The 129412-nt window shown below is 32.1% G+C and overlaps 1 protein-coding gene and 1 long non-coding RNA gene across 3 annotated transcripts; both read right to left on the bottom strand.

Annotated features, from left to right (window-relative positions):
- Positions 1-1896: 1896 nt before the first annotated feature.
- LOC147067454 (uncharacterized) lies at positions 1897-7655 on the bottom strand. Of its 2 annotated transcripts, XR_015071450.1 has the most exons (5): positions 7089-7655; positions 5676-5914; positions 5059-5266; positions 3327-3723; positions 1897-2490 (listed from the first exon to the last, which is right to left on the bottom strand). XR_015071450.1 is itself a non-coding variant. In XM_085953727.1 (4 exons), the coding sequence occupies exons 1-4, from the start codon at positions 7302-7304 to the stop codon at positions 3547-3549; spliced, it is 840 nt and encodes a 279-aa protein (XP_085809853.1). In that variant the 5' UTR covers positions 7305-7619; the 3' UTR covers positions 1897-3546. The 2 variants fall into 2 exon arrangements, 1 of the variants encoding a protein (XP_085809853.1); XM_085953727.1 differs by having other exon boundaries at positions 1897-3723; positions 7089-7619.
- Positions 7656-51063: 43408 nt separating this feature from the next.
- Positions 51064-117958, bottom strand: LOC147067453 (uncharacterized). Its single transcript, XR_015071542.1, has 3 exons — positions 117661-117958; positions 88350-88542; positions 51064-51158 (listed from the first exon to the last, which is right to left on the bottom strand). It is a non-coding gene; the product is annotated as an uncharacterized LOC147067453 (long non-coding RNA).
- Between the last annotated feature and the right edge of the window lie 11454 nt (positions 117959-129412).

The following is a 129412-nucleotide window of genomic DNA, read 5'->3' as shown; positions in this document are numbered from 1 at the left end:
ATTTCATTCAAATCATGCTTCAATTCTCGTCGTAAGACATTTTTCGCTGTTCTATCTCGAAAGTTGTCACTCAGGCACCCTTCAAAAATTCATTAAAAATAAACCCGATTACATTCTCAATTTTATAACTGCAATACATCCGCCCACTTAAACATGACATAATACTCTAACATCTTGGTCCCTCAGACAAACCAATAAATTCAAAAAGGGAAATTTTATAGACTAGATCGATGCACAAATAAAAATTAACACACATATCCCTTATCTATATCGACCAATCAGATCCAAGGGAGGATAAGGATAAGGGAGTATCTATAAAAGCCGACCTTCTGTCGACTTCAGTCAGTCAGCGTTCGTTCCTCTAACATAAATAATACTAAATCCACGTATCTCTACGTGTAGATCAAGATAAATTCATCACGCTCTCTAGTAAAGTAAATTCGTTCGCCTCAATATTTAAACAGTGTCTCGCGTCTAAGATAAACAATAGTTAAACATAAATTAAAGATAAAGCACAATACACCTGACTAAATTGATAGTGTTGTCATTTGCATATCTAAATTCTTACACTACTGTGTCGCCACTCACAAAACGACTACCTGGCGCATAAATACAATATATTACATATTCTTTTTAGCACTACAGCAGGCCATGAGGCCCAATGATAGTAGTATAGTGAAAAAGTAATGTAGTAATGTAAGTAAAACAATCACAAACACCCAGGATTTGAGAAAATCACGTAAATATATTGTAACTTCACCGAGAGTTGATTCCGGAGACCCCGGATGAAATACCAGTGGCTTAAGCACTGGAATATGAGGGCCAAATGTCTGCGATTGATAGAGAACATAATATTGCTGATGATTCACCAAATAATTCGCGAATAACCTGATAATCCAACTCGGTGGCCTCTATCCAGTATTGACAATGCATAATCAGTGAAAACTATCAGGCTATCCGTGCTGTTTATATAAGAAATTATTCAATTCTCAAAGAAATCAAGAAATAAATCAAACCTGTGCATGATAATTTCAAAAACTTTTGCTGGTGCAGAGAGAATAGCTATTCAATAAATAATTACAAGATACAAAGAACTTTTTATATACAACATTTTTAAATTTTCGATCAAAATCGAAAATTTTCGAAAAAAAAACGATCAAAAAAAATTGTATTTGATAGAAATAATACTGAAATGTCATTTTGACACTCATTGATTTCCATAGTAACGCATGTATATATTAATAATTTCCTAGCAACCAATAATAATGGATTGGATTAGGATTTCTTCCGAAATACCTTTTCATACAAAACAGAATTAACTGAAAATTAATTTAATTCTACTTAAAGATGGCTAAAAGTATTAAAAAAATGCATTGGCATCGTGTTCTGATATATTCTAAAAGTTTCAAATGTCTAGCTAGTCGGGAAGTTAATTAAAAATCGATTGGAAGATTTGTACCGGACAAATAAGAATACGATCTAAGAAAAACGTTGTAATAAAAAATAGTTCTTCCTTGATTACTCTGTACAGCTCTTATGAATTAGAGTAACCTTTGACATTTCCCACGTTTCAGGAAAGATACTCATATTCGTTGTAAGATTGAATATATATACGAAACAGACTGTTTGCCATGTTTATTGTGTATATATTTATTATCTAATTGTATTTGCATTTAACGTGGTCATATATTAGGACAGCTTTGTACAAAAAAAAAAAATAGTACCGATAAATAAATTATTACCTACTTATAATATTTTTAGATTCTACTTTAAAATTAGTGATTTTTTTTTGACTCGAGTTGCTCTTGTTGTAGATTCAATTGTCAGGAAATATAATTATACGCTGATATGGATCGTGACTGTAGATTATGGATAGTAAAAATTCACATGTTTATGTTAATATATAAAAAATTGTTTATTAAAAATCAACAAAAGTAACAAAGATTATAAAAAAATATTGGTCATATCTATAGAATTACAGGGATATACACCGTGAAATTATTAGGGTATTTAAAGAAGGCTTATTCTTACTAAAGATATAATATGTTTGTGCCATTTTTCCGCTGGAAAGCATCAGAACGGTATTCCAGATGCTTGTTTTGCGTAACCTGGACCTCTTATTAGCAGCATTATTTTTATTAAGTTAGCATTTATTTTTCTGTATTTTGGAATTTTCGTATCAATTTAATATGACAATTTTGTTCACATTAATTGTGTAATTCTTGCGGTATATAAAAATGTCTCATATACATAAACCAAGAAGCTGTGAAACAATCACAGAAATACCCAGTTTTGAGAAAATATTACACAATATATTTATATAGGTTGTGATCTCACCGGGAATCAGTGGCGAAGGGTTGTAGGCTGTTAAGATCCTACATAAATGGTGCACACTTAAACTTTGTCAGTCAAATGTATTTGTTTTCATTGAACTAAGACTACAATATGTAGATACTGTTAGTTAGTTTTTAAAATTCAATTAAACTCTGCCTAATCCAAGCCATAGTAGATAATAGTAAAAAAATATTCGTTTATCTTTAAAATATCTAAAATTATGCCATTAAACCATATACATAATTTTAGATATTTTATATTATATTATTAAAGAAGAATTTTTTTTGTAGATTATGGTTTGGATAGGCAGGACTTAACGGCCCACATGCTCAGCGTACGTCAAAATGGAGCTTTTATGCTATTTTCAAAGCATGATCCTGGACATTCCTTAAACGTTGTAGATAATCTATTTACATAATTTTGAAGCCTTATTATCCTTTATATTTATTTTAAACATTCGATGACTGCATAAAGTATTTTTATTACATAAAATAGTATTCTTTTAAACCTCTCGCTCTAATGTTTTGGAATATAGTCATATTTCAGTACGTCCATGTGAAGTGGTGTTAAGATTTTTTATATTTATTAATTTTTAAAAGCATTTATAAAACCATTAGTAAAATTTATATCGACATTATTATTGTGAAATATTTACAATAAAAAAATATATTGATCCCAAATTTGACAAGAATTAGCATTTTAAAAGATACTGATTATAAGCTATGTCTTTGACAATTCAAATGTGATAAACATTCTATTCATTGCTTTTATGTCCAGGATCATGCTTTGAAAATAGCATAAAAGCTCCATTTTGACGTACGCTGAGCATGTCCCCCCTTCTGTAATATGCATTCTTAATTCAACGAAAACAAATAAGTATGACTGAAAAAGTGTGCACTCTTTTTGTCGGATCACCTAAAGCATACCTTAACTATTATGGTTTAGCTTAGGCAGGGTTTAATTGAATTTTAAAACCTAACAGCATCATCTGCAAATTGTATTCTTAGTTCAATGAAAACAAATAAGTATGATTGAGAAAGTTTAGTGTGCACTATTTATGTCGAATCATAGCCTACTTCCACCCCTCGTCACTACATATTATATAACTTCACTAAACTCTCCCCTATGCCAGTTCACAAAACCAGCGTTCTGGAACCTTTTTTTCTAGAAAAATACTACTGACCAAAATATATTATATAGGTAATAATATAATTAAGTACTCGTTAAAGAGGTGACCGTGTGCATGGTCTTGAAGCCAAGATCATTGAAGAGCTTCATTGATGGTTCATTTGTTTTCATGATGCAGGCGAATACCTCTCGGCCTTCCTCAGCGAGTCGTTTACTCAGCACTTTTACTATCAACTGCGCGTAGCCTTTACGTCGATGTTCCTGTAATACACAAATAAGAAATTAATTACCACGTTTTTATTAACTCGTATTCTTGTTTGTCCAGTACACATTTTTTCTTGTGTGTCCAGTCCTAGCAACTAAATTATTAATATATACGTGCGTTACTATGGAAATCAATATGAATATATGTCAAAATGACATTTCAGTATTCTATATTTATTCAGTATTTCTATTAAGTACAAAAAGTATTTATTAATACATAGAATTGTCAAGTTTATATGATTCAACAGAAAATTTAAAAACATGGTATATAAAAAGTTCTTTTTATCTTGTAATTATTTTGCCATCGACTTTATAATTTATGTTACAGTGAAATGTTACAGGACATATCTATATATATAAAACAATGTCAGGTTAGTTACACCATTTATAACTCAAGAACGGCTGGACCGATCTGTATGATCTTTGATTTGTTGGATTTGTCTTCGCTCCGAATAGCAGAATAACTATTAAAACATCGGATAAATCACGGAAAAAATAAATACTCATACATTTTGTGTGGAACGGCTTTTGACTGATATCGATGAATTTGAGCGATGAAAAGCATTCGAAAAGTAAGAAAATCACAAAAAATTTAAATCCGTATACAACGCCATCTCTGATACATGACAGAAACAATAGACAAGAAACAAACAAACAAAAGAAAGAAAGAATGATAGTCAAAATGTCTAACTGTCAATGGTGTAGTGTGCCCAACATTTCGTGCTTCATGTCAACAGCTCAATTTGCTTGAAAACGATACTCATTGGGATATGACAATCGCTGAAGCAATTGTTTCTGCATCTCCAAGTCATATACGCACATTATTAGATTATTATATAAGACATTTTACATCGAATTCGTGTCAGTTCAGGGAATCTCGATCTCGAGGTGAATGAAGAGATACATAACCAGGCTTTGCTTTTGATCAAATACATGTGTTACCTCATGTGCGGCAGTTTGTTAGTCAATTTAGAAATGCCAACGCCACATCGTGGAATGAACGACGCTTTCAATCATGAATTGGAACGTGAACGTGAATATGATCGAGATGCATTGAATCAATCAGTTCGAACGAATGTACCACTGTTGAACACCCAACAGAAAGAAATGTACGATACGTTAATGAATGATAATGGTTTGATGAAATGAACGGGTTTCGCTTTTCGGCATCTTCAGGCACTATACATACCCACTAATGGTAAATACACACTCATTGGGGAGTGTGTGTATGCCTGAAGATGCAGAAAGGTGAAATCTGGGTCGCCAAATACGACTCAAATAGTAAAAAAATAGTATAAAACTTAAAATTGTTTTGATTCATAAAAGTATTACCGGTTTTGTGGTAATGCCGTGAAGATAACCTCTACCGCTGACAAGTCCCCATGCTCTGACACCTTCGTTGACAACTCCGATAACGGTTCCCCTAGACAGCATACCTCTGAAGTACTCCAAAGAGCCAGGATATTTGTGAGGCCAAGCATTGTTTAGTTCATCAGCCATTTCTGGAGGTAATATCTGTAGAGACACATCTTCTGGAAGTCTGAAAAGAAGACAGAAAAAGAATTGAGTTAAGGAGAATATTAATTATATTCTATGTATTACCAAAAAGTTAAATAACAAATATGTTAACTTTTGAACAATGGAGGCTGCTTGCAATGATTCACAATGAAAATTTTAAAATGATTTGCATTTGATTTTGCATTACTTTTTTGGTAATACAACATTAGTGATGATTGCTTCTATAAAATGAAAATTATTAATTATTTAATTCAGTGGGTCTATTCTATACACAAGGCGGCTATCGACGAGCATATTTATGTATGTAAAAAAGGAAATTTAAACATACTTATGTACTTATTTACACTCTGATCAATGTTACAGAACTCTGTTAATATCAATCACAGGTGTAATGATAACATTTGTTAAGTAAAGCATTTTTAGGTACATACTGCGTGTCAAATAGCATTGCTTCGTCTTTGCTCAAGTGTACGATCTGTGTCTCCATAGTGGTGGGAATCTTCTGTAATTTATTAAGTGCATCTTGAACACATTGTATATGTTCTTGCATAATGTTGCAGAACATAACTCTTTTTGTCCAATTTATATGTTTTGTATTCACCAATGCATCTGTTAGTTTTGATGTGTCGCATTTGAAGCAAAACACTGATATTTCATAAGCAGTTGGTATCTAAAATAAAAAAAATATTAAGTAGGTAGGTATATAGATATTCTATGTCACGTTTTTGAGCGCCAGCGATAGACGAGTGATAAAGTGTCCGCTTAACGTGTTATGGGGTTCGGGTTCAAATCCTGGTTCTGGAAATATTGACAAAAGTCACATTAACTGGGATACATCTTTATTTCATGTCTTGTACTTTAAATTTCTGTATTTTTAAAGATTGAAATGATAAAAATTGTTTTTTCATTAATATTGTTTAAACATAAAGTAGAACGAAAAGTTGAATGTGGCTCATTAGTCTGAAAAATTTATCGACCCTAGAACCAATCGATTTGTTAATAGCCTGAATCACTGCATTTACTGTTATTATAAATATTCGTGTCATTTTTATTATAGTCAGTCAAGAATTGAAGAAATAAAAGTTTACAATCTGGTTGAAATGGATAACAGATTGTTGATATAAAACTAGTTATTTCTCTGATCTCTGATTCCCCGAAGTAAACGGTGAAGACAGAACATTGCCCTCGTTTGGACGAGAGCTATGCTTCATATTATGCATGTGTTATCATAACATTATAATAATTGGATATTATATTTTTGATTGGGGGTTCACGTGCCCATAATGCTCTAATGGAGTAATCGTCACTGACTATAGGTATTTATAGGTATCTGAAAAGTTTTTTTGGTACAAGTCGGTTATGGGGAAGCCAGGCGGGAACCGCACTAATTGTCAGCCGATTTTGGCAAAATTCATGAATTTCATTAATGAAAACCTAACCTAACCTAACCTAGCCTAACCTAACAAATAATCCAGTATATCGGCTATTTTCAAAATGTGTTTGCCGCTGGCTTCCCCATAACCGATTTATACCGGCGGCTCTCGTGGTGCAGTTGGTAAGGCGCTCGCCTTCCACCCGAGAGTTCCTGGGTTCGATTCCCGGTCATGACAAAAATATTTATGTGTTTTTCTCAAAGCCTGGGTGTTTGTGACTGTTCAAAATTACTAACGACCACCTTGTACGAAAAAGCAAGGACATGGTTATTAATAAATCTAAAAAAAAAAAAAAACCGATTTATACCGTTTTTTTAATTGATTTCATTTAGAATGCAATTGTTCTCGGGCAATATTTTCTGTTTCAATGTTTGAAATTACAGAATAGATGGCAGTGTTTTTATAACTTACTAGGCTCAAGATGCAGACGATTCCATTATCAGGATCTCCAAAGGGTGCGAAAATTTCTACAGGATAATCCGCGATTTTTTTCAAATGTATACACTGTGTCATTAACATATTGTACGCAGTCAGTCCAAAAGGCCACTTTTCTCTTGATTTTTCAATCAATTTTGGCCAATTTTCCTTGGGAATTGGCTCTAGAGAATCGCAGGAGGGAGTCATCATAAATAATATGTGATACACTAGCTTTGTATTACAAATGTCGGTAGTTTAAAAATACTAATTGTCACTCCCGTTATAAAATATCCCCGTTATGTGTTGGCTATTGTATGCTTTCGTTTTAATGATTCAATATTCATAACACCTTGACACTGACTGATTAATAAATATTTCATTCCTATGAATTCCTAGGACATGGAAAACTGAGAGTGATAACTCACTGATAGTAACAAATTAATTATTACTACTAGTGATAGCCATGGACCGGTGATAACACTGACAGGTGACAGCTGACTCTGACTGATGCTAATGTCAACACAACACGTTGTTGCCATCATTTTAATCACCGAATTATATTACGCTTTGTCATCTTTGTCAACAGATTCTGTTGAAAATGTTTACAACTGTTTTTCACAAAAAAATAACGGGTATATTGAGAAATTCCGGGGCTTTTTTTATTTAGGTACCTCTTCTGACCAAAAATGCTTACCGGCGTATTCAATCAATTTTATTTTAAATGTCAAAAGGATTTATTTACCTCTTTTTTTCTTGGTCTGACAAATTTTCTTATATTGCAAAATTATAGTACTTTGCACCAAGTTATAGTAGGTACGGGAATATTGAAATTTTAGTACTTTTTGCGTATTTTTTCCGATATTCAAAATTATAGTATTTTGGGCGTATTTATACCTTTTTAATATTTCATAGTACGCGGACCAACAATATAGTACAAATATTTATTATCCGATATTCAAAATTATAGTATTTTGGGCGTATTTACACCTTTTTAATATTTCATAGTACGCGGACCAACAATATAGTACAAATATTTATTATCCGATATTCAAAATTATAGTATTTTGGGCGTCCCTACTCATAGTACGCAGACTAAAAATATAGTACAAATACTATTATAGCACGGTTGGCATTAATGACACAACACAACAAAAATAAACATAAGCTCCTTACAGTGCTGCTATCTAATATCTTTGAAAATGAAAAAACTAAATTTAGTGTACCTATGTCTAAAAATTACTATTATTATTTAATTTTACTTTATTTATGTAGATAAAAATACTGTTTTTAAAAACTTTTATGTTTGGTGCAAACTAAACTTTTCCGTAGTTGGGCATGGGTTGGGTCGTCCAAAAAGTATCAAAATTTTTTGAATCAATAATTCAATACTTTGATATCGTTAATTTTCTTTCGATATGAAGACCCTATGGTAGGTAGGGGTAGGTAAATTTGTATGAAACTCGTTAATTGTTTATTAAAATTATTACTTATCTATTAAAATATTTTTTTTTATAATATTAAATTTAAGTCTGTGTCGGATTTTTCCCCAAAGTGTCATCTGGGCTTTTATATGGGTAGATACCGACAAAAATATTAAAACATATTGTCTACTAATTAATGAATGATGAATTGAATAAATTATGACGAAGCAGTGGCCTGTACGGTCTGGTTTATCTATCGGACGTTTTCTACCTCTCGGTTACCACTGGATCACTAGATTAATTGTGCAGCGATTATCCCGTTTTCCAGCTTCCAACATCTTTGATTGAAATCTTTCTTAGACTCCGCTCGAAGGCGTATCATCACAGAACAGATATTAAATAGAATTACGATAGGCTATATTCAATACGATACATTTTGATGCAGGGTTTTGAATGTGTGAGTGTCCTACGAAAATGAAACACGCATTATGCACGTGCAATAGTGTGTGTAATACAACAATATTAAATGAGCGTCAATACATAAACCGAGAGCAGTTGTTAGTATTCGACGTATGACGTATTCTTGACACGTGTTAAAGTTTATATCGGATCTTTAACTTCTGTTTATCTTCTTACCAGTTAGGTATTTCAGTTCCCATTATTTATGAGTTCCCTGCATATCATATTAATAATTTACACTGCGAATGGACACAGTTTTTATTGTCACATTGGTTGTAAAGTATTATATTTTGATCAGCATATTTTGCCGATTGAAAAAAATATCGTAAGGATTTTGTATCATCCACAAAAATTTCAGTCCGATCAGAAGTTGAAAGTTCTAATGTACTGATTCACAGGGGAATACAATATATATAGGTATATATGTCATAATAATATTATTATTATAATATGACTAGGTATACCAATTTTATAAGAGCACGTAAAGGAACTTTGAGAGTTTCCTATTAATTTATAACAGCGCATCTATTCTATACCAACACAAGGCTAATATCGGCGGCTGTCGAGGGTAGTTTATCACATTTATTTATTGAGGTATTAATTCTTACAATAAGTGTTATACATAATTTTGAGAAAATATATTATAACAAATCGAAATAGTATTTTTTGAAAAAAAAGTAAGACACCCAGCAGGAATCGAACCTGCATCTCTCCGGATTCGCCACCATGCACATATACCACTATGCTATTGGCGTCATACTTAATTGCGATAAATTTTAACTAATCGCCCTTAATACTTAATAAGCGCTTTCCAAATTGAGTTACTGCTGGGTGGCTTACCTACTTTTTTTCAAAAAAGATTTTTGGTTATTATATGTTTTCTCAGAAGTGTTTTCAAAATTATGTATGTTCAATAATTAGAATGTTACATTCTTAAATATTGTGAATTATTCGTTGAATAAAAAAAGAGTTATTTAAAAATAAGTGCTATGTTTTAACAGCACCTCTCTTGGCTGTGTTAACTTTTAGAGCAAGATAGACAGTTTTGACAGTTTAGACGGCTAACTTATTGTAACAATTATAATACGTCAATACATAAATATTATAAACTTCACCTCGATAGCCGCTGATAGCGGCCGATAGCAGCCTTGTGTATAGAATATATACGCAGACATTTTTAACAACCCTTTAACTGCTTCACTCAGTGGGTACAATATGACATGACGTAGGTACATTATATTATTGATGATATTGTAACCAGTGACGTCCCAAGACAAAATGCCGCCCCATTTTTTATACCGTATTTTTTATCATCCTTTCATGGACACCAATATCTAAGAAATTGTGTTGTATGGATACATTACTAACAAGACCTATTACCACTAGATATCATTTAAATACCATCTCTGCTTCAATAGACAAATATTGTGAGTCCACGGTTTCAGATATGTACATTTTAAAATACATGTAATAACTTCCAAAACTCGCGAGTGACCGGCAAAAATATTTTTTGGATAAATTTTAAATTAGGTAAGTATGTACCTACCTATAATTCAAATGTAATTCGCAATGTCATTGTTGATCACCAACGACGCGACGTCCAAGGACAACGTAAGTAAACTAGACATCGCGAACCCGACAAAAAATTACAGTCCTGTTAAACCTGTTATAGTAATTAATACACTTTGTTTCCAAACAGTGAGCTGATTTTTTTAATGGAAAGATATTTCCGTTATTACTAAGTTTATGTACCTATTTCTATACATACCTAATGATTCTCCTCGATTTGCCGCCCTTCGGGTAACTGCCGCCCCCAAGCGATGCTCAATCTGTCTACTCTCACGGGACATCACTGAGTCCTAATTCGAAACTACCTTATATTTCTCACTTCTATCTCATTTTATATATACCTGAACATTATCGCTATACACTATGAAAGAAAAATCTTCTGTCGTATCCATGACAATTAGGGACGGAAATCATTGGATGTACATATAACATGCTGACATTGACGGTTTGTACAAAAGATTCAACGGATTTATAAAACAACGTCTACTTTACTCATTCTTACACAAATGGAATATACCGCTAACCGAAGCGATTTGGTTTATAATATTATTGTCCTCTCAATTGGCACTGCCGATTGAATGCTTCCGATAACTATCTCTTGGAATACACTGATCAATAATTCCACGTAGAATGCCGTTCTCATTTAAAGTTACGCTTGGATTAAGGGTAGGTATGCGAAGAGGCATTAGAAAGTGTTTCCAAACAGTGAGCTGATTTTTTTAATGAAAAGATATTTCCGTTATTACTAAGTTTAGGTAGCTATTTCTATATATACCTAATGATTCTCCTCGATTTGCCGCCCTTCGGGTAACTGCCACCCCAAGCGACGCTCAATCTGCCTACCCCCACGGGACGTCACTGATGGTAACGCATTTCATCCCACAAACAGCGACAAGAATACGAAATCAATGCGACCATCGCATAATGTAGTACAACAAACGTAGATTATTTCGACTGGAAACATATTCGGTGAAAAGCTGCTCCATTTGCATACGAATCCCTCGTATTTTGTATTGAGAAAGCCCAAAAATATATTACATTTTCCGGTCGTACGTATCCTAATACCACCATTCGACAGACGAGAGATTTACTCCAGTGGTGGTGCACACGCTGCGGCAGTGGACATGGAGAAGTTTTGCCAAAGGATTTGCTATTATTTGACGTCTACAAAATTAAATTGGTTGCAGAAATATGCAACGTTCGCTTATGCGTGATAAATTAGTAAGAACGAAGTGATTATTTTACTGAATGCGCACATTTAAACGGCAGTGATTTTACTAGAATGACCATATTATGCGATTATCGCGGGAATTTTAAATTTTCCATTCCATTATTAAAATTTGAATCAATGTTATTAAAAGGCAAGTGATTTTACTTGTGAATACGAAGGTCTCAATCGATCCTTACATTTTTTTACATTTTACTATACATTTGACTGAAATATCGATGTCGATTAAATTTGTACATTCGAATGACAGTGATTTTACTTGAACGATGGTCGCACAGTAGGTAAATATTGTATTAATAATTATTGTAATGCAACTGCCAGTGACGTCCCGTCGGGGTAGGCAGATTGAGCGTCGCTTGGGGGCGGCAGTTACCAAAAGGGCGGCAAATCGAGGAGAATCACTATAAATATAGAAATAGCTACCTAAACTTAGTAACAACGGAAATATCTTTCCATTAAAAAATTCAGCTCACTGGTTGGAAACAAAATGTAGGGTAGGTACTATACAAGTTTTAACAAGATTTTTTTGTCGGGTTCGCGATGTCTAGTTTACTTCCGTTGTCCTTGGACGTGACGTTCTTGGTGAACAGCAATGACACGTGCATACCTAATTTAAAATTTATCCAAATATGTTTCCCAGTCACTCGGGAGTTTTGGAAGTTGTCAAGTGTATTTTTAAATGTACCTACCTATCTGAAACCGTAGACTCGCAATATTGCCTATTGAAAAGCAGAGATGGTATTTAAATTATGCTTAGTGGTATATATATTTTTAGTAATGTATCCATACAACACATTTCTTATGGCTCAAATAGACTCTATGACAATAGTCATATAAATGCCGAAAAACCCGTTTCTTATGTTGGCGTCCTGTGTCACAGGGTGTCACAGAGTGTAAATACGATGTCATAGCTGTCATACAATATGTATGTATAAATGTCGGAATGGCATAGATTTGATCATAGACACTAAAACGCTCTTAGCATATATGTGCCCGATCGTCATATAGTCTATTTGAATCATTAGATATTGGAGTCATGAAAGGATGATAAAATACTGTATGTAAAATGTGGCGGCATTTTGGCACTGCCTAGGGGCGGCATTTTGTCTAAGGACGTCACTGGCAACTGCCTATATAATCGTTTTGATTTTGTAACAATGCCTTATATATTATTATTATTATACCTTATGCATTTATTTTAATTCAAGCAGTCGCATTGAATAAATTAAATAACAACGTCAAAATTCAACGTTCAAAAAACCAAAGAATAGGTTAGCAAGTAAATTAGAAATATAATCATATCGCATATATTTATATATCTCTAAATGATTCAAAAGCAGATTGGCATGCTCATGAAATGCTCCACGAACAACGCGTCATTTTTGATCGCAATGCTATACGGCCATCTGTTTCGTGTAGGATAGCTCATAGTGAATAATTGTAATTCGGCGAACTGCATACGTCCAATTTACATGTAAGCCAAAATTTTATAACCTACAAATTTCGGCTCTCCGGTCGGACGTCCATTTCGCCCTACCCACGGGCTGTCCCTGTTGTCATTTTCCAACCAGTGAATATATTATGTAGTTCTAGCTGATAATATTATTATGATAATATTTATTTTGTTAAATTTGATTAAGTACTTACCAAATTATTCAGTGCTCGAAATGGAAAATTTTACGAACCGGAGCGCTCGACAATTTTCTGAAGATATTTACAAATTTTATGTGTATTTTATAAAAATAAACGTGTCCAATTTTTTGTTATATGACCTATCTAGCTATCTCAGACGGTTAAATTAATTTTTCACCGGAACGGCGCCCCTGTGCGCTTCGGTCCATTTCGAGCCCTTAAATTATTCATGTAATTATGATTGTGTACCTACATTATATTATTGTGTTATTGGCTTTTAATATATTTAACAAGTTTAATCTGAAGTGTAAACTAATATTAATGCTTAATCGATCAAAGATTTTTAAGTACTAATATTTGGACAATATACATTGTATAACATACTAGAAACAGTACGAATATGTATGTATGTAGGTGTGTGGATATAAGAAAATATGGAACTTCGACGTGATACATAGATAATAATGAATGTACAGAGCTAGCGATGTACCCGTACATAGTTTTCCAGTGGCAAAAATGTGCCAGCATTAAAACCACCCGCTCTTTATTCTGGCAGCGCGCCATTTTTATCTATTGATCTTCACTTACGGCAAAACCATTATTTGAAATTTCGTTCGGAGACATCGCCGCATCTCGTTCGCACGCATCGAGGCGTCCCCCTCTTTCTTCCTTTCGCGCGTATATTTTTTCTTCTACTTGCGAGTTGGCCGGTTACTTTTGAAAAGTTACACTTTTCTTTGAAAACTTACAAAGCCAAGCTTTTTGATCGAATTCGTCAAAATGATACAGTGTAGCAACAGAGAGTTAGTAGTGAAGTAACTGACTCAATAACATTATTACATAAGTATATTATCTATTTGTTTTAAATACCTACGTAAACTATATTACATTAATTTATAGTGCTATTTTGCTTTTATGTATTACTACTATTTAATAAATAATGGAACAATTGTTAAACCTTGTATATGTATAGATGGGTTTTCTTCTAGTGCGCAAGAATTAGGAATAGACGGCGAATTTGATTATTCGGTACCGTAACAACTGGACGCCAGCACAAGTGGGCGCCGCACAGTCAAATGAGATAAATAGACAGAAAGTAGAAGAGGAATTTTAATAAGTTTCTATCTATTACTTAATACTTAGTTTAAATTCATTTTGCTCTTAACATGTTTTTTTTTTAATGAGGATTGAGAATTATTATGCCTGACGCTTTATATAAAAATAAAAGAACTCTTTTCTCCTTGCAACTTAAACATATGCATAATTAAATTATTATTTACGTATGCATATTTAAATTTTCACCAAGTATTAAATAATAATTAATATATAAGTACGTAGTTATATAGTTACGGTTTCCATTTCCGTCATCACTTGCAATAAATTACCCTTTGTCTCTCAGACTCAAAATTATCCAATCCAATTGCATGCAGTGTGGTATGAATGTTCAAAATACTATAATATATAATATGTAAACTAAATATATTATATTTCAAGTTTTACACTATAGAAAAACCGTTTTGATATGACAATCTAAAAAAACGAGAAATTTATCTCAATATACATCTTACTAAAACTAAATGAAAGTTTTAGTAATTTGTTTCCAATTATGCAAAAAGTACACAAGAAGGTACCATTTTGGTTTATTTTGCAAACGTAGAAATCCTAAGATATATCTAGTATTTCCTATCGTTAAGCACCTACGTGCTATTATGTAGGTGTAAATAAAACGTATTGGTCGGGTCGTTAGAACATTTTCATATTAACCTACTGAATTGGCGCGTTCGGCCATAACCTCAAAATGTGAAATGCACAAGAAATTGTTTTGGATATTTTAGCTAGTGGTATCTGTGTAGGCGCCGTGGAAGTTTTTTATAACTCAGCTCGGTTACAAATGGGTTTGGAGATTTGCTAGCAAAAAAGCGCGCGAAAGACGTCTGACCTAGTTTTCAGAATGTTTTTGGACAGACATTTTTCCTAGAAAGACAACTTTATATTGTATTTCTTGACCAAACCTAACAGTATGTTACGTACACAATCGAGAATAAAATCAAAGGAATCACTCATAAATGTAACGACTGTATGAAGATTCAGTACCTAATTAATATGGGGTTAATCGGAATAGCTTGGTTTAGGGGTTTGAATAAAAATAATAGACAAACAGGTATATTATCATACATACTAGATTATTATTGTTTATAAAACTTAGCTTTTTTATCCACAAACAAAAGGATGCGTAGAAAGGATGCATTCTTTTTTGTACGTAGGTACCAATAATGTTACTGCATTGGTCAATCATGTAAATGGATTCGACATACATATATATAAGTTTGGCAGTGAATGGTGAGGTGAAGATAAAGGTCGTTGTTGCGTGAGAGACTTGATTCGAATGGAGTGAAGAACCCGTGACAATAGTAGTGCGTCTCGTGACGGACTCGATGAGTTGAGTGAAGATTCATGCATTGTCCTTCCAATTCATAGGAATGCAGTGCATATATTACAAGAGATTTTGTCTCAGTTAACACATCAAAACAGACCCTACTGATCTAGTTATGATTGAGGAAATGCTGACAATTATTATCGCTCTATTGTTTTGTTTTGACAGCAAAACCTACATATTAAAGCGTGTCACTCGTTTAATGCTGAGTTTTATGATTGCTACATAGGTTTGTTTTGATATACACAATAACTAGGAATAAATAGTTCTGCCTAGTTTAATAGATATCTTAAAATCGTCTATCAAATAAAAACGTTTTATTTGGTTCAGTTGTACGGGTCGTATATTGCATAAAATCGAGTTTTAAGAAGATGCTACCAACTTTAAAAGGTACCAATATAAAAATCGTAATACTATGTACATTTAGCACGCCACTGTTGCTCGTTTACCGGATATTCAATAAGAATACAACTTTAACATGTAAGTATAGAATGTAAAACCAAGTGGTTATGGGTTTTTTAATACCCTCCGCGAGTGAGTATTCAAATGGTTAGAATACAATTTTTCCAACGTAACCTCGGATAATGTTACAACCAGCAATTGCGGGTACGTTATGGGTTATATCTTTTTTACACATCAGCTCTAAACTACAGTTATCTACCGCGGTCCAAGATATTACTAGTACAAAGCGCTTGAAATGGAATATTTTACGAACCGGACCGCTCGATAATTTTCTGAAAATGTTTTTATTAAGTTATGCAAAAATCTTAAATAGATGCGTATTTCTCATATTTTGAGTATACAATATTTCCCAAAGCATAACAAAATCCCTGTAACTAACATCAAATAGGTTTATAACATTATAACAATTAATACCACTCAAACACATACCTAAGTACCTATTTATGCACAAAAAATTAACCACTAATAGTATTATGTTATAACTGTCATCTTCAGTAATAATTATATATGGAAGAAATACAAAAATTGTGTATCGTGGGTTTCAAAATGTCTTCAAATGCATAAACCCGCCATTTACTTATTATATCAGTTTGAACGAAAGTAATGATCTGGTTGAAACAAGTCCGTGCATATTGAGATAGGTAAATCTTGAAATAATAAATTCACAGTTTAACTTCAGTGCGATTCTGACATTCAATGTACCTATTAACAGTGTTAACACGATAAGCCAGTCCTCGTATAATCCTGATAAGAAATTGGTCGATTTAGAGTGCCGTTCAGTGATGCAATGCTTAAGTTTACTAAGTGAAGAAGTCGAAAAACATCCATAGGTCAATAATGTCTCTCAAGTCAGTTAAATTTTAGGACAAGCCGTTTAACTAGGGCAGAGGGTTCATTAAAGACAGATACTGTGCAGTCAGTGGAAGCAACGTCATAAGAAATGCAGTGTCGGGTTTAGATACGTGGGTATTCGAGGCACCAATAATTGATTTTGAGTGACGTGGTCACAAGAAAACCAAGAAATAGGAAATTGAGTACATACATATAATAATATCTTTGTTGAAGTGGAAGAACGATACTGGGAGAATGTGGTATATTACTGCCAGTTTTGATACTGGATATTAGATCACAGGCATCACAGCCCTATCGAAGTTGTAAATTCCTGGATTAGTCGATGAGTTTGCACGGTTCGTGTAAAAACGTCGTAGAACAATCCATTTTATAAATCGAAAAAATCAACAAAGTGGCGTTTAGCTGAGAAATGTGTGTTTTATAAATACGCGCATTAGAAGTCATACTTCTTTGGCGTAACAAAACGAAATAAGCCGATACCTGAGAGTCTATTAATATTACAGTGGATTAGGTTGATGAAAACGTACGCGATTCATCTGTGTCTCATATAGCACATGATAATTGTAATTTAATTATTGTATTGGACCAAAACTCATCTTTGCCATACAGCGGTTATAATCGAGTCAGAAGTGCCCATGATGAATTAATAAAAAATCAAATTTTAATATATTTTTTGAATACCAACTCAACATTCACAAAATTTATTTATTTATTGATATATAATTTTACTCATAAATAATACTTACATACATATAGCCTCAAATCTTGATACACAATCTTTATAATTATAAATAAATATACAGTCCAATATAATACATGCGCATGTACCCTTGAGACCGAAATGAATATAATCATAATAATAAATTATGTGTTCTATCGGCGCGCGCAACTTCGTCACACGCCAAAAATACACTCTGATCTGTTTTTCCAAACGCGCCAAAAGAAGTATAACTTCAAAAAATCTCTCATGATAATAATAAAGATTTTATTATATTTGATATTATTATAATATTAAGGATCAATAATTTATCAAAGAAATCAGAATGTGCTAAAAATAATGAAAAACTTTTGAGTTACCGCAGCATCCAATGCGTTAAAATAGTCTTGGCGAAATTTTAGCAATAAAAATATGAATCGTTGCAAATGACTGCTTCGTTAAAAGTACAAAAAAATACGCTAGCAAGAATCTGCATCATAATTTGCAGTTTGATGTCATTTTGCATATTAGTCACCAATGTATTGGATGTTATCTATTTATCATTTTTGTTTCCGTTTGGTTTCAATGTAAATAATGTAATTTTATTATGTTATATTAATATATAGGTATGTATATATTATATATATATATATATCACGAAAATGTAAATTTCAATCGTAATGATAGTTATTGCTCATACTTCGAGCGCAATATGACAAACTGTTTGTCGAAAATGATGATTGTTTCATATTGAAGTACATTGTAATACGTTAATAAATTGTTTTGAATGAAATATACCATCAAGAATCTTTATTTACTGGGAATAGGTTAACTCATTGGATTGGAAAATAATCAATAACTAGCACTACCATTGTAACTCGCAATTTAGTGACTTAACCTATCTATAGTCGGACTTAATAGGCTTATTATAATGAAAAAATGTACTCATTCAAGTATCCAATATACATAAAACATCCGTAAGATTGATCTCTTGAAATATGTAGTTAAGTTCTGCAGACGTATGTATTAAGGTAACGGACGTGACTGAGATGAATGGAATCGGCATGGAGAGGCTAAAATGATGATAATAGTGCACTGTTCTTTTACGGCCTAAAAACAAAAAAATCAAATGCTTGTTATAACTGGAAGTAAAAAGCTAAAAAAAGTAAAAGGCGAAAAACAATGCTGTGGATCAGGTAGAGAGAATATAATATAACAAAATGTAAAGCCCAGGAAGGAGAAAAAGAATAATGTTAATTTTAGATTATAGATTACGTAATTTTTATATATAAGTGTATACAGTGCTCGAAATGGAACGGAGTCCGTCTTAGGTTCGTATATTTCTGGAGACTATCGCGGTGTTCGGGAATTAAAAACTTGTTAGACGCATGGTAAAAAATAATATGGTGTTTCGTAAACTAAAAGTAATAATGTGCTTTTGTGTTATTTTGCTAAAATATTTTTTAAGCGATTTTAATGTCTATTCTGTTTCACATTTTAAACATTGTGCTTTTATCAGATTAAACATCAGTAGATATGCTTGTTAGAATTTCAAATACTGGTTTAGCATTTGTCTGCCCAAGCTAGGTCTAACCAATAGAATCGAACATACCTACTTTAATATTTTCTGAAAAATCTGGTACGTCAAATGATCAATTTCGGGCACTGTATATAACTGACACAATACCATAGTAAGTAAAAGTATACATAAATGAGTGGAAGGTACGTTATAATAGATATCAAATTTCCTAAGTACCTAATTATTATTTAATAATATGTACCTACATACCAAGATTTCAAAGACGATGAAAGAATCACATCACAAATACTTCAATGAGTTTCCATTACTTTTTCCAATGTTAAGAAGATGGTATCGAAGGGTAGTGTTTTTTTTAAAATATGCAATTTTGCACTTATTTAGAAGAAATTAAAATAATCTTAATTTTTATCATCGTTTGAGCATTATTATCAAGCAGTTCAAAAGAAGTATATGTAATATAAACAATAATCTGCAAGCATATAATGTATAAGGTATATTATATTTAATTTGTTGTGGGAAATGTGACTAGTGAGTGCAGTTAGTGTAACACTAATAGCGGAATGGACTGGAATCCAATAGAGTGGTCAATTGAAATTCCACAAACTGTAATGGATATTATTAAATATTGTTAAATGGACGTTAGCGATATCGAATTCGGCGATCGTTCGCAATCTCCAATTTTTACGGTGACAACGATTTCGGAGAACGTTGGGACTCATACATAGTTTTTAAAAACATTATTACAGATATGTATATGTACGTGCCTAATTTTATTAGTATAACAATTAGATAAGTATGTACTTCAGTTGAAGCGATCAAGGATAGAATTTCAGGAAATTATAACTGAATATTGTTCAACGTAATTTTTTTTGGCATGAGAGTATTTTCGGTCTAGTCTAAAAATATCTGTGTTTGCTGGCCGTATATTGAAAAATGTTACATGAGTTATAAATGATAAAATGTAAAAATAAATACAACGTGGGTATAAGTTCGTAGCAAAGATGTCGAGAAAACTTTCTTCTATATATATATATATATAGAGCTTAAACAAATGAAACTAGCAGTTCGTTGATGTTGTATAAAAAAAGCACGTATGACAAACTTTACTATAACTTGCTCGAGCGATTTTGAAAAAATTATAATTATTTTTTTTGGAATTATGTTCATATATTCCATATTACGTAACGATATTACAATGTGAAAAACTAACGACATTAAAAAATAGTATGCAATAATTGATCTATAATTGGAAATTGAAATATGTATATTTAAATAAATTTGGAAAATTCCACTAAAAAACCTACCTATTTAAAGTAAACTGACAACATTCTGTACTCAGAAGTTTTAGAAATAATTTATGCAGAATTTATAGTACCCTAGGTATATTATATTGATCAGGTACTGTCGTTTTTTCGTTTGTTATAATCGTTTATCTTCTCCCAACATCCCGTCTTTGCTATTTGTGTTTGGCTCAATGCTCGTACGTTTAAAATGTATTATGTGTCAAAAGTGACCTTCAACTGTGTCTAAAGCGCAAAGTGTTCAACCAGCGTGTGCTTCCCGTGATCACATATGCGTGTGAAACATGGACCCTAAGTAAAAGAGATATCCAGAAACTTGGTGCATGCTGGGCATAACGCGAAAGGACAAAAAGAGAAATGAGTGGATAAGGAAGCAGACAAAGGTTTGCGATGTAATAGAGTTTATTAAAAGCCTTAAATGGAGATGGGCTGAACATATAGCTCAAAGAAGAGACAATCGTTGGACAAATCTAGTCATCCAGTGTTATCCAAGAAGTACAAAACGTCCGAAAGGTAGACCTAGAGGCCGCTGGATCGATGAAATGATAAAGTTCTGCGGAAGTACGTGGCAATGCAATGCACAGGACCGAGAAGTGGAAGCAGTTTGAACAGGCCTTTATCCAGCATTGGATAGATTCAGGCTGATGATGATGATGTGTCTTGACATACTGACATTACTTGATTTCTACAAACTTTTAATCAAAATGGTTACGGTTGTATTTGGACTATACTAGCCATATACCATACTATACCATACTAGAAGAGTGTGTTACAGAGTAACAATAAACCAAACGTAATTATTGGAATAGCAAATCATTGGTAGATTCTTGGCAAAAAATTTCGATAGGCGGACCCATATTGAAAGAATGGCAGACGACATGAGGTCAGAAATTCTGAACAGGTGGATTAATGCTAACAGAAATAGGGTAGCGGTAGACAGCAAAATATATGGATTTAGGGACGTCAAAAGTATATCAATATTTTGAACTGTGTATATTATGTTTCGACCGATAGTTTCTTTCCATAGCGATACTGATTTTGCGTTTTTTTCAGAAATAAAACCCTTACGGACAAGCATCATTGATACCGATAGTTTATTTTCAATATTGATAACAGGAATCAATACCTTTATTTCGATGTGACATCTCTATGTATTGATTATGTAGAAGTGAATTGGAGTAAGATGGAAAGTTTGACCAGAAATGGATAAGTCTCAAATTCAGCGCTGGGATCTAGATGTAAAAAGACAGCTATATGAGAACACAAATTTTAAACTACCTTTTCTTTTATATTATATGAAATTATTGGATTGTTTTGACATAATCTCTAAATATACACTATCTATTTAGGAAATACATTAAAAAAAATACATTATACTATTAGAGAAAATGTAGTTTAAAACTTGGGTTATCATTTCACTTAAACCAAAAACACTTTCTTTTTACTTCAGATCAGTATAGCAGCCATCAACTATGAAAGAATATACATGTGTAGGTATAAAGAGTATGGCCCGTTTCAGACGGGACACCGGTGTCGCGCTCGTATTAATATAGGAAGCCTTTGTATTATGTTTATGAACGCCCCAGAGCTAATGAGTCTACGCGTGCCCGGTACAATTTTCCGTCGGCCGCAACATTCTCAAGCCGCCGATACACTTGTTTTTATTACCGCAGCCAGTTTTATGTTCTAATTTATAACGCTAAATTATGCGTAGACATTCATAAACATAATACAAAGGCCCCTTTATTCGAATACAAAGGCCTCCTATATTATATAAGAGCGCGACACCGGTGTCCCGTCTGAAACGGGCCTATGTGTGGGTACCCTGGCAGGACGCACAGTGAGAGAATTCACTAATTGCCATCAATTAAAACGAGTGTCTATTTTTAAGTTGCGCAAATGCCCATCCCGTTGCCAGTTCGGGGAACACAGGCATTTCTCACTTCTCATAACTTTTAGCACATTCCCGCTTCAATTATTGTCAGCTACTATCATTTCGCGGACAGAAAAAACAAATAAAAACAATACAAGCGGTACTGGGCAGGATGTCCCGTGGCGCCCTGCTTACAACGGACACACGAGAAACTAAATATGACATAGATATCCCTGAATTGATTTCTACAACAGTCATAACAGTCAGCTGAATCAGCTGATGAATATTTAAAATATTGTTCTGAGGAATGGGGGTAGGTATGCAGCGGCGAAGGGTGGAGGTAGGCTGTTAAGATCCGACATAAGTAGTGCACATTAAACTTTGTCAGTCATGCGTATTTGTTTTTATTGACCTAAGACTACAATTTACAGATAGAGTTGGTTTATTTATAAATAAATCATTTAAACCCCGCTTAAAGCAAACTATAAATAGTTTTGGTTACTTTAGGCGATCTGACAAAATTTTGCACACTTTTTCATTCATACTTACTTATTTTCGTTGACTTAAAAATACATATTACACATGTTGTTGGTCAGTTTTTTAAAATTCATTAAGCCCCGCTTAAACCAAGCCACAATAAATAAAGATATTATTCTATCTATAAAACATACCAAATTTTGTATGATTTAATGTCATAATTATAAATATTTTATAGATAGACGAGTGTTTTTTGACTATTATGATTTGCTTTAGGCAGGGCTTTAATGAATTAAAAAAAACTAACTAACACCCTATGTAATATGTATTCTTAATTCAACGAAAGCATATAAGTATGTATGAAAAAGTGTGCAGTATTTTGTCGGATCGCCCATAGCATACCAAAACTATTATGGTTTGGTTTAGGCACGGTTTAATTGAAATTTAAAAACTAACCAACACCAGCTGTAAATTGTAGCCGCAGTTAATGGAAAAAATGTATAACTGACAAAGTTTATAATATTAATACTATCGACTGAAGGTACTTGATGGAATTTGAATTTAAATTCTACTGGATTCAAGCTCTGTACTATTCTATTTAAGTCGTTTTTTGCGACCCGGGTTTCGCCTTTCGGCATCTTCAGGCGCCGTGTACACTCACCAAAGGTAAACACACACTGACAACGAACATTCATAACTCTAGCTCAGTGGCGCACCCAGGAATTATTATTGGGGGGGCCCAAGGAGGAGAATGTAAATTTGTCCCATAGGCTCTTTTCACAATACATGGCGATATACATAGGGACATTTTCAACTAGTTGAAAATGTCCCTCTGAGGCGGACGAAACCGGTCCTAATCTATTTAATAAAAGTGGAATAAGTACTAAAAAAAAATTGCGTTTTATTAGATTAAAACAACAATACAATATTTATTCCGAATTCCACAAAAAAATGTTCTTTTGATTTACACCACCACCGTAGTGGGTGTAGTTGTTCTTTTCTCAGAATGTTTATCGCAGATTTTTGGTTTTTTAAGGGGGGACATGCTCGTCAAAGGTCAAAATTGAGTTTTTATTGTATTTTCAAACCATCATCCTGGACACTCCTTAAATGTTGTAGATAATTTATTTATATAATTTTGAAGCCTTATTATCCTTTATAGTTATTTTAAACATTTAATGACTGCATAAAGTATTTTTGTTACATAAAAGAGTATTCTTTTAAACCTCTCGCTCTATTTTTTTAGAATATAGTCATATTTCGGTACATAACTGTGCAGTGGTGTTAAGATTTTTTACATTTATTAATTTTTAAACGCATTTATAAAACCATTAGTATAATATATTACGAGATAGTTTTTGTAAAATATTCACGATAAAAAATTATATTGATAATCTCTGTGATCCCAAATTTGACAAGAATTAGGCATTTTATTATTCAAAAATCGGCAAGATTAACACATTTGAAGATGATTCTAAAGATATTTATTATAAGCTATGTCTTTGACCATTCAAGTGTGATAAACATCTTATGAATAATGATTGCTTTATAATAATTATTGACCTAAGAATAAGGTAGTGTTTTTTTGAAATACGCCATTTCTTTTGTCATTCCCCAGTAATTAAGCTACAACATACGGCCGTAGCCATAAATTGACAAACTATAATTGAAGTAAGGAGTAAAATGATATTGACGCGCGTGTTTGAACATGTACCGTTTAAAAAAAAATAAAAAAAAAATCGGTTAGGTACATGTTCAAACACGCGCGTTAACATAATTTTACTCCCTACTTTAATTATAGTTTGTCGATTTATGGCTACGGCCGTATGTTGTAGCTTAATCATTGGGGAATGACAAAAGAAATGGCGTATTTCAAAAAAACACTACCTTATTCTTAGGTCAATACTTATTATAAAGCAATCATTATTCATAAGATGTTTATCATACTTGAATGGTCAAAAATATGGCTTATAATAAATATCTTTAGAATTATCTTCAAATGTGTTATTCTTGCCGATTTTTTGAATAATAAAATGCCTAATTCTTGTCAAATTTGGGACCACAGAGATTATCAATATAATTTTTTATCGTGAATATTTTACAAAAATTATCTCGTAATAAATTATACGTATGGTTTTATAAATGTGTTTAAAAATTAATAAATGTAAACAATCTTAACACCACTGCACAGTTATGTACCGAAATATGACTATATTCTGAAAAATTAGAGCGAGAGGTTTAAAAGAATACTATTTTATGTAATAAAAATACTTTATGCAGTCATCAATTGTTTAAAATAACTATAAAAGATAATAAGGCTTCAAAATTATATAAATAGATTATCTACACCGTTTAAGGAGTGTCCAGGATGATGGTTTGAAAATACAATAAAAACTCAATTTCGACCTACGACGAGCACGTGGGCCGTGAGGTTCTAACATACTCCTATTAATTGAAAATAGACAAAAAAAGTATTATTGCATTTAAATTATACACAACTTACTCAATACAACACAGCCTTATATCTCGTTTATCGTTCTTTTGTCTATTGCACTCGGTGTACCTACACCATGGCCCCCACATCCTGAAACGGGCCCTCAGGCTAGTGCAGTGGTCGGCAAACTGCGGCTCATTGGCCCCTTGAGTGCGGCTCTGCCACAGATGCTCTCTGTCATATTTGACATGGCTACAAAGAAGAAGCAAAAAACATGAAAGAGGATAACCGTAAATGTAATGTTGAATAGACCGAGACTTCGCGTTTGTTTAAAACTTAAATGGCTTCCCGACCTGTACTTATGTGTCAGGAAAAATTGGCGCATTCAAATTTAGAGAGATACTACAACTAAAAATTCGTAATTTTGCGCTAAATATTCTGTCGATGATGCAAGGAAGAAAGCAGCTGAGGAGAAGAGTCAAGAAAAATAAAGTTCTGTATTTAATTAGGTACTGAATAAAATCTTTCAACAATGTTAATATTGCAAGTTTTGTGGTTAGTAAAAAGATTTCCAAGAGAGGAAATCAAGAGTAAATTGAGAAATTGATTTATTGATGTGAACCAGGAATCATGCTTAAAATTAAATCAACAACATACGAACCTGACTTACCCAAACTTTACAAGGAGATGCAAGGCCATTATTCACATTGAGTTTGTCAGTTATTGTCATGATTCAATTTTATGGATACCTTACTTACAATTTAATTTTTATTAATAAATAAGATCATTATTACGTATGATATTCAGTTTTATTCAGTGTACCTACCTATAATTTAATTAGGACTTTAACTAAACTTTAACTACGTATATAATTTAAGTTTAAGAAATTTGGCTCTCAAAAGAAATCTCAATCGTTATACTGTTGATATTTGGCTCTATTGACTAATGAGTTTGCCAACCACTGGGCTAGGGTATTTGACGGTCCCCCTATCCATCGCTTAGATTAAAGGCAGTGTGAAACACTACATTAACGTTTTTCAAATTGTGTTTTAGTTCAAATTGAGAGTACTTATACAGTGAATTATTGGCGATTTTCAATACATCTACTTTAGTAATGGAGCTGTCGAGTATCGACACATAATAATCAGAAAATATATTGGACATTTATATAAATTAAAATGTTCATAGCCATGAAGTATAATAGCGCCGCAGGCGACTTTTTTTACTATTAAAGCTAATTTATGATGTGTGTTTATCTCACTTATCTGGTCAACCCGACACGCCGGGCCCCCCACAGCCCGGGCCCCCAGGCTAGAGCCCTGTCAACCCTCCCCAGCCATGACCTATACCACTCCGGAATTCGGGTGGACACCGAGAATTTCATTAGGGAACGGGTTTCTAAAAAAACCTGACATTAGTGTTTCGAAATTTTTGTATTAGAAATTAAAATCTAAGAAATATTACTAAAAAGGGTGCTGGAGAATTACAAATCATTTTTTGCCGTGTTTGTCTAAGCCCAAGGTATAGTTTATTGGCTTTCGATTTCAATATGTAAAATCATTCTGATGATTTTCATATTTTGGGGGGGGGCAAGGCCCCCTCCCCCCCTGGGTGCGCCACTGCTCTAGCTTATATAATACATCAATACAATAAAGTAGGTAAAAACTCCATTACTTACCTATCAAGTCAAAGGTCATAAAAAACGACTTAAATGGAATAGTACAGTGCTTGAATCCATTAGACACACTATTTTTATATGGGATTTTATTTTAACAGCCTACCTCCACCCTTCGCCTCTGGTATATACTACCTATATATTTATTGTATTGAATCATTAGACATAGCATTGTCCAAAAGAACATTTTTCCAAATACGGTTGGTAGTTTCGAATTTGATAGCGGCTGCTGTATTGATCGTAGAGTAAACTCAAAATACAAGCTTCTAAAATGGGACCAAATATTATTAATATCTCTCGGTTAGTGAAACAGTGACACAAATTGTAATTTAATAAAGATAATGACATTACAAAACTGTCACATTAGGCTTGGCTTATGGTTATACATAATTCTACAACGTTTTTATTAGGTCGTATTCTTATTTGTCCGGTAAAAATCTTGCAATCGATTTTTAACTAACTTACGGACTAGCTAGACATTTGAAACTTTTAGAATATATCAGAACACGATGCCAATACATTTTTTAAAAATACTTTTAGCCATGTTTAAGTAGAATTCAATTCATTTTTAGTTAATTCTGTTTTGTATGAAAAGTTATTTCGATACCATTATTGGTTGCTAGGGGGTCCTGGCAACTAAATTATTAAACATAATATATACGTACGTTATTATTGAAATCAATATGAAATGACATTTCATTATTCAGTGTTTCTATCAGGTGCAATTTTTTTTGATCGTTTAAGCTAGTCAAGTCAAGTGTATATGATTCAACAGAAAATTTAAAAACGTTGTCTATAAAAAGTTCTTTTTATCTTGTAATTATTAATGAATAGCTGTTCTCTCTGCACCAGAAAAAGTTTTTGAAATTATCATGGACAGGTTTGATTTATTTCTTGATTTCTTTAAGAATTGAATTATTTCTAATAAATAAACAGCATGGATTAACGGAAATCAGCCTGATAGTTTTCACTGATTATGTCAATACTGGAGAGAGGCCACCGAGTTGGATTATCAGTTTATTCGCGAATTATTTTGTGAATCATCAGCAATATTGTTCTCTATCAATCGCAGACATTTGGCCATTATAATTGGGCCTCATGGCCTATGGGTATATAAAATGTTTTTTTTATCTTATAGTTATTTATTTACACTCAGTTTTCAATTAAATACTAGACAATATGTATTCAAAATTTTGCCTGAAACGGTAGGTCGTTGTTGTGCCTTCCAGTGGCTAAGGGTGGAGATAGGCTGTTAAGGTCCGACATAAATAGTGCACACCAAATCATATGTGTTTGTTTTTATTGAACTACGTCTATAAATAAAATTGCAGATGGTGTTGGTTAGTTTAAAAAAAATAATGAAGCCCTGTGCCCTCTTTTCCAGTCATGTTTTCGTTAAATTAAGAACACCTAATATTGGTGGTGTTAGTTATTTTTCTAAAATTCATTTAGCCTTGCCTAAACGAAATAATAATATATGAAAAATATTCTTATATCTATAAAATATCTAAAATGATGTATGATTTAATGGCCTAATTTAGATATTTTATAGATAGACGAATATTTTTTGACTGTTATGGTTTACTTTAGAGAGGATTTTAATGAATTAAAAAAAACTAACCAACGCCGTGTAATATATATTCTTAATTCAACGAAAACACATAAGTAAGTATGACTGAAAAAGTTTACACTATGTTTGTCGGATCGCCCATAGCATACCAAAAATATTATGGTTTGGTTTAGGCACGGCTTAATTGATTTTTAAAAACTTACCAACAACATCTGTAAATTGTAGTCTTTCTTCAGTAAAAACAAAGATATACGACTGAAAAAATTTAGTATGCACTATTTATGTCGGATCTTAACAGCCTACCTTCACTTTTTGCCACTGATACATAACAAAGGTATTATTATATTAATGGTAAATATTTTAAACGTCTAGTTTTATAGTTGATGTAGTTTTTTGATTTTATCAGTCAAGACTGAATAACAAGATTTTAAAATTAAATTTTAATTTAATTTATTATGAAATCTTATTTATGTTTGGTCCCAATATTTAAGTTCGATTTTATATAAATAAAAATGATTTCAAGTTATACATATTTATATTTTTTTTTATAAAAAACGATGTTTTTTAAAATAGGTATAAAAAATATTAAAACTATAAAATTAGTCAAAAATCTAAACGGTGAAAAATTGAAAACTTAATAAACCAAATTTTAATAATAAATATAACCATAAAAATAATGTAATAATAACGTAACCTATGTACCAAATATGTGACAAATTCACATTTTTTTGACAATAATTGTAAGTTTATCTTTGACTTAAATTTTTTTTTTTAATGTTTTCAGATACATATTTATTAATAAATACAGTTGAAATTGTAAATTATCAAAAAAAATCTCAAATTGCAAGCTTCGTATTTTTCCGCTAGGTTCTCTGTAGGCATATAGGATCCCCCTTAAGCATTTATTATTAATCATACATAATGAACATTGAAAAACCCCCTGCAATCTAAAATTTTATATATCAGAAACCTCTGGAATCTATTGGGATTGGACACGTCTATCGGTAGAATCATCGTTGGAGCACTCGTGCGGGGAAGAGAGATACGGCTGTGCTTTTGAATCCCATTCAGTTTAAGACTTTGGAGTTTTCCTGGAGCTTTAAGAAGGTATCCAAAGGATAGGAAGCACTGTAATTCAAATTCAATGTTAATTAATTTTTACATGTAGTCAATATTACAAATAATTAATTTAAGACGTTCACAACATGACATTATTTAGAAACAAAGAAATATATCAGTATTAAGTTATTAAACAGTAAAAAAGCATAAAAACAAAATAAAATATAAATTAGATACAAGGAAGTACACCGAATGAGCTAAGCAGACCCTATTTTTAGAATTTATAAAACAATGCCCACCACCTACGATCATTCTCACGCAAGTGGAATATGTCAATATCCAAAGTGATTTGGTTGAACAGAGTTATTGCCCTCCCAATTGACATTACTAATAGCAGGTTAGTTCTGCACCTTGGGAGAACAAACTAAAACTGATGCTCCCAATTTTTAAGATAGTTATCAGGGACACACAGGTCAATACTACCAAGAATGGTAAAGTTCTCATGTTCACCGCGTATAAGTTGAAAAAAATACGTGAACATCTTAATTCACTCTCACATTCCATGAAATATATCGAAGCAATATATTTTTATACTAAGTAATAAGTAGCCCTAATATTCTCTAAAAGAATTTCTTGGAAGATTTTGTTTTATCACAGATAATGATTAGATATTTCTTAGTAACCTACATAATAATTCAGAGTACCAGCCTGTTTATACGAAAGAGAAAATTACTATTATGTACTAGTTAAAAAAAGCTTTTTTAGGGTGAACATAAAGTAAAAGAAATGCAAGTCATAACAGTGTGTTTTCTTTCATATTTAAATCAATAATGAATGCTTTTTCAATATGCCTGTGTTTTGAAAAACTTTGCCAATGCCCCACTTTTTTTGATAAAGCAAATCAAAGTGATTTTGAACAGTGTGCGAAGGGAAATTTCTTTTTGTTTATACATAGCTACACCGTGTTTAAAAAAACACAGGCCATGGCCGGGTGAAATAATTAGGGCGAAGGGTGGGATAAATAAAAGATTGATTGTCAGAATGTGTTTGACTATTGATTAAACAAATAAGTCGATAATATAGGCCGGTTCATTTTTTAATATTTATAATATATCGTCATATTATTATGAATATTATAATATTATTTCAGTGCTTTTTCAGAATTGTACGGGTCTTCAATTTGTGATAAGTATTTTATGACATTTAACATTAAATTTACCGTTTTGAATAAAACAGTAAGTGAAATTGTGTTACTAATAACCTGTCTTAGAATAGTGTAGGTGAAAATTATTAAAAATGAGGGCTATGGAAACAAAAACGGCAGTCTCCATTTTCGCAATATGTTGGCGAGTCATTAAAAATGTCTTTTAATATATATCTCATCTTATAAGTATTATTTCTGAAAAAAAGTATTTTAAAATGTTATTTGTACGAATAATACACAACGTGTTATATACTATTTTCAGAAATTATACCTATAAGAAAGATGTAAGACATTTTTAACGAGTCGCCAACATATTGCGAGAATGAAGCTGCCGTTTTTGTTTCCAGATCCCACAAATATATATATACCTAACAATAATTAATTTTAAAAGCGTATTTGTATCTCAATATTTAAATGAATATTATACTATTATTTCAGTGCTTTTTAGAATTGTATGGATCTTCAATTTGTGACAAGTATTTTATGACATTTAACATTTACTGTTTTGTCTAAAACAGTAAGTGAATTTGTGTTACTAATAACATGTCTTAAAATAGTGTAGGTGAAAATTATTAAAACTGAGGGCCATGGAAACAAAAACGGCAGTGTCCATTTTCGCAATATGTTGGCGAGTCATATATATATATCTTATCTTATAAGTATAATTTCTGAAAAAAAAAAGGATTTTAAAATGTTGTTTGTACGAATAATATACAACGTGTTATAATACTATTTTCAGAAATTATACCTATAAGAAAGATGTAAGACATTTTTAATGAGTCGCCAACATATTGCGAGGATGAAGACTGCCGTTTTTGTTTCCAGAGCCCACAAATATATACCTAACAATAATAAATTTTAAAAACGTATTTGTATCTCAATTTTTTAATATAGTTCTATCATTGCTCAACATTATTATGTTATTTTTTATATAAAAAAAAATATTCGTTATTTTTTTGTAAGTTTTCCATAGACAAGTTCTGTTCTAATTTATATTGATTAATGAAAATTATATCATACATAGTCTTAGTTTTGAATTTATGATAGGCTTTTTAAGTTTTCAGACATTGTATAATATAAAATGCTGAACGAACTAGGTATATGACGGCTGACAAGGTGACCTACTAAAAAGTTTTAGATACTTTGACGTTTGACTTGCCATATAGTTGCCATGTTACTCGTAGTTTATTTTCCAAATAAGTTTGGGAACAATAATAATAATTGGTATTATCTATTTGCGCATTATTTTATTAACAATGGTTAAATATTGGAACGATTTTCTAATACGCAGAAGTCATAATATACTAAAAAAAATGAAACGTATAATATCAAAAAGTGTGAAATACAGTTACGTAGAATCAAGATGGGGGTTCACATTAAAAATATATATATATACTAGCTGACCCAGCAAACGTTGTTCTGCCATATAAATTATTTCTAGTGAATATTTTGGTTGTTAAATAAAAAATAACGAATGTATCGTAAGTGTGTGGGGATGGGATCTATGACAGAATGAGAAATAGAGCGCTGTAGACGATGACCGCCGATAAAAACAAAAAAACATCAACCATTCATTTTCTCAATTCAAAATGAGTAATGATGTTCATAATGAATGAATTACCTGTAGCAGGATCTCGTTCTTTACTATTTATGCAATATCCGTTTTGTCCCTTCCAGAAAATTAGCGGATATTGGAGAGCGTTGTATGAACGGTGTGTGTCAGCGATGAACTCCAGATTATTGTTTCTTCTTCGAATCACGATTTCTCGCGTCGATGTGCGGTCGCCAACCATGATTCCAGCAATGTCGTCAACAACAGTCGCATTGAATCAACGTACGTGCTCTCCAGCTGGTGTTTTATCAGGATTGATGACAATAGCGTGATTGTCACTTTGCAATTCGTGCATGTGTGCTTTGAAGAATTTCAATAATTCATTGTGCTCATTCAACAGGGCGTCCAGTTCGCCGACGATGCGCCTGGCATTAGGCGAATTGAGGCTGTTGTAGCCGCAACGTGCATCCACATGATTGATGTCCTCACCGCCGCGCCCATGAAGTAGATTTGTAAAAATGTATGTGGTTCGTTTGGCATTGGCAGCAATGAGCCTACTTTGTGGTATACTTGACCTTTGATTTTGAACGTAGAATGGAATTGTTGACCATTTGCCGCAGTATTGTGAACTATTTCTGTTGCTCCGGACGAAGTCATTTGGAAGCATGAATTGAATGTGTGAATGGACTTCAGGAACAGGTTTGAATCTGGAACCGTGCCGATGAGCAAGCCGTTCAATGGTTCTGGTGGTATCTCAATTTCTGGTAGTTGCACTTTTCCTGATGCGCAACACATCCCGGCTGACTCATGTTTAAATTTGAGCGCATGACAATGGTGACATTCTTTGTCCATAGCACCAATCAGCACTTTCGGATGAGCGGAATATTCAATATCTGGCTCGTACTCGAATGCGAGACGAAGGAACGAAGCGAATGTAAATGTTCGATGTACTTGTTGGCGTTGTCGGTCATTTGCTCTGCGTGTGTTAACTACGAACCGACGCGCTTGGCTCCGTTCCAATTGTCGTTGTTGATTTTGTTCAGGTCGTGCCTCTTGTGATTGAGATGTACGCAATTGCGACATGCTCACACGCACGTTTTTGTTATTTTGTTGGATTTGTTCGTCTGTTCTTTCTGCTCTACTATTTTGCATGTTTGTTGCTTTATTCGTTCGATGGCCCAAATGGCCCCCCTTGCGTCTTGCTGGCATTGTGCACTGTAATACACGCACATAAAAATAGATAAATTAAAATAAATCGTACAAAATTTTGCACGCACTGCGTTGTGATATGCCGAATGATATGTCAAAATGACGCGACGCTTCTCTTGAATTCTTCTCGGGTGTAGCGCCATCTGTCATTCAACAACATAAATAATTTCGTTGTTTGAAATACGAACGACGGTTAAATTGAAAATTAAAAATTGTTCATACAAAAATAATAAAATCGCGATTAAAAAATGGGAGGGTGGGGGTAGGAGAGTGAAAATTTGAGGTTATAGGTATTTTTTTATGCCAAATAATAAAAAAAATACAAAAAAAAAAATTGTCAAAAAAATAAAAGAAAAATTTTCTGGATAGAGATACCCTAATCACCTAGCGGTATGAAATATACTTGTTGACCTATTCTCATACCTAACAAATATACATAAAAAATTCATAAAAATCGGTCGAGCCATTTCGGAGGAGTTCGACCACAAACATCGTGACACGAGATTTTTATATATATAGAGATTGATTGTTTCTTTAGTTTGTAGGTAAAGTACAGTAACTGCGATATAAATACATACAAATATGCTCATCTTCAAAAATATGCATTTAACACTTTTATGCACAATAGCAATTGGCGTAAATTTGAATTTTTATAAAATAATTATATGAGAGATATCTATGATAAATCTGTGAAAAAATATCAAGTTTAGGTAGAGCATAGGCACTTCGTTAATATTTTGAATAATTAAACAAAATATTATTTCCATATTTTGTACAGTTTATTATAAATTTGAAAAAGAACAATTATAATATGCGTCGATGTAGGTATACTAGGATAGTCATTAGGGTTGGATTTACTTGTAAAAGATCCCTGGCCTACAGGCCCTTTAGCCCCATAACAATCCAGACCTCATACTATTTATATTCCTCACATATGACAAAGTGATTTAAAGAGAATGAACGGGATCGTTTACGAGTGGCGTTCACATACTAAGCACATTACTCAGAATGTTGGAGGAGTGAAGAAGGACTATGTATGCATACCGCGAGGGTAAGAGAAGACCCGCATGGTTGAAACAGAGTATTAAAGGATGCTCGGGCGAAGTAATTGGAAAACACCGACACTAATCGTCTATTAGATATATTAATAAGTCTGATACCTATCATATTACATCATATTTTACATCACAATGTGCGATTAAGAGAATCATTTGGGTGTCCATAGAATGGAGGGTATGTAATCAGATTTTTGTTTTAACGAGAAATGGATATTAGCCATTTTAGGTCCATACTCTGGATCCAAACACACATATCGATGGCCTAATGTTAATATCCCGTAAGTGACTTAATTAAATTGTGCAGGGCAGAAAGCTAAAAAAACTAAATATTTAATATCCCGTATCTGACTGTTAATAGTACAGTACACACATGTTGTAACTTACATAGTATGCTAATAACCCGTAACATAAAAAGTGGTAAAGCAAAGCACATAACGCCTAATGTAATGATAACATCTAATAAAATGTGAAAAATAGATCCAAATTTGTTATATTACTTACTGTTTTACCTTATAAATAATTCGAAAGTAACATTTTGAAGCTGAATTCAACACACGTCATGCAACACGCTTGACAACTTAGAGGCAAGCTACGTATATTTCTATATTTCTGTATATTATATTTATATAGGTATATTTCTGCAATGTTCAGATACGGGAAATTACTACAATGGCTGTATCATTTTTGTTAAAATAACTACAGATACTTACGAGAATTTCGCAGTTGATGGGCAGTATTTTTGTTGTTTTTAGTACATCAAAAAGTTTTTTTTTGTTAATATATTATACAGACATTGGGTATTAACATTAGACCATCGATATGTGAATTTGAACTCGGGACATTATAAGCTGACACGTTACCATTTGGTCACCGTGGGAGTGATCTATAATTCATCACGTAGAATGAATCATTCGTACTTTTTACGTTCAATTGCAATAATAATTCTTTTGGTATCTACTGTCTCACTGTTCACAGTACGTCTCGAGTCGTGTGTCTCGCGCCTGCCATTCCGCGGCGTCTGCCCGAGTCGCGCTGTAAAAAATCAAACCGGGCAGATAATAGGGAAACTTTTTAATGTATTCCGCGAGTCCAGACTGGGGGATGGGGAAAAATAGCGAGGGTTACTCTGCGCGTCGAACGATTGCTCGAACGACACTTAATAAATAATCGTACTTGAATAATTTAGTGTACGGACTATTACATGCGCAGATGAATTCACTAGATTAATAATAGTCACAATGACATTACAAAACAAATATTATTGTATATTGATTACTGCTTTTCCATGAAAAACGTTTGATAATATCGATTGAATTGATATCATTATAATTACCATAATTCGAGTTTACAGACAATGATTAGTAAATTTACAACTTTGAGGAGTTAATTGTTTAAATTTTAAATAATTGTATGCAAAGTTAAATGTTTCAGAAGACATACTATGGATTTAATGCTTATTTCAGAACAAGATACATCGGTTCAAAGAAGTTGTATAAAACGTGTTTAATTATTCATATTATTTTATCGAATTTTCACTTATAAAACCTTTCAAAATGTAAACGGTTTCAACGGTATTAGCAGGAAATATCGCTCATTGTTTCCTGGCGTGTTCTGAATTTAATGAGTACTAAATACTATGATAATTGGTAGATCATATTTATATATAACACACATAATTTTGAAAACACTTCTGCGAAAATATATTATAACCAATAGAAAAAATCTTTTTGAAAAAAGTGAGACACCCCTCAGGAATCGGACCTGCATCTCTCAGTATCGCGCCCATGCACATATACCACTATACTAAAGGCGTCATACTTCATTGCAACAAACTTTAACTAATGACTTTTTTTTAATACTATCTGAAGCGTTTTCCAAATTGAGCGGCTATTGGCGATCGGCTGTTGTATTTTAAGTCAAAGTAGATATTACTGGATGCAACATTATATGTGTTCAATAATTAGAATGTTACATTCTTAAATCTTGTGTATTATTTTTTAAGTGATATTTTTAAATTCAACAGTGTCTATAATATTATAAGCGTGTCATATTTTACAACTCTAAATGAAAGAAACTATTACTGAATTAAAAATAAAAAGTCATCATTTTAGTCGCAGTAAGGAAATAATTTTATCGTAATAATTCCGTTCGCGACACTATTCAAATACGCCGCGCTATTTGGACGTCTAGGATTTGATTTTTTGTATAACATATCCCATAAAGAATAAAGTAAGATTAAAAATGGGCTCACATCTTTTCTCCACAAATCCTCTTTTTCTCCATAGATAAATTAATATAATTGGCAAGCATGCAAAAACTTACACACATGTAATTTATTTAGTATACACTGTTTCTAGTCTAAAGGACAAACTGGTAAAAAACGTTATAGAGACAGTGATGTATATCTGGTTTTCTCTCTTAACATTTTAACCCGGGTCGCAAAAAACGACTCAAATGGAGTAGTACAAAACTTAAATCCATTAGAATTTTAATTCAAATTCCATCAAGTACCTTCGGTCGATAGTATTAATATTATATATTTTTATGTAATGCAACCATTATTAATACTTTACGCAACCTCGATGGATGAATGAAAGAGTGTCGGCTTCTGACACTGTGAGCGCGGGTCTGAGTCCCGGGTCCGATAGCTTGAATAATATGAGTGACTATTATGGCAATTATTTTTCTTGTATTTTTTATACTTAGTTCAGACCATGAAAATCTATCTGTACGTGAACGATGTCCGGGTGACATGTAAATTATACGTACAACATTTCACCGTGGCACAGTTCGCCGTGAGCTTTCTTATCGGAAAGAGATGACCGTATGGCTTATACTAAACGGTCTCCGATTGTATTAGATTCAATATGAACATTAATTCAATTTTCATAGCTGATTTTGGCAACATTCATGAATTCAAGAATGAAAACCTAACATAACCTAACAAATAATCCAGTATATCGACTATATTCAAAATTTGTTTGCCGCTGGCTTCATGTAAACCGACAAGAGCCGTGTTTTACTTAGACATTATTTTTTTGTCAGTACTATACAACCCAAAGAGGTTGGACGGTCTTTAATATACCTACGGCCATATATTTCCGATACAACATTTCACGGTGAAGTATAAATACGGTAAACTGCATACGTACAAGTTTCCGGTCATGGAAGTTCATTCATTATACAAATTATATTCATATCTGTGTTCCATGTTAAAGGTAGGTAGGCTGTAGTGGATAAATGAACTAGAATCCTATGACAGTCATATTTACAAGACTTGAATTTGAATTTAATTAGGTAATCAACAGTATTTTACAGAACAAAATATGTTATAATAAGTTACATTGTTATAATGCCTCGCTTTCACCTGCCAATTACCTACGTGGTCGCAGCCATGATTTATTCTGGATCAGAACCGTTTCCTCGTGTCAAGCCTATCAGGCAGCATTAGCGACGGGTGCAAGATTAGTAAATGCGCTCTCTAAAGACATAGACATTTTCAGTGATGTACTTTGCATTTTGTTTTTGAAACTTTATTTTTCTGTGTAAAATTGTATGTTTTTTGTTTTAAAATTTTTATTTTTCTGTATTAAATTGTACTTAAGTATGTTTTGATTTATTTTGTTTTTCTGTTATTATTATTTTCTATATTGTAATATTTCTTATAATGTACAGCTCATGTTGTGTACGTCTTGAATTTAGATTTGTTATGTCTACAATGTTTTGTATTCTTAAATAAATAAAATAATAGTTGTTACGCGAAAAAAGCCAATAAGCACTAAAATATTTATTAAAAAAAGTAACGCCCAGTCGCGATTCTAACTGTTGGAGATTTTGACTGCAAAACTACTAGAAATCATGTTCAGAGCGCCCAAATAAATGTGTGTATTTAAAAAAATATATTCCTATAAACACCGGAAGGTCAGTTAGGCGTAAATACCTATAGCCTCAGGTCATGTGATAGTATAACACTGGTTTTGAAATTGTGTTTTTTACAATACGTGTATAATCATATGTATGTGTTGTATGAGTTAAATGCTCGAAATTATTTAGATTCTTTTTTATTATGTTAATGCCACGTACATTACGATCTTGTTAAGAAAGAGAGCAATACATTTATGATAATATATAATATTTACAGACATACAAATTATATTATTTTTGTAGTTGTGAAATAATGACGTTATTATTTAAATATGTTAATAGACAGTTCAAATAGAAAGAAGATAGGCTTTAAAATAATAGCCTGATATGGAGCTTTTACTACGGTTGTGTTCCTACATAGTGTGTTGATAAGATCTCTTGAAAAATACGTTTATTGATACGTAATAAAAGTTTTCCTCGGAGTGCAAAGAAGAAAAAGTTGCCCCCACCCGTTTTGAATGTGCCCTAGTTGCCCCCCTTTCTCGTCCCCCTTTTCAATATGGAAATTAATCGATGCTTAATGATCCGAAGCGGTTATTTTAATATTTTTATTGTAGTACACTTTGAGGAGGAGCGATGTTTTTTTCGACATAGGCGTCTCGTGAATGTCTTTATAATTATTGTTCTAGTTATTATTTATTAATTAAACAGTCATTTACATTGTCGATTACAATAGAATACTATGGCGATACATCTTAATATGGAATTTATATACTATTTGCCCGCAGTGACATGTGCCACTAAACTACTAATTCAACTACCGCGGTAAAAATACAATAATTAACAATTTTTTCACATCTAATCGATATTAATTATTTTGTAATTAATATATAATTATTATTTTTATTTTGTGATGTTTTCATTTTTTACGAGGCGGCCCTGGACGAGGAAGAATAACCTAGTCGATAATAATTAGCAAAAAAAGTGGTTAGAGGAAAGAGGGGTAAGATTGTACCAACGATCTGAATGATAAAATTGAAGACGTTTTCATTAGTAACTAGTATTGATTTAACAAAAAACAAAAAAACAACGATATTATGAAAAAATACGGTTTATTTTAAATTTGATGAATTGAATTTTAAATGTTGTTTTTATTATAGATACTACCTGTATATAATAAATCTCAGTCATTTAATGTATATAATAACATTAAGTAGGTATGTAGATTGTGAAAGTTTAGATGCTATATGTATATATAATATGAGTGAGTGAGTGAATTCATAGTAGTGGCGGAAACTACGTTAGTAGAAGTGGGAAGGCTACATCGATAAGAGATATCATCGCATCATTCAGCGGTGCTCTAGCTAGACATACTAAATGACAACAGTGAAGACCGGAAAGAGACGGTTTCATAGTAAAGTAATTGATCAGATAATAGTGATGAATTATTATAATCATGGTCCCCACAAGGAGGGTGGGGGGGGGGGGGGGGGGCTGACAGGGCTCTAGTCTGGAGGCCCGGGCTCAGAAAGGGCCCGGCGTCACGAGTTGACCATATAACTGAGATAAATACAGATCACAAATTTGCTCTAATAGTAAAAAAAGTCGCATGCGGCGCTATTTTACGTCAATGTTATTAATAATTTAAAATATTTAGTTATACGGTGCAATTTTTAGCTGTGTGCCGATACTCGACAACTCCATAATTCAAATGGATTTACATATAAAAAATACAAAAAAATCTCTAAAAATACACCATTACTTTACCGCGTACAATAAACTTGGAACTTTGGAAAACTTTACTACAGTGCGTCACATTGCCTTTACCCTTAACGATAGGTAGGGGGGGGGGCGCCAATCATCCTAGCCTGGGGGCCCGCCTCAGGATGTGGTGGCCATGATTATAATACAGTAAAATTCGTGTTATTAATCGTGAAGTATAATGCTGTGTATCGTACGATTGATCTATTTGTTGACACCATGAAGGTTGATATAAATATTTTTTGATCTATTTAATTTTTATGGACGTGTTAAATAGGTTAAATTTATAATATTTTTCAATATTTTACTTTCATATTACATAATAACTTACTATCTTATTTTTTTCCTTGTTTTACATTTTGTTGGTATCAGTAATTGAGTATTTAAAAAAAAATCTATCTTATGGTTACTTTTTATAACTATATACCTACTCTATATCATATTATTTGTTATATCGCATTTGCCAACAACTGTAATACAATAATACTACATTTTCTAAATACATAAAAAGATGAAACGAATGTCGCCAGAACTATTGAAAATGCAATTGATAGAATTGATAAAATTAACTCGGACTTATTATTTCTCGTCAGAAGGCGATACAAAAATAATGTAAATATTTTATTATTAAGATAAGTGTATAAAAGCCAATAAATATAAGTTTGGTCCTATTACGTGTACGTTTATGATACCATATTACCTATATTGTCAATCGTATTTAAAAAAAGAGACGTTCGAATTATTGGTCTACGCCGATTTCTTCACGATTAATTTTGTCGTAGACCCAGAAATCGCTTCTACGCCGGTTCTACGACAAATTTATATGGAATATACAAAGGTTGTTGATAGTATTATGTTGAAAAGGCAGTTGAGAAATGGCAATTTCGTTACGCAATCCACTCCACAGAGAGCGTAATGCTGACAAAACTAAAGCGCGATTACTGTCTACGGTCTACAACATGCGTCAGCATCGACAAAGGCAGACTCACACGGTCGATATATTTCTTTCTAAATCGCTTATCAATATTCTGATCAATTTATTTGATGACAATATACGATATTGTTACATAATATAGATTATTGGATGTATATGACTTATTACGAAAGTTAATTTTATTGACAATACATTGTACACGATCATTATGGGGTTATATATTATTATATATGCATGAAGGGGTGAGTATAATGATAAAAACCGATAAGTTACATACGTAAATATTTACTGTACAGCGTCAGATAATATGTATTGATATATTTATAACTTATAAATGCGCCAAAAATATACGAAAAAGAAATTAAAAAAACCCAACGATTCACAAAAAAGTAATTATTTTAAATAAATAAATACATTTAATTTTTCATATATTTCATATAGTTGTTGCTAAAAGAGCTTTATCAGCTAATATAAATAGCAATATTGTTTTAATTTGAAAATCAAATACGATAAGAATAAGAAACTGACGTTAAAACCAACCACTTGACGAACAAAAACGTAATTTACCATTTATATTGAATTATGGATTTATCGGTTTTTGTAACTAGATGCCTCAATATTAAATTTATTTTGTAGTATTAACATACCACATAAGCGTAAACTTCGATGAATTTGACAGAAAATATGACGTAATTAGAGCGACGCCAAAAGAGAGAAAATGATGCAATAGGCTTCATGTAGTAGCAGTCGGAAATAATAATAGTTACGATAATTAAATTTACCCTATGTAAGTATGTATTCGTGCGTAGTAGAATAAATAGGAATCTGCGCATCTTAAAGGTTAAGTTGTTCTACTATAGGTAGTCATACCATGAAAAATCAATAAAACAGCAACGAAGTGAATTACATGTGAATACGTGTATTAATTAAGGCGCTACGTACCAAAAACAAAAAAACTGACATTTTTATAGAAAAGTGTTCTACATACTAACGCTAATAACTTCAACTATGGTCTAAGTGCCGCAAATCAAAAAAATACAGCAAAATATTTAAACCTGTCGACGTTGTAAGTCCGTTGACCTGTTTTATTTATAATGGTGTAAATAGCACTACAGTGGTCAACCTCATTCAATATAAAATGGCTGACGATGGTGTGTTGACACTTGCGAGTTCTTAATACCTAAAATTATAGAAGCTGCCGTGATTGCTTTACACTGTAAAACCACATTTTTCAAAAGGTCTGCTTCATGAAATTTTACTGCAATGACTTGGTATTTTGTAACTACAGGCAATACTACTTTTTGGTACTTAGAGCCTTAATTAATACACGTATTCATATATTGATTCGTATTCATTGATTAATTTTTGGCGATCGCTTCTTTATCCGTGTCTCACTTTATATTTTGACAAATATTAGACATATAATTTTATCGATTGCTAGGCACGCATTTCTCAAACGACGCCTCAACCTATATTGTTGCAAGCACGTTATTTGTTGACGTGACGTTGACGGTGAGTTTTTTTTAATATTTGGATAATTGAGATAGATACGTCTAATTACTATATCTATTGTTGTGTATAAGCTGCACAAGTTACAAGAAGCACCGATAATTTGTAGTGCTCCACTGATTCAGATGTTTTTTTGGGTCTAGGACGATTTGGCACCGCAAACTGGCCTCCGCTGATTGGCCTCCGGTAATTGGCCGCCGGTACAATCGGACGCCGGCCCAATTGGACGCCGACCCAATTCGACGCCGACCCAATTGGCCTCCGGGAGGATTGGACGCCGCACAATTGAATAAATGCGCAAAGGAATAGACGTACGTTACGATTTGTTGGAGTAAATAAGCAAGTCAGTTTAATATGCTTCTATCTTCTCAGTAGTCGTACCTTATACATTTCGCACTTGACACATTTTTAATATAGATTGAGAATAATTATTATGCCTTATGATGTTTATTAAAAGAAAATAATTCTTCCCTCGTTAAAACTCAAAGATGTGCATAATCAATTAATTTATTGTCTATACATGGGTACTTATTTATATTTACAACAAATATTAAAAATAATGTTAGATGTTAGAATGATAATTACATTATATTTCAGCGTTTTATCGACTTAATATTATAATAAAGCTTAAAAATGTATATTATTTTGCATAAATGCGTATTTTAAGATAGTATGAAATTACAAACAAAATATTAAGTAAGTTATCTGCTAAGTATAAATGTTTAAGTAGTTTGATTGATAAACTACTTAGGTACTGGGTGCCGAACGAAATCCCGAAGGCCGAAATCCCGAATGCTGAAATCCCGAATGGCCGAAATCGCAAAAAATAAAAAAATACAAACATCAATAATTGCGCAATTTTTGCAAGAGAGACAAAAACCCATTTTTTGTGGAAATATAAAAAATGTAAAATACAAACATCAATAATTGCGCAATCGTGAACGCAATTTTTGTAAGAGAGACAAATCCAATTTTTGCGGAAAATGGGGTTTTTTGATTGCGCAATTTTTTTCAGGAGATCATTTTGTAGAACGAACGGATTTTGTGTCTCTTGCAAAAATTGCGCAATTATTGATGTTTGTATTTTTTTTATTTTTCGGTATTTCGGTCTTCGGGATTCCGGCCATTCGGGATTTCAGCGTTCGGGATTTCGGTATTCGGGATTTCGGCTTTCGGGATTTAGGCTTTCGGGATTTCAGCCATTCGGGATTTCGGCCTTCGTGATTTCGTCCGGCACCCAGTACTAAGTAGTTTATCAATCAAACTACTTAAACATTTATACTTAGCAGATAACTTACTTAATATTTTGTTTGTAATTTCATACTATCTTAAAATATGCATTTATGCATAATAATATACATGTTTAAGCTTTATTATAATATTAAGTCGATAAAACGCTGAAATATAATGTAATTATCATTCTAACATCTAACATTATTTTTAATATTTGTTGTAAATATAAATAAGTACCCATGTATAGACAATAAATTAATTGATCATGCACATCTTTGAGTTTTAACGAGGGAAGAATTATTTTCTTTTAATAAACATCATAAGGCATAGTAATTATTCTCAATCTATATTAAAAATGTGTCAAGCGCGAAATGTATAAGGTACGACTACTGAGAAGATAGAAGCATATTAAACTGACTTGCTTATTTACTCCAACAAATCGTAACGTACGTCTATTCCTTTGCGCATTTATTCAATTGTGCGGCGTCCAATCCTCCCGGAGGCCAATTGGGTCGGCGTCGAATTGGGTCGGCGTCCAATTGGGCCGGCGTCCGATTGTACCGGCGGCCAATTACCGGAGGCCAATCGGCGGAGGCCAGTTCGCGGTGCAAAATCGTCCCATTCCCGTTTTTTTTATTATTATTAAATTTTCGTCCTAAATTTCCCTCTTTGAAATATGGCAACACTGCCGAGTGATAAATAACCTCACTTTTTGGACAGAAGAGGCAAATAATGAGAGAAGATTTGCTGTCGGAAATTTTGTTTAAGTAATAGAATTAATAATGAAAATGACGATTATTTTAAAACTGTTTATTTTATTATTTTTTTAACATTTGTATACATATAATACGGAGCGGAGCAGACCCTGAAGCGGAGCCGGAGCACGCATTAGTTCCTGGAGAGGAGCTGGAGCGGAGCAACTCAAAAAAGGGTCCGCTCCAACACTCTAGTTAAAAGTAACCAATTGAAGTATTTAATTTAACATTTTAATATCGCAGGTATTACAAACGTGACTAGCTTAAACAACAGCTTGCTTTATAAGAAATATTCCGGAATTGGATTGATGTTGCGCAGGTGATTGATTGGTGATAATTTATAGATAAGTTATATTATATCAATTTACAAACAGCCACTACAGTTAAAATTTTGTGGAAGCCAGGCTTTGGCCGGGCAGTAGTTTGGAGTTGCGAAATGAGGAATATCGCTTTATTTTCTCGGCGCTGAAAATTGCCCACATTATTATGCAAAATAGGCCGGCAGTAAATTTGTCTGAGCACCAACTGACTGCCCCCATCGCTTGAACATTACAAAGTCTACCACCCGCCACTCCCCCCATGGAAAGAATCGCCTATATCGCGTAAGCCACTGTCTATTGCATGGACTTACATTATATCACACACCAATATGTACTAGATGCGATATCAAAACCATCCGAAAGTTATAAAATGTACATAAAATTCTATAAAATATAGTTCATAATTTTTGAGTTGATTAATTATTCATAACCGTGTTCGCCATTCTATAGTATGTGTATATAACGTGGATTAATGAAGAAATGTTTTCACGTGCTATATTCTAATATGGGTCGGTTTGAGTCATTTAACTGGGTAACAATAATTAATCAATATGCATGTCGATGCCCTATTTTAATAAGGAAACAACTCAAAATTTAAAGGTTTTGAGTTAATAATGACAATCGATGTCGAAAGGGTATTCACTAAAAAAAGTGTCAAGAAGTCATAACATTGAATAAACCCTTTTGAGATTAATAATTATTTTAATTATGTACTGAAATATTTCTTTAGTAAATCGTAAAATTTCATTGTGCATTGTTGATTTTTACTAAACTAAATTAAAAAAAAACTTTTTACTAAAAATCAAGACTTTAAAATTAAAATGAGAATTTTTGCAAAAATTTCAAACGTCATTATTTTGGAACAAGGTTTTTTAGTTATTTTCCTATTGAAATATGGTATCGATGTGTTTGTGAAAAATATCTATATCGTCCAGCCGTCCTTGTCATATTCGCGGATGTATAACAATAACATTCACAAGTTTAGTCAGACCGAAACCAATTCAGTGTAGTATTAAAACCAGTATCTCAAAAATCGGCAATATTCTAGTAACTACTCTACTGGATGTAGTATTAGTGTTCTACAAGACGTTACTGCAAAAAGTACGCAAATGGGAACACATATTAATAGAGTAATTCAGTAAACTGTGTTTAACTCACCTTTTAAACCCACGATGCAACTACAAGTGTGCAAGCTAGTGCACATAGTGAGATTCTCATCGTCTATCAAGGTTAGTAACCGTAAGCCCACACTTCTACCATTCGTATCCTTCCTCTTTAACAAATTTGTTTAAATGCTGTACATCATATTATATGTCACACCCACAACCCACAGATTTGATGAAAATTGTGAGATTTTTTTTTAAGAATAAAGCACACGAAGAATAAAATCAGAACAAACAAATTGACGAGCACCTTGAGAAACTCACTGATAACTTCAACCGTTTTCATCAAACTAGACGCTTAAATTTTACGAAAACGAGGTCAAATATCACACTGATATTTTTATGTGTCCGTTTTTTCCTATACTTTTATAATAAAGCATATAAAAAATAAATTAACTTTTATCAATTATAATATAGGAAGGTGCATTACTATGTGGCCCAAGACAGGCCTCCTTTCTCACTATGGCACAGCGTAATATGCTGCACATTAATATGATGGGTCCTGTGAATAGCCAACAGACAGTCTTCATGAAAAATCTGTTAAGAAACCTTATCAAGAAATTATAAATAATTTTAGAATTCGACTAATGGAGTTACACTCCCTTGACCGCCTTCCGCATACTGACCTTGGATGGGATAGAGACCGGGTATAAATTAGTGTGACCATATTAGCACCTGTGTACCGAATCTCAACTCACCGGGTATATGGAAAATAGGGGAAAATTGAGTGTGACAGAAAAACATTACATATTTTAGGTTATTTTTACATTATATAGTGGATAATGAATCAGTCCGGTAGTTCACGTTTATACTAAAATAACGATTACTACCAGAAAGGATTATCTATTTGATTATATGGTCCATTCAATAATTGTATATTTATTTAATTATTTTACAGTGTAGTTATACAGTCCGATCCTAATGGGATCATATGGGCCTCCACAGGGCTGAGGTTTGTATTAACATATTTTGTTTTTACGAGAAATGGATGTCAGCCACTTTGCTCAACCTATTAAGTCATACGTTGACTCAGACACAAATTGAAAAACAATATGTATACCTGTCTGACCCAGGATTCGAACCTGGGACCCACGACGCCATAGGCCGACACTTAAGCCGCGCGGCCAACGTGGGTTATTAATTTAAAACTCAAATTTTTCAATATTTAAAAAATATGCTTAGATATCGACACAATTAAGTCCATTTGAATGGAGGTTACTACGCGTATCGTGTTAATAGCTATGACTACATTAAATTTTAACATTTGATGTTGTATAGAAATTCATCGGTGATGGAGTTACGAGAGCTAGTATCATGAAAAACGACCATTTTGAAACCGATTTGAGGCGAGTAATGCGGAGGCTAAGCATGCACTGCGATGCGTTAATCTAGCGAACGAAAAAATGATCGAATCTAGACAGGGCTTATGATACATATTCAAGAAAAGGTTATACACAACGTGCAAGTAGAGTTGGGTATTTCCCGAGAAAATCTCGATCTCGAGATTCGGGATTTCCAGAAAAGAATTCTCCAGATATCGGGTATTTTAAAAAAACCTATAAAAATCCTAAAATCAGTTTTGTAAGAAGACAAACAAAATAGAAGTCGGAAAACAAAAATAATTAAAAACATTACTTACTTGGAATGGAATTTCAAAACACAGACTGTCAATCGCTGCGTCTGACAATCGCATACGATTTTGAGATATAAAATTCCCTGATGTTGCAAAAATTGCGCTCATTTTGAGTCGACGTTGGCATAATTGTGTTAAATGCCCCGATCAGTCTTTGAACTTTTGTGTTTTCTGTCATTTTTTTCATATAGAAAATCGTTTTTTCAATTAATATTTGATAATAAAGAAATCCCGAATCCCGAGAAAAGATTCTCGAGATCCGAGATTTCCCGAAATGCTAAAATTTCTATTCTCGAGATTCGGGATTAAAAATTTCGAAAATTTCTCGAGAATTCCCGAAACCCAACTCAACGTGCAAGTCGTCAAATTGGGCTCTTTTAATATGGCTAAGACATAAATTATGTATAGGATATTCGAGTCAGACTGTCATTTGCCTCATATACCTACCTATTTTTTTTATAAAACTCAAAAATAAATATTTTGTAATAATTCTGTCAGGATTACATGTCCAAAGTGAAATGATCACAAACACAAGACTTTGAGAAAAAAACACACAAATATATTGTGATCTCACCGGGGACCGAGCCCGAAACCTCCGGATGAGAAGCTAATGACTTACCCCTGGGAGGTTAGAACTACAGAACAGATTAATAACGTAGAAATGCGTAAGCCATAGACCAAGACTTTTTACGTCAGTTTTGGTTTACGATTTGATAGGCAGGCAGGCCGTAAAATGCAAGGAATAAAATGCCCTCCGGAGTATTTAAAAAAAAATAATTTATGCTATGATACAGACGTAACTATCAAAGAAAATATATTCTTTAACTCGTATGTAGGATTATCTTATATTTATCCACACACAAGTTTTCAGAGCCAGAATACTAGGTTTTAGAATACTAGGTTTTAGAACACTAGGTTTTCAGAGCCAGAATGTAACCCGTATCAGTTGAAAAACCAGTCTCCATTATCCAGTTGTATGGAATCAGTATTATTAATTAGGATATATTAAAATCATTACAAACAAATACTTATCTCTAAGAATACATTCACTAGGTATGCAACATTTAAAGGAAGAAATAGCTGATTAAAAAAAACATTTAGTTAAATATGGCGAATTAACCGTTATCTTATAGTATAATGGATTATTCAAATAAACGCCACTGAATTAGTAAAATTTACGCAAAAATATGAAAATTCACCCAACTACAATATTATACAAAAAATGAATTTTCTTTTGGGTCTCCTGAAACGTAGTGATTTTAGTCTGATTTACATTTTACTTTCGCAAACAGAATTATTACTTTTAACTAGATATTAGATATATATATACATAATATATCACTATTTTATTATTTATAATATAAATAAAGCTGAAAGGTGAAGCTATAAATAAAAAATGTGAATGTTACTTGAATAAAGGACGACCTTTGTTAATTGTTTTGCGGAAATATTCATGAGTATCTCGAATCCCAAATATAGAAAAGGTTCACCGACCTTTAGGTTTATTTTAAATAAATTATTCCATTCTTTTGAAACTCTTGCTCGTCTCAAAGCAAATTAATTAATTTAGAAACAAATATATTTTAGGAATCTCTACAATTTTTTAGTTTTATAAATTCAATATTTATATAAATGGAAAACTCGTAACAATCTTCCTATTTAAAAAATATTGAGAAAAGTAAATAATATGTTGGTACCATTTTGTTCATTTTCGTTGTTCCAGTCAGTTTTTTATATATGCTTTTATCATAATAATATACGAGTGTGTTATATGATAAATATTGGGTCTAGGACGATTTGGCACCGGACAACTGGACGCCATGGAATTCGAAAATAAATAGACGTTAGGTACTTATAGGTACTTTCAAAAAAAATATTCAATATTATTATTTATATTTCAATGATTATAATATTATGATTTAATAGTTGGTGAGAATGTAAATATGCAGACGTAAACAATGATTTAATCGGGTATATGTTTAAGTTCCAACGAAAAAAGAGTTTTTTATTTTATTTTATTTATGCCTTAGGCATGGTAATTCTCAATCCGCGATGAAGAATACATGTTAAGAGTAAAATGAATTCAAACTACTAGGTAGTAGATAGAAAATGATTAAAATACCTCGTCTACACGTGTCCACGACAGTGCGGCGTCCAATTGTCCGGAGGCCAGTCGTCCCATTCCATAAATATTATATTTACCGACCCGTTTTTAGCTATTTAAAAAAAACCAACCTAAATATTTTTTAAAATGATAAAAACAAGTGAAATGAGTCCTTTGTATATATTGCCAACCGATTGGTGAGAATTATTGATTTTTTCGCATTTTTAAACGGTTTGTATGTAAATAAAAGAGCATGAATTATTTTTGATGTGGTTTTAGAATCATCTTTTAGAAAAATAATCTAATATTGATACACGATTACGTCATAACACTGTTACAAATGAAACGAAACAGTAACCGTACTGGCGCATCTGTTCTATACACAAGGCTGTTTTGGCGGCTATCGATGGTAGTTTATCATAATATATATGTATTGAGGTGTTATAATTATTGTTATAATAAATTAGTTGTTTTTTTTTTGACCATGTCCGATCCTAATAGGATCATATGGGCCTCCACAGGGTAGAGGTTTGTATTAACAGATTTTTGTTTTTTACGAGAAATGGATGTCAGCCACTTGCTCAACCGATTAGGTCCATACCCTGACTCACACACAAATTGAAAAACAATATGTGTACTTGCCAGACCCAGGATTCGAACCTGAGACCCACGGCGTGATAGTCGAACGCTTAAGCCACGCGGCCAACAATTAGTTGTTTAAACTGTACAAATTGTCTATTTCACTCTAAGAGTTAACACAGCCAAGACAGGTGCTGTTAAAACATAGTACTTTTTGTCACCTCAGACGGTTGACTTATTGTGACAATTGTTAGCCACCTCAATACATAAATATGATAAACTATCCTCGATAGCTGTTGATGGCAGCCTTGTGTATATACTAAATGCGCACGAATAGACTAGTGTGATAATCAGTCGTTAAATTGCTTATAAAATAGGTACTTTAAAATAATTAAAAAAAACACTCACCATTATACGAATAAGCAATCTATGGTTGAAGACACCATCGGTTGCATAATATGTTGACAGCGTTCTTCATTTATGCGAATCAGTCCAGTCAAAAACTGCGAAAAGTATATTAATTATTAGTATAAAATATTTAAATGATATAATTTAATATGAAACATGATTGAGACATTGTTATGATTGCTTTTTAATCGATGATAGACCAAAGATGTAAATAATAATTTGCTCACATATTTATATATCTATTTAACATTATGTAAATTCTACAGGTACGATTTTTTTAAGAGCTAAAGGAATACCAACATATTACTTGGATATATATAAATTAGTTGAAATTTGTTTTTGGTTCAATATAAATAATTTCATATAGGTAATATGCGTTTATAATAAAGTGCGCGTAAAACTGATGTACAATATTGTAACAACATTGCATCATGTTTTTATGGTCACATGCACAATTAATGTTCATAAGTGTTAAAATAATGGCGATATATTTAGGGAAATGAGAGGATTTTATAAATCTATCGATACCTACATTTATAGCAGTGGCGAAGGGTGGAGGTAGGCTATTAACATCCGACATAAATAGTCCACATTAAACTTTGTCAGTCATTCGTCTTTTTTTGTTGAACTAAGTCTATAATTTACAGATATTGATATTACAGATAAACCATACTTAATAGTTTTGATATATTATGTGCGATTCGACAACATGGTGCACACTTTTTCGTTCATACTTATTTGCTTTCGTTGAATTAATAATACATATTACGCATGTTCTTGGTTAGTTTTTTTTTTAATTCGTTAAGCCCTGCCTTAACAAAACCATATAAGATAAAAATATTATTATATCTATAACATATCCAAAATGATGTATGGATTACTGGCATACTTTTAAATATTTTATAGATAGATGATTATTTTTTTAGTATTATCTATAATGGCTTGGGTTTGGCAGTGTTTAATTGAATTTTAAAAAACTAACCAACATCATCTATAAATTGTAGATTCGGTGCAATGAAAACAAATACGTATGACTGACAAAGTTTATTAACTACTATTTATGTTGGATCTTAACAGCCTACCTCCACCCTTCGCCACTGACATATTATAGTAAGTATACTAAGCTGTGAAAATATTTTTTTTATAATTGTCTTTAGCGTAATTATTATTTATTCAATTTATTACTTGAATTTGAAAAAATGCAGACTGTAATAAATTTTAATATTTGACGTCGAACTGGAAGGAAAAAGAGTGTGTATTCTGCGAAGCCAATTACATCGTCTGAAGCGGAAAAAAAATAACGCGAAACTTTTATAAGAGAAAAAGAAGACGATCAGACATTAGTTAGCAAAATCGAATCGAGATTTTTTTGTTGTCTGCGAAATCGATATAATGGAGGAGAAAGGAAGGCAGGACGAGAGTCAAAGAAGAGACGTTACTCGTGTTGTTGCGATAAATACAAACTTTCGGCTCGGGATGTTCTTACGAATTTCTATTTGATGGCGGTTGGTTAGGTGATAGTGATGACTAACCAACAATATGATTTTTAAAATACATTTTATATCAGACGAATTTAAAACGAAGCTAGTAAATCGAGAGCTGCCAAGATTGTCGTCACTGGTTGACTAAACCATTTGGAACGTGTGAGCGATTTTATATATGGGTGGTTCAAAATAATTATGGATCAAGTCCATCAAAACGGATTCTGAGATATTTGGACCTAAGTTAAAACTCCTCTTGTAAAATTCAGAAATGTTTTCACTGTATTTACCATATTTTGATAGTGCATGCATCAATTAAAATAAATGGTAAATGTGCCGCAGATGATGTCATGAGATTTTATAACTTTCTTTTTAGACCAAACCAAACCAAACCAAACTAATCTAACCTACCCCAACTTAATATTACCTAATATAATCTTAGTTCGTGATATTGATGCATCAAAATGTATGAAAATTTCAAATGTTCAATTAACAATAAATTGGATCGAAAAGCCTATGCACCGACAGAAAAGGGTATTTATTATAATTGTCTACATGGAATAAACTGTATTCGTAAAAACAATATATATAAAAGCTCATGACGACAAATGCGGCACAAATACCAACAATATAGTCGAAATATAAAGTATACACAGGCGTTATTAATATTAGCAAATACTCCTTTATATTGCTGAAGGAACTGTCAAAATGATTCACATACAATTTGATGTCTCATCAATAATAGTATTGCCATTTATGCGGAAAATCGTAAAGCTACGATTGTGATATTAGCACAGAATATAGAAATCTGTTTTATCTAGCCACTGAAATGAATTTTATGAAAATTGGACTTGATCCATAATTATTGTGAACCATCCATATCTCGGCTGAAGCCTCAATTATTCCCAGTAGCTGCAAGAATGAAATTAGGGAAATAATTACGATATCCATGAACGTTATGAGTTGTCTTACTATGCCAGTATTACAAAAACTGCTAAAAAAAGACTAGTTGAAATGCTATTATAATAGAGCCTCGATATATCGGACTAGTGCGGGTGTGGGGTGTCCGTTAAAACCAAATGTTCGTTATATAAAAACACAAAAAAAAACTTATGTATTCGTCTTCGGAAGATGTATATAAATACATCCGTTGTGATGTTGACATTTGATATCGACGCGCTTGCTTTGAAAAATGAATCAAGTTTTGTTTGCACTTTTGAAGGCTGCTATTTTTTTTCTATAATCAACTCTCTAAAATTACGAAACTGTGTATGAGGTAAAAGCTGCTAAGTGTGAATGCCTATTTTTACGCCAGTTGTATTAAGCTCACGCAAATTTGATATCCGATATATTTGATTAATTAAAGATGTTAAAATAGACTTAATAGGTGCGTGAGTGTGTAATGCGCGTGTGTTGCGCCCCGAGGTCTGTGATGGACTGAGTTATGACTGAGTTGAGTGGGACGCCACAGATTCAATATTAACATTAATTTGATATTGGCTGGTATTAAATATCCGATAATAACGCTGTCATTATTGTCAGTTAGATATTTGATAGAGCAGCTAAAATGGACAACGTTCCAATAATGAGGTGACAGTAAATAGAGACGACAAAAGATCTCCGAAACGACTTGATACAAATATATACGATGTAATTATAATTCTAACTTATTTATTTATCTATTTCATTCTGTCTTTCCATTGTGTGTCGGTGGTTTTTTTGAAGTATTTTTTTAATGTTTTATTTAGTCATGAATTTGATTGCAATGATGTACGGCCATCGGTTTCGATAGAACATATACGCTCCTTTCACATTATACGGTTTTGACCCTACGGCAAAAAAACGAATCTCTTTTGTCACTATACAGTTTATGCACGGTTTTTGCACGTTACTAGCTCAGTTTGTGGGTGAGTATTGTGTTGTTTGTACGGTTTAAAACCGTCAAATATGAAAGCGTGCATTAGGTCACGTACACCACTGAGCCATCGGTGATCGTCTGGCCGCCGAGCAGACAGTGGCAATGAACGGCTGCTATACGGCACCGTTTCGGTTTTAACCGTCGCCGTGTACTGTGAAAAGGGCCATTCTCTTCTTTTTGCCGTACAGTCAAAACCGTATAATGTAAAAGGAGCGTTACGGTGAACTGTGATACAGTGAACTGCATACGTACAAATTTTCTGACATGAATATTTACTGGTTGTGTAGCACTCCTAGAAACAGAGTAGAGTGGGGTCCGTTGTTCGTTTGAGGCATCAGGTCAGAATGTTCGCGAAAATCGCAAACCCCAAGGCCGTGTTGGCCATATTAAAGCTCTCGAAAACCGCATAGAGACAGAGGGGGAGGACGGCGGCGGAATGTGGGGCGGCGGAATGAAAAAGCGAGCGGATTACATTATGGGGAACATTTGACGAGACAAGTTATGGTAATACATTTATTAAGCCAGTCTCGGTGGATTATTAACCCTCACAAGGGGGGGTGGCTATGCGATATAAATAATTATTATCAACCTAAGAAATATTCCATTAAAAATTGTCTAATAATTTTTATCATTACCTTAATAATTATCTGTAAAGCATGAGAGAAAATATATGAAAATGTATAGGAGACAGCGAGATAGGAAGAGCATGTGGGGTAAGATGAAAGAAAAGATACACATAAACGAAAATTCTAAATTTGAAAAAAAAGTAATCGTTTATTTTAATCGGATTGTGAAAGATAACAAATGATAGAATACTCTCACAATAGTTTGACAGATACCAGCATATCGATTATATAGAAAGTATTACATGACATTACAATTAATTTTGTAGTTGATTGACGGAAAGGTGAGGTAAGGCAGTAATATAATAGTCTAAATGTGATTATAAACATCAATCAAAATCTGTTGAAGAACTACGACACATCCAATATTGTTGACAGGTGACACTACCACCTTGTAATTTTTCTAGTTAATTTACAATTTGTAATTTTATAATGAAGAAAGTGTTGCGAATTTTTTTATTTAAATATTTGTGATATTGAATCCAAACTATTTTTTTTCAATGTCTATCGGAAGAACTACGTTAATTGTTTCATTCGTCTGACCACACCCTCATTTTTTTAGGATCTGAATATTTTAAAATTATTGCTGAGAGTTGTTTTTGCCTATGGTGAATCTGATTGTCATTATTTCTAGGCATGCAAGTAGCAACATACTTGGTTTTAGCTGGGTCTATTCTACCCTCGATTCCGTGTGTCATATTTCGTTATGTTGTACATTATAATCCATACTACTTAAGTTCAGTCTAGTGACTGCATTGTATATTTTTTAATATTAATACATATTTTTTATGCATTTATTAAGAAGGTAGTAAGAATTATCTACAACAAGGAGACTCGAGTCTGCAGATTAATGCTTTGAGAATGATTTTTTATAATATTATGATAATAAATGTTTTTGAGCAACTGGATATGTCAAGTATTAAATTCTAAATAATTAAAATACACAATTATTGGTAAATATTAGGATGTCAAAACAAATATTAGGATGTCAAAGTAATTTGACGCCGTTAATGAATCAATTTTCTAAAAATAGTACCTTGTTTTAAATTACAGTAATAGTAGTCATTATTGCATGAATTAAAAAAAATCACGTCAGATAGTCTTGCTATTAGGTAATATAATTGAATACGTGTATTAAATAAGGCTCTAAGTACCAAAAAGTAGTGTTGCCTGTAGTTACAAAATACCGAGTAATTGCAATAACATTTCATGAAGCAGACCTTTTGAAAAATGCAGTTTTACAGTGTGAAGTAATCACGACAGCTTATATAATTTTAGGTACGAGTATTAAGAACTTGCGAGTGTCAACACACCATCGTCAGCTATTTTATATTGAATGCCGTTGAGAACTGCAGTGCCACTTATACCATTATAAATAAAACACGCCAACGGACTTACAACGTCGACAGGTTTAATTATTTTGCTGTATTTTTTTGACTTACTTGAGGCATTTAGACTATAGTTGAAGTTATTGGCGTTGGTATGTGGAACATTTTTCTATAAAAATGTCAGTTTTTATGTTTTTGGTACTTAGCGCCTTAATTAATACACGTATTCATATTATGTAAGGTTGGTAATTGAGTCAGTAGCTTAGTAGTTACAACTCTCATCTGGTAAGCGACAAGTTTTAATTATGTAGGTATACGAAAAATTTAATAATACGTCAAGAAATATTTTGACAAAACAGAGATAATATGTTAGTTTTATTATTTTGTATTCAATTTATCATGATAATGGCATTTAATTAAAAATTCGAATTCGAAATAAAGAATCGATATTTTGACTATTTAAATTTTCTTATATAATTATTAAGTTGTACTATCAGTTGGCCACTGAGAGATGAAGGTTCCTCCAAGCTTATTAAATATTTTTGGATCCTATAAATTGCGTTGTCATAATATACTTGTATAGAACATAACAATATCATCGATCGAGATGTTTCTAGGTTTTCTTTCGTAAATTTTTACTTATTGGGTAAGTATCACTAAATATTCCCATCGATTGACGGTTTTTATCTTAGAGTAATCCGTCTTGTTCATTTACATTTAGGGCTTTTGGAAAACTCTATTACGTCACATGCCCTTCATCATCCTTACGCGCAATGCCCAATACTATACATGTTTTCATACCTCGCTGTGCTACATCAATTTATCAATTACATGTTTTTCATGTATAATAGATTGCTGGTTGAACAAATATTAAATGATAAACATAATTTGACGCTAATTTTGAAAATAGTACACAGGCGGCCGGAAACTAAAACATAATACCATACAAAATGCCGACTATAGTAAAATTAATATAAATACTTATAAGATTACTGACATAATATTATAATGCTTGTGGATTTAACTTTTAAATATTCTCCCGTGAATAGCGGCTTGGTGAGCAATGCACTTAGATATTTTTAATCATCAACTCATTCAATATCCATTTTATAAAAACAATGAATGCCTCGCATCTTTGTTCGATGCATGGATACACTACATGATGTCTCCCTGTCGCTCGCCAGTCTTCTTGCGATCTGGAATACTCATACCAGTATCCCGTAGCGCTGTATATGATATTTAACAGCCTTCAAGGACGCCAGTTGCCTCGAAGAATATGAAAGCCAGGTTGAAGTTATCTTCAGGTATCCATTTCATGTGACCGAGTCAAGTCCAACTTCCTCTTCATTCTCAGCGTGATGAGACGCTGCATGGTTTGCTCTTTTATCTTCTCGTTACTCCTAAAAATACCACGGAACGCCCAGTATCCGTTGAAAACATCTATTCTCAAAGCTCAGTATAAGGTTTAAAAATATCTAATGAATAAATTCGATAATTTCAATATTTCAGTAATTTTTAATTTTATAAAAAATTATCAATTATGTATATCGATATATATTATTATTTATTATTTAAAATATATGTAGAATTTGCTTTTAATCATCCGAATATGCTAGTGAAATCTTGTTGTCTGGCTGTTTCTATAAAAACAAAATTATCTGCCCGAGCAATTCTATAGACCGACCTCTACGGAGCGTAGAGGCCCGTAGAGGCCGACCGCTACGCCGTTGTTCTACGAGGGTTTCGGTGAGTGGTGTGGCCTCCAGGAAACAAGGGTAGGGGTTGGATGATCAGTTATTATGTTAATGGTTTGAATCGCGGTCGACCCAGAGTCTAGCTATCGTCTGGGTACGGAAGAGAGTTAACTAACTAAATGCGAGTGCCGTATTTCCTAAAATATAAGATTGCTTAAATAAAAATGACTTTATTTAGATTATTTTGTTTTATTCAAAACTTAATAATACATGAAATCTATAAATGCAATAGCGTTAATAATATATATATAATTTGAAAAAAAAACTTCTTCATTAACCATTATATGAAAAATATGAGCCTTTAAATTATATTTTGTACGTATTATGTGGAACATTTATTATATATATAACATAAACATAGTTTACTAATCATAATTACATTTAATTTTTTAACCATACTAAAAACGTTGATTCAAGAGCGTACGTAAGTGAAGCGGCAAATAATTTTCAACACTATGTGGAACGAAATTTTGGCCACATTGACATTCGGAGAGGGATAGTCGACCTGCTCGCACGTCAACTTCTTTTGTGATGGAGTCGGATGAATATATTCTTAAATCGTGTAAAAAACGTTCCGCATGTACTTGAAAAAGAAAACATTTCAATGAATATACTATTATTATTACGAATATAATAATAAACATAACATAAAAAGGACGTATGTTGAACTTTTATGACAAATTATATTTCGTTCGGCTTGCGTCATTTGAACCCCCGACCCGCAATCGGCGCATCGCCTAGTCACGATCTTTTTAGACCATGCCTCAGCTAAGGTATAGCCTTAAGTACAATTATTTTTTAAAACCATCATTTTTATTCTAGAAATATTTATACGAAAATGATGTCACGATATGAAAGTATTTCGACAGACTTTTACGAGGATTGGGTATAAGCTACGAATGTGATCTCAACATTACATATATATAGATAGCTAAAGAAATTATTTTTTATTTATTGAATACTTTGTAAGATTTATGAACGTAGCATTTTTTTATTAATCATACATACGTTGGAATACCTCATGCGATGTATTCAAAACTATATTGACGAATCGAGAGACATTGTGAGAAATTGAAAATATATTACTATTACATTATAAAATACACACACATATATATTTTTTTCAATAAAATAATACATAGTCAAGGTTCATGAGACGATATATTATTTTGTTTGGGAATAATTTTTGACGTAAACATGCATGGTTATTTTTTAGTAAATTTATATTAACGCTGGGTGAAAAGAAGCCTTAGATAACTGGGGGTCAATTTAACAATTTAACAGTTAGGGAAACGTACAAAATTACTAAAACCAATCCTAACCATTTTTTGTTTCATATGTTAGCAAGAATATGAAATCACCGTCCCAACCTTTCATCCGTAATTAAATATGTTAAAAGTCTTGCTAAAATAAATACGATTAGCGAGATCCTGATCGAGTGTGAATTGATTATTATTTTTCTTCCTGGCGCTAAAACCCTGTGTGGATATTAGGCTCACCCAGCATATGCCTCTACCTTTATCCCCTAATTTTAAAATGCCCAAGGTATTTAAACCCAACTCGACACTATCCTTACAACTTGTACGAAATCGACCCGGCCTCCGTTTAGCTTCCGACTCCCCAAATATCAGTTTTTTTTTATCATGCGTGACTTGCCTATTCTGTGTATATGGTTCATCCATCTAAGCGGCCAAATTTGATTGACTGAACAGTGTGCGGGCCTCTGTACAAAGCGTACAGCACATAATTGCATTTTCGTTTCCACCCCAACTATTTGTCATTGATGTGTCCGAAGATACCACACAGCAAGCTCCGCTCAAATGAGCCCAACATTTTTCCCGTGATTTTAGGGTCTCCAGTCTCCACATATGACAACTGGTCCTACTAGTGTTTTATACAAGATGCAATTCAAACCTTAGAACATAGCACCTTCATTAGACTGAAAAGAGATTTGCTACCTAACACAATTCTTATTTTAATTTAGATTTATAAACTACTCTCACTGTTTATTGAATACCAAAAAACACCCAATTATTGACCCTTTCAAAAACACTGCTGTGAGTCCTATACGCAAAAAATTCATATTATTACTAATGACTCCACTGCAGCGGCAGCTCCTCTAATACCATGCAAGTGCTACGCACTGCCTCCATCTTTGAAGATATCGCTCAACTTTTCATTGTTATTCATACGTGTATCGCTCACTTCGCGAAGTAGAACATGTAGCAGTATTATGAACAATACTCCGTTTATGAGCGCAAAGCGATTACGATCCAAATAGATTTTCAGTTTGCACAGGATTACAATGAGGTCATTGTATACTACTTAAAACGTGGTCGAATGTCCTGTAATGGCGTTTTGTGTAGAATTTTTTACACACTTTTAGATCGGCGCACGAAACGAAGGACTCTAGAAACAAAAACGCCAGTTTCTGTTTTATAAGAATGTTGGCGAGTTCATTTTTAACAATTTTACAGTTAACATATTTAATGAATCGCCAACATTTTACAAACATACAAACTGCCGCGTTTATTTCTAAACCACTCAAATACATTCAAAATAATAAAAAATATTGGGGCGTAAAGCCATACACTTTGACATTTATATTTCTTTATTGATATTAAATCATTTTAGCTGTTCAAAAAGTTTTTTGAGAAATAGTATAAATAAACAAAGACGTATTTAATTTAACTTCTGAGAAGTTGGTAAGAGAACACGGCAGCTTTCGGTGATTGAGGTAATCATGAAAAGACGCTTTGCAACCTTACGTAGCTAGGACACGTATCCGGATGCCGCCAAAAAGTGTGACACTTTGTACCCTTATGGCACAGCCTCAAGGGTTCCGTCGCCATGGCCAGCCCTCCCTCACCTTGCAGCGGTGCCACAAAAGCGACCTACGTGCTGCAGGTCTGATATGGCGGGAGGCGCAAGAGTTGACGATGGACCGAGGGAAGTGGCGCGAACTTGTGCTTGCCCTATGCCCCAATGCTGGGTCGTGACAGGGTGAAAGAATAATACCTTCTCTTTATAGAAGGTAAAACCATTGCGCACTGCCAGAAAATGCTATTCTGAAGACCACTGGCCGCCACTGCTCCACTCCCTTGAAAGGAAATCACTATTCATAGTTTTTCGTCGTCCATTGGAAGGTTATACGTAATTCAAAATATTATAGTATGTATTATTGAAAAAAAAACGTATACATTTTACAGTAATCAATGCTGCAAACAACGATACAGTCGAAGGAAAACTACTGCAAATCCGTGCAGTAAATAATATATTACTTTATGTTGTTTGGTTCCAACTAAGCATTTAGGCGGTTAAACGATAGAAAGACTTTTAGTGGAACGGGTCGTGATTTATGCCTGCAATCGGATAATATTATAAACTTGAGAACCCCTTTTAGGCCGAGAATCGCTATTTCTATGACTGAGCACAATACTACCGGAACAGAACCTTTCTCACCGAAGTCATTCAAAGGAAATTTCACTACAGTATTGTATAATATTAAATACAAAATAGTAATAAACAAAAGGTATCTATATATTATCTATGTCATTGTGCGATTCGCTCGAATAAATTTGATACATCGGTCTAACTTTGTCTCACACTATTTTCTCTTTGATTGTTTGTATTCACAACGAATTAATAATTTACCGCGTATTTAATGAAATTTGTTTTAGAGGTAGTAATATAATTATAAATCAAAAATAAACCCACATCATTGCTACGCATAAATAGTAATATGTCAAAATATAATCGAAAGTTTTGTATTGTATATTATTACACAATATTTTAAAATATGCTTCTTATGTTGTTCAGTGTTCACAAGCAAAAACATCGTTAATGTCATAACTTATTGAAAATTCTATAGGTAAATCATATCAGGCGTCAAGCAAGGCTATGTACTTGCATCCTTTATTTTTATCATCATGATAGGTTTTATAATGGTTAAGACGTTAGCCTCGACTGAGGGATACGCTTGCCTCATGATTTTTTTTTATAAAAAACTATAGAAAATATAAAAAAATATAAGTATATAGTATACATAATATCAGATATTCTTTTTAAGATTAAAACAGGCCTAGAGGCCCAATGACAGTAGTGTTGTTTAACAGTAGTGTATTTTTTAGTAATATAAGTGAAACAATCACAAATACCCAGACTTTGAGAAAATTACATAAAATATACTGTGTTCTTACAGGGCATTGAACCTGGAGCTCCTGAGTGAAAGGCCAGCGCCTTACACACTGCACCAAGAGCCACTAATTATGATGCATCTGTATGATGCTAAAAATATTACGATTTGAAGTGCACTAACGTGTGTGACATTTCTTCTTACAAACACTTCACTATTCACAATTATTTATTTGTTATATTTTTTATTGTGATCCTTGACTTAATAGGTAGGTGATAAAGTTTTTACCTACTTTATCGTATTAATTTATTATATACGTTAGAATTAATTATATTCGTTGTTAGTATGGTTTTGGTGAATGCACATAGTGCATGAAGATGCCGAAAGTCGAAACCCGGGTCGCAAAAAACGATTCAAATGGAATAGTTTAAAACTAAAATCCATTAGATTATATAAACGGCAAAAATACGAAGTAAGATTATGAAAATCGTTAACAATGCGTATACCTGAGATCCAGATGCACACAATCTGGTTAATGATGTGTTTTTACACCAAATAACCAAAGTTTACAATAGACTGGGTTATCATTACTGTAATACAAGTGTAGTATTACAATATGTGGTAATGACCATCATATATTTGAAGCCAGAATATTATGCATCTTTACAACTTCTGCATTTTGTTATATTATACAAAGTTGTGTTTCTTTGAACAAGTTGGGACTTAAAATGGTATTTTCAATTAATTACTTTTTTTATTCAAATAATAATTCACAAGATTTAAGAATGTAACATTATAATTAGGTATTGAACATACATAATTTAATATAAAACACATTATATATGTTCAATGATTAGAATGTTACATTCTTAAGTCTTGTGAATTATTCGTTGAATAAAAATAGTAATTAATCCAAAATTATTAGCAAGTTCAAGGAAGCTACAATACTAAAATATCTTGGAGTGATCCGTGACGTCGGTTAGTAATTCGAGTGCTTAAATCAAACAACATTATCTACAAAAAAGTTTTTTTTTTTTTTTGAGATAACGTTATTTTACATTTTCAGCTACATGATAGTCAAACAACGTTATGTCAATCTTTTCTAATTTCTTCTTCGATCGTCAGTAAAGTTTAACGTTAACTACATAAGATACCCTTAATTTAATATTTTTTAAAAACTATTCCTATAAATTTTAACATCATCATAAGCAAGATAAATGTGCAACAAGAATCTAAAAAAACTTTTGGATTTTTGGCTCTCTTGTAAAGTTGCACTTTTGTAGATAGTGTTGTTTGACACTAAATCCTCGAATTAAAGTAATACCTTCTTTGATTTAAAATACAAAAGCCGATAGCCAATAGTAGCTCAATTTAGAAAGTGCTTCAGAGAGTATTATAAGAGCCATTAGTTAAAATTTTTCATAATTAAGTATGGTACCTTTAGCATAGTGGTCTATGTGCGCAGGCGCGAAACCCGAGAGATGCAGGTTCGATTACTTTTTTCAAAAAGATTTTTCTATTGGTTTTAATATATTTTCTCAGAAGTGTGTTCAAAAATTATGTATATATGGGATTATATGTGAAAAGACTAGATGAGAAACTACGTGATTTTATGAAAATTAAAAAAAAACAGATTGAGATATTTATTATTCCACACAAACAGTTTGGACTCTACATAAAAAAAGTCTTTTATGCATTCCGTGTTAGGTATTATGTAGGCATAATTAGGTCCAAAACCACATTGAAAAATAATATATAAATTTTCTAAACCCGTGATTCAAATTCAAATTCAATTAATTTATTTTTAGATACCGTGAACATTATAAATTTAAGACGTTCGCAACAGGACATTTAAAAACAAAGAAACAGTGTAAAGAAGAAATAAATATATGCAGTACCTACCACAAAAACAGTGCGAAAAGTAAAGTAAAAGGTACAAAAATTATATAAAAAAAATAAGAATTATAAAGCATGGAAACACACCGAAAGAGCTATTTTAAGAACTTATAAAATGACGTCCACCTATACTCTATAGTCATCCTCACGTAGGTGGAATATATCAACATCCGAAGCGATTTGGTTGAACAGAGTTATTGCCCTCCCAATTGGCATCACCAATGGCAGGTTAGTTCTGCTCCTCGAGAGAACAAACAACTAATGCTCCCGATTTCTAAGAAAGTTACCAGGGACACACAAGTCAATACTACCAAGGATGGTAGAGTTCTCATTTACACCACATATAAGTCGAAAAAAATACGTGGCCAAATATTGATATCTAATATGTCTACTGCAGGATGGCCGCGCGGCTTAAGCGTTGGCCTATTGCGACATGGGTCCCAGGTTCGAATCATGGGTCTGGCAAGTACACATATTGTTTTTCAATTTGTGTATGAGTCAGAGTATGGACCTAATATGTTGAGCAATTGGCTGACATCCATTTCTCGTAACACACAACATCTGTCAATTCAAACCTCCAATCTGTCGAGGCCTATATGATCCTATTAGGATCAGACATGTTCGAAAGAAAAAAGAAATGTGAATACATTACCATTCGTCCATAGCTATCGTTAATATAAATAAGAAAAATGCACCCAAAAAGAAAACAACATGCAACGAGTTGTCGTGCCATAGTGGAAATATGAATCTGGCATGACTGACTGAATAAATTATTTTATAATCATTTTTCCGAAGTCGTCAAAGTGTGATTCGATTTCCTGGAATCCGCCCCCTTTGGTGTGTGCGTGCGATCGTGTGCATTCGTGTGTGCAGTTTATATATCGCGGTGTCTTGACGGCTCGTGTGTGTGCGGTTGAGCAATGACCTCGGCCCGACCGAGCGGGGATTTTTGGCAAGGTCCCCCGAATTTTTGTACATTTGACTTTAGAACGAGCTGTGGGGGTGCTCGGCCGCGGGAGGGTTGGGGGGAGGCACCGAGATGGAGTACTGTCCTTGCGGGGGGTAGTTCCGACACTGCCGGGTAAAAAGTGATTTAAATCTGACGGTTCCGTTGCAAATGGAATTATTGCGTTTTGCAGTGTGCATAAGTACAGTTTTTTGCCAAATTTTTGCGCGTTGCTTTTTGTGAATTTAAAGTTTTATTGACAATATACCTATGAAAACAGAGCGTTGAAATGTAGTCTGATTTACATGCCATAAACGCGCAACAAATATTAACAAACCATATATTACAAAACGTAGCACTGGAATATGAATATTACGTATTGTGGGGAAGACTACAAGAAAAACCAATGAATAAGCTGACATTCAAGAGTATGCCAAGCTAATGAATTGGCAATAAGTCAAACCCGTTGGATCGACGAATTCATAAAATTCAGCAGGAGTACGTGGAAGCAAAGAACTATCACCGAGAAAAGTAGAATGAGCTATATGAGGAGCTAGCTAGCAGTGTGTCGATTCTAGCTGATGATAATGATATTAAAATTAAAACATCAGAAAAAAAGTAATCTTTGCTCTTTGAATCAATATATATAAGTATATATACGACTTCAGAATAAATAATATTGTCAAGATTAAGATGTAACTGTATTAAATATAAATCAAAAATCAACCCAAAATAACTAATATCAAATCCTCGTTAAGGCGAAGTCTTCATTGAGCCTTTTTTAAAGAGGCACCTAGCGGAAAAATACGAAGCTTGCAATTTGAGACATTTTTTTGGTAATTTACAATTTCAACTGTATTAATGAATAAATATGTATCTGAAAACATTAAAAATAAAAATATTTTTTATTTTAAGTCAAAGACAAACTTACAATTGTAAAAAATGTAATAAAATGTGAATTTGTTCTATCGATCCGCACCCTATTATTACATATATTTTATGGTCATATTTATTATTAATATTTAGTTTATTAAGTTTTCTAAGCATCACCTAAGCGATTTTTGACAAATTCGTAGTTTTAATATTTTTTATATCTATTTTAAAAAACATCGATTTTTATAAAAAATATAAATGTGTATAACTTGAAATCCTTTTTATTTATATCAAATAAATTATTTTTATAAATATAAATCATCACAAATCATGTCAATAATTATTTCACTTTTCGTAGAGATTATGGTAATCCAATATATATATACTTGAGTATACTTTGTTGTGAATTTATTTTATGGAAAAACCTCAAAAACATACCTTTAAAGAAAATTTATAGGTACCTACTGAACAAAACTTCTCCCGAATTGTAATGAATTAAAAAAATCTAATAGGTATGTTTTTAAGGTTATTCCAATTAACCATGTATATTCAATACAGCATGATATATCGTTTTGTATTGTGTTTTTTTTTTAATAAAGAATTATTAATAACCATGTCCTTGCTTTTTCATACGAGGTGGTTGTTGGTAATTTTGAACAATCACAAACACCCAGGATTTGAGATAAACACATAAATGTTTTTGTCATGACCGGGAATCGAATCCAGAACTCTCGGGTGGAAGGCCAGCGCATTACCCCCAGCACCACGAGAGCCGCCTCTGTATTGTGTATTATTAATTGAATTAATACATAAATATTTTAATTATATAGAAAATAGATGACATATTTTAGTGGAATAATCCTCAGTACTTAGTTAAGTAAACAAAATTAACACTACCTTTATTTTAGTATATAAATGTCATAATAATCACCTTATTGGGAAATACCGTCTTTTAAACATCAAATTTGATTATTGTGTTGTTATGTAAGTAGTGAAAATTCATCATGGATATGTACACAACAGCAGAAATAATATAACCTAACGCAGTGAGAAAAAAGATCATGAATGACGAAGACCTCCTCCATGTTAGTGGATATGTCAATAAAATAATAACTAATATTGCAGGACTGAAATCTAAAAAGAATTCATGAGATATAATTTAAGTTAAGTCACTGTAGGTATGTGCTATTTATGGCATTTGTTAATAAACAGTTATTGGTCCATATTTCTTTGGGAACCAAAATGGTACCATGGAAACAATCAATGGTTCATTGAAAACCTTTTGATGCCCCAAATGAAAGAACTTGAAATGGGAAGTATTTATGGTTAGACGAGACAGACATGCGGTGGTCACCAAAATTACTGGATATATTAGCCTCCGATTTTTTTTTCTGCGGATGTACTTGAAACGGAGATTTTACGCGGATAACACAAGAACATTGGGAAATCAAAATTTTGTAGTCCGAAATATTGAATGCACGCAATTCTTTCACTTGTCCGAAAACTATTTTTAGAAATTGATAATAAATAATTACAATATAAAAAGAACTTGACAATTCTATGTACTAATAATTTAGGACAAATAAGGCAATTGTCAACAAATCATTTTTTTGCTATTTTGCAACAGACAAACAAATATAGAATACTGAAATGTCATTTTGATTTCCATAGTAACGCACGTATATATTAATAATTTAGTTGCTAAGACCCCCTTAGCAACCAATAATAGTGTTTTACTTTTTACGAATTTTTTCCGAAATAACTTTCGATACAAAACAGAATTAACTGAAAATGAATTCAATTCTGCTTAAAGATGGCTAAAAGTATTAAAAGAATGCATTGTCGTCGTGTTCTGATATATTCTAAAAGTTTCAAATGTCTAGCTAGACGGGAAGTTAGTTAAAAATCTAATACAAATCTTGGACAAACAAGAAAAAATTTGTACTGGACAAACAAGAATACGAGCTAATAAAAACGTAGTAAAATATAACTATTACATAAGTGAATAAAAACTTCAGGGTTATTTAAATATTTATTTAAAAAAATACAGATTTCCAAATTAGATAATGATATATTTTATGCCACTCTATATTTAATGCACTCATGTGGGGTATTATAATGTGAAAATCGTGAAACAACAAGACTGAGTAAATTTAAGTGTATGTTTGCTTAGAATAATTTGAACTTCCCCACATCCACAAACCACCCCCAAATTCCCGCATAGCCCAGTACACATATTCCGTTTTAAACTACATGAAAATATATAAAACGCCTATAAAATGAATGGGTAATGGCCCGCTGGGAGAATCGCAACTGTACCTACGCGAGTGTTGTACAGTAATGCTTTTTCAGGAAGTGTGTGACTGAGCGATAAACACAGGCTGGTCGCAAAGGTTCGTGAAAAAGCTTCTACTGGTTTTTAATGTACAGGAATTTTAATTAAAATATTACATTTTTTTTATTGTGTTTTATGTTTTATAATATTGTTTCTCGTTAAATTAAACTGTTTTTTATATCGCGTGTTTACTGTTATTCTTTATAGATGGCTAAATTTTCAATGAGATGAATCTGTTTGAAGCGAATAATAATATTTTTTAGCAGAGCCTCTCTAGCCCTAGAATAATTCTGATTCAAGTTAATGTCATTGGTGTAAACTTATTTATTTTACAACGTTTTTATTAGGTCGTATTCTTATTTGTCCAGTGGTTGTTTATCCGGTACAAATCTTGCAATCGACTTTTAACTAACTTACCGACTAGCTAGACATTTGAAACTTTTAGAATATATCAGAACACGATGCCAATGCATTTTTATATACTTTTAGCCATCTTTAAGTAAAATTGAATTAATTTTCAGTTAATTCTGTTTTGTATGAAAAGTTATTTCGGAATAAATCCGTAATCCAATCCACTATTATTGGTTGCTGGGGGGAGTGGTCCTAGCAACTAAATTATTAATATATACGTGCGTTACTATGGAAATCAATATGAAATGTCAAAAGCACATTTCATATTGATTTATATCAAGTACATTTTTTTTTGATCGTTTAAGCTAGTTTGTCCAAGATTTGTATCGGACGATTGAAGATTTTTAACTAACTTCCCGACTAGCTAGATATTTGAAACTTTTAGAATATATCAGAACACGACGACAATGCATTCTTTTAATACTTTTAGCCATTTTTAAGCAGAATTGAATTCATTTTCAGTTAATTCTGTCTTGTATGGAAAGTTATTATTGTTGGTTGCTAAGGGGGTCCTAGCAATTATAGAAATCAATATGAAATGTCAAAATGACATTTCAGTATTCTGTAATATTTATTCAGTATTTCTATCAAGTACAATAAAAAGTTTTTATTAATACATAGAATTGTCAAGTTTATATGATTCAACAGAAAATTTAAAAAAAAACGTGGTAATATAAAAAGTTCTTTTCATCTTGTAATTATTTATCAGTCAGCTTAACTCGTTGCTACCCTGAATTCTACTCTGCCGTATATACCATCATATTATCATATACTATTTGGATTAAATATTCAAAACTAATAAATCACGCGTACGATAACTTAGAACTAGGTATAGCATATTCTTAAATTTAGATATTTCACAACAACGTATTAAAAATAACCTTTTCATTAAAAATATTAATTCTTATAAGGACAAATTATATTATACTTCAAGCAGTTAACATTAAATGAAACAAAGTACCATATATACAAATGAAAGAGGTAACAATATTACCCACCAAAACCAATTAAAACATTTTTGCTGAACACCGTGTAATAACATATGTGTATATTCGGCTGTATTTTTATTTTTATTGAGAGTGCATTTAACGGAAACAGTGAGTAGGATATATTTCAATTAACACAAGCACAGCCGTCGCCATTTTATAAAAATGTCTCCATACAGGGATGTTTGTAGTTTTAATTTTTGTTTTTATTCAAATAAAAACTTTGATTGTCAGAAAGTTAAGAATAGTGGGTATATTTAGATAGATAATGGATACATTTAACATACCATAACAATAATAAATAAATTCATTACAAAAAGAATGCGTAAAATTATAGGTACATTTTTAGTTACAGAAAATATCACAGAGAGTCGTGATTGTAAAGACGTATCCTCAAAATTCTTTAGAATGACATGGTGGTATTCTTTTAACATGTGGCTCATCAAACTTATTGTTCTAAACTCGCTGTACTCATTTGCATTCGCCTTTTTTGGTAGAGTGATGAATGTCGATTTCAACCAATCATCGGGAATTATGCCCGTTTCGTAAATTTTATTAAACAAATCAACGAAAATTTCTAATTGATCTTCTTCTAATAGTTTTATCATTTCGTTGTAAATATTATCAGGGCCGACAGCTTTACCATTTTTAGAATTTTGTATTGCGTTTATTATTTCTGCCCCATTTATGCATGGGGCTGTTTCACGTTCATTAAAAGTATAGCCAATAGGTCCCATATCATCATCAAACAGATTTTCAATATATGTCTTCCAATGAATCAGCTTCTTTTCTATATCTAATCGAATGGGGAAGGACCGAGAAGTTCTACGTAGTATCAGAACCAGGAAACTACAGTACCTCGGCCACATTATGAGAGGACAAAAACACAGCATTCCCTAACTTGTCATTCAAGGAAAGATCAATGGAAAGCGTAGCAGAGGACGGCGCCGCATTTCGTGGCTTAAGAACCTCCGTGATTGGTACGAGTGCAGCTCCACCGAACTATTCCGGGTAGTAGACGACAAAGATAAGATCGCCTTGATGGTGGCCGACCTCCGCTAGGGGATGGCACAGTAAGAAGAAGGTGGTATTCACAAAAGAATATGAAAAGACCGAGAAGTTCGGCGTAGTATCAAAACCAGAAATATACAGGACATCGGCCACATTATGAGAGGACAATTGTATAACATTATTTAGTTTAATATCAAATGAAACTTCAACGATATTATAGCAGAGAAAGATGCCGCATTTCATGACTTAAGATCTTCCGTGATTACTACGAGAGTAGCTCCATCAAACTGTTCCGGATAGTAGATGATAAAGTAAGCGGATAGAGTAATAGAGGATTTTACAAAAAGAAGAAGAAACTACTTTAGTACTTCTTGTTTAAAGAAATACTAGAACGAATATGATATGTAAATGTAAAATGTCGCAATACTTCTATATTATCATTATGTATATAATATCTTGGATTACCTGTAACGCATAAGAGAAAACATTGAAAATGCATAACAGAGATCCACATAGGAAGAAAACGGATCAAACATTCATGTATAAAAGCAAATTCTAAATTTGAAAAATCGGAGGTATCGTTTATTGTAATCGAGTTGTGAAAGAAAACAAATGAAACTCTCATACTAGTTTCACAAATGGTTAGAATGCAGTAGTAGCATATCGATTGATTAGGATTAGAGAATCGAGAAATTAGTGTATTATTCAAGAGATTTAAGAGTAGTTCGTTATAATATGGATAGGGTGCTTATGCCTACTGCAACACAATCAATCGAACAATAAAAACATTATGGATGAGAAAGAATCATCTGCTAAGCGTCGCCGCTTGACACAAATTAACGAGTTCAGCGATGGCGTGCTTGGCAAAGTCAGTAGACTATACAAAGATAAATCAAGCTGATGCAGCATGTCACAAACAAATAATTGAGTCTGTAACACCAGAACATAGATAGTAAGAGATAACATACACGTACACATATGAGACAGAGAGATACAGGAAGAAGACGTATGCAAATGTTGACAGGTGGTACTGGTATCTGGTAATATTTGCTGGCACATGTATTATATTATAATGATAATGGCTATTTTTTTTTCTTATTTGAAAAGAGTTAGTTCATCGACGAATATTCTATTTGGTTTGAACGATTGTCTGTCATTTTGAATCGGAAATTTTCTTCACGCACGTTACAAAGTCAAACCGTTCAATTTTTTATAGATGTTTTGGAAGATGCAGGATGCTCCAAAAACGAAGGTTGTCGAAATGCAAATAAATATACATGAATGATACTTTTATGTGCCCCCCTAGCATTGTATAATAATATTATTTGAGAAAGTTTCATGAGCGATTTGTATCAAAATATTCACGAAATACAGCCGGACGAGTTATGGGGAGGAGGGTTGGGGTTGATAGAAATCCACGATGGTAACGATCGTCAGTAAACTGTTTTATCATCTGAATATACTGCCAATGTTTGCCATAAGTTTGGTAGTAAATCATGATTCCAAAGATTTGAGCGATGCCTATTTTTTCACTATATTTACTCCATACATACACAGTAATATGTGGACCTCTACAATCAAGGTATTGATAAGTTGGTTTATTTGGCGGGAAGAAAAAGAAATAAATATCGCTAGAAAATCTCATGCCTTGGATTTCTGAATAGTTTTTTTTAGTGAATAGGTTGTTATTCACTAGACTAAAATAATTCAAGCGATTCACCATTTACTTGGTCATAAAATTCATGATACTTTATAAGTACATAGTGTTCACCTTACGACCAAAATTTACGCTTTAGTTTATTTGAAGGTCTGAAAAATCCTGCTTGTGGCAGTTTTCAGAAATGCTTAGTGATAAAGATATAACTAGTTAGAATGAACTGGAACCATATAGAAGATTAATAAGATATAGGTAAATGTGAAAGCCAGTCGACCAAAGTTTTGAAGGTCAAAAAAACAAGGTACCTACACAAAAACGCATCTGTCGTGACAAACTTTAATGCATATTACAAGATAGACTTATATTTTATACCTCGTGTTTATGTATATCGCATTTTTTACACATTGGAGATTCGAGCCCTGTTATAGCACACCCCGTAGGCAAAGCCAGCTCATCTTAATTTTGTGATAATGGGTGGATCATAAGCCTATGTTTTACTACAGTGAAACCACTAACTATATCGGTGTTTAGTTGATTGCTGCACCCAATACGAAATTACCTCCTGTCGATTTTTTAATTTTTTAATTTATCCTTGAAAAAAAAAATAACGGGATAACCTAACAAGTCGAGCGCGTTTTTTGATCGAAAAATAAAATTTTCTTATGCACTTTCGAACGTGAAAATTTATCAAGAAATAAAAATTCTTGAAAAATCTGAAAATTAATTTCTCTAGATTGACCTTTTATGATTATATCTCGAGAATTCTTGACACGAGATTTCTCGTTCACATCCTCTACGCCCACCACAAATGGATAAATATTTCGCAAGTTGCATCTAAATGAACTCTTGATTAAAACATTATAATTGCATTATCTTTAATGATTAATATACAAATACGTTGAATTATGCAATTCCTACAAAGATTTTATTGCATTTTATAAGCCATCGTATATCTCTCGTGAGTTTTCTAAGTTAAGCATATTATATACTGTGTAAAACATCAAACGGGGCTACACCAGTAGAACTCGTGCAAGGAGGACAGACGTTAAAAAAAGTGATGAAAAAAGAAAAAAAAACATAAGTCGTTATATTACTTTATGAGAGGTTACGCCATCCAATAGTTGCCATTGTGGCAAAAAATGATACATTGAAAGGTATTTCTATCTCTGGAGAACACATGAACCACTTCATAATCTATACTTAAACCGCACTACACGAGGCCGACCACCTTGATATTCAATCATATTATGAATCACCAAAACTCTTGACTCATCTCGGTTAACCCTTTCTCTCAGGGCAGATCTAAGACCATCTCCAATAAGGTCCGTCACTTAATCGGACGCTTTTTCTATGTTTTTACTTCTTGTAGAGGCTACTCAAAACCATCAGTCACTATTATCTGGTCATCACCAAAAATATGTCCAAAAATCCAAAAAATGCATCTAAGACGTATCGTCAAATGCCGTTCCTTTATTTGGAATTTCTGGATGATTGAATTGTGTGTCCTGTGCTCTGACAAGAAATGCTAAGTATTTTGAAGGAAATAATTACCTTCTGCTATTTTGGATTCAGAGTCCATGTTTCGACACTGAAAAAAACTATGGAGAACACTAATTGTTGCACTAGAATCAATTTTGTGGAAATTGAAAAAATAATTTTCCAAAAATTAAAAATATGACTAAAATTAGGATTGTTGTAAAAAAAATAATCAATAATATTATGTAAGGTGAGTCGAGGTATGTGTGACATAAAATCCAATGACATGAATTTCAACCTGGCACATGATGAATAGACGTGTTTTAAACAGTTGAAAACATTATCGTATGATCTACAATAGCATTACAATTAATATGTGCAGAAGGAACCCACTGTATATGTAAAAAGTATGACATTTTAATATTTTTTGATTACTAGTGAGTTTGTTGCACTTACCCCAATATTGGAGTAAGTGTAACTAAACTCATCTTTATTCCAAAAGTACGCCAAAACCATAACGTATTACACGCATAGAAAGGTAATATTTAATTTAATGGATGGAGTTAAAACTTTAGTATAGAATTAGACATACCTAGTTTTCTTCATAAAACGTAACTGAGAATTGTTGTCATTAACCTAACATTTGTTTTCAAGGCGTACGAAGATGTCAGCATGTTGATTTTTAAATAAATCTGGTGTAATATTCCAAATTTTCTTTAAGACACTTGAAGCTGTGTCAAAAAACGCTAGATTTAACGCCATCTGACAGATGCATATTTTACAAGTTAGATGATTAATCAAAGATGCTTAGTAGTCTAGTAGACATGTGGTTTTAAATACCAATTTCATAAAATAAAATAAAATAATGAAAAGAAAAACTGGGGATTTCGTCAAATGGAAACACATCAATAGGCAACCCTAATAACGTAAAAAACATGGGGCTCGGGTTGTCGCTCAATAAAAAAGTATTGGTCATAAAAGAATTGATGAGGGAAATCCGGACGCGGTGCTGCCATATAAAACATTTATTAAATCAAAACTCATACGTTTTATTAAATAACAGTTTTGACATGTAGCAGTAAAAATAATAACATAATCTCTAGGGTCAAACGTTTCATTCATCACAAATTCCATGGTCATGTTAAACAGCATTCAATACGGTGTTGATTTAACGGCATTCTTTCAAAGTAATATAAATATCTCGACCGGATCAAAGAATGATAAAATTATAAACTTATATTTAACAAATATTCACATACCAACATAACTTCATAATATGACAGATAATTTTAATTGATCAATAGATGGAAGATATTGATTTTAACTTCGTTAGTATATTGATGCAATTTACAGCAATGAGTCTTAAAATCACAGAATCAACTACTAAGTAAAAAAAAAATCAAGTATATCCTATCTTTTTTTAATTTTCAGTGACCAAACAGCACTTCGTTTACCATTAATTATTATTTATTAATATATATTTTATTAAAACTAACAAAACAAAGTCTATATTTCTTCTTCTTTCGACCATGTCCGATCCTAATAGGATATATGGGCCTCCACAGAGTGGAGGTTTGTATTAACAGATTTTATTTTTACGAGAAATGGATGTCAGCCACTTGCTCAACTTATTAGGTCGATACCCTGACATATACACAAACTGAAAAACAATATGTGTACTTGCCAGATACAAGATTCGAACCTGGGACCCTCGACACTGTAGACTGGCGCTTAAGCCACGCGGATATCGTGGGTGATATATTTATCTTGCATAATAAAAGATAAACAACTAAATTATGAATAAGTTATATTCAATGCTTTACAATATCTGTATATACCAATGCAGTATCGCTTAAGAAAATGCTATATCAATACTAACAAAATGCCCCTTTTTAATATAGCTATCAATCTTTATCTAAATGAAAAAAAACATGAAGTAGAATAATTATACAAAAATAATACTTTTTATCATAATTTAGAAGTATAAAACGATCACGAAAAAGTTTATGATTTTTAGAACGTAGTCAGTTGAATGTAAATTTTCACAATCTTAGAACACTGCACTGATGTTTGGTGAATAAATTAGGATTCTAGACTAAAAATCATATTCACGCAAACACTTTAATTTATTTCTTTTTTTTACTTTGTACGAAAATGAATCAATACAATACTACTAAACACAATTCGTCATCAGAGTATAGAACTATTCTAACTCATATTTGAAATATTTTACAAAAATGTTCTTTGAAACATCCTGTTTAAATAATTTATTGTTTATATAGCCACATTTATGCATCATTATTTTCATCAACCGTCCTACTAAAATATGATGTATACATTTACGCGTACAAATAATAAAAAACTTAAGTAGGTTGTTTCAACGAACTTTACTCCCTCTAAAATATTTCAAATGTATAGTTCTGACGACATGGTTGCTGTGTTATTGTAATTGTGTGCTATTTAAAAAAATACATTTTGTAATAAATTAAATAGGTATATTGGTAGATTATTTTTCCCAAATACTGAAATATTTCGATGCTCTCTAGAAAAATCTTTATGTGGTACTGATTTGAAGTATGCTTTGAGGTTGAACAAAAATCTTCTGATATGCAGATGGAACTTTCATATACATTAATAATGTAGATGACAAAGGGTTTTAATTATTAGGGGTATTGATTAAATTATTTACAAGCAAATTCGTATTATCTACCACATATTCGTTTGAGCGAATTTATATGGGTGCTTTGAGATTTAGTTACCTAGAATACATTCAATACAACATTATTATTTCGATAAACGACGGAGGTTTGTAATATTTCGCGGGTATTTAAAAAAATGAGATAAACATATTCGGAATACCGTAAATAACACTTCTCAGTAAGTCTAAATTAGGTGCCTATTTTTATTATTTACAATAAATATAATGCGATGCTACTGAAGCAGAAATTTATAATCATTTTATACTTGCCGATTTAACCGTGGGTACTAAAAACTTTGTTATGAATGGCGTAATGCAAAATGGTTGTATTCGCAATACTCGTTCTATTTCAGTACTTCAAAGGCTTTCGTTTAATCCTTATTTTTACTGAAAGCTACAAAATTTTAGAGAGTTTTAAAAAGTTCATACGTGCAAATAGGCATTTAAATTTAGCGTTCTAAAAATCCCTTGAAGCTTTTATAGAAAGAGAACGAAAAAAGCTCAACATAAATAATTATAGATGAAAAGCTTATTCAAGAATGTACGAAAATATATCTGAAATCTTATATTAAGGACATGCTATGACATAAATGCTGTCATTTATAATTTAGGAATATTTCTCATATAAAACCTTGGTACCTAATTCCATTATCATTTTTTATCACTGCCAAGGAAAATATCTTGAGTATGTAAAAGTATTATTATTAGAATTCATCCAAATCGTCAAAATGTCTTTTAAAACCTTCCCATAAATCTTTTTCATGCTTTTAAGGGACCGTTACAATATAGTATGATAATATGCACGTATAATTTAATCGATTATTTTTGATAGAGATGGTATTTTGCAAAGAAAGCTCGCTACACGAGTGGGAATGGCTAGAACAACATTCAACTCGATGTATAGTGGATCTCACGACTATACTCGGTCAAAGCCAAAAACCGCCTATTCGACGCTTGCATTCTGACGGTGCAGCTGCTTTACGGTAGCCAATCATCATATCGTACAAAGACTCAGAGCCAATGATGTCCCGTGGGGGTAGGCATATTGAGCGTCGCTTGGGGCGGCAGTTACTCGAAGGGCGGCAAATCGAAGAGAATCATTTGGAATATATAGAAATAGCTACCTAAACTTATTAATAATGAAAATATTTTTTCATTAAAAAAATCGGCTTAATGGTTTTATCGGGTTCGCGATATCTGGTTTACTTCCGTCACCCTTCGACGTCCTTGGTGACCAGAAATGACATGTGCAGATTTGCAAATAATTGGTCTGATATTTTGTCAGTAATGTATCCATACAACACATTTATTAGATATTGGACTCATGAAAGGAAGGTAAAAATATTATATAAAAAAATGAGGCGGCTTTTTGGTGCTGCCTAGGGGCGGCATTTTATCTAGGGACGTCACTGCTCAGAGCAACCGTATACTGAGCTTCCAGAACAGATGTAATGAAGAGATAAGAGAATGCACCGAACACCTTCTCATCACGCTGATAGTGAATAGGTGACGCTGGGCATGCTGCGGATGCCAGAAGAAAACCTCAACCTGACTTGGTAGTTTTTCAAGCTAACCGGATTCCGGCGTCTTGGAATACTGCCAAATACTATCTATAGAGTATTTATGGCGGAGTTATGGGGTGCTGACGGATGATGACATAGAACGACGCAAGAAGACTGACCAGCGACATGGATTCTTAGAGGCTCCGCGTAGTGTCCATATGATCCAGATAAGGGGCGGATAAAGCAGAAAAGAAAGAAGAAGAAGAGATGGATCAAATCCACTACAAAACTACTCGTTACTTGCGATAACTGATTCTGCATTTTCGTCTCATGAGGTAATAAAATAAACTTGCATTGCCGATAGACCTCTTCGGATATTATCAACACTTTCTGTTATAGTCTGCCAATAACGCACTTGTTTTGCAATAAACGCATTGATGCGTTAATAAAATCGAAGCTTAAAATGGCAGCTAATATATTTTTATATCGAAGCTCGTCAAATACGCTACATAAAACACGTCATAATATACAGGACAACGACAAAATGGCCGCCAAATTTCCCGCCGAATTTACACGCTTGAAAATATAAATAAAATACTGCTAGTGCAGTTTGGTAAGAAATTAAGCAATAATGGGTAGAATTTGAAAAATAAAATCGCTTTAGTTCGAAACATCTAGTCCAGTGATCGCCAAACGGTCGCTCGCGATCTACCGGTAGCTCGCGGCGGAATTTTCGGTAGCTCGCGTATTCTCAAATTTTATTATTTGACTCCGAAATGAAATGAAGGCATTATTTTGTACTACCTACTTATGTGAATCAACGTTTTCTACTACGAAGGTGGTTAAAAGTAGAAACAGACTCAGAGATGTACATCTTGATAATTTCATTTAGATGGGAGTGAAAAGGTACTCACCGAGAATTGAAAAAAATGTGAGGAAAGTGAATGCCATTCTTTTAACTAATAATTTTTAATTTTACTCACTTTTATTGAAAGTCGGATGTCCTAATTTATTTTAAGTAATATAAAAATATTATGTATAATATTACTAAATTACGTAAAATACTATAAAGAACGAATATGTATAAGAAGCTCACCAGATAATTTTATTTTGACAGTAACTCACATCTTTATAGAGTTTGGAGACTACTGATCTAGTCCAATGAAATTCGAGAACCATTTGGACAAATCTCCAACTTTTCAAAATAATCAATTGCAGAATTGATTCACGGTTACCAGAAAAATTCTGGTTTATGAATTGATAATATCATTGAAACCTAGGGTATTGATACCCCAATTATAATATTCATGTATTTTGTTTTCATGTTTTTTCCTCTTGCAATATTGCGACGAAAATGATTCTCAACCAAGGGGTGAACAAAAATAAACCATAAATGCGAGTAAATAAGCATTCAGCACGCTTATATATCCGTACTATTCGTTAGAGTAAGATAGAATTTTTACGGCTGAATTAAATATTTTTTCAAAACGTCGCCGGGAAAAATGGATTAGACAAATTACATTCATTGAAAACTGCGAGCACGTGTTGCTGAAATTTATTGTTTTTATGTTAAATATGAAGTTAATGGTAATTATTTTCAGTTGTTTTAGTAGAACATATTGTTAACTATGTTATGTTTAAATTTGGTAGCCGTACTGAGAAGCATCACGATGATATAACGTTTCATAGTTAAGTTTATAATAATAAAATCGAGGTTTTACCGTGCGTTATACGCAAGAAACACGGCTTCATTTTGCCGAAAAATAGGCGCTCTCTATATTCATTACCCTGAGTTCACAACGCATTCCAAAAAAATTGTAGCCATACATAACTTACTAGATTTAAGCGACTATGGCTCGGAGCCGGTTTGCCCATACCATGTCCAAAAATTTATACATATGCGGTAGTATCGAAAAAGATGGCCGTATAGTATTTAGATCAAATTTATAAAACACTTACTTACAAAATACGTTATAAAAACCACCGGAATACAAGGAAAGATAGAATAAAATAGGTAGATAAGTAGATTGGAAACACAATCATATCATTTATATTTTTAAATTATTGTGGTAGGTGCTCGTAAGTATTAAATTTTACCTATCAGATATCTGATAATAATGACGGCATTATTATCATGTATTTGATACCAATTAATAGAAAATTGATGTTCTTATTGAATATAAGAAATGTGAAAGTACAATTTACATTATAATCGTGGAAGATAATTTGATACTTTAGGGAAATATTCTGTACTTATTTATTTAATATATTATTATTTATTACTAATTTTCTGCAAACTTGTACATACAGCACACTGGCTTTATGATACAGATATCATTTTGTGGTATTTTTATTCGATACCAATTTTAAAGGAGTCGACGAAAAGTTTGTATTATTGTAATCAATATTATACTGCCTATGAATAAAACTGTTGAATCAAAATAAAATTACGTGAGAGTATGTTTAAAAAATAAAAATTGATGGTTCAAGTGAATACGTACAAAACGCATTCGGTAAACAGCTTTATCTCGCGATAATCTCTACGGGTTTATGCGACAAAGCGAATCGCGAGCTTTTATGATTGTACTTCTCTCTTATATAAGAGCTTTAATTCTACACGTTTAAATTTTATGTGTCAACCATTTCTAACTATAAAAAGATTAAATAAATCCACAGTAAAGTTATTGGTTAATTAAATATTTTTCCAAATAATTGTTTATCAATTTATAGATATTTTAAGTGAAAAATAAATTATCACAGGATTTATTCATTGTCTTAAGGTTCAAATAGACTATATGACGATCGGGCACATATTTGCTAAGAGCGTTTTAGTGTCTATGGTCAAATCTATGCCATTCCGACATTTATACATACATATTGTATGAGAGCTATGACATCGTATTTACACTCTGTGACACCCTGTGACACAGGACGCCAACATAAGAAACGGGTTTTTCGACATAATTATACATAACCGATCGTCATAGAGTGTATTTGAAGCATAAGTAAAAATCAACGACAAACATAATATAGAGGTCTACAACGTATTTTGTGGTTTAAAAACCTTCTTGTTTACAGTTCCTTCGTACTGTACTGGGTAGCAAATGATACATCAAGGATCACCCTTATAGTGGCTAACCTCCGATAAGGGATGTAACGAGAAGATTTTTTTAAAGCCAAACTTTTAAATCAGTTTAATATATTCCTATAAGCCAGTGAATCACAAAACAGGGTCGCTAAGACGACTTAATAGTGATCATGGAAATCAAGGGGGTAATAAGGACACTGTGGCACTCAAAGAGGTTAAACAATATTAATCTAAACTATGCCATTAAGCTATATATAATTTTAGATATATATGTGTAGATAAAATAATATATTTTTATCGATTATGGCTTGGTTTAGGCAGAGTTTAATGAATTTAAAAAACTAACCAACCCCATCTGTAATATGTATTCTTAATTCAACGAAAACAAATACATGTGACTGAAAAAGTATGCGCTATTTTTGTCGGATCGCCCATAGCATACCTAAAGTATTATGGTTTAGGTTAGGCAGGGTTTAATTGAATTTTAAAACTAACCAATACCACCTGAAAATTGTATTCTTAGTTTAATGAAATCAAATAAGTATGACTGACAAAGTTTAGTGTGCACTTTATGTCGAATCTTAACAGCCTACCTCCATCTCTCGCCACTGTTAGAGAGTATGGGTGCATATGTCGAAGCGATAGGGATGATCTGGAAAGACATTAGAAAACTGTTGAGCGATACGGATTACTGTAGGCGTCTCTTAGTGTTCATATACTCTAGCTAAGGTATGGACATGGACTAATAAACATAAGTATAAGATACGACTCTTAGTAGCTTACATACATATTTTTAAACATGTAGAACTTATATCTACATTTATCAGTTGGGCCAATAGTCCATAGTCAATGTACCTATTTCCAATTTAAGCTGTCGAATAGTTGCGAAATGATCCATAATACGCCTTCAAAAATGTTAATACATAAATAATATAATATTGTTAAAGGTCTTTGATGGAAATTTATTTATAGCTATGTAGCCAAATAATACAATTATTATCTATTAAAATGAAAATAGAATTCATAGAATTTTATTTTTTAATATAATTGGTATGATTTTCAGGTAGAATTACTCAGATTACACTAGCTTATTAAAGAAAGCTCGCTTTATAAATTTCACCCACGTTCTTTGGATTTCACTGAGCGAGATTTAATGACCTGCCCACGCTCGTTTCGATAGCATGAAGCTTATGCACCGAGTGAATAACTGAAACAGTTCAATAATTTTATGTCTAGAGTATAAACGCACGCAAGAGAGTATTGTGAGTATAAAACCGTTTAAAAACATTACATAAGTAAAAAAAAATATGGACGGGTATATTAACGTTTCATGCACCCACGGTGGCCGCGCGGCTCAAGCGTTGGACTATCACGCCGTGGATCCCAGGTTCGAATCCTGGGTCTGGCAAGTACACATATTGTTTTTCAATTTGTGTTTGTCAGGGTATGGACCTAATAGGTTGAGCAAGTGGCTGACATCCATTTCTCGTAAAAAAAACAAAATCTGTTAATACAAACCTCTACTCTGTGGAGGCCCATATGATTCTATTAGGATCGGACATGGTCGAAAAAAAATATATATTAACGTTTAGTATTCTGCGAGAAGACGAGGCCCTATGCCAGCGTTTGTTTATTATAATTTTCGGTATATGGAGTGCTCAATAATCAACGTTGAAGCGGATAGCGGTTTTTATTTGAAAAAGTAAGTACCTATGCGTAATGAGTTGACTTCGGCAATAAGCTGAATCCAAATGATCAATGAGTAACGACATCTATTTTTGATCCTACCTGCGATCTCTTTCTTGGAATTTGGCCAGCTAACTAGTGACAGGTAAAAAGCTTATTATAATCGAACAACTAATTTTGAAATACAGATAAATAAAATAAACCATAATATAATAAGACTAAATTGCAGCTACGCCTGGTAATTAGACTACCAGAAGCCGGCTCCGGTGTAAAAATGAGCAGTTCTAATTAAAAAATATAATAGGTACGATTCAAATAGAAACTGATGCTAAAACCAACCAGTTACATTCAATTCTCACAGAAAACGTCATTTAACACAATTAATATTGTTATTGAAATGTGGAAGGTTTTTAAAAATAGACGCCTCGTTTACGACCTTTTGAATTACCAACATCGATACAAATGCATTTTATTTATTGAATTTTAGATACAAAACAGAATATCTGAATTTTAATTGATTTAAGATTAGTAATTTTTCATTTTAAATGTTTTTTGCTACCCGAGTTTCGCCTTTTAACATTTTCAAGCACTGTGCACACTCTTCACTCAATAATGGCATACGTACAGCTATCGCAAAATAAAGTAGCTGGCTTTTTTATAAGCACTAAAAAAACGCGAAAATATTTTATTCGAAAATAATGAATTTACTCAGACATTGGATATTATTAAAAAAATATTTGGTTATTAAATTATTGTCCTTTTATTCAATACCTACGGAATATGCAGAAGATTTAAAAATATACAATTATTTTTATTGAAAATATGAAATTTTAAAATACCCCAGAAAAAATCCTATAAAAATGTTATATGGAGTTGAGAAGGAAGACCGATAGCTCACTGGACAGAATAGTCACATTCATACAGTGAAAAGATGTGAGGTTCGTGTCCCACCCACTTGGTCTAACCCACAAAATAGAATAATAAATATCCTACATTTTGACGCAGGGTTTTGAATATGTAACTATCCTACGAAACTGAACCACACATTATAGATGCGCTATAGTGTGTAGTGTAACCTTCAAATACACCGATATTGAATGAGCGTCAGTGCATAAATCAAGAGCAGTTGTCAGAACGAAGGACAAGCGTATTCTTGACACGTATTTAAGTTTATCCCATATTATTAAAACTTGAGATCGGTTGCCTGTTACTCCACACCCGTTAAATATTTCAGTTCCCATTATTTGGTCTAAACCAGGGGTACTCAACCTTTTTATACCTACCGCCCACTTTTGTATCTCTGTTAGTAGTAAAATTTTCTAACCGCCCACCGGTTCTACAGCAATGGTGATTTATAAAGTAGGGAAGTAACTTTACTTTATAAAATTTATAAAGCAGAGTTACATTAAGTTTAAGCATGTAATAAGAATTACTTACCAAATACTTTATGTCAGACTTTCGCTAAGTTTGGTAGAATACATCTTTATAAAACAACCTTCTGTAGTTAAATCTATCTTTTTAGTTATACTTTGCATACATAGAAGCATGAAGTCTGATGAAATTACATTTAAATAATTAAATTATTAATGAGATCCCTGAGGCTGATGCTGTGAAACTAAATACTGGATATCTGGCTCAATTTTTGTGAGGAACAAACGAAGGTCTTCTCTTTCGGAAATATTCAGGTGGTTTCTTTCTTTGTTCATAATATGATTAACAGCACTAAAGCCTAATTCCACAAGATATTATGAAGTAGGGAAAGGTATCAATAAACTGAATATCAATATGCGAGGGCGATACAAATAGTATATTTTCTGAAATTTAAATTGTCACGGGTAATTTTATGAAAACAATGAAAAGTTTTTTAAAACCCCTACCGCTCACCGTGAATGCTGGAACCCCTGGTCTAACCAAACCTTTTTTCTAATAAATGTGTCGGAGTGAGATGGAATAAGGAACAGGCAGGGTAGGTTGACTCCAGAATGAATAACTCAGAATTTGGTGCGTGAATGAAATGAACCCTGGTTTTATTATCTCCTTTCAAATAAATATTAATTTAATTATTACAGATAAGTTTACAGATTATAATTTAGATTGGTGAAGTCACGATTATGCGTTCTGATGAATTGCGAAGTGCGACCGGGCGGAGCAAAACGATAACGTTACGGTTAAATCTTTGATAACTGACTGACTGAATTGCTTTCTCCTACTGAGTGTTTTATACAAATTCGATACAATAGAAAATGCTGCTATGAACTAGGTACTTGCATATTTTGATAATCATGCTTATTAGGTTTATTGTGTAATGCATGGCTCGTTTATAAATAACTGATTTTAATTTGAACAATTAAGCAGTTTTTAATAATTAGGCAGATTGATTTTCATATAAACAACTTTTGTGCATATCATGATAAATCGTTTTGTAAATTATAAATAATTGATTAATATAATTATTGAATTATTTTTGCTAAATTAGCTTTGTTGAAATTTGATTGATTCACATACATCGCTTGATTTGCAATTTTAAACAATATTGTGTTGCAAGATACATTGTAATTATAAATTGATGGTTTCCTGCCAAGTCATGCGGATGGTATGGTATTCACCCTACAAATATATGCATTTTGAATTTTTGGTTATTATATTGTCACTATTTTTCAAAATACGGTTTTATATTTGCAATACAACTGTGCAAGCGTGGGATTATAATAAGAATATAGTCTATCAAACTCATTCCGAGTCATAAAAATCTAGACTAAAGCTTACGCAAGACTTTTGACGAATGTGCTAAGCTGCACGGAATAAAATTATTGGGAGAGTAAGTTATGATATCAACATTTCCTTGAATGTCTAGCGAAATAATCCGCTATTATCTAATAACAATAAATCACAACGAGAAGACGGCAATTGTTTTCATATTGGCCACATTAATTTATTATTACCCGTATTTTAAAATATTTTTTTTACTTCTTGTCCCTACATTTTTATTTTATCTCGTAATAATCTCACAAGAACTAAATATAAGACGATTTCATCATCCTGTAAAAAATAATGAGTTATGCATCAATTACATTGACCTACTTTACGGGCTGCTTGTTGGCGAATTTACAATCTGCCTGTAAAGTCGCCCAGTGTCATCATTGAACAAGCTAACAAGCAGATTGTAAACAATCTACCGAGAAACGTTGAAAGCCGGTCAACTTTACACGCTACACGCCGGCGTGTGGGCCTACTGCGTCTGCGCAGTAGAGCGCAGTAGCAACCTCCCGGTAAAAAAACGAACTACGTTCTGTCAAAATAGTCGCTGGCTTTTGGCTTCTCAGCGAATGGAAAGTTTTGTGTGTCATCATCACAATCGCAGTAGCTGAATCGCCCGCTATTAAATTCGCCAACAAACAGCTCGTAAAGTAGCTCAATGTAATTGACGCATTAGGAACATACATAATTTTGAAAACACTTCTGAGAAAATATATTATAACCAATAGAAAAAATCTTTTTCTAAAAAAGTAAGACACCCAGCATGAATTTAACCTGCGTCTCTCGGATTTCGCGCCTGTGCACGTAGACCACTATGCTATAGGCGCTATACTTAATTGCGACAAAATTAAACCAATGGCTCTTACAATACTCTCTAAAGCGATTTCTTAATTGACTTTAATTACTAAATGACGTCACAGATCACTCCCAGATTTTTGTTATAACTTACTTGTACTTGGTAATATTTTTTTTATTATTCAAAGAATAATTCACAAGATCTAAGAATGTAATATTCTTTTTATTGGACATACGTCATTTTGAAAACACTTCTGAGAAAATATAAAACCAATAGAAAAAATCTTTTTTGAAAAAAGTAAGACACCCAGCAGGAATTTAACCTGCGTCTCTCGGATTTCGCGCCCGTGCACGTAGACCACTATGCTATAGGCGCTATACTTAATTGCGACAAAATTAAACCAATGGCTCTTACAATACTCTCTGAAGCGATTTCTTAATTGACTTTAATTACTAAATGACGTCACGGATCACTCCCAGATTTTTGTTATAACTTACTTGTACTTGCTAATATTTTTTTTATTATTCAAAAAATAATTCACAACATCTAAGAATGTAACATTCTTTTTATTGGACATACGTTATTTTGAAAACACTTCTGAGAAAATATATTATAACGAATAAAAAAATCGTTTTTGAAAAAAGTCTTAAAAAAATCTTGGAGTGATCCATGACGTCAGTTAGTAATTAAAGTAATATCTACTTTGATTTAAAATACAAAAGCCGATCGCTAATAGTAATAACTCAATTTGGAGTATTATTAAATTTAAATTTGTCGCAATTAAGTATGGCGCCTATAGCATAGCGGTATATGTCCATGCGCGCGAAACCCGAAAGATGGAGGTTCGATTCCTACTGGGTGTCATACTTTTAAAAAAAAAGATTGGTTATAATATTATATTTTCTCAGAAGTATTTTCAAAATTATGATGAGAACGTTACATTATTAAATCTTGTGAATTATTCGTTGAATAAAAAAAATAGTTAATTTTAAAATAAGTTAGGGATATTGACAGTATGACGTTTCCGTCGCTATATTAGAATAAAGTATTTCTTCAACCTTAGATACACATTTACTCTAGCATCGACCATTAACTACGACGGTTTTTTTGAAGCTGGTATACTTATCAGTAGGGAATCGAATCCCAAGCCAAAATTCCTATCCCGGGATTTCGGGATTACAATTTGACAATCCCGGGATCTTTTTCCATTGTTAATATAAAAAAAATATATTTATAAATAACATCGATAAAATCGGTCAAAAATAAATATACTATAATTTATGCTATTTAAGACATTTATTGTTTATATTGTATACGTTCAATCTTGGAAATACATAAGTTTAATGGAGTAAATAATATTGTATTATAAATAATAATGTGAATTTAATATGAGATTGCTGTTTCTGATAGTAAAGACTTGAATGAATGGGTAAGCGAGATTTAAAATCATGGTGTACTTATAGCCTTTTCGCTTCATAAATCTAATTAGTCAGCCAAATATGAAACCGCCGTAAAACGTATCAGATCATGATGGAATTACTTTGTTAACAGTGCGAAGCATTGTTTTTTTTTCAATCTTTCTCATTTTTATTAATTTATGTGAACAAAATAAAATGAATCGGCAACTTACACACGGGTATAAATCAAACTTCATTCAACCTCAGTTTATTACTAATGTAGTTATTTGTTATTAAAAGTATTTTTTCTGTTGTATTTTATTTTCCATAAAAAACATCAATTCCGAAAGTTTCGGGATTATGTTTATTAATCCTGGGATTTATAGGTATCGAAAATAGCTCAGGATCCCGGGATTGGAATCCCTACTTATCAGTATGATTTTTCTTTGTAATTAACATTATGAAGACGTAATCGTGAAAAATATGTTTTTTACGACAATAACAAATTTAGAACAGTGAAATCAGAACTTACCATTATTAGATTTCATGTTGTCCTTTGTTCTGGGTGTCTTGTCGTTAAGATACATTCTAGTTGTCAGGGTCCACAGCATTCTTTCACGTGGTGCTGGAGCACTGTTTCAGAATTCAGGAGGATATGTCTTCGGTTCCCTCTGAAGATTGTAGCGTTTCATAACAGTCATGTTGATGAGATACCTTTAAACAATCTTATGATAAGAAATTATTAATGATTATTGTTATCCACATAGAAAATTTTTTTATTGCGTAAACGAGTCGAAAATGGGAAATTTAAAAAAAGTATATTATTAACAATACTGGAATTTATAAATCAAAATAGTATAGAAATTCGTGCTAACCATTCAAAAGAATGATTTGAAAATGTATACACTAAGATTAATTTATTGATTCCTATTAAACATGGGCTGAGTGAATGATATATTACATATAAAGTCATTGTCGTGATATAGCATAGCTATAGATTTACATCTAGAGGCCATCCATGGACTGAAGCCGTATTCGGTTTCGATCCATGTGCCATACTAAACTTATGATTTTTGTTCATGAAAATATATTTTCACTAAATTTGTATAAGTGTATGTTATAAACAAATACGATCAGATGCTTATAATATACTTTGTGAAAATATATTTCCATGAACAGAAAAGATAGGATTAGTATGGCACACGGTTTGAAACCGCATACGGTTTCAGTCCATGGATGACCTACTAGTCTGAAGAGAGAATGGTGAAGAATATTTAGTGGAAGAATTACTGGCAAGATTGTAATAAGCACATATTGTATTCTTATTGTTATTTTTTATAAGAAAATCGATCATTTTAAAAGTATGAGTTATTAATTCAGTATCAATTATGGCCTGACAACGTTTGGTGACCTCCAAAAACTTCTTTCATCCTGGATGATCCAGCACCGACGCTTTCCTTTATTTACAGTAATACTATTGATTTTATAAATGGATTTTTCCGTCACAAACAAAATATAATGATAATATTAATATTAATCTTTAAATTCCATATTTTTACAGTTTATTTATTTACTTTACTGTCCCTGCTATATTCAGGAATCAATAAGAAAAATTCACTACTACGACATTTAATTAGCTAGAAAATTGAGTTATTCAAAACAATTGTTAATAAGACACGTTTTTATGTTTTTACCGAGGCTTTGACTGCGACTTGCTGTCGTATCGCCTCTTCTAATCTAGAAGAGGATCCGCCGATCAGGCCATCACTCCAATTCTGTTAAAGAACTTTACAATTCTGCCAAGCTCTTCCGTCCTACCCATCAACAGGGCACCTTTCACTTCGTCGACATTCTCAAAGACATCCGCAATTTGCAGCTGTACTCCATGTCGTTCATATTTAGGACATTGCACTGCTATATAATATGTACAATGTCCTCCAGAACATCACATTAATCGCAGAGCTTCGAATCGCTTCTCCGTATGAGGACATCAAATCTTTTATCCATTATGTGTCCTGTCCTTAGCCTCAGTATCTAATAATACACTTTAATCCATGTTTTTTTTATTATTTATGATGAAAAAATGTCGTTAATATAAAATTATTATTTTGTAATCTCAAAGTGATCATTGATTCTCTTCAATATTACAGTGGTGAGTTAGTAATAGTTTTTCTAATACGATTGATAATTTGTCCGCCCTTGCAATCCCGGAATGAACGATTTATTATCTTAAAAATTATTATATAGGTGGTTTTATTTAAATTGAAAATGTTTATATGACGTTTTTATACTAATAAAATGTTATTATTATTCTGTCATATTTTATGAAGGTTTTGTATTGAAGACTATGTAAATTTTTTGTACTTATATAAATAAGTGAAATTAAATTAAAAACAATGATGCCAAAATTACATTAATATTCTCTGACTGACAAGACAAAAATGTACTAAAAACACCGAAAAAATAATATAATTTAGAACAAACTAGAAAGCTTCCAAATAAGCCATATAATGGCGGTAAATTAAAAAATAAAATGTACTGAAATGAACAAATGTCAGACAGAAAGACATTTTTTTCAACAATCAATACGTCTAAGTGTCACGGGGGACCTGAATGAACTCAATTAGTTCAAGTCAATATTGTCGTTGTAATCAATATTTCGGCAAATGTTCATTAAACAGTATCTTTGTTAATATAAAGCTTGTTCAAATATTGTGAAATCAATGAAAAGCTCTGGATGTATTCAAGCATGAAAATCTGCTAAATTCTAAAATAATATTATTATTCGTCGGGAGCTTTGGGTATATAGTGACTTCTAGTTATTAATACGCATTATAAATTTAGTAAAATAATACGAATGGATAATATGGTGTTATTTCGTTTAATGAAAGATAAGAATGGAATTCATAATATGGAAATAATTCACCTAGTACCAACCTAGTGGAGGCACGTAATAGGGATTCCACCAACGGATAAGACGACGAATATTATATCTGTTAATCATGGCCCCCAGAAGGAGGGGCTGACAGGGCCCGGCCTGGCGGGTCGACCTGATGAGTGAGATAAACACACATCACAAATTTGCCCTAATGGGAAAAAAGTCGCTTGCGGCGCTATGTTATTTGTAGAGTGTTAACATTTTAAAATGTCTGTTTGTGTGGTACAATTTTTGATTACTGTGTGTCGATATTCGACAACTCCATAGTTTTTCTTCAACAATACAAATAAAATGTTAAAAATACACCGAATACCCTTAATTTTACCTGAAACAACATTTACAAAACTATTCTGCAAAAAGTCCCACTGCCTTTAGCCCTAGCGATTGGTAGGGCGGCCCGCTTCAAGATGTGGGGGCCATGCTGTTAATATACTGGCTCTATAAGATAGTCCCTTAGACGATTTTTGCAGTTCTTTGACCACATATGATACCACCACAATAATTTGGAAAGGCTCATCGTCACCGAAAAGCTCGAAAATAGAATAGAAAGAAATATGTGGCCCACACAATAGTATATTATAGATCTCAGAGTACCAGATCACCGTATAAAAATTAAAAGGATATGTCAAAAAATAGCCAATTTCCTCAACAGTGACGGACACGAAAGCGATTAACGAAAAATCCAGAAACAGCCAATCATCTTTCGACACGTATTCATAACAAGCATATTCAAGAACATTACCATTTTACGTGCGTTTACAGGAAACTGCATGGTGAAAGAAGACAAGGTAACCCGTCTAAATTTTTGGGCGCTATGAAATTTATGAACAACCACGATTGTTCATCAAAACAAGTAACGCTTGTTTTTTTTAATTATCTGATTTTCTCTTTTCACCCGCCACATCTTCACATACAAAATCACATACATATTCAGACGTATACCGTGGCGTAACGAACGTCAGGCTCCTTTTAATGTTGTATTGAGAGTTTCAGGAGCACAATCTGTAAGACGTTAGCTGGCGTGCACTCGAGTGTGTTATTTTAATAACTTCACCGCAACATAAAGGTACCAATTATTGTTGTAACACACAGGCTTCAGTAAATTGCATATATGCATTGAGAGCTCACCAGACTAATAAGACTCAAGTGTACAAATTGCTACAAATGAATGTGCAATACGAAATTAGCCGCAGTAACATTTTTTCAGTTTCACTTTATTATTTAAAATCTTTATCCGCATAGAAAAATGTTTGCTACGACTAGGGATTGCAATACCGGTATTTGAAGTATTGAATTACTTATCGATACCGAAATACCGGTCTCAAAATCCAATATACCGGTATTAAGAAAGCGTTTATGTTTTTCGAAACTGAATTTAATGATATTTTTTCATTACTTATTACTATATTGTATATTAAATTTAATGTATAAGTTGTATACTGTCAAAACGAAAATAGATTAATTGAAAACAACAAAAGTTAAATAACATTAAAACAATATCAGTATCATTGATCACAATGAATTATCGCTATGAATTTCTAAAAAAGAAAACATTCATGTCAAATATTTCCAATTATTCTATAACTATTGATCCAACGTTGATGGTACATCCAACAAACTTTGAATTTGAGAGAGATTCTCCTTTACCCGGACTTATAATATTTGTAAAAATTAGCAGTTCTAAAATGTGATCTACTTATACATATTTATAAAGGTCAACATATTAAATGGAGGTATGTTGCTTTAAATTAATATATTAAATAGATTTTAATAGTTATATTTTTATTGATAGGTACTTATTTTTTCTCTAATATGTTTTGATGGTACTGTTCGGTTATCAGGAATACAGCGGCAAACACATTTTGAAAATAACCGATAAACTGGATTATTTGTTAGTTTGGGTTAGTTTAGGTTAGGTTAGGTTAGGTTGGGTAAGGTTATGTTAGGTTAGGTTTGGTTAGGTTAACCTAACAAATAATCCAGTTTATCGGCTATTTTCAAAATGTGTTTGCCGCTATATTTCTGATAACCGAACAGTACCGTTTTGATTAATACCGGCAATAATACTGATATTCAATAAGAAATACCAAAATACCGGTATTGATATATTCATTCGGTATTACAATCCCTTGCTACGACATCTTTGGGTAAAACAATAAAGCAAAAATTCACCATTAACAAAACAAAAAGTAAAAAAAGGCGAAAGATAATTGCGATAACGGGAAAGAAGGATCACAGTCATCAAGGTCGAAGTTAGTCAGCGAGTAACTTTGTTTTTGATATTCGCAGAATAATTTTATTTTGAAATTGACTTTTTTGATTATAATAATACAATTTAACCAAAGAAGAAACGTGTATAAAACTAAATTGGTTGCCTTCGGCGCTTGACAACTATGCCAGGGATTTTTTTTCGATATGGCGATTTAGAGGGCATCCAATGTCACAATATAAATTTACTAAGTGAAAATATTTTTCTTTTTCATGAATTTTTTTCTTCAAGCAATACCGAGAAAGGGTAACTCATTGGTTCCCTGCGGCTATGTTTCTGGACATGGAAGTGAGGATTTGATATACATACAGTAGCGATTTTATGTAAGCAAATACCTGACTATTAACAATATTAATAATATATAATATAAGTTTAATAGAAAGGGTCACTATAATTCATTGTAAGTTACAGATACTTAATACTCTTTAGTTATTTACACTATGCATTTAATTCGTATGCAGATTAAACACAATCACTCATATAATAAAACTATAATAGTAAGTAAATAATTATAGCAATAGCTGTATTTAATAATTGATATATTCCACTTACGTGAGTTGAGTTTACGTAGTAGTTATTTTATATAATATTCTTTTAATATGGTCTTCTAAGCTTATTTCATCGGCTTAAGCGTTGGACTATCTCGCCGTGGGTCTAAGGTTCGAATCCAGGGTCTGACAAGTACACATATTGTTTTTCAATTTCTGTGTGTCAGGGTATGGACCTAATAGGTTGAGCAAGTGGCTGACATCCATTTCTCGTAAAAAAAAAAACAAAATATGTTAATACAAACTTCTACTATGTGGAGGCCCATATGATCATATTAGGAACGGACATGGTCGAAAAAAAATACCCATATATATGGGTATATTTTTTGCGCACATTAGGCAAACTCCGAGTGGCATACCGGGCAAGAAACCCAACTAACGAAGCCGTAGATTTTTTAGCGCGCGTTCGATTTCCTGTTCGACATCACTTTTTTAAGAATGAAAGTAATAGTGAAATGTCTTTTATAAAAAAGTAAAAAATAATATTTCATGTTTTGTATCAGTTCAGTGGCTACTGAAGATGAAACAAAATTCAAGTTCAAGTCTTGTAGATATGGCTGTCCCAGGACTTTATTTAGTTACCTGCTACAGCATACCTTCCTTCAACAGGAAGCCTTCGCCAATGCAATTTACTGTCGGTCTTATAGTTTCTATGTTTTTTTTTCACTCTCTTCTGTGTATCCACCTACTAGAACCGGCTCTTCTGATGGGTTTGCATAGCTTTATTATACTCGTAGTTTCATTTTAACTGTCTCCGTTAACCATAACAGAACCTGTTTTCTGTTTCTATTTTTTTCTGATGTTATTTTAAGAAGTATATTACTTCGTCCACTTTTGCAAACTCGTCAAGATACCTACTGTAACCATGATTATAATAGATATACGAGGCCAATAAAACGATGCATTATTATGAATGAGATAACGTAACCTAATCAAGGCTTGGTTAATTTTATAAATTTCAAATATCCCGCCATTTGCAAAATAGTAAGCACAACTTAAACTGATTTTTAAGTAAAATCTGAGCGAGTTGGCTCTTGATGATAAATACCTGATCGATTTTTTTTCTCAGTCAACGTTTGTGAGTACCATTTTAAAAATACTCTATGTTAAAAAAAAGTCTTACGATGTTTGTATTAATGTTAATCACCCGTGGAATTCCGCCTTTTTAAAGTTATGTTTATTTATAATCACACAACATAATGTCTATAATTGTTCCTGTAAAAATGTAAAAGTTTTTCATAAATAAAAGAGTGGTGGACGCTTGCTAATTTTTGTTTTCTTTCAAATACGGCACTCACGTCTTAAGTCACGAATAGTTTTCTAACGTCTATTTAAAAGTAACCATAAATCGGAAGGTTATACTACCCACCTACTTCTGTATGTATACATATTTACCACAAATTCTTTCACGTAATGTTCATAATACGTCAACTGTGTAAACAAGTTAATACTGTCACTATCTAAAATATAATATAGCCTTCAATTCCGAACTATTAGCACGTAGGAACTCGACTCAGAGTAAACTCTCTTTGTAATGTACAGCATGCCTCATTTTATGTAGGATTTAATATAATATAATACTGTATAGAGGCTGTCTGAGAAAGTCTGGATTTCCAAGGAGAGGCAATCACGTGACATCAGTTAAGGGATACTGGAAGGGTGAAGGTCACACGTGGAATAATAATTTTACTCGGGTTTTTAAAGTGTGTGGCTTAAACTAGACACTCGGTGTTTCAATTTTAATCTATGTATACGTGTTGTATAGCTTAAATATATTTTAGTTAGGGGATGAAATATGATTAAATAAGTTTGCTGTAATATATAAATAATAATTTCTGAGGAATTTGTCTAGGATTAGTAGTACCCTATAAATATATATAACGGCTAATCGAGCCTGTTAAATTGATGACAAAATTGAGTTTAAGAGAACTGGTGACGAAAGACTAATGGGTAATGAATAAGAAGAGTGCCGACAGTAGGCCTTCATCCAGTAATGGATTGAGAATAGCCGATATGATGATGACTTATGAATTATCTATAGCTGTAAGTTGTCATCATTATTGCTGTGAAGGATGCGATTCAAATTTAAAAAAAAATCGCAATTTGCAGTGGTGTGCATCCCATGCAAAGCATCCCATGCAAAGCATCCCCGTACATTATAGATAAAGTGTTAAGTAATAATAATCGAATGGTCATATTGACTGTATTTTAATTCTTCAAAAGGTTCTATGTTATTCGTATTACGCAAATATTACTTGAATACAACACAATTATCATGATAGAACACCGCGGATTATACTACTTTATCGACTGTTTACCAAGATTTTGTTAATTATAAAATTTTAAGAAGATAATAATTGTATGTACTTATTACGTATTATAGTAAGTAGATTATAATAAATATGTATGTTTTTTAACAGAGTCCCTACAAGAAAAGGTCACCGCAGACCACTAGTACTTCTTTTCTTTCGACCATGTCCGATCCTAAATAGGATCATATGGGCCTCCACAGAATAGAGGTTTGTATTGACAGATTTTGTTTTTTACGAGAAATGGATGTCAGCCACTTGCTCAACCTATTAGGTCCATACCCTGACACACACAAATTGAAAAACAATATATGTACTTGCCAGACCCAGGATTCGAACCTGGGACCCACGACGTTATAGTCCAACGCTTAAGCCACGCAGCCACCTAAGTACTAAGTAAGGTATACATTTTATGACTTTTGTCAATTAAAGTTTAAATTAATTTTTTCAACCATAGGGTTTTACAGTGAATCGGTGACTACATATTGCTGAGATTTTCAGGTGTTCTTATAGTTTCAAATATTCCGGATTCCTGTTGATGTCTCTCTCAATCATTACGATGATCTCAATATAAACCATTTATGCAAAATAATTAATGACTAGATAACATGTTCTGAAAAAGGCGCTATCCGAATAAACAAAAATTAACAACAATACTTAGTATTGGGGAGCATACCGACTGTGTTTAGGAAAAAAGGCGTAACCCTCGATTTTTCGTGCTTTTATTAGATATTAACAATGTATACAACTAAATACACGTTATGTAAAAAGTAAATAAGCCGCAAATGCCGATTTATTATATAAATTCAGGTTTTAATTGAGCTTTAATTAAGTTTTAATTTAAGGAAAAAAGCATTTACCCTCAATTTTAATGATTTTCTGTAATAATTTTCTTAATTATTAGTAGATTGAAAAGATATTACACCAAATCATCAATCATCATGCACCCAATGTCTGTCTATTTTTTTTTATTAATATTAAACCAAATTAAATCAAAAAACGTTTTTTGCCTCTCCTGTAAAATTTGTTCTGTGTGGGTTACGCCTTTTCCCTAAACACGGTCGATATTAAATAACAGACAAAATCGTAACGTAGGGAACGAGTTTAAGGAATTAAGATTTTATAAGAGAAAAGGGATGAAATTTTAAAGCTCGTTTTTCTACAATTTGGTCATATTTTGGGGAAAAATTTCCTATCACAGTGAGGGCGCGACATATATCACACATGCTGTTGATGACACCTGACTCGATGTAGAATAGTTTGTACTACGCAGTGTCAGCATGTGATGGAATGTGTGATTATTCTGATTTTTATTCTTATTATTGGGTCATCTTTTTTACGTTAGAAGAATTCTTAGAAAAAGTATCAGAGGCTTACAAGTAGTCACATATTAATTATCGTGGTACATGAGATAGTAAAAAAAGATGTGAAATATTGTATTTCATGATGTTGGGGTTTTAACGCATGCAATTTTAATTTCAAATTTTTTGCACTTTACTATGATTAGGCTATAAGGTCTCAAGTGCTGTATAACGGTTGAAAATGAAGAATTTTGGAACTTAGTCTGATTAATCTATTTACGTTTTAGGGGGATATTATGCATAATTTGTAATTATTATTATGATCTATATCGATATTTCATAAATTACAAAAAAATATTTGAAAATATAACTGTGAACTTCTCATGAACCAAAGTTTACCTTTCTTTTACGGTATTATGGCATGTTATAATAAAATATTGATTACTAGAATGGGAAAAATAGGGAACCATAATGCTATATACATCTTAACTACAACATATAAAGATTATTTAGGATTAGTTCCTAAAGATATGCCCCAATTATTAATTTTAGAACAGTTCACCCCACGTTACCCCACGATGGCCACGCAGTGTCGTGGGTCCCAGGTTCGAATCCTGGGTTTGGCAAGTACACAAATTGTTTTTCAATTTGTGTACAAGTCAGAGTATGACCCTAATAAGTTGGGCAAGTGGCTGACATCTGTTTATACTAAAAAACAAAAATCTGTTAATACAAACCTCCACCCTGTGGAGGCCCATATGATATTATTAGGATCGGGCACGGTAGGAATACCACACGTCGGTTACCCCCTTAGGGGTGGTAACAGATGCGTAGTTAAAATTATGATTTAGTAGATAGTAGAAAAAATACAATTCAATATTATGTAGTAATCTATGGGCAATAAAACTATCCATAAATAGTATTAGCCGTGTAATAAATTGCAAGAAAACATATTTGAATTAATTAGGGGCTTGTTATTTTGAGAAGTTGTGAGTGAACGGGAGAGATAAGGAAAAAGTTCATTGGATTGATTTGAAGACGATTTACGACTTCGTGCGATTCCGGTAAAAAGTTTTTCCATTCGCCGGTCGACGTGTTCGGCATTTATCGGGAAGATTCGTAGACCCTCATCTACGGCGTAGACAGCGAGGAGATATTATATACAACAACGTTTACTTGAAACGATTTAAGAATTTGATGAATATTTTTATCTTCTATTATTTTTTCGTCTATGAGTATACAATTTTGTTAAAAACAATGCACACTTCGATAGAATTTCTATACAAACGTGTTCATATTGTAGATATATATTATAGATATTTGAAAAGAATTGCCATAATTACATAGTATAAATGTGACTAGATATGAGTTTTATATAATCAAAACTATAACTTTTAAATAACTATATTTTTATTCAACGAATAATTCACAAGATTTAAGAATGTAACATTCTAATTATTGAACATACATAATTTTGAAAACACTTCTGAGGAAATAATATATTATAACCGATAGAAAAAATCTTTTTGAAAAAAGTAAGACACCCCGCAGGAAACGAACCTGTATCTCTCGGGTATTTTATGGTATCTCGTTTTCCAAATTGAGCTACTATCAGACACAATTTCTATACAAACGTGTACATATTATAAATATAATAATATTTTGAGAAGAATTTTCGGTACAGTTCGGTTATGAGGAATACAGCGGCAAACACATTTTGAAAATAGCCGGTATACTGGATTATTTGTTAGGTTAACCTAACCAAACCTAATCTTACCTAACCCAACCTTACCTAACCTAAACACACCCAAACTAACAAATAATCCAGTGTATAGGGTATTTTCAAAATGTGTTTTCCGCTGTATTCCTCATAACCGAACTGTACCGAATTTTCATAATAACATAGTATAAAATTTATACTATTCATAGATATTTAATGTGACTAGATATGAGTTTTATATAATAAAAAATATAACTATTCACGATGATATATTTAGAAGTAAAAAAAGTATAACGTACAAATAATGATAGTTCTACTTTTGATTATGTATAATATATAATTATTCAAGTCATGGTGTAACGTTGATTATTCTCTGATAAGGTTATTCGATGAGAAACCAGATATTATTTTCTGTTAATAACTCACTTGGTACACTCCTATTTAATAAGAGTATAATAGGTTTATTTTTCTCATGTCATCTTCTATTAGCTATAGGTCGGCCACCATCATATTGTTTTATCGAAGGTTTTTAATCCAAGAAATGTGACGTCGTCCTTTGCTATGTTCATAGTTAACTTTCTTTGGATAATGAGTTGACAAGTGCTCTACGTTTCGCTTCTCATGATGTGACTTAGTTAATGCAGATTTCTGATTTTGATACTTCGAAAACCTCTCAGTACTTTTATTCTTCCTTTGAGGACACCAATATAATTTACTCAATACATCTGTCCAAGGAATTTTTAGAATACATCTATACAGTTACACCTCATAGGCGTAACTTACTATTAATTATTAAGTATTAGTAAAACATTGTGTAATAATAATTTAATCCATATTAAACTATCCAACATTTATTTTCCAATCGATAGTTATTATACTATTGAAAAAATTGGTTTGGTTTCGTTGAATTTTAATAAAATAAATAATTATCTAAATTAAAATAGAGATTATATTAAAAAACCTCTACACGAGTTGGTCTATTACCAGATAATATTGTAAAAACAGAGATAAAATATTCTAGAATTTATAATAATATACAATTTAATTATATTTTATTCTAAACTGAGTATAAACAACAAGATTTAAGGCTGTAGCAATCTTAATTTAAAACATAACTTTAAAAAAGCCTTGGGCACGGATTTGAAGATACACATTTCGCTCACAGGCAAGTGGATAACATACACACTTAAAACACTTAGTTGACAAGTAAATGGCATATGTTTGACTAGCTGAGGATTTACTAGAAATAATGGGAACTGAAATACCTAACGGGTAAGGAGTAGCAGGCAACCGATCTCGAGATAAACTTAAACACGTTTCAAGAATACTTCATTTACGTCGAATACTGACAACTGCTCTCGGTTTATGCATTGATGCTCATTTAATATTGGTGTATTACACACACTATTGCACGTGCATAATGCGTGTTTCATTTTCGTAGTACACTCACACATTCATATTAATCCTGCATCAAAATGTAGCGTATTGAATATAGCCTATCGGAATTCTATTTATTATCTGTGGATCATTGGATTCCCGTGTCAGAATTTGTTCTTTTTCATCTGTCACTATAATAAGACACTCACATTTATCATTACTAATACAATATGGTAGGTACTTTTAGTTATATATATATATATATAGTCTAGCGTAATATTTAATATAGAAGTAGTTCATGGTGAAGTTAATATTTATAGTATTTTTTTTTATAAAGACAGTCTGGAATAACTATTGGAGAGTAATCGTATTCTCTTGGGAAGTCTAAGTATACCCAAAGTGAGGACAGAATTGTATTTTATTTTAGATGGCAATAAATCTACGAAGCTCGAATTACTCTAAAAGTCTAAAGAATTACGGTCTCTTTTATCTATTTAGAGGTCTACACTTTCAAAACATGCCATTTCAATTTATCACTCGGAATGGGGAAAGTTATTTCAGCGTATACATGTTATTGTCTAACCTACTACAGGTTGATTTAAATATACACTATTTAAAAAAAAACAGGTACTATATATCGACTCAGTGTGCTTGATGAAATTTGAATTTGAAAATAATTAGAATTGAAAAGGTTTTAACTAAAAAAAAAATACTATCGATTCAGTATACTTGATGAAATTTCAATTTGAAAATAATTCGAATGGAAAAGATTTTACCTAGTTCCTTTGTTTATGATTAATGGATTCTTTGAAGACTTACTGAAAGTGTAACAGTATATATCGTCACAGTTCTGGAAGAAGACACTAATTCGAAAAAATGACATATTGAGTTAGTTATACCAAAATGTTCCTTATTTCAAACTTTACCGTCTGGAAACCTTCTTAATAAATAAACAGTCTTTATTTTAAAGTCATATTTTTTACTGTTACTTAATAAACTCACATGATAGACCATTTCAAACATTTTCAAAGCTTCAAAGTCAAATTACTCAAAACTAGTATTCTCCAGTTAGTGTGTTCTGCCAGAACAGAGACGGTATCTAAACATACTTATTTTCCTAATACTATTGTTTTAACGCACTTATTATATAAACGAGAATTAATTAACTATATGTATATGTGCATTTACCCGTGTCCGGAAACTTGGACGTATGCAGTTCACCGTAACACACTTCACCGTGAAATGTTGTATCGGAAATATATGGCCGTATATTAAAGACCGTCCAACCTCTTTGGGTAGTATAGTACTGACATAAAATTCATGTCTAAAAATAAAACACGGTTCTTGTCGTTTTACACTTTAGACAGCAGCAAGCAAATTTTGAAAATAGCTGATATACTGGATTAGTTGTTAGGTTAGGTTAAGTTAGGTTAGGTTTTCATTCTTGAATTTACGAATTTTCCAAAATTGATTATGAAAATTGAATTAATGTTGAATCTAATATAATTGGAGACCGTATAGTATACGGTCATCTCTTTCCGATGAGAAAACTCACGACGAACTGTGCCACGGTGAAATGTTTTACGTACAATAACCGCATTTACCATTGATGCGTGTGCACTGTGCATATTATCCAAAGGTACCGAAACACGACGTCCGGATTAAGACTTAAACCAATTAGAATTTTAAGACTATTAAAACCTCTTTATTCTTCTTCAACATGACGTGGCCATATATTTCTCTTTTTTTGAATCTGATACATTCTCGTGGCCCTTTAAGTGTCATCTATACATCTGGTAGGGTCTTCTTTACGATATCCCATTTGATCCCTCCATTCTAGAAAATTTCATCTTGTCTACATTCGTCCAATGACATAGGCTTTTTAAATTTCTCTCCATTATATCCAACCCTGTACCTGCCAGATTCCGTATCCGTTAATTTGTTCGTATGCTGTTGGACGTAACACAGTTCATCGTGAGATTTTGTATCGGAAATAGATAACCGTATTATATTAAAATCAATTCCTTGCTTAAATAAACCACTTAAAAATACGTATTAAAAATTACTGGAATACAAGAAAAGACAGAATAAAATAGGTATGTAAGTAAATAAGAAATACAATCATATCATATATATTAATATAAAATTCTGGTAGGTTCTCGTATCAAGTATATATCTATCAAATAACTGACCATAATGACAGCGTTGCTTGATACCAATCATTATGTTATTAATGTTCTTATTGAGTCTAATACAATCGGAACAGTTAGTAGTCTGCATAGCTCCATGAACAACATGTATTGAAATCTCCTTCATCTCACTGTAAACTTGTTATACGGCAAAATGTAATATGTATAATTTACATGTAACCGACACATTCAACTCTCATTCCGGGAATTTTGATGATAACCACCCACCCGGTGGGGGGTATTCCAATACTTTGATATCGTATTTAAGGCCTCCATTCGATAATTTTTTATCGCAATTGATTATACATTATACTTATGTAACCCTTCATCTAAATTCATTATGATCTTTATGGGTGTTGTTCGTTGCAGGACGTTCAGTGGGTCTATTCTATACTTATCGACAGCTAAAGTGATAAAATGATATAATTATCAAACTTCGGGTAGGTTTGTATCAAAGTATTAACACTATTATTGTAACAATTATAATAACTTGGTTGTGATTGATGCAATAAGTGCTATATTTTAACAGCACCTCTCTCGCTGCTGTTAAAATATTGCACTTATTGCAACCTACCCTAAGTTTGATAATATTTATCACTTTATCGGTCGATAAGTATAGAATAGACCCACAGGAGCAAGATATATAACAATACCATACTCACCGTGCTAATAATTTTATTAATTTTATTTTTGTTGGTTTAATTTCTAATTTTATATTTGTTATTACCATTTTAATAAACAGTTTTATAATTACACTTCCAAGATGTTTTATTTCTTATTCATATTGTTTCTTACTTGCTGTACATTTTGTATTTTCCAATCAATTGTTAGTTGAGACAGAGATAAACGTTCTAATGATAAATGAAAAAAATATTTAAATAAAATGGAGCCAAAAAAGTTTGGAAAACTAAAGTTTACACAATAAAATATTTAAGTAGTAGGAATTTTTTTGATAAATTCTGAATTAACATCAAATTTCACAAACTATAATATTTTGTCGATACCGATACAAGGCTGACTATATTTAGGCCGTGGCACAGAATTGTGAATTACGATGAATTCGAAGTATGAGCGATAAATTAGCACTACCATCGAAGTTTACTGTTTTGTTTCGTGTTGCGGCCTGACTATACTGGGCCTTGACACTGATGCAACAATGAATAAAAAAAATATCATCCATAAATGACGAGTTTGCGACAGGGTTCGTCATTGAGTTATATTAAAATAATTACAAGATAAAAAGAACTTTTTATATACAACGTTTTAAATTTTCTGTTGAATCATATAAACTTGACTAGCTTAAACGATCAAAAAATTTGTACTTGATAGAAATAATACTGAAATGTCATCTTGACATGTCATATTGATTTCCATAGTAACGCACGTATATATTAATAATTTTGTTGCTAGGACCCCAGACCCCTAGCAACTAATAATGGTGTCGAAATAACTTTTCATACAAAACAGAATTAACTGAGAACGAATTCAATTCTACTTAAAGATGGCTAAAAGTACGTAATAAAAAAAATGCATTGGCATCGTGTTCTGATATATTCTAAAAATTTCAAATGTCTAGCTAGTCGGGAAGTTAGTTAAAAAATCGATAGCAAGATTTCTACCGGACAAATAAGAATACGAGCAAAGAAAAACGTTGTAAAATGATCAAAATAATTGTGATTTACATGGTAATTATGCATAATGACGATAACATATATTATTTATATCTTCCTTTTCTTCTTAATCCTTATATTAAGTCAAATATATCGTTTTTAAGATGAGTAACAATATTATGGATGGATAGAGGTTAGTTTTTATTTTATATTTTTTCAAGGTTTTTCTAAAACAGAAAAGAATCATTTTTCACCCGCCATGAAACCATATTTAGAAAATAATAACAATAGGCGGATATATAAATTATTAAATCATTTTCATGTCTACCAATTTGTGGAAAATAAAATGAACGGTCGGCTGATTCGAGTCTCGTCCGTTAAAGAACGCTCGATTGAACGATTCACGTAAAAAATAGTTTTTCATAATACACATCAGCTGTTGTACTTTTATTGAGTTGTCAGCCCTGATATTATTTTATGTCACTTGCTTTACATAATATCTTCAACGGTTATGTCTTTCGTTGTATATTATCAAGGTTATGGAAATAAATTTATGATACGATCGGCTATTTCTTTTTAAAAGAGGCAAAACTACTGACAATTCGCTTCTCTGCGAACAATTCACAGTGGTAATAATGTAGCAATTTATTAAAAATCTCTGTTGAATCTCGCAATGCTCGAAATTGTTGGATATAATATATTATGTTCAAAATCTGATATAATACAATTTAAAATATGTTTTTAAAAAACATCTGATTTTTTCAATTTCCTCTTTGGCAAAGTGCTTATAAATTTTACGGTTTTATTGTATTTGTGTCAATAATTGTATTGTATAATTTTGGTAAATTTTCATTCGGGTACAACACTGTTTTTTTTTTTTTTTACAAATTTTTGGATCGGGTAGTGAATGTCATTCTCAAATACCGTGTGATATTGATAGTATATAACAGAATATTAATGTAAATATCGAGTGCTTAAAGTCAGACAACGTTATCTACAAAAAAGTTTTTTTTTTCTTTTGATATAACGTTATTTTACATTTATGGCTACATGATAGTCAAACAACGTTATGCCAATTTTTTCTAATTTCTTATTAAATCGTCAGTAAAGTTTAACGCTAACTACATAAGTTACCATAGTTTTCATATTTTTTTAAAACTATCCCTATAAATTTTAACATCATCATAAGCAAGATAAATGTACAATACACAATAAATTATAAAATATTAACATTAGGTTTAAAATAAACATTTTCCTTGTTGAGTTACAAGAATCTAAAATAACGATTTTTGGCTCTCCTGTAAAGTTGCACTTTTGTAGATAGTGTTGTTTGACACTAAGCCCTCGATATAGAAGCTACATTTTATTTGTTTTTAATTATTAAGTAACTATTTTCCAAGATTTAAGAATGTAACATTCTAATTATTGAACATACCTACATCATTTTGAAAACACTTCTGAGACAATATATTATAACCAATAGAAAAAATGTTTTTGAAAAAAGTAAGACACCCCACCCCGCAGGAAACGAACCTGCATCTCTCGGGTATCGCACCCACTCACATAGTCCAAATTATTTATGTTCAATAATTAGAATGTTACATTCTTAAATCTTGTGAATTATTCGCTGAATAAAAAAAATATGTAATTAAAAATTATTAGCAAGTTCAAGTAAGTTACAAACAAAAATATTGGAGTGATCCGTAACGTCGGCTTGTAATTAAAATAATATGTACCTACTTTGATTCAAAATACAAAAGCCGATCGCCAAATAGTAGCTCAATATGGGAAGCGCTTCAGTGAGTATTAAAAGGCCAATGTTAAAGTTTGTCGTAATTAATTATGACTCCCTTAGCATAGTGGACTATGTGCGTAGGCGCGATACCCGAGAAATGCAGGTTCGATTCATGTCTTACTTTTTCAAAAAGATTTTTTCTATTGGTTTTAATATATTTTGTCATAAGTGATTTCAGAATTATGTATGTTTATTTGTTTGTTTGCGAAATATTTGAAATGTGAAATTAAAGCTTCTAGTACCATACAGAATTAATCAAATGCCGATTTTGGTTGAATTTATACGTGATAAAAAACGCTTTTGATTAACAATTCAAAATGTCTCGTGCGACAGTCAAAAGCGTTCCATGTTATAATATATTCAGCCTAATATACTACACACATGTGCGTCTTTTAAATATATCAGAAGATTGCGTCTAAAATAATAATAATATAAGAAAACTAACGTTATAAAATCAGTCCAACATTTTCCAAGTATGGCCGGATGCCAAGAGTCATCTTGGGGCTTACATGCGAAATGTATTTTATCACACCGTAAAAAATACACATTTTGTTGCAGCCGTACTCGGTTGAATTTTAAACATACTTTGTGACCGAAATCTTATAGGGCGTGAAAAATGTAAATTGCATGTGTAAATTGAATTTTCTAGGAAAAATTCACCCATAAAACTGCATAACTGTCCAATTCAAATAAAAAATATTAAATTTACTGGCATTCACTTTCATTTTAATATTATCAAGTAATTTACATAATATAAGTTTATCTTCATAATATATCTTTCATAAATATACATTTATTAGTTGTCTGAGATATTTTGAGTTTTTTTCATATTTTTATTTGCAATTATACCGCAAATCAGTTTATAGCAAATACAAAATCCTGGAGCTTATTTAGCTGTAAATTTATGTACTCGTATGTTGTTGCATACCATTTATAAAAGATTAATGTTACATATTATTCCCAATGGGTAGATACGTAATATTATGTACTACATTATACTACATGTCTCTGAGGCTGACGAAACCGGTCCAAATTTATTTATTAAAGTGGAATAAGTACCTACTATAAAAAATTTGCGTTTTATTAAATCAAACGACACTACATTTATTAGCTTCAATCATGTGATAGTATAAAATATACTTAGAGATTATATTCTCTCAAAAACATTAAGATAAAAAAAACGCTTTAATATTTGGCTGAGCTTTAAAATTCTCAAGATTAATTGGTAATTGATAATTTTAACTTCTTAATTTTTTATGGAGGCGTTGTCTTTGACCATATATAATTATTCAGAGAGATTTTTGGGGCTCTCTTCTGCAAGCCCTAGCATTTTTGTTTTGATGCGTTCTATATTTTTTGAAAATATAATAATGTCATCTAAAAACCGTAGGTGACTCAAATATTCCGTGTTATATTGAATTGTCAATCACAATCAAGTTGCTTGAACACATTTACAAGACTAGCTGTGAAAGTTAGTATCACTTTTTAGAATCTTTTTGGTATCCAAGAGACATTAAAAGATCTAAAGGATAACCAAGTGACCGCTGGGTCGATGCTTTAAACAAGTTTAATGAAAGTATTTGGCAACGAAGCACTTAGAACGGATAAGATTGGACCACAATGAGAATACTAAGAATGTAATTAAAATATTTCGTGAAATGGAATTCTATATTATGCATGTATTGGCATCATTGGAAGAAAAATAAAAGGGTACACATTCAATTTAATTAGAGAGTCTAAGGTTTTTTTAGAAATGATTAACAGTGATTAAAATATACAATATATTATGTGTAAAATACACAATTTATCTGAATTTTGTAGTCTTCCATATTGAACGTTTTTTAAAGATCTAAAATTCGCCTTTTGTTTTTTTTGTGAAAAACTCTCAGTATGAAAGTTTACAACATTTACCTAAATTTTATAATAAACTACTGGTATTATGTTTCATGTTATTTTATGTTAGATACAAGACCCAAAAGACCTCCAAGGTAGTATGCAAGAACTCGCAGATGTCAGTCAAACGGTCGGCCTGAAGATAAATGTCTCAAAGACAAAAGTGATGAAAAACTGCTTTTCGGATTATCTGTATTAATGGCACCCGACTCGAGCAAGTCAGCAGCTACGTCTATTTCGGACAGTAGGTGCCCATACACGGAAGCATGCACGATGAAATTGCTTGCAGAACAAAGCTGGGATGGAGTGCTTTCGGACGTCTGAAAAGTATCTTCAAGAATGACCTACCATTATGTCTTAAGCGTAGGGTGTTCAACCAATGTGTGCTGTCCGTGCTCACGTATGTCTGCGAGACGTGGAGCCTCAATACGAGAGATGTCCAAATGCTAAGAGTCGCATAGCGAGGCATGGAGAGGTGTGTGTTGGGCATCACGCGAAAGGACCGTAAGAGAAGCGAATGGATTAGGAAGCAGATAAGAGTACGCGATGTAATAGACGTTGCCAACAGCTGAAATGGAGACAGGCGGAGCACATTGCTCGCCGAAAGGACGGCCGCTGAACTAATGCCGTCATCCAATGGTACCCAAGGGGCACGAAACGGCCACAGGGTCGCCCTAAAAGCCGCTGGATTGACGAACTGATAAAGGTCGGCGGAAATACGTGGCAGCGAACGACACAGGACCGAGAGAGTTGGAAGAAGCTTGGGGAAGCCTTCATCCAGCAGCGGATTGACCCCGGCTGATGATGATTTTATATTAGGAAAAGGTATAATAAAAATAATAACGGAATATCAATTATTTATAGACTAACACACAATAAATATTTATAATACTATTTTAAACGTACGCGACCAGATTAATAACTACTGTGGAATAGCTGTGTATTATATATATATATATACCAAAATAAACTATTATAGAATATAATATATAGTATTAATCGATGAAAATAATACATACCTATTCCATTATTTCAGAACGCAATAAACAAAATTGTGGAGGTTTTAATGTTTGATTTCGTTTATCTCAAAAATATTTGCGCATGGTAACACTATGCCTTGCTTAATCCCTGGTATGGAAATAAGAAAACCCATTGCTGAATTACATATGAACATTTTATGCCATTATTCAAATATACGTATGTTCTGTATGGAATAAATTGCGACATAACGTTTTTTTCTTGGTACACTTATCGGACATTGATTGAAACAGGAAAATCAAAACGGTGATGATTGATTATTGAGAGTTTTCCATATCCTGTTAATAAAGGAACGAATAGTTTGCAACTAATACTCATTAAAAATTTCCAAATGTACCTTAAATTATTTCCAGAAATATGATGAACGAAATAAAGCGCTCTGTATGTTAATTAAAAAATATATATTTATTTTGATAATAATTATGACATAACAAAGTTCATAACGCGATCGTAATTTATGGAATTTAATTAATTAAATATAATATTATATTCTACAACATGAAGCAGCAAGTTACATACATAATTAATATTACCATCAGCCAGTGGCGAAGGATGACTTTTGGAAAGAGGTAAGCTGTGGAGATCAGAGAAAAAGAGCACACTTGTCAGGTAACTTACGGGAAATAAGAAGATAATACTTACGATATTACTACTGATGAATAGGTGCACACTAATGACAATGACACACTGGTCATAGGTTTTACCGCTGAATTTGTCAAATTATTTAAATCACTTATGGCAGTAGAATTCCACGCATACTTTTCTTTACCAAACAATACGCATCGCCAACAAAAAAGTTTGTTTAATGTATAACCGACAGTTAAAAACAAATATTTATCATATAAATTGTTGTGAAAATGTCTAATATAAGTTTTTTTATTGTATTAAAATCTAAATGGACCATTGGAAGGTCAGGCTTTGATAATTTTTAATTTTTGAAGAAACGTCAATCTCGGGAATGATTTTTTTTAAATGCAATCGTTCGCACATTTTCTATTGGGACACTATACAATTTAATAAATACTTATATATTTGAAGCACTGGCGAATGATTTCGGTACAATATGAGATAATTTATCCACATTCAAAACACAGTAACACACTGAATTTTGTACTATAAAATAAACCTTTATCACCGCTTTGAAATGTCAAAATGACATGAACTGTGAATAGCATGTTATGTTTGTCTATGACTGAAGTAACCTAAATAATAATCGCGAATTAATACTATATTTATTTTTAATAACAATTTATAAATTATATGTGATCGAACACAATAGTTATTATTTTTTTAATCATCCTTATTATTTATTATTTGCTTTTAAAGATAAGCATAGACAATAAACAAATCAACATAGCGCATAAGCTTGTCCTGTTTACGCTTCCGAGTCGGGAACAAAAACGCAGACATGCATAAAGTTGGTAACTGAATTGCGGTAGAAAATTCGGCTTGGATTATCGTTGAAATAATTCTAAAAATAGCACTCACGTTGTGACGTTCCGTCATTTATTTTTGATTCGAAACTTGACTAAATTAAACGCTCTACTTATAAATAACGACGATAGATGACAATCAATATTTTTATTATAACCTACAATATAGATATTTATTTATTTAAATTAAATACTTGAAAATAGAAGGTAAGCTTTAAATAATCGCTTAGTATGGAGCCTTCGCCACTGCCATCAGCCTACTTCAAAAGACTTGTCGATGAAAACTGCCCAAACTCTCTTTAATCTTCGTGTTTGATATTTTTAGCTTCCACATAATTCCACCGAACCTTAATTTATCCTCAATACAGCGTAGCTTGAGCCATCTTATCTATTAGCTACATGTCCGATCCATCTCTATTTAATGGTTTGTAGATATGAACACCCACGATGGCCGCACGGCTTCAGCGTCGGCCTATAGCATCGTGGGTCCCATGTTCGAATCCTGGGTCTGGCAAATACACAAATTGTTTTTCAATTTGTAAGAGTTATATTATGGACCTAATAGGATGAGCAAGTGGCTGACATCCATTTCTCGTAAAAACAAAAATCTGTTAATACAAACCTCCACTCTGTAGACGCCCATATTATGATCTTATTAGGATCTGACATGGTCGGAATATATATATATATATATATAAATATAAAAGTGCATGGTGACTTATTTATATAATCACTTGATTATATATTCTATAAAATAATACATTTTGCCAACGAGAGATGCCGTATGTGTAGGAATGTATTACACAGATAATTACAAAACAATCTGCAAAGGTTTTAAAAATATACCGTAGCGCACCTGTCTTGACGTAAAGAAAAGTTGGACTATGTTTCAAATAATTCTCAATTTTTTTCATATGGACTTTGCGTCACGTAGCCCCGCCCAGTATATCGAATTGTATGAACTAAGGTAAGCTCCGATCGCAGAGCCTAAAACCGTTTTAGATCAAACTCGAGTGAGAAAATAATTAATAATGAGATAATTTAAAAAAATAATTTCTAGTGTTTTTAATAAATATAGACTGTTTATAAAAATAAAAAGAACTTTTATCTAATGATTTTTGATGTGTATACATGTTTTGGTAAAATCCGTAATTTAAACTGATCGCTTAATTTTATGTCGTCAGTGAGTTTTTGAAGTTTCATTAAATTAGTGTATCGTTGTCATTAGCATTAGTGTGTACCTATTCATTAGTAGTAATATCGTATTATCTTCTTATTTCTCGTAAGTATCCCTGACAAGTATGTTCTTTATATCAGATCTCCACAGCCTACCTCTTTCCAAAAGTCACCCTTCGCCACTGTTACCTATATACTAAAATCAACAATTAAATATTATATTATTATCTACTTTCATACTATACGTATATTGTATTATTTATCTTCTTTACAAACATGTTTTTTAAAATCTGAATTTCACTAATATATTTCCGAATAAGGCTTATAATTACTTTTAAATAAAAGATAAAAAAAATACAAATATAGTTAATAAAAAATAACTAATCTATCAGGAATAAAAATAATTGAATTGTTCTGATAGTGATCTTGGAGTATATTTAATTTTACTTTATTCGTTTCAATCTGTCAATCAAAATATTTTATACTTACTGTAATAAAACACAGTAATCTTATGCGAATCGATAATATATTAATTTTTATTTTGATTAATATAAATTACATTTTGATATATTGAAAATGGGGTGTACTTGATGTGAAAATAATAATGAACGGAAAATTCGTACGTCATAGTCATAGGGGTTGTTTCTTTTTCTCATTGCATGGGCGTTAATGCAATAATATGATAAAAGATTGTGACAGTTTTATTCAATTATGGTTCTGTTCAAAACTGTGTGCGGGCAGCTACAGCTGGTGAAAAAGTATTAATACGATAATAATTATATCTCTAAATATAGCCCAAATGAAGTTATTATGGTTTTTGATAATATCAATGGACGACTGACAATTTAAACTGTAAAGTAGGCCTGGGATGTAAATATACTCATTTTTCATTAAACAATTTTGTATAATATACAACATTTATATTATACAGTGACGTCCTTATTCAAAATGCCGCCCCTAGGCAGCGGCAAAATGCTGCCCCATTTTTATACAGTATTTTTTATCATCCTTTCATGACTAAAATATCCAAGAAATTTGTTGTATAGATACATTACTAACAAAATATATAGTACCTACCAATAAATCTAATTTAAATACTACGTCTGCTTCAATAGACAAAATTGCGAGTCCACAGTTTCAGATATGTATGTACATTTAAAAATACACCTGACGACTTCCAAAACTCGCGAGTGACTGGCAAAAATATTTGGATACATTTTAAATTAGGTATGTATGTACCTACCTATAAGGACTTGGCCTCCAAGGACAATTGAAGTAAACTAGACATAGCGAATCCGACAAAAAAAACAGTCCTGATAAACCTTGTATGTTAATTAATACATTTTGTTTCTAACCAAAGAGCTGATTTTTTTAATGGAAAGATATTTCCGTTATTACTAAGTTTAGATAACTATTTCTATATTATATACCTAATGATTCTCCTCGATTTCTCGCCCTTCGAGTAACTGCCGCCCCCAAGCGACGCTGAATCTACCTACCCCCACGGGACGTCACTTATATTATATGATAATCATTTGAACATGTGTCAAAATATAAATATATAGAATAATGGATCAATGAAAATACTAAAGTACTCAAATGAATGGGAAACTCTGGAAAGCCTTTTTAGTATTAAAACTAGAAAATCTTAAAGTACGATAGTTTGGCGTTTCGACCACAAAACTATTTGGCATCTAGTTCATCGCAAAAATTATAGCGCTAAGCAATAAGGGACCCGCTAGGCTTAAATACCTACACCATCAGGTCACGTGGTAGTATGACACTAGTTTTTATATTTTGTGTGTATTTTTTTGAAATATCTATGCGTTTAATTATATGTATGTGTTGCATGCGTGTAATGTTCGAAATTACTTGCAGTCTTTTTATGATTACATCAGTCTATCAGTGCTATGTCCGTGTCGGTCTGTTTTGGCAAGAGGGAAGTCAATTATTTATAATACATACCTACGGACAGGTGTCATTGGCAAATTAAATAATGTAGTAACATAGTGAATTTATTATTTAAAAAGATAGGCAAATAACATTTATTTAAGCCTTTAAATAATAGCCTAGTATGGAGTCTTCGCCACTGGTATTTCATAATATCAATTTTGAAAATCCGTATCTTTCCACTTCCTTGATTGATACTTGATTGATATTTCTGGGTGAATTTGAAATAATGAGTCTTTGTTATATACTACGCCCCCGTTGTTTGAAATAATTTGAAATAAGAAAAGCTTCTCATTTTATCGCATAATAACCACAACCTAAGCGATTTACAAAGACTTTACATGAGACAGAATTTATTGACATTTCTATAAATAAAATAGGCCCAAAATCATTGTTAATTATAATACTTGTACGTAAAATCACCCATATAGAAAATCTATTATTATCTGTGGAAATCTTACCTAGTATTTCAAAGATAATATGAAAGCGAATTATTTAAGATTGTGAATTTTTCGCTTAACGCGAGAAGCGCGCTTAACGTGCTGGAGTGATTTTGGCCGCCTGAATAATGTCTTCAAAAGTGACCTTACACTGTGCCTAAAGCGCAAAGTGTTCAACCAGTGTGTGCTTCCCGTGATCACATATGCGTGTGAAACATGGACCATAAGTAAAAGAGAGATCTAAAAACTTAGAGTAGCACAACGTGGTATGGAGAGGTGCATGCTGGGCATAATGCGAAAGGACAAAAAGAGGAATGAGTGGATAAGGAAGCAGACAAGGGTTTGCGATGTAATAGAGTTTATTAAAAGCCTTAAATGGAGATGGGTTGGACACATCGCTCAAAGAAGAGACAATCGTTGGACAAATCTAGTCATCCAGTGGTATCCAAGAAGTACAAAACGTCCGCAAGGTAGACCAAGAGACTGATGGATCGATGAAATGATAAAGTTCTGCGGAAGTACGTGGCAACGCAATGCACGGGACCAAGAGAAGTGGAAGCAGCTTGAAGAGGCCTTCATCCAGCAGTGGATAGATTCAGGCTGATGATGATGATGTTACTATATACTGTCAGTTTAAAAGGCTTGATATATTATTATTGTTGGTATTCTTTGACTCAAGCAAGCCGGAATATTTTTTATAAATTTAATATTTCCCGCATATCCCCCAACCGAAACAGTACGTCTGATCTACGAATGAAGCCATTCGACCAACGGTCAACGCGATACTGGTTTTTTTATGTCTGGTAAGTTGGATGATATCTGGATAGTAGAAGATATAAAAATGTAGAATTAAAAAATAATAATTTAGTTTGTTTTGTAGGCTAGGAGAAATAATATACAAACATACTATTACCCTTTGTAATTACATTCTGTTTAATGTAAAAATATTTGAACTAAAATAAATATGCCTGGTGAGATGTTAATTGTTTAATATGATTCGTTATTATTTACCACACCATTTGTCGAAATTAAATCCAAACTTTGAGCTTTCTGCCGTTCATTGATTAGTTTACCAAAAGTCGTGAAGTGCAACACAATTTTCATATGGATATTCAGTCGACAGGCTAATTATGGCAATAACATCTCTTGAAACTATTATATTATAAACATGTATTTAACTGTCTATTTCAAAGTTATTTGTGTTATTATCAATACGAAACCATTACGAAAACACAGTACTTGAGTGAGAGAACATAATGTTTGTATTTTAGTATCAAAGGGTAGGTATGTATAGATATACTTAAATCCAAAAATATAAATATTCTTTTTCGCAAAACAAATAATAAACTGCTGAAAGCCTCATTATCATTTCTATTGAGACGCATTAGGCCTGATATACCTTTTACTACGAGATTTCATTCAATAGCTTGTTATTTAGAGTGTTTTTAAAAGTAAGAATAATTGATTGAATTGGCTGTTAGAATATTAAAACAAATAAGGTCGTTATGTAAAAAAAAAAGTATATTTCCCTTTTTGATATTATTTACTGGAACATAGTCTCGACGGAAAAGATATTTATTACGATTAATGAAAGTTAGCTACCTGTCTAATGATTTGATAACTGATTTTATGATTGTATTTAAAAATAACATTTAATAAATATTGACATTTTTTTTTCGACCATGTCCGATCCTGATAAGATCATATGGGCCTCCACAGAGTGGAGGTTTGTATTGACAGATTTTGTTTTTTTTACGAGAAATGGATGTCAGCCACTTGCTCAACCTATTAGGTCCATACCCTGACACACACAAATTGAAAAACAATATGTGTACTTGCCAGACCCAGGATTCGAACCTGGGACCCACGGCTTTATAGTCCAACGCTTAAGCCACGCGGCCACCGTGGGTGTAAAAAAAAAAATATTGACAAAAACTGGATTCGGATCCGCATTCACATCCTTACTGACAATCGGTATGCCAAGTTACATGTAAATTGTACGTAAAACGTGGCACAGTTCGCCGTGAGCTTTCTTATAGGAAAGAGATGACCGTATATTATACGGTCTCCAATTTTATTAGATTCAATATGAACATTAATTCAATTTTCATAACTGATTTTGGCAAAATTCATGAATTCAAGAATGAAAACCTAACCTAACCTAAAAAATAATCCAGTACATCGGCTATTTTCAAAATTAGTTTTCTGCTGGCTTCCTGTAAAGTGTAAACCGATAAGAACCGTGTTTTATTTAGACATGCATTTTATGTCAATACTATACGCCTTCGGTGATTGAAGTTATCACGAAGAGACGCTTTACGTGGCTGGGACATGTATTCCGGATGCCGCCAAAGAGTGCGACACTTCGTATCCTTGTGGCATAGCCTAAAGGGTTCAGTCGCCGTGGCCGGCCCTCCCTCACCATGCAGCGGTGCTACAAGAGCGACCTACGTGCTGCAGGTCTGACATGGCGGGAGGCTCAAGAGTTGGCGATGGACCGAGGGAAGTGGCGCCAACTTGTGCTTGCCCTATGCCCCAATATTGGGACGTGACAGGGTGGAAGAAGAAGAAGATACGACTCAAAGAGGTTGGTCGATTAATATACGGCTATATATTTCCGATACAACATTTCACGGTGAAGTGTGATACGGCGAACTGCGTACGTACAAGTTTCCGGATACGAAGTACCTACAACATCATGTGGGTATGTAGCATTTCATATTAAATAATTATCCCTTTTTGATCGTTATTTAAGTGCGTTGTCATTTTGTTCTAATTTAAATTTAATAAAAACGTTAATATTGTTGATAATAGATATATCCAATCATAATACTATATTACATACTTCCCGGGTCTTATCGGATGTTACTGTATTAAAATTTATTTATAATAATTTTTTAGAAGCCGGATTGAGGGTGGGTCGATTTTTTATGTCCTGCATCAGTTGGCGTACGATCTTAAGGTGTAGTGAGTAATTTTTTTTTAGACTCCTTTACTTTAGAATGTATGTATACTATCCGTGGTTTTATTCAATTGAGTTTCTCTTAGGTATGCTTACATACTGTACTGTAAACGCTACAAGATATCTATCTATAGGTATTTGGCCAAGTATTTTTTACGATTTACACGCAGTGTAAATGGGAACTCTGCCATTCTTGATAGTATCGACCTGTATATTTGATAAGTATCTTAAAAGTCGGGAGTATCAGTAGTTTGTTCTCCCAATGTAACTAACCCGCCATTAACCAGCCAGTAACCTGCCATTGCTGATGCCAATCGGGAGGACAACAACTGTGTTCAACGAAATCACTTTGTATGTTGATATATTCCACCTACGTGATGAGAATAGGTGGACGTTGTTTTATAAATTCGTAAAATAGGATCTATAATATCTACTTTATAATTTTTGTATTTACTCTTTATATTGTTTTTGCAATACTGCGACCATTTATTTGTTTTTTGTTACCATTTTACTAGTAATTATTTATTTTTAAACATCACGTTGTGAACGTCTTGAATTTATAATTAATAAAATTTACTATTTGTAAATAAATATATCGAACGGGCTAAGCGAAAAATCGTTAGTGTTAATAAGACGAAAATGAGAATCATTTGTGATTGTGAGGTTACATTCTTTCCCAAACAATTGATGGCATCATCAGAATGCACTATTTGACACCCCGGCCGGGATTAAATTCAATGTATTCCTTGCCTTTTCCGTAGTATATATATCTACTACAATAATCATTATGAAAAAATATTGACGCAACATACTTTAATTCAAAGAGGAATAATTTTCAAAAGCTGTGTATATTGTCAATGGTATTATAATAATTAATATATATAGTTATATTTACCTTTATCACCAAATTCCAGGATCAAACTGTTCACATTATGCATATCTGAAACATCTTTACAAGAGAAATTAATAATAACACAAAAATTTCTTAACAAGTCAATTGCAACGGGAGAAAATCCACAAATTATCCACTTTTTTAAAGTTAAACCTACATACATTTCGACCCATTACGTGGATGAGACAATCATATTAAATTCAACACATTGAATAGCTATTTCGGTTAACACGTCATTGTAAAGACTGCCTACCGAAATAACTATAGACTAACGCTCCAATCTGCAGAAAGTAATATAATGCATATTGTAATAAACTATTTATTTTATTCATCGAATAATGAGTGTACTATATAATGAAAATACATAATTTGAAAACATCTCATGCAACAAATCTTTTTTTCGAAAAAAATACGACACTCAACGGGACATGAACCTGTAACCATTGGATTCGCGCCATTGTGCGTCTTGTCGGGTATCGTATGTTTTTTAGTTCGGATATGGATGTATATTATGTATATTCAGTATATTGTAAAGATTGTAAAATTATATTATACTAGTTCAGTGCTATTTTGCTATAAAATAATTTCAGCTATTGATGTTTTATTATATCTTAGAAATAAAATCAATCATGAAAAGTTTGTGGATTTTTACCGAACGTAGTCATATAGATATTTGTCATGATTTTACAAATATATATATATAGGCACATACACAATATAATATTAAATTCTTAAACATTGTACATAGTTAAGTATATATGTTGGTTGTTTATTAAAGGTTAATCTTTAATAGACAAACAAAACTGAAGCGATGCATCATACTATAGTGTAAATATAGCATAAATTTATCAAAGGTAAATTTAGGCTACATTCTTAAATATAAATTCTAATAACAACAGAATATTAATGAAACATAACTCGTTTTATAAACGAGTGATACCTATTTCATTTTTTTGCAAAGTATTATTATATTGGTTGAATAATTATGTATCTAAAAATATACTTATAATATATAATCTACATACAATCTACATTCTACATGGACAAAATAAGTATAAACTTAACGGCCCACGTGCTCGTCGTAGGTCAAACTTGAGTTTTTATTGTATTTTCAAACCATGATCCTGGACACTCCTTAAACGTTGTAGATAATCTATTTATATAATTTTGAAGCCTTATTATCCTTTATAGTTATTTTAAACATTTGATGACTGCATAAAGTATTTTTGTTACATAAAATAGTATTCTTTTAAACCTTTCGCTCTAATGTTTTAGAATATAGTCATATTTCGGTACATAACTGTGCAGTGGTGTTAAAATTTTTTACGTTTATTATTTTTTAAACGCATTTATAAAACCATTAGTATAATTTATTACGAGATAAGTTTTGTAAAATATTCACGATAAAAAATTATATCGATAATCTCTGTGATCCCAAATTTGACAAGAATTAGGCATTTTATTATTCAAAAAATCGGCAAGATTAACACATTTGAAGATAATTCTAAAGATACTTATTATAAGCTATGTTTTTTACCATTCAAGTGTGATAAACATCTTATGAATAATGATTGCTTTATAATAATTATTGACCTAAGAATAAGGTAGTGTTTTTTTGAAATACGCCATTTCTTTTGTCATTCCCTAGTAGTTAAGCTACAACATACGGCCGTAGACATAAATTGACAAACTATAATTAAAATAGGGAGTAAAATGATATTGACGCGCGTGTTTGAACATGTACCGTTTAAAAAAAATTTAAAAAAATCGGTTAGGTACATGTTCAAACACGCGCGTTAACATAATTTTACTCCCAACTTTAATTATAGTTGGTTAATTTATGGCTACGGCCGTATGTTGTAGCTAAACCATTAGGGAATGACAAAAGAAATGGCGTATTTCAAAAACACACTACCTTATTCTTAGGTCAATAATTATTATAAAGCAATCATTATTCATAAGATGTTTATCACACTTGAATGGTAAAAAACATAGCTTATAATAAGTATCTTTAGAATCATCTTCAATTGTGTTAATCTTGCTGATTTTTTGAATAATAAAATGCCTAATTCTTGTCAAATTTGGGATCACAGAGATTATCAATATATTTTTTTATCGTGAATATTTTACAAAAATTATCTCGTAATAAATTATACTAATGGTTTCATAAATGCGTTTAAAAATTAATAAACGTAAAAAATCTTAACACCACTGCACAGTTATGTACCGAAATATGATTATATTCTAAAACATAAGAGCGAGAGGTTTAAAAGAATACTATTTTATGTAACAAAAATACTTTATGCAGTCATTAAATGTTTAAAGTAACAATAAAGGATAATAAGGCTTCAAAATTATATAAATAGATTATCTACAACGTTTAAGGAGTGTCCAGGATCATGGTTTGAAAATACAATAAAAACTCAATTTTGACCTTCGACGAGCATGTCCCCCCTTATTATTATTATTATCGTTATGAATCGATTTTAGTGCCACAGCTTTCGCTTTTAAGTAATGCTGATAAATATAAATTTTCTTATTGCTTATAAATATATGATATTAACTTCCTAACAATTATATTCTTCATATGAAGTTAATGAATCGCTCAGCCATTAAAAAGCTTTAAGTGTTGAACATTGTTAAACATTATGCAGTAATAAGTTTTTTATTAATTAACTTAGTCACAAAATACTGTAAATAATATTATAAGTTGTCATTTTCGCTTCTCAGTTGATGATATGTATAAAGTGAAGGTTATATTTAAAAAAAAATAGCTGGTAGTCACTGGATCAACACATTGGTAAATGCATTTTTTGTACAGCGGTATCAACCTCGTGACCCACGGCTTCATAGACGGCGGCTATACCGATTCGGCCATATTTAATGCGAATGATAAATACTAATAATCCAAATGATTCTGTAAGGTAGTTCACGGGGTCACTAAAACCGATGCTTATTGATGAAAGTTTGTTAATATAATATTAAACCTTAATCAATTTTAATTTAAAATTTGAAAATAGCTTAATATGAGTTTCTACACAAGTTTCTTGTCGGGAAATTCGTGAGCTCAAAACCTTTTCTTTACTGAATTCAGTAAAATTTATTATCTACTAAGCATATAGTCATGTTGCAAATAAAATTTGATAAGTATAACTCTTTACTATCCACATAATCGTAATATTTTTTCCATAATTTTATAGCGAGACAGTAAGTTACACTGTGTCAAATATGACAAGTTTAGTGCATATACTTGTTGAGTATTACAATTAAACTGATTGCTAACGGTTAAATATATATATAACTGCTAACTACCGGTTTATATAATATAAATATTATTAGTAATATTATGATTGGGAAAAATAAACAATATTAAACTGTATGTACGAAATGTATATTACTAAAATACACCATTTATTTTGCATGCAATTTAAAAAATACGAATATTTTAAATAATAACATTCTAATATGTATATTATAATTCTAACTTAGAAAGCAGGTAAATATTTAAGTAAGTATATAAATAAATAATTACAAGAAAAAAAGAACTTTTTATATACAACGTTTTTAAATTTTCTGTTGAATTATTATACTCAATATGCTCAAACTTGTACTTGATATAAGGTAAATAAAGAACAAACAAACAAAAAAATATAGAATACTGAAACGCACGTATATATTAATAGTTTACTAGTTTAATACTAATAGTTGCTAGGACCACCCGCTTAGCAACCAATAATGGTCTTTTACTTTTTACGGATTCTTATGAAATAACTTTCCATACAAAAGAGAATTAACTGAAAATGAATTCGATTCCGCTTAAAAATGGCTAAAATAATGCATTAGCATCGTGTTCTGATATATTCTAAAAGTTTCAAATGTCTAACTAGTCGGGAAGTTAGTTAAAAATCGATTGCAAGCTTTGTACTGGACAAACAACCACCAACAAAATGTTGTAAAATAAGTAACATTAATCATAATATTTAATGTTCTTTTGTAGAGATTAGGTTTTTGATATGTGATAACTTACGGTAATTTTATATAGGAAAGATTAACAAGCTTATTAAAAACTATTAACTAATAAGATATTACAATTTATTAATTGTATATTGACAATTTGTTTCACCACAAATCATAATTAATAATACGGACTGTAGTTTTATTTAGGACATTATATAAAATGAATTGAATGAGTTACACTAGTAGATTTTTCTTTTAATTTATTTATCAATAAATGAAGTAACCACAATGTGAAATACCAAATAGTAAAAAAACCGAAATTAGAACATTTTTTTTCCATTTACTATCAGTTGTTCAGGGCGGTTGATTTTATGAAAGGTAACTATCGTTTTCAATTTAAAGCCTATAAATGCTTACGATTTAACTCAAAGCTCTTTAATTAAGCTCAACTTAATTATAATATGAATAATATTATTCTCTTTCTTATCAACGTTTATATGTGAACAATATGAAAGAAATATGTGTTGTTTTATATATTATTTTGTATAATATGGTGGATAGAAATGACAAAAGAGTCACATTATTCAGAAGTTTTCCTGCCTCCGTGTATCGATTTTCCTATGTGAATTTCAAAATAAATTCGCAAATAAACTTTTCATAAAAAGTTGATAACGTCTGATATACATTTTAAATCAGGCAGATCAGGGTAAGGAAATAAAATTTGGCCGCTCGAGCGAGACGGACATACACTTTTTGGCAGAGCGCAATGCGGAAAACCGCCTAAGTGCGAGCGAGAATGAGCAGCTGTTAACAACCATGACTTAAAAATATTGCAGATACGAATTATTTTATTTAAATTTTATTATATTAAAGCTTTTCATAACAAACGCATAATTTACTTATTGATTTACAAACTTCTTCCGTATATTATTTTGTTTTAGTCGGAGATCACGACACGATCTTCAGTAATTGTTTTGTAGTTTAGAAATAGTTGGTGGTTATGTTGAGGATGTTGGGACTGTTGAAAGATACATGTTAGTTGTGGTTTTTCATTAAAATACACTTCAATAGTGTCAGTGGATTTAGTGAAATCTATTACTCCAAAGTACGCAAATACCATGATTTTCCATTCGGAAGAAGTAGATAGGGCTAATTGACGAAATTTTCGCCAGACGTGTTTAAATCGCTCTTATTATTTCAATATATCTCGCGTTACTCTTCATTTCTTGTTACATGATCGAAGTATCGAACCTGATGGGATGATACAACGTGGGATGTGTATATACATAATAATATAATGTCATTTAAGTTTTGTCTAATTTATTAGATTTGAGTGAATCGAATTTATGCAAGAGTTATATTCGTAGATGCGACAAACTGTAATTTTATTCAAGGTAGAAAGCTGATTGATATTGTCACTGTCTATAATTTTATTGTAGAGAGATAAATTTTACACGTATGTGATAACACTGATAACTATAGTGGAACAACTTAATCTTGCAATTGTGCAGATTGCGATTTCTTCTACTGAGCACGAATTGGATACAGTAAAATTAATCATTGTTACCGTTATTATTTCCGACTGCTCTTACATGAAGCCTGTCAAAACTATCGAGCTTCACGATTTATTTGTGGCAATAGCGCCTGCATATCGTATATAGATTTACTGAAACTATTACGATAATAACAGCTATTTACACGTAAAAGTCCTGACTGTCTCGTCAGTAGCATTCTTAAAGCGTAGCGAGATCAATTGACATTTTACTGACTAGTTGTGAAAATTGGTAAAAGTAAAAAATGGTCTGCATGGTGTAGTTCGTTTTTTTCCGGCAGGTTTGCCACTATCGTTCTACTGCACAGGCACAGATATCTTGCAAGTTATAACTGTCGAGTGAAAATTCAGAAGCTACTGAACTTATTCATACATGCAATCTTACGTGTTTAAATGCGATAATACGTAATATCGGCAGTAAATCCACGCACTTGTAAACGGGGTAGGTATATGTTTATAATAACAATTTGCATTAAAAATATTTATTTAGACAAAATATTATGCTGTTAATTGATTTATTTATTTGAGTTTAAATAAAACAATGTTGGTGATAGAATTTGTAATAATCTATACAAATATATTCATTTTTTGGTAAAAAGCAATGACTAAAATAGGTATAGTTCTGCAAATAATTTTAAAATTAATCTGCTCAATATATTTTGTTCGAAAACGATTGCTCTGTTGCAGTTGGTTTTGTGTCACTGGAATCGAGTCAGACACTCCACGAGACAAACTGTAGACATCCAAATGACTCATAACTCACTTGAACTGCCGGCACTATGTAAGAGCCGTACACATAATACATACAAGCGAGTGTGTACCTACCTACCAACTACATGCCTACATACAATGTGAGTCAACACGCGTACTTATAGAGACATACTTGCTACATATACATTATGAAATAATATACGATTACATAGTCCTGAATTGTTTGATATTCGATTCAGGAAAATGTTGGTTTAATAGAAAGATAGCCAGCCCCATTTTATGGTTCTTACTATTTCAAACGTCTACATAATATACTTATAAAATAAGAATTTAGAAATGATAATTTAAATTATAATATTAAGTTTTACAGAAGTAGATAACTATTTTGGTTGTAACACTTTTATAAAGACTAAAAATAGTTGACTTATCTATGATTAAGTATAAAACTCTTAGAATAAAACAAAATAATGATCTCTCTCTTCATCATTTTGTTACTATTCAAGAATAATTCATACTTACTTGAAACCCGTATTAGTTTAAAACAATTAATTTACGTTCCTACACCTTGAAAAATATATACTAACTTATTAAGGACAGAGACTAATACTTACTTACTTGGAAACCGTATTAATTTAATATAGGTAATTAATTTACTTTTATGCAGGTTATAATGGCCCAAAATCATTTTTGTAGTCCTGATTAGGGATTCCAATCCCGGGATCCCGGAATCCCGAGCTATTTTCAATACCTATGAATCCCGGGATTGATAAACATAATCCCGGGATTTCGGGATTGATTTTTTTTTATCAATTTTTATGGAAAATAAAATAAAAGCGAAAATATAACAGAAAAAATACTTTTAATAAAAAATAACTACATTAGAAATAAACTGAGTTTGAATGAAGTTTGATTTATACCCATTTGTGTAGGTTGCCGATTCATTTTATTTTTTCACATAAATTATAAAAAATGTAAAGATTGGAAAAAACAATTCTTCGCACTTTTAACAAAGTAATTCCACCATGATATCATACGTTTTACGGCCGTTTCATATTTGGCTGACTAATTAGATTTATGAAGCGGAAAGGCCATAAGTACGCCATGATTATTTGCTTTACTATTTTAAATCTCGCTAATCCATTCATTAAGTCTTTACTATCAGAAACAGCAATCTCCTATTAAATTTCCATTATTATTTATATTACAATATTATTTACTCCATTAAACTTGTGTATTTCCAAGATTGAACGTATACAATATTAACAATAAATGTCTTAAATAGTATAAATTATACTAGATTTATTTTTGACCGATTTTATCAATGTTATTTGTAAATATATAATTTTATATTAACAATGGAAAGAATGCCAATCCCGGGACCAGGTCAAATTGTAATTCCGGGATCAGAATTTTGGCTCGGGATTGGATTCCCTAGTCCTGATAATGGTGGTACAACCGAAATAGATATCGATTTAAAAAAAAAAACACCCATAGAATTTTATATAATTTATATTATCATTTTGTAAAATAGAATTCTACCAAGTAAATAGCGACTCGATTAATAAATGAATTTAGAATTTTAAAAACTAAATCGATATACAAGTGTATTAAAATCAAATGCATTTACATATTATTATTTATAACAGCCACGAAATATCATGTTGAAGTTTACACAGAATTATGGACGTATTTATGAGGAAAACTGCAGCTAATCATTAAATAACACTATTTGTGTTGTGTTTGTAAATAAGTTAATCATCCCATCAAGCCTCAAGTGCTCCGCACCACACTCAGTCTTAATCGGGTATATCACGGGACCCTACGTTCGGTGTTTTTTATATGACTGGGATTGTTTCAGGAGTAGTTATCCAATGCTGATTTCGCCGCGCACTAAAGCGTAGTTTGACTGAGGTTACATGCAGTGACGTCCCTAGACAAAGTACCGCCCCATTTTTATACCGTATTTTAATAATCCTTTCATGACTCCAATATCTATGAAATGTGTATGGATACATTAGTAACAAAATATATACCACTAAATCTAATTTCAATGCCATCATTCCGATAGACAATATTCCGTGTCCACGGTTTCAGATACATTTAAAAATATACCTGACAACTTTAAAAACTTAATATAATTCTCAAATCTGTACGTGTCATTGCTGGTCATTAAGGACAACGGAAGTTAACTAGACATCGCGAACCCGACAAAAAAATTACAGTCCTGCTAAACCCTTTATATTAATTAATACATTTTGTTTCCAACCAGGGAGCTGACTTTTTAATGGAAAGATATTTTAGTTATTACGAAGTTTAGGTAGCTATTTCTATATATACTTAACCTGATCCGTGCCACGGACGAATTAACTCGCCATATGTCGCGTCAGGCTACGGACGAATATATTCGCGGGTTCTTGTAAACGTCATAACTTCTGAATAAACGTCATTCTGTATATATTTTCTAAACAATATTTATCATTTTAGTGTGAAAATGTTCACGATAAATTTGATAAACATGTTGTGTTGCTAAGTTTTCACAAATATTTATCATTCCGTTTCTATTTCATATTTTTTTAAGGATTCATTTTATTCCGAAAATAGCTGGCCTACAAAGTGTCCACCTAGTAAAAATTGATTAGCAGTAATTTGCCGCCCTTCGAGTAACTGCCGCTCCCAAGCGACGCTCAATCTGCCTACCCTCACGGAAAGTCACTGGTTAGATGACTTTAAGAAGTTATTATAGAGAGGAGCGTGTGGAGGTAACTTTGTAATAATTACCAAATAAAATCTGATATAAAACTGTCAATTTAAGTGAAGAGATCTTCGTGTTCGCAGTATGACACCGGATGGCCAAATGATGCTAACAATCCTATATACAATTATAATGTTTGAGATGTCTTATTAGTCAAGTGTTATTTCTATTACGAAGGTTGACGATCATGATAGTGATCTCTACCTTTAAGGCCGCTGACTGAAAGAACATGATTGAGGTCTTTAAATTCATTTTCTTAAATTTTTAGCTCCTGATATTCGATTTATATACCCTAGCAGTTTCCTTTATATGGTACAGTGGTAATTTTCAACAGGCGTCAAAATTCAAAACAATGTGTGTCATCTAGCTACAATATTAATATTATCAACCAAGGGTACTTGAGAGAATTTAAATAAAAATTTTGATAGATTTTTACTATTCCATTTTAGTCGTTTTTTACAACCCGGGATTCGCTTTGCATCTTCAGAAACTATGCGCACTCCCCAATGGTTCATGTCAGTGTATATTTTTTCATTGGTGAGTGCGCATAGTGCCTGAAGATGCTGAAAGTCGAAGCCTGGGTGGCAAAAAACGACAAAAATAGAATAGTACAAAGCTTAAATCCATTAGAAATTACATTGAGCTACCCTTTTATTCTTTAAAATGTCGTGTCGTTTCTTATCTTGTCTGTGCACGAAAGATTAAGACAGTGCCGTGGTTATAAATATTGCCCCCCCCCCTATGCAAAAATGCGATTTATTGTTTCTAAAAAAAGTCACCCATAATACAATTTAAAAGCTTTTTTAGCTCTTCCTACCAAAATTTATTTTCTCCGATCTAATCGGCCTTTTCTAAGTAACTCTATATTACGTCATTTTGAGATATATTTTTTTTTACTATGGTACTCGAAGAATCAGAATCAAGAAAATTAAAGAAAAATAAGGTACCTAACCGACTTTGAAACCAATATTCTCATAATTGACGGACAAGAAAGCGTCTAATAAACGAATTTATTAAATTATACAGCCATGTACTACACCGCAAATCTAACGACCATTATGTAGAGTGGATAGATCATGCCTGATGATGACGGTGTTAATGACATCTATTCTATAGGTACACAAGACTGCTATTTGCCGCTATAGGCAGCTATCGAGGGTAGTTTTGTATCGAAGTATTAGCACTTATTGTAACAATTACAATAAGTTATTTGTAATTGTTATAATACGTGCTATGTTTTAACAGCACCTCTCTTGTGTGTATTAAATTTTAGAGCGAGATATACAGTTTTTACACTGTTTAGACGGCTAACTTATGATAACAATTATAATACTTAGATACAAACATATGAAAAACTACGGTCGATATCTGCCGATAGCAGTCTTTTGTATAGAATAGATGCTCTGGAACTATTACATTTTAAATATAAGCATAAAATGTGACCGATATATTTTTTTGAGGATGATTATTAATATTGTATATTATACATAGTTTGAATATAGAGTGATTTTCTTTTATTGAAAATGAAGCATTACCACGTTAAAGGTAACGATTTCAAAGAAAAATAATTAAAAATAGATAGACATTATGTTATTATACATTTAATAGCCGACTTCAAATTCTTAATCGCATCTGAAAAATAATAATGAATGGCTCCACAATATTTTCCGGGCATTGTTGTGACATTTTTTACGATGCCAATCAGTTTACGTCGTTATTCAATTAATGGAGAATCCAGTCTGCGACCTTGTCCGTCTCACTCCACACTATCGCGTATTATGTCAGTGATACGACAGTATTATTACTGACATGCTATGTAAACATGTCCAGTGAATTTATAACGAGAAAAGGGATAAGAAAAATGGCCAAGTAATAAAAATATTATAGCAGTGTTCGAAAAAAAATGTCTGCGTTGTTACTATGAAACCGAAAACATTGTATTTAATATACTGAAGTATAAGAAAACACGCGATTAAATTTAGTAAGTAATAGGAGTAGTCTGTGTAATAATTAATATGTTCAATACTAGATTTAAGTGACCTATAAACTATTACATATATTACAATTTACTGTAAGAATGTTCAATATTAGGTATATATATATCGGTATTTAATTACTGTGTCTTAATAAAATTTAAGAAGTTTAAACTGTCAATTTAAGTAGTGTAGTAGCTACTTATCAAAATAAGTAATTTAACATTTATCAGAATTCGGATTCGCCTGCTTCAATGGTGGAAATTGTCAACTGATACAAAATATACAACCTCTGAATTCGTGTTGATGGGTTGAATTCTTCATAACTTACACTATTAACAAGGTATTTCTATCAATTTTAGGCAGTACTTAAAATATGATTACATTAATGTTTTCTGAAAAGCTGAACACATTTAATAATTGTCTTATTTTTGAATAGAGAAGCTCTTAATTAATTAGTTTATTTATTTATTGTTCAAAAAGTTTACATAATATCTATAAAATTATATAATTTTCATCAGTTGACAATATTCCATTTTAAGCAGATAAAATCAATCATGAATCATCATTAAATTATCTGGAAAAAATACTATATCATATTGTGTATTGTTTTAATGAATTCAAACACATTATTTACTCTAAAGTCATTCCACCTCTACCTACTCATTTTGTAATGACAATTTTTATGTTCTAAGTATATCATTGATTTTTTTCTTTGTGTTGATTTATAGACGATTGATTACATAACATATTGAATATAATATACATAGTCGATAGTGACAGGCTTATGGTCAGTGATGTCCCGTGGGG

This window comes from Rhyacophila brunnea, unplaced genomic scaffold, assembly GCF_057557595.1.
Source record: "Rhyacophila brunnea isolate RB1 unplaced genomic scaffold, BYU_Rbru_1.0 scaffold_4, whole genome shotgun sequence".
NCBI classification, from domain to species: domain Eukaryota; kingdom Metazoa; phylum Arthropoda; class Insecta; order Trichoptera; family Rhyacophilidae; genus Rhyacophila; species Rhyacophila brunnea.
Note: the sequence above shows the minus strand (reverse complement) of the source record. Positions and strands in the feature narration are given on the sequence as shown.

Excerpts from the sequence above, each read along its gene's own strand:
- LOC147067454 (XM_085953727.1), bottom strand. The coding sequence starts at position 7,304 with ATGATGACTCCCTCCTGCGATTCTCTAGAGCCAATTCCCAAGGAAAAT. Across the intron at positions 5,915-7,088 it reads TCGTCTGCATCTTGAGCCTA|ATACCAACTGCTTATGAAAT; the intron begins GTAAGTTATAAA and ends TTTTTATTTTAG. Across the intron at positions 3,724-5,058 it reads ACGGCATTACCACAAAACCG|GAACATCGACGTAAAGGCTA; the intron begins GTAATACTTTTA and ends TGTGTATTACAG.